Here is a 121,896-nt window from a genome sequence, read left to right as displayed (position 1 = left end):
AAGAGCCTGCCTGTGTGGGAGGTAAGTGTGACTCACAGATTCTGAAGTCAGAAAAGCTGCATCATCCCAACTTCCCCCAGGCTTCCTGCTGGCTACCCTGGTGCCCCTGTGCAGCGGGCATGCATATTCAGACCATCTGGAGGCCGCACTCAGGCTGCTATTTTCCCTTCAAAAAGGGGGAAGAACCTAGTGAACCAGAAATTTGGAGTCAAGTATGACTCTCCATAGAATGCTTAGAGAACAGGAACCCCAGGGTCTGCTAGCCCTTCCACTGTGAGTGAGCTCCAGCTTGTGCCAAGTGTGGGCCTGAATCTAAAGAAGGAAGAAAGAGAAGGGAAGAGATGACAAATGAGTTGGAGAAAGAGGCAGGACAAGTGGACCCTGAGAAAGATGCAGGAGGCCAAGTGAGTCTCATTTTGAACTTGGACAACTGTTGGTGATGTCCATGTTCAGGGAGTGAAGGAGGTGGTGCTGGAGAGGAGGTCTGGAGGAGCAGCTGGCATAGGAACTGAGAGGTGATGAGGAGGTCATCTCTATGACCAGTGAATCTGGGCTCCTGGTAGATCTTAAGAAGTCTAAGAGCAAGTGCCAAAGTCTTTGACAAGTGAACGGAAAGGAATAGGAGGTCTGCAGATGGTGAGACGGAAGAGGCCGTGAGGTCAAATGGTATTTGTGAGCCTGGAACTTCAGAGGAACTGGTTTTCTTACAAATAGTTGGGGAGATAAGAGTCAGTGGCTCTCACATCTCAGGAAGTGGAGTTCCTGGGTCTGATGATGCCTTTTAGGGGACCCTGCAGATTTAACCCTATAGATTTAATCCCATCGTATAAACCAAGATTTATCACAAATCATCTCTTAGTAATAATAAGAGGCCTGGCACTGTTAATAGTAGGCGGTAAATAATGGATACGCAGTTGAATCTGTCCCAGTGACTGACGGTTCGGGGAAGCCACAGCTGAGGGGCGCCTGGAAGGACACCGGCAGGACACACAGGAGCAGAGCAGAAGACGAGATCTGAGGCCAGAGGAGCTGACTCAGCTCAGAGGAAGCCTGGGGACAGGCAGCAGGAAAGGAAGGAAGATACGACAGACTTTAGTTAGTGACTCGAATTTAATTCTGTCAGCGTTGGCTTTTTAAAAAAATGTCTTCAGAATTTCTTTGTCTGCAGAAGCAAGAATTTGGAAATTTGCTTTGGCTGTGTGATTTAATACCTAAATGACTAACTTTGCCAAGTTAAAAACTTTGTCCTTCCTTAAGTGTTCAGGTTCCACTATTCATAAATCTACCAAATTTAAACATCACTTTAAAAGGGACTTTGGCTTTTGTTTGATCCTGTTTACAAATTTTGCTAATTAAGCCTAAATGATTTTAGCAGCATTTATAAGTGTAATGTATTTGATATTCTCTTTAAGTGTATTAGTTTGACTTAGAAAAACTTTCCTGAGTTCTTAAACAATGCTTATATAACTAATACCCTTATAAGAGTGATAAACTGTAAATTCTGTTAAATGTTTCAATGTATGACAAGTACTTCAATACATGATTATACAAACAATGAAAAATTTCAGCTTAAAATAACAATAAATGAAGTAAACATTTTAAGTTGGAATTACAAGCCTGACCTTGACTCTAATAGGCCAAATTTAAAAAAAAAGTGACAAATCTTTAAAAAACAAATGCTCACAGATTCCTTAACACAAAATATTAATGTAAATACTAATTAAAGTCTTCCAGAGTTTGCATCCAGAAACTTTCTGGGTCAAGCGTGACTGTCCATACAGTGTCCAAGAAGACAGCAACCTCCAGGCTTTGAAAGATACACATATAAGAAATCATTACATCATCATACATAATTTGTGAATTGCTTCATAGAGAGGTGGCCAAAGATATGGACTATGAAGCTGGCGATATTCTTGTCTGTGGCCATGGTTGGTACACACTGAGCCCTGTTTGTCCTTTGTAATAGGACTGAAGCTAGAGAAGGCAGTGGTCACACAGCAATGTCCCTGGGTTTGAGTCATTATCATGAGCTCATTGTTTCCATGCACACGGAAGGCAGCGACTTCTACGCAGGTTGCCACATCACATGGTTGGGTTTAGCCGATATCTGATTCTTAAAATATTTCAACATATTTCCCCAGGCACTCCAAAGAACTGGGAAATTTATAAAAATTCTACCTTCTTTCCATATTCTTCCTGATGAATGAGGCCATGCAGAATTAAAATGATACCAGCTGCTCACTGGTGGTTCCGTCTGACTCTGTGGTTGGAAAGAATACACCAACATTTCTTCATTCTTGTTTTTAAACAAGGTCAGCTATCGTGTGGCAAGGATAGGAAGTTGGGGCAAGAAGCCAGGTCACACCTCTGTCCCTTGCAGTCTCACTGTGTCTGTAATGTCCACACGCCATTCCTCCAGCCCAACTAACGCTCCGAAAAGGCTCATCAACCCATTACTCAACAAGTAATAGTTGATTAGTGCCCCTGCATTCTCAGGGCTGGTGAGGCGTCGCTGTAAAGAGGAGCACAAAGGCCATGCCCTCATGAAATATACATCTAGCCACAACCAGCTGCTGTATGTGAGTTTGAAATCTCCTTGTCTAAAGTCTAGTACATCCCTTGCAACAGGTGAAGTTATTGCCTTGTCTGGATTCTTGTATATTTGAATCTAACTCATAACAACTGACCTCATATGTCATCTTCGTGGTTTGGCCCTTTGCATCTGGGATAGTGCATCAAAGAACTTGGAGAAAAGTCTCTTTCCCTCTTTTTTCATCTTTCCAAGTTGTAGATTCCTGAAATACTTACAAATTCTTTAAACTAAAAAAGAAACAAACTTTTATGGGCTTTATGTTCTGAATTAACTTAAGACTGATGCTTCTGATCCTTAGAAATATGTACCAACAAGTGTGAAATCAGTGTAGGCCAGTCTCTTGGACTAACAGATGAAATAGTCAGTTTTACTCTGAGAACTTTTGTCTTTTTCTTTCTTCCCTCCTTTATTTTTTTTCAAAGAATGAACATTCAGGCCATCAGGAATGGTCTAGGAATCTATTAATTTCTGGAATCATTGTAGCCCAATGAGTCTAGTCCTGGAATGGATTTTGTAAAATTTGGGTGATGAATTGCTCTGACTATGCATGGAGTAGTATTGGCAAGACAGAAAGCTGAAAATGAGCATTCCAAAAGGGATAAAGCCATCTGAATATGATATTAGAAGATTTTATGATTTATACTTCTATGTAGTTTAGACTTCCTGAGCTACTTAAGAAATAATTTTCTTTCCATCAAGAAATACCTTAGTCAGATCTCTTGCAAGTGAGAAATTAATGTCAACTTATTAAGGTAAAAGTAGATGTTTTATAAGCAAGGCAGAATGACCTGTTGGAGAAATTAGGTGTTTTCTCCTTCCTTCTATAAAAAGCAGACAAATGGTCCTCTATTTTGGAGGCCTGATATACCCATTCTTTGCTCTTGGAGAGAAGAGGATTATTTAAACTCAGTTTTATTGAGATAATTTATATCGAATAAAATTTATCAATCTAAAAAGTACAGTTTGATGAGCTTGACCAAGACATACAGTCATGTAACCACTGTCACAATCATGATACAGAACATTTCCATTATGTCCCAAAGTCCCTTTGTGACCCCTATAGTCAGCCCTCTTCCCCATCTGGTTTCCTGATATCTCTGCTCTCTGTCATGATTTTGCTTTGTCTAGAATTTCATATAAATGGATTCTATACTATGTATTTGCCCGTGTCTGATTTCTTTCACTTAGTATCATTCTTTCAGATCAACCAGTTCTTATATATTTCAGTAGCTCTGTCTTTTTATTGTTGAGTGCTGCTGCTGCTGCTAAGTCGCGTCAGTCATGTCTGACTCTGTGCAGCCCCATAGACGGCAGCCCAGCAGGCTCCTCTGTCCCTGGGATTCTCCAGGCAAGAACACTGGAGTGGGTTGCCATTTCCTTCTCCAATGCATGAAAGTGAAAAGTCAAATTGAAGTCGCTCAGTCGTGTCCAACTCTTAGCGACCCCATGGATTGTAGCCTACCAGGCTCCTCCGTCCATGGGGTTCTCCAGGCAAGAGTACTGGAGTGGGGTGCCATTGCCTTCTCCGTTATTGTTGAGTAGTAGAAGGCAATGGCACCCCACTCCAGTACTCTTGCCTGGAAAATCCCATGGATGGAGGAGCCTGGTAGGCTGCAGTCCATGGGGTTGCTAAGAGTCAGACACGACTGAGTGACTTCACTTTCACTTTTCACTTCCATGCATTGGAGAAGGAAATGGCAACCCACTCCAGTGTTCTTGCCTGGGGAATCCCAGGGACGGAGGAGCCTGGTGGGCTGCCATCTATGGGGTCGCACAGAGTCGGACACGACTGAAGCGACTTAGCAGCAGCAGCAGCAGTGGTCTATGGTATAGATATATAACAATTTATCTATTCACGAGTTGATAGATACTTGGGTTGTTTCTAGCTCTGAATAAAGTACATGCTTTTTTGTGGACTTATTTTTCATTTCTGGTGGGTAAATACCCAGGATTGAGATTACTGAATCATTGATAAGGTGTTAATATAATTTTACAAGAAACTGTCAGACTTTCTTGGAGTATCATTTTGCACTGCCAGCAGCAATGTATGAACATGTTCGTTCTGTATCCTAACCAACACTTGGTATTGTCAGTATTTATTTTTTTTAGCTATTCTAGTGAGCACGTGGCTTTCCCTTGTGGCTCAGTGGTAAAGAATCTGCCTGTCAATGCAGGAGATGCAGGTTTGATATCTGGGTCTGGAAGATCTCTTGGAGAAGGAGATGGCAACCCTCTCCAGTATTCTTGCCTGGAGAATCCCATGGACAGAGGAGCCTGGGGGCTACAGTCCATAGGGTCGCAAAGTGTCGGGCACGACCGACAACAGCGCAATGAGCAAATAGTAGCATCTCGATGTGTCCCACCTCCCGGTTTTATTGAGATATGATTGACACGTAACATTGTATTAGTTTAATACAACAACAACAACAATAATTTTGATATTATTATTAATTTGATATATGCATGTATTGTGAAGTAATTATTACAATCTTTTTACATAATATCAGGCATGTTAATAACATCCATCACTTCAGTTACCATTTTTTCTTGTTAAGAACTTTTAAGACTTATTCTCTCAGCAACTTTCAAAGTTATAATAACAGTATTATTAATTATAGACCCCTTGCTGAACATTACATTCCCAGAATTTATGTATCTGATAACTGAGAATTTGTACCTTTTGACCACATATGAACAGGTCAGTTTTATTCTGAAGGTTTTGGTAAATCTTCCAAGTTTCTAAAATGTTTAAAAGTGAAAAATATTGCTCTTCGTATGAGATCATAGGCAACAGAAGAGAATCTCACATTCAGGCTCATGAAAAAACTAATAGTCAAAGAAGTTGTAGTCATTAAACAAGATGATTTGAAAGTCTGTTTAGAGGATGTAGGACTGGAAGACTGTACTTCAGGAAAATGGAAAATGGATAATCAGATATCTGAAATTCCATGATCAGACCAGGCTGAATAGAAACTGTAATAACGAGAGCTTAGCCATGAGAATTTTCCACCACGACAGAACTTTAAAGACATGCTTTTTTATACTAACTAAAGATATTCATGGTTGAAAGTGCCAAAGTCTGCTCAATGTTATATCTTCCTTCACAATATTTAAAGTCCACAGGATATTTGGATCGCAGTGAAAATCTGATGATTGGAGAATAACTGAAACAGTTCAAAGGATGCCTTGTGCTACTTACATACTTTGCATTTAAAACAAAATAATATATAAACTTTAGAGAATGTTACTTTCTTTAGAAAAACCTAACATTGAATTTGGTCAGGGTCCACTTGGTTCTTCACTTAAATCTTATCAGTGGCCAGAAAATTTATCCAATGCGAATATTAAGTAGCATCTAACGCCCAGTGTTTCCCAGACACTAGGCATATTAGATGTTAGCAACGTTGTTGTTTTTCAGTCACCAAGTTATGTCCGACTCTTTGCGACCCCATGGACTGCAGCACGTCAGGCCTCCCTATCTCATCATGTCCTGGAGTTTACCCAAGTTCATGTCCATTGAATCAGTGACGTCATCCAACCATATATCCTCTGCTGCCCTCCTCTCCGTTTGCCTTCAATCTTTCCCAGCTTCAGGATCTTTTCCAATGAGTTTGCTCTTCATATTAGGTGGCCAAAGTATTGAAGCTTCCACTTCAGCATCGGTCCTTCCAATGAGTATTCAAATTTGATTTCCTTTAGAATGGATTGGTTGGATCTCCTTGCAGTCCAAGGGACTCTCAAGAGTCTTCTCCAACACCACAGTTTGAAAGCATCAATTCTTCGGCGCTCTGCCTTCTTTATGGTCCAACTCTCATATCCATACATGACTACTAGGAAGACCATAGCTTTGACTATGACCTTTGTCAGCAAAGTGATGTCTTTGCTTTTTAATACACTGTCTAGGTTTGTCATAGCTTTCCTGCCAAGAAGCAATCATCTTCTGACTTCATGGCTGCACTCACCATCCGCAGTGATCTCAGAGCCCAAGAAGGGAAGTCTGTCACTGCTTCCACATTTTCCCCTCCTATTTGCCATGAAGTGATGGGACTGGATGCCAAGATCTTAGTTTTTTGAATGTCGAGTTTTAAGTCAGCTTTTTCACTCTCCTCTTTCACCTTCATCAAGAGGCTCTTTAGTTCCTCTTCGCTTTCTGCCATGAGGGTGGTGTCATCTGCATATCTGCGGTTATTGATATTTCTCCCAGGAATCATTCCAGCTTGTGCCTCATCCAGCCCAGAGTTCCACACGATGTACTCTGCATATAAGTTAAATAAGCAAGGTGACAATATACAGCCTTGATGTACTCCTTCCCCATTATGGAACCGGTCCGTTGTTCCACGTCTGGTTCTACCTGCTGCTTCTTGACCGGCATACAGGTTTCTCAAGAGGCAAGTGAGGTGGTCTGGTATTCCCATCTCTTTCAGAATTTCCACGGTTTGTTGTGATTCACACAGTCAAGACCTTAGTCAATGATGCAGTAGATGTTTTTTTTCTGGAATTCTCTTGCTTTTTCTATGATACAACGGATGTTGGCAATTGGATCACTGGTTCCTTTGCCTTTTCTAAATCTAGCCTGAACATATAGAAGTTCTTGGTTCATGTACTGTTGAAGCCTGGCATGGAGAATTTTGAGCATTACTTTGCTAGTGTGTGAAATGAGTGCAATTGTGCAGTAGTTTGAACTTCTTTGGCATTACCTTTCTTTGACCTTTTCCAGTCCTGTGGCCACTGCTGAGTCTTCCAAATTTGCTGGCATATTGAGTGTAGCACGATATGATATCATTACCTTTTAGGATTTGAAATAGCTCAACTGGAATTCCATCACCTCCTCTAGCTTTGTTCATACTGATGCTTCCTAAGGCCCACTTGACTTCACATTCCAGGACATCTGGCTCTAGGTGAGTGATCACACCACATGGTTATCTGGGTCATTAATATCTTTTTGTATAGATCTTTTGTGTATTCTTGCCACTTCTTCTTAATATCTTCTGCTTCTATTAGGTCCATACTGTTTCTGTCCTCTTTGTGCCTATCTTTGCATGAAATGTTCCCTTGGCACCTCTAATTTTCTTAAAGAGATCTCTAGTCTTTCTCATTCTATTGTTTTCCTCTATTTCTTTGCATTGTTCACTTAGGAAGGCTTTCTTATCTCTCCTTGCTACTCTGGAACTCTGCATTCAGTTGGGTATAACTTTCCTTTTTTCCCCTTGCCTTTCCCTTCTGTTCTTTTCTCAGCTATCTGTAAGGCCTCGTCAGAGAATCATTTTGCCTTTTTGCATTTCTTTTTCTTGGGGATGGTTTTAATCACTGCCTCCTGTACAGTGTCACGAACCTCAATCCATAGCTCTTCAGGCACTCTGTTTATTAGATCTAATCCCTTGAATCTATTTGTCACTTCCACTGTATACTCATAAGGGATTTTTAAGTCGTTCCCTGGTAGCTCAGTGGGTAAAGAAGCTGCCTGTAGTCAGGAGAACCAGGTTCGATCGCTGGGTCTGGAAGATCTCGTGGAGGAGGAATGGCTCCCCGCTCCAGCATTCTTGCCTGGAGAATCCCATGGACAGAGGAGCCTGCAGGCCGCGGTCTGTTGGGTTGCACTAGGACACATACCCGAATCGCCTAGTGGTTTTCCCTGCCTTCTTCAATTTGAGTCTGAATCCACAGTCAGCTCCCGGTCTTGTTTTTGCTGACTGTATCGAGCTTCTCCATCTTTAGCTGCAAAGAATATAACCAATCTGAATAGATTCATTTTACATAGGGACTATTAAATTCTATTCTTCAAAATTTACAGATGTTATTGACATTGTTCAAAGTAGAAACATTTTGAAGAATGATTGTTTGTGTACAAAGATCTGTATATTAATTAGTGCAAGGATTACAGCAGATTTTCATTAAGCAATTTTTGATGGATGTTATTTTTTATTATTTTCTTTAACTAGTACAAAATAGTTTATGTGAATAAGACACAGACTGTGTTTTTTGATAACTTCGTTTTAGAATTTCAGTCAGATTCTCAAAAAATATGGATACCATTAAAGTTATATTTAAGTGAATACATTTTCATATTGTGTTCATTTTCTTTTTTAAAAAAATAAGTTTTGTGGTTAAATAAGTTTTGAGTTAGAGAAGGTCTGATATCCTACCAAAAAGAAGCTAAGGTATTTTGGACTCTAACCTGGGTTTTGCCACTTGGCTGTGAGCCATATGACTTGAGTCAAATTCTTTAATCACTTGAACTGCAAAGTATTATAATATCAAAACTATTTATTTCACCTGCTATTGGGAGACTCAAGTGAAAAGATTCATATGAAAATGCTTTGAAAACGTGAAGAGCTGAACACGTATAAAGGTGTGCCAGGGTAGAAGGTGCGGAGTTTTGAGGAGAGTGTAGGAGAAATCTTCATTGCAAGGAGATGACACCGATAATACGTTGTGGGTAAATACATGATTTTAACCTAATTCTGTCAGAATATTCTAATCAACTTTGGGATTACAAAGCAATAACATTAGTCAGTCTAGGCAGCTCTACTAGAAAAGATTCACAGAGAAAGAACAGAGGTTTAATTTCAGGGCAAAAAAATCGGAAAGAAGTTTTCCCAAGGATCCACTTGAGAAATCATGAGGAAGGGGAGGTGGCCAGGGGTGCGGTGATTTTGAAGTAATAAGAAGGAAGCCTTTCCAACAACTGGAGAGCCAGGATGGTCAGGAATGCAGAGAAAAGTCCACAGGCAATCAGTAAACTGTACAGAAAACCAGATTCCACCCTCTCATGTTTACGTCCCTGCCTGTAGATTAAGTTAGCCTGAGATTGGAGCCTTAAAGGAGGATGAGGCATATAGAATAGGGTAACAGAAAGAAACCTTGGTTTCGGGTAAAATTCTGGTTTCAAATCTCATTTCTGCCCCTTAGAATTTGCATGGCATTTCCTCCTGTGTCAAAGAGGAACAAGAATGCTTCTTCAGCCTCTGCTCTCAATTTAGGAAGGGCAAATGTAATTATGAAAATAAAATGTAGTTTATGACTATTAAGGTAGTTCGTTTCCCTTATAGACACGCTTCACTAGTTTCTGTGGCAAAGAAGAAAGCCAAACTAGGCCGTTTGTTTTGGGAATTACCCACTTTGAGAAACAAGGATGGAAATGCTTAGGTTCAAAATCGCAAACGCAAGTGGGAGTCCACATCTTTTCACCATAAGAGCAGGGGTGGCATGTGGCAGGCAGCTGCGGACGGACAGTCAGCGCACCACAAAGGGGCCACCGCAGGATGGAAACGTTTAAACCCCGTGTCGTCCTTATCTGCTCTTCAGGCAACATCTTGTTGCGTTGGTTTGGATAGTGATTGATGAGTTATTCTACTGCAGGAGAGCGTAAACTTGCGAGTGGAGATGTAGACATGCTGACGGGGAAATAGTGTTGAAAAGGGCCTGGGGGCAGGGGTGAGCCTGAATTTGGGCATCCAAGGGTGCAGAGGAATGGAGAGGTCGAGCTTAAAGACCGAGTGTTTCAGGGTAAGAGGAGGCTTTGAGTGCTCGAGGCTTCAGGAAAATACTGGTTGGGTAATAAGCCTTCTCGTTGGTTTCGAAATCTAAGTGTGTGGTGGAAATCCCACACGGGGGCTTGAAGCATCTCCCCGCAACCCGGGCCCCAGCGCCCTCCTCCGACCCGGGCAGCACCCGGCAGCTGTGCGGGCAGCACCTGGGTCACGGTCCCCGCCCGAGCCCGCGGGGAAGCGCGGCGGCGCGCTGGGCCGCAGGGGTCCCGCACCGGCGAGGAGGGGGCGCCGGCGGCGCGCCCCGCCCCGCGCGCTCTTCCCGGGCCGCCCCCGGCGGGAGGCTGTGGAAGGCGCTGCAAGGCCGCGCAAGTCCCAGGTACGTCGGGCGGGAATTAGGATCCGCGGGCATCTCCGCCCCGCAGCCGTCTCCGGACCGGGCGGGTGGCCAGGCAGGCAGGGCCCCAGGGTGGCCGAGCGCGGACGCGGGCGCTGGGCATCCCCGCTTCCCGGCCGGCGGCACCCGGGACCCCCGTCGGGCCGCGCGGGTCCGGGGGAGAGTGGGGCACTGGGCGCGGGGGTCCGGGGGAGAGTGGGGCACTGGGCCGCGCGGGTCCCGGGGAGAGTGGGGCACTGGGCCGCGCGGGTCCCGGGGAGAGTGGGGCACTGGGCGCGGGGGTCCCGGGGAGAGTGGGGCACTGGGCGCGCGGGGGTCCGGGGAGAGTGGGGCACTGGGCGCGCGGGGGTCCGGGGAGAGTGGGGCACTGGGCGCGCGGGTCCCGGGGAGAGTGGGGCACTGGGCGCGCGGGTCCCGGGGAGAGTGGGGCACTGGGCGCGGGGGTCCCGGGGAGAGTGGGGCACTGGGCGCGCGGGGGTCCGGGGAGAGTGGGGCACTGGGCGCGCGGGTCCCGGGGAGAGTGGGGCACTGGGCGCGCGGGGGTCCGGGGAGAGTGGGGCACTGGGCGCGCGGGGGTCCGGGGAGAGTGGGGCACTGGGCGCGCGGGGGTCCGGGGAGAGTGGGGCACTGGGCGCGCGGGTCCCGGGGAGAGTGGGGCACTGGGCGCGCGGGTCCCGGGGAGAGTGGGGCACTGGGCGCGCGGGTCCCGGGGAGAGTGGGGCACTGGGCGCGCGGGTCCCGGGGAGAGTGGGGCACTGGGCGCGCGGGTCCCGGGGAGAGTGGGGCACTGGGCCCCGAGGCCGCCACCCTCCCGCCACCCCGCCCGCGCAGTCCCGGGGAGGAGCGGGGGCCGCCCGGAAGGGGACGGGGGCGCGGCCGGGGTTCTCCCAGCCCTCGGCGTCCGGGTGTCCGCGGGCCGCGGCGGAGCGCAGCGCCCTCCAGCCGCCTAGCGGGGCTCCGCGCAGCGGGCGGCCGCGTTCCCGGAGGCGAGGGGCGGGTGGCTAAGGTCCCCCGCAGGGCCGCCCTCTCGCCGGGCGCTGTGCCTGCCCCGGCCGCTCCCGCCTCCTTCACTCGGAGCGGCTGTGACGGGGCTCGGGTGGAAGCTTTCCAGGGTGCACAGGTACGTCTGCGCTCACGGCTTACCGCAGGGACCCAGCTTCCAGGGCTGGCATTTCCCACCAGGGCTCAGAAGTGGGACAGGGTCAGGACTTGGATCTGCCCAGGACTCTCGCTCCCCGCACCCCGAGCCTGGCCTCTGTCCCCGGGGCGGGCTTCACGCCCTTTCAGCTTCTGTAAATGAGAACTTGTGTTTAGAACTTCGATGCCAGGCAGGAAAATATTTTTCCTGTTTTGGGGGAGGGGGGGCGGAAATCTGGGAGAAGAGAGAGAAATTGTTCCGGGTGTGAGCAGTTCAGGTGGGTGAGATGCGTGTAGTCTTGTAGAAGGTCTCGTCTGCACTGCCTGCAATGTTGCTAACTCAGATCTTTGGCAAAAAGCGAGTAGGATGACTTGACTTGAAAGTACACACCAAAAAAAAAAAAAAAAAAAAAGGCAAATTTCCTTATTCACCAGTATTTTGTTTCTTCCTGTTCTGAGCAGAAAACATTTGTATCTTTAAACTTTTTTGTAGTGCACACATTTTACAAACATTGCCTAAAGTTGACAACTTGTTTTGGAAGTTTGTAAGCCGTCAGTTAATTTTTTTTTCATTGTGTTACTTAAGAATTTGACTTGATTGGTTAAATATCTTGTTTTGATTTTGGTGATTGAGCATAATTAATTATATGTGGCATCTTGGTGTAACCTCTTCATAAATATCTTTAAGTAAATTGCTTGTCACAAAAATTTTTTTATCGCCACAATATCATTTAAAATTTACATCACTGTGTCCTCATACAGCAGAGACATGTCTGAGTTTCTGAGTGCCGTCTTCTTCCTTATCTATCGTTATGTTAAAAAAAATCCAGTTGTTGCTTCTTGTTGCCTATTACCAGGTTTATTTTCCATGTTGCTAAAGAACATATGTATTTGGGTACTTCTTTCAACAACGGTCTATGCATAAAATTCTCTTTTAGGTCTTTAATGTCTGGAAATGTCTTAGTTTTACTCGGATGATTATTTAAATGGATAAAAATGTCTAGACTAACACGTATGTTTTCTCACCCCTTTGGGGCTATTATTCCATTGTTTTGAGGTTAGATGAGAAATTTCTATTCTTTTTTTTGCTTGGGATTTAATATACATTTTTAATTTGTGAACTTACGTTTTTCTTTAGTTCTGAAAAATTCTTAGTTATTTGAAAAGACCCTGATGCTGGGAAAGATTGAAGGCAGGAGGATAAGGGGACGACAGAGGATGAGATAGTTGGATGTCATCACCAACGCAATGGACATAAGTTTGAGTAAACTCTGGGAGTTGGTGATGGACAGGGAGGCCTAGTGTGCTGCAGCCCATGGGGTCGCAAAGCGTCAGACACGACTGAGCGACTGAACTGAACTGATATCTTTTAATATTTGGATCCATACCAGCATTTGTGGCAGACCTTATGGGAGATTTCTAGGAGGCTAGCTTCTAGCCAGGTGGAGACCAAGGGTCAGAGGGCAGAGGTTTGTGAGGGCCCTGTTCACAGAAGGTGTAGCCTCTTCTCTGCGCCTGGCTTTATGGAGAGCCCACTTGCACTTCTCTGGCCACGAGCCTATCCCTCTCCAGTTTGGCTTCACCTCGGCATCCCAGCCCTTGCCCTGGAGCAGAAGTCTGGTCCTGCTTTCACTCTGAGCCACAGGGCTTCAGCTTCCTCTCAGCTAGGTCGCCTCTAATGCCAGGCTTACTCCTCAGACTCCTATCCTACCCTAAGTCTGGGACCAGTGATTCCTCATCACTCCGGCAACTTTCTGAATTCTTTAAGCACATGATTTTATACTTTGTGCCGATCCACAGCCTTCATTAGATGTGACTCCACTCCATCTAACTTGAGCATCCCTTCCCTTTCCTGGTGTCTTACACTGAAGAGTTCTCTGCCCACTGCTATAATGTCCTAAGGAAATGTGAGGAGAGACAAGTAATTCTGACCTTAAGTATCGAGTTGTTAACCATAGTTTTAGCATCATCAATAATTATTATTTGTTGAAAACTGGTCATGCAATTACGAAATAGCCCAAGATCTCTACTCATATACATTTCACCTTTTAAAGAGAAAGAGCAGCTAGGAAAAATTTTTAAATGGGCGTATTTGACTTTAAATCTTAGTATAATAATAAAAAAAAATTGGTATAGATTCCTTAAGATTTGTGCACTGTCTTACAAAGCAGACAAAAATCAAGTAAATTTTGGTTGTTCAAATTATACCTAAAATTATACTAAGAGGATTTTTCTTCCAGCAGCTGATTAAGCAGGAAGACAATGGGATAGACATAGGCGCAAACAGTAATAGTCATCTCATCTTCACTCTGTTAGTTTTAGAGGTGGGGACGAGGCTGTGTCCGTGGCCTCTGTGGGTTCGTGTCTGTCGTCTGCTGTCTCTGCTCTTCTTGTGCTTATTACCTTGCTTCCGTTAGTGCCTGGTTGTTTTCTGTTTTATACTGGACATTGTATCTGAAAAATTGTTTCAGATTTTCAGAACGACATCTGAGGCCTAGGATGAAGCTGTCTTCTTCTGAAGCAAATTTTCCTTTGCTACCTAGTGCTAGGTACCCATGAGCACTAGCATTCCAGAAATGATCTTGGTCCTTATTCAGAGATTGAGGCTGCCTGAGCCATCCGGATGAATCAGAGCTGTGATGGAACCTCTGTGAGGACTTTCCTTGCTGTAATTTGGCCTTTCCTATCCAATCCATGACTGCCCCAGACCTTAACACTTAATTCTCTGTCTTCTAAGGCTGTCAAAAGTGCTCTGCAGCTTGTCAGACTGTGATACTGTGTTCAAAGTGATAAAAATCAAGGCTGAAAATTTTGGAAGAGAATTTTAAACTATGATAATGACATAGCAGATGTGAAAAGGAACTAAATAGAACTTATATAGCTTAAAACTGTAATAATAAAAAAAATTTGAAATCAGTGGAGGGATTTAACAGTAAATTAAACATAGTTGAAGAAAGAAAAAATAAACTAGAAAAGAGATCAGAAGAAAATGTTTAGACTGAAACTTGAAGAGACCAAAGTATGGAAAGAACAGAGTGGAGAGAGACATGGATGATACAGCTACACTAGTGCCCAGAGGAAAATCTATGACCTGAAGTGGGTATGTCAGCAGTGAAGAACGGCTGAAAATGAATGAGGAAACATCTGTCCAAGGAAACTCAAATGTGGACATTAAAATAAATCCAGAGAAAGCAGAAAGAGGAAATAGTAATATAAGAATAGAAATTAATGAAGTAGAAAATTGAGACTCTGTCAACTGAAAAGTTGGTTTTTGAAAATGCTAATAAAGATGATAAACCTCTGGCAAGACAATCGAGAGAGAAAGCAGGCATGAATAACTCATCTAAGGAATAGAATAGAGGTCCTGTAGACATTAAAATGGCGAAGGCAATGGCAACCCACTCCAGTACTCTTGCCTGGAAAATCCCATGGATGGAGGAGCCCGGTAGGCTGCGGTCCATGGGGTCACTGAGAGTTGGACACGACTGAGCGACTTCACTTTCTTTTTTCACTTTCATGCACTAGAGAAGGCAATGGCGACCCACTCCAGTACTCTTGCCTGGAGAATCCCAGGGACGGCAGAGCCTGGTGGGCTGCTGTCTATGAGTTCGCACAGAGTCAGACACGACTGAAGCGACTTAGCAGCAGTAGCAGCAGACGTTAAAATAATAAGACGATGTAAGTAACTATGTCAGTAAGCTTGACAAATTAGGAGAAAATTTGATAAATTCCTTGAAAAACATAACTGACAAAAGAATAAAAAGAAAATCTGAATCATTTTGTAACTGTTAAATTAATGTATTTAATGTATTTAACAACACCAACAGCATTAGGAGGAAGGAAATTTAAAGGGCAATTTTATTTCTGAGTATAGATTCAGAAATTCTAAACAAGATATTATAAACAAAATCCAGCAATATATAAAAAGGATAATCAGTTCAGTTCAGTTGCTCAGTCGTGTCCGACTCTGTGACCCCATGAGCTGCAGCACGCCAGGCCTCCCTGTCCATCACCAACTCCCGGAGTTCACTCAGACTCACATCCATCGAGTCGGTGATGCCATCCAGCCATCTCATCCTCTGTCGTCCCCTTTTCCTCCTGCCCCCAGTCCCTCCCAGCATCAGAGTCTTTTCCAATGAGTCAACTCTGCGTGAGGTGGCCAAAGTACTGGAGTTTCAGCTTTAGCTTCATTCCTTTCAAAGAACACCCAGGACTGATCTCCTTTGGAATGGACTGGTGGATCTCCTTGTAGTCCAAGGGACTCTCAAGAGTCTTCTCCAACACCACAGTTCAAAAGCATCAATTCTTCGGTGCTCAGCTTTCTTCACAGTCCAACTCTCACATCCATACATGACTACTGGAAAAACCATAGCCTGGACTAGATGGACCTTAGTCGGCAGAGCAATGTCTCTGCTTTTGAATATGCTATCTAGGTTGGGCATAACTTTCCTTCCAAGGAGTAAGCGTCTTTTAATTTCATGGCTGCAATCACCATCTGCAGTGATTTTGGAGCCCCCAAAATAAAGTCTGACACTGTTTCCACTGTTTCCCCATCTCTTTCCCATGAAGTGATGGGACTAGATGCCATGATCTTCGTTTTCTGAATGTTGAGCTTTAAGCCAACTTTTTCACTCTCCTCTTTCACTTTCATCAAGAGGCTTTTTAGTTTCTCTTCACTTTCTGCCATAAGAGTGGTGTCATCTGCATATCTGAGGTTATTGATATTTCTCCCAGCAATCTTGATTCCAGCTTGTGCTTCTTCCAGCCCAGCGTTTCTCATGATATACTCTGCATATAAGTTAAATAAGCAGGGTGACAATATACAGCCTTGACATACTCCTTTTCCTATTTGGAACCAGTCTGTTGTTCCATGTCCAGTTCTAACTGTTGCTTCCTGACCTGCATACAGATTTCTCAAGAGGCAGATCAGGTGGTCTGATATTCCCATCTCTTTCAGAATTTTCCAGAGTTTATTGTGATCCACACAAAGGCTTTGGCATAGTCAGTAAAGCAGAAATAGATGTTTTTCTGGAACTCTCTTGCTTTTTCGATGATCCAGCGGATGTTGGCAATTTGATCTCTGGTTCCTCTGTCTTTTCTAAAATTAGCTTGAACATCTGGAAGTTCACGGTTCACGTTCTGCTGAAGCCTGGCTTGGAGAATTTTGAGCATTTCTTTACTAGTGTGTGAAATGAGTGCAATTGTGCGGTAGTTTGAGCATTCTTAAGGATAATACATCCATAGAAATGTGGGTTTATTTAAAAAATGCGAGGTTGCCTTACCACTGAAGTTTATCCATGTAGTCACCAATATTTATTAACAAAGTAAAGAAGGAAATGTTCTTGTCTCAATGGTTATAGGAAGAAAAAAAGAATTTGATAAAATTCAGCATTTACTAATAAACAGAATAAAGTATAAGGATTGAAAAAAGGAAATCAAATGATCATTATACCTGGATGATATGACTGTGTATGTAGCAAATAAACAGGAATTTATAAACTGTGAAGATTGCTGAATTAGTTTTGCAAGGTTGCTCAATGCATGGTAAATATGTAAAATTTAACTGAATTTCTCTCTATATATCTATAGGCATATGCCACATATAAGTAACACTATTTTCAAAACTTCAAAAGTATCAAATGCCTAGGAATGAATATCACAAAAATATGCTCACGACCTCCGTATGGAAAATCATAAGGTATTATTGCGATTAAGAAGACCAAAATAAATAGAAATATATCATGCTCATGAACTGAGAACTTCAATATTGTAACGATGTCAATAATTCCCAAATTATCTATAGATTCATGGCATTGCCAATTAAAAATCAATGGATTTTGTTTTTGAAACTGCTAAGCTAATTCTGTAGTTTATAAGAATATACAGAGGGCCAAGACTAAGCAAGGCTCACTTACAGAAGAACAAGGAGGAAGGCCTTGCTCTTCTGGATGTGAAGATGTATCATATATTTAATGTTACCAGAACAAAGACAGATGCGTAGACATCGGATCCGAAGAGAGAGCCCTGAGGAGGCACACTCACCCTTAGATGGACGTGTGAGTATTGGCAATGGTAGTATTGTTGTTTCCCCAGAATGATGTTTTTAAAAAGGTACTGAGTCAAACAGCTTCCTCAGTGATTCAGCAGGTAAAGAATCCTCCCGCAGTGCAGGAGACATAGGAGACATGCGTTTGATCCCTGGGTCAGAAAGATCCCCTGGAGGAGGAAATGCCAACTCACTCCAGTATTCTTGCCTGGAGAATTTCATGGACAGAGGAGCCTGGTGAACTGCAGTCCATGGAGTTGCAAAGAGTCAGACATGACTGAACCACTGAGCGTGCGCATGCACACACACACACACACACACACACGTGCAAAACAGGTTGACAAGCATGGAACCTTTTTCTTTTGGTTAAAGAGCACACTCTTCCTGGAGCTGCTTCTAGTGAAAGGTGGTCAGAGAGAGCTGTGGTTTGGCTTTGTGAGACCTCTAACTCTTGGGGGCATCAGGTCAGACAAGAGGTGTGTTCTAGTGGAAGATCTGAAGAGTACAAATAGGAGGTTGTAAATCCACTTGGTTAAGCCTAGCCCTTTTCTTAAACTGATTGCTTTTTCATCCTCTGTAATTCATTTACTCATTTTTCAATTCATGATTGGTCTTGCTCCATATTCCCAGGTGGTACTGTGCTTTTTATGTCATTGTTCATTGGTGGTCTATCTGTGTTAGTGTAGTTGGAGGTGTTAGGAAGTTCATTTTTTATCCTATTCATACATTCCATTTCCCTCTTGGTTATTTGTTGGTATATGTGTGTGTGTGTGAAAAATTGATGCTTTTGAACTGTGGTGTTGGAGAAGATTCTTGAAAGGCCCTTGGACAGCAAGGAGATCCAACCAGTCCATCCTAAAGTAAATCAGTCCTGAATATTCCTTGGAGGACTGATGCTGAAGCTGAAACTCCAATACTTTGGCCACCTGATGCGAAGAACTGACTCGCTTGAAAAGACCCTGGTGCTGGGAAAGACTGATGGCAGGAGGAGAAGGGGACGACAGAGGATGAGATGGTTGGAATGCATCACTGACTCAGTGGACATGAGTTTGAGTAAACTCTGGGAGTTGGTGATGGACAGGGAGGCCTGGCGTGTTCCAGTCCATGGGGTCACAAAGAGTCGGACACGACTGAGCGACTGAACTGAGCTGATGTGTGTGCTAGGTCGCATTCATTTTCGGCTGGCTCGGTTTTTGTTGCTGCGTGCGGGCTTCTCATTGAGGTGGCTTCTCTTGTTGTGGAGCAAGATTCTAGGTACATGGGCTTCAGTACTTGCAGCCCACGGGCTCAGTAGCTGTGCTGCAGCTGAGTCCCCTGCATTGGCAGGTGGCTTCTTAACCACTGGACCTCAGGGAAGTCCCATGTTTTATATCTTACAGAACGTTTCTCAAGAACTGGAATTAAGCCATGATGTCAAACACAGTCATTCATTTGAACCTCTTTTCTTTGTAGGTCAAATCACTGGACAATGCCACGTGCTTTGTGGACAGCGTGGGTCTGGGCTGTAATCAGCGTGTCCACGGAAGGAGCCTCTGATCAGGCTTCTTCTCTGTCTTGTGACCCAACTGGTGTCTGCGATGGCCATTCCAGATCTTTAAACTCCATCCCCTCTGGTCTCACGGCAGGTGTGAAAAGCCTTGACCTGTCCAACAACGAGATCACCTATGTCGGCAACAGAGACCTGCAGAGGTGTGTGAACCTGAAGACTCTGAGGCTGGGGGCCAATGAAATTCACACGGTGGAGGAAGATTCTTTTTTTCACCTGAGGAATCTTGAATATTTGGACTTATCCTATAATCGCTTATCTAACTTATCATCTTCCTGGTTCAGGTCCCTTTATGTCCTGAAATTCTTAAACTTACTGGGAAATTTATACAAAACACTTGGGGAAACATCTCTTTTTTCTCATCTCCCAAATCTGCGGACCCTGAAAGTGGGAAATAGTAACAGCTTCACTCAGATTCATGAAAAGGATTTCACTGGACTGACTTTTCTTGAGGAGCTTGAGATCAGTGCTCAAAATCTGCAGTTGTATGTGCCAAAGAGTTTAAAGTCGATCCAGAACATTAGCCATCTGATTCTTCATCTGAAGCAGCCTGTTTTACTCCTGGACATTCTTATAGATATTGTAAGTTCCTTAGATTATTTAGAACTGAGAGATACTAATTTGCACACTTTCTATTTTTCAGAAGCGTCCATCAGTGAAATTAATACATCAGTTAAAAAGCTTATATTTAGAAATGTGCAATTCACTGATGACAGTTTTGTTGAAGTTGTCAAACTGTTTAACTATGTTTCTGGGATCTTAGAAGTAGAGTTTGATGACTGTACCCATGATGGAATTGGCGATTTTAGAGCACTGACTTTGAACAGAATTAGATACCTAGGTAACGTGGAGACGTTAACAATACGGAAGTTGCATATCCCACAGTTTTTCTTATTTTATGATCTGAGTAGTATATATCCACTCACAGGCAAAGTCAAAAGAGTCACAATAGAAAACAGTAAGGTTTTCCTGGTTCCTTGTTTACTTTCACAACATTTAAAATCTCTAGAATATTTGGATCTCAGTGAAAACTTAATGTCTGAAGAAACCTTGAAAAACTCAGCCTGTGAGCATGCCTGGCCCTTCCTTCAAACCCTGGTTTTAAGGCAGAATCGTTTGAAATCACTAGAAAAAACTGGAGAACTTTTGCTTACTCTGAAAAATCTGAATAACCTTGATATCAGTAAGAATAATTTTCTTTCAATGCCTGAAACTTGTCAGTGGCCAGGAAAAATGAAACAGTTGAACTTATCGAGCACGAGGATACACAGTTTAACCCAGTGCCTTCCCCAGACCCTGGAAATTTTAGATGTTAGCAATAACAATCTCGATTCATTTTCTTTGATTTTGCCGCAACTCAAAGAACTTTATATTTCCAGAAATAAGTTGAAGACTCTACCAGATGCCTCCTTCTTACCCGTGTTATCAGTTATGAGAATTAGCGGAAATATAATAAATACTTTCTCGAAGGAACAACTTGATTCTTTTCCACAACTGAGGGCTTTGGAGGGCGGTGGCAACAACTTCATTTGCTCCTGTGACTTCCTGTCCTTCACACAGGGACAGCAGGCACTGGCCCGCGTCCTGGTCGACTGGCCAGATGGCTACCGCTGTGACGCTCCCTCGCACGTGCGGGGCCAGCGGGTGCAGGACGCCCGGCTCTCCCTTTCTGAATGCCACCGGGCGGCCGTGGTGTCCGCCGTGTGCTGTGCCCTCTTCCTGTTGCTCCTGCTCACGGGGGCGCTGTGTCACCGTTTCCACGGGCTGTGGTACATGAAGATGATGTGGGCCTGGCTCCAGGCCAAGAGGAAGCCCAGGAAGGCTCCCCGCAGGGACCTCTGCTACGACGCCTTTGTGTCCTACAGTGAGCAGGATTCCTACTGGGTGGAGAACCTCATGGTCCAGGAGCTGGAGCACTTCAACGCTCCCTTTAAGCTGTGTCTTCATAAGCGAGACTTCGTCCCTGGCAAGTGGATTATTGACAACATCATTGACTCCATTGAAAAGAGCCACAAAACCATCTTTGTGCTTTCGGAGAACTTTGTGAGGAGCGAGTGGTGCAAGTATGAGCTGGACTTCTCCCATTTCCGTCTCTTTGATGAGAACAATGATGCTGCCATTCTGATTCTGCTGGAGCCCATTGACAAGAAGGCCGTTCCCCAGCGCTTCTGTAAGCTGCGGAAGATCATGAACACCAAGACCTACCTGGAGTGGCCCACGGATGAGACTCAGCAGGAAGCGTTCTGGTTAAATTTGAGAGCTGCAATAAGGTCCTAGGATCCTTCATTAAGGGTCAGTCTTGGTCTGGTGGTGGTCCTTCTAGCACTAGTTATAACTGAGTCCATTCTGACTCAGTTCCATCCAGTGAATATTCATTGGAAGAACTGATGCTGAAGCTGAAGCTCCAGTACTTTGGCCACCTGGTGTGAAGAACTGACTCACTGGAAAAGACCCTGATGCTGGGAAAGATTGAGGGCAGGAGGAGGAGAAGGGGATGACAGAGGATGAGATGGTTGGATGGCATCACTGACTCAGTGGACATGAATTTGAGCAAACTCCAGGAAACAGTGAAGGACAGGGAAGCCTAGTGTGCTGCAGTCCATGAGGTTGCAAAGAGTTGGACAGAATTTAGTGACAGAACAACAACGATATATAAACTATATGAATGAGGACCTGCTTACTAAAATGACTAAAACTGTTCAAATTTTGTCTAGAGTGCTGTTTTATAAAAACTGCTACCAAATTGGAAAAGCATGGTTCTAGGCTTTTATTTATCCTCTGAGACAGTCATGATCATAGGATAGATAAATGTGTATTATCTGTAGCAATTGGCTTAGGAAGCAGCAGAAATGAATAGATTTTAAGTGACTTTCCATCAGCTTTCTGCCAGGGGACTCATCCATGTCTGGAGAGGGTGTTCTTTGTCCCCCAGCTGTCCCTTCTGTGTGTGACTGCCCTCAGGAGCAACAAGACAAATGTTAAAGTCCTTCAGCCAAATATATTGTTCTCAGGGAAAAAAAGTGCTGTTTTGTGTCCCCATTAAGCTTTACAGGATACTAAAATACCTAGAGGGTGTATTTTAAAATGAACTGTGTGTGTCTTTCTCAGTATTTGATGTTTCTCCAGCCATAGTTACTTGAGAGAGGGTATGTAACCCAAGATGCAGTAAGTTATGTGTTTCTATGGAAATGAAACTAATGAAATAAATACTCAGTTTTGAAGAATTTTAAAGCAGTCTCCTATATCCCTGATGCTGATCTTCAGCCTTTAGTTATGTGTGAAGTTCTCATTGCTGCTGCTGCTGCTAAGTCGCTTCAGTCGTGTCCGACTCTGTGCGACCCCATAGACGGCAGCCCACCAGGCTCCCCTGTCCCTGGGATTCTCCAGGCAAGAACACTGGAGTGGGTTGCCATTTCTTTCTCCAATGCATGAAAGTGAAAAGTGAACGTGAAGTTGCTCAGTTGTGTCCGACTCTTAGCGACCCCATGGACTACAGCCCACCAGGCTCCTCCATCCATGGGATTTTCCAGGCAAGAGTACTGGAGTGGGGTGCCATTGCCTTCTCCGAAGTTCTCGTTAGTTCTCATTAGTGTCTGGTTACGCTGCTCCCTGAGTCATATTGCTTTTTCCTTCTTTTTAAAAGTCTTGTTTCTAATTCTAAAAAGGCCTCTCTTTTTCTCTTTCTGAAATGTTATAGAAGTATGTGTGAGCTAAATAAATTTTTAAGCAAGCATCAACCTAGAGATTCCTCACAATGACTCAAAAATATCTGATACACAATGATTTAAAAGAAAGATACTACTTCCATATGTTAATTTTTAGAATCTAGATAATAAGGCATTAAATGAATGCATTAAATTTAAAAGCAAGGAGCTGTTTATGGATTCTGTGCAACTCTCTTGGTAAGCTGGGAACCATGTGTGAAGAAAGTGACCTTGCTTCTTCTTCAGCCAGAACTGGGTCGCTGTGGTTTACTGGGGTCTGAAGTCAGAAAGCCCTGTGTTAGGACAAGTGCATCTTTGGGTAAGTCAGTCTGACTGCAGATATTTCCCTGTCACAAAGACAGGGTAGTAATGAGTCCATCAGAGGGTCCTGTGTTGAGACGGATGTGCAGCAGAGTCAGTGAAGCACTGGGTGTGTACCCCGGGGTGCTGTTCAGGCTGAGAAGGCAAGAGGACCACGCCCGCAAGAATGGAGACCCAGATGCCCACACAGGCCTGTGGCGGATGTTAGCAATTATTATTTTCCGAGGAGTGATTCATCTCATTATATACTATGGTTTGTAAATGAACATTTTGGTGTTATGGGTCCTAGCAGGGATCTCGGGTATATTTTCTGTTGTTTGCAGAAAGTTATACCGAAGAAATAAGTTCCTAAACTGCATAATAGGTTTTAGTCCTTGGGAAACCCACAGGGTGGGTTCTTCTCTCTTACAAACTCCTGGGAGCATGCAACGGAGGAGACAGTAGCCAGCCTAGTAAAAAACAGACAAGTTCAGGAAGAGGAGACTAGAGATGCCACAGAAACCAAACACAAAATGGACTTTTTGCTTTACTTCTCTATTTCCTACCTAAGTATAATGCTGTCATGAGAACCAGACAAATTTAACATGGACGTGATCTGTAGATTTAATTTCAATAATTTAAACAGCAACAGAAACAGCTTCACAGTTAATTGATAGATTTAAAATAATTTTTTGAAAAGAATCTTTATTTTTCTCATTACAAATGTTAAACTGTAGAAATTTAGGAAAAGAAACTACAGCATAAAAAAGAAAGAGTCAGCTCTTATCCCTTCGCCTTGAGCTAACCGCTGGTAACTGGATAGGTTAGTGCTCTCCGTAATTTTTTCAATGTGTATATACATATTACTTCATAAAACTGAGATTGGATTTTACATGCTTAAACTATATAAAGAAAATAGCACCTCTGTTTTCTTTTTTTCTTGATATTGTTTGGTAATTATCTAACAATTCTAAGCTCTGAAGTTCAGTCACAATTCCATGCAGACATCTATTGGTTTGCTTGCTCAGAGTTCTAAAGGGTCATCGTGCAGCTCCCCATAAAACATAAGTGGCCAATACCCCAGAGGTTGAATACATCAGAGGTCAAATACAACAGAGGTCATTTAAGGACTCTTGTACAGAAGAGAAACTAAGTTTTCGTTGGTGTTTATCCAGCTGCAAGGTGGTTTGTCAATACCCAGTTCAAGAATCTTGTTTCATCTCTTTAACCTTGCACATGGCTGGTATGTAATATATATGGAATTGTTGAAATGTCTGCTGAGTAGGGAGATAAACTAGAGTTAAATCTTCTAATGATCTGGATGATGAGCCGGTTGTGATACTGAGGCACTGAGTAGTTTCAAGAAGGAAAATTACCAACAGGTAGAAATCTTAATGTGAGGGACTTTTTTGGGGCTCCTGTGGTGTAGAATCCACCTTCCAACGCAAGGGATGTAGGTTTGATTCCTGGTGGGAGAATTAAGATCCCATATGCTTTGGAGCAACTAAGCTTCTGCCCTGCAACTAGAGAAAGCCTATGCATTGCAATGAAGACCTGGCACAGCCAAAAACCATCTTAATGTGAGATCTCATCATTATAACTATGATGGAATTTTGTATAAAGCACACTGCCAAAATTGTTTAAAATTTTATTAAGTATAATTGATTTATAGTGTTAATTTCTGCTGCACAGCCAAGTGATTCAGTTATACATATATGTATCTTTTTCATATTCTTTTCCATTATGATTTATCACAGAATATTGAATATAGTTCCCTGTGCTATACAGTAGGACCTTGCTGTTTATCCTTTCTATATGTAATAGTCTGCATCTGCTAATCCCAAACTCCCAATCCAGCAGGTACCTGGCCCCCCTCCCCACTGGCAACTCCAAGTCTGTTTTCTGTGTCTGCGAGTCTGTTTCACAGATCAGTTCATTTGTGTCATATTTTAGATTCCACATATAAGTGACATCATAGGATATTTGTCTTTCTGATTTACTTCGCTCAGTAGGATAACTCGGTCACCTATGTTGCAGCAATGTGTTGCCAGTGTTTTGGCAATAGATGTGTTTCCTTTTTACTTCATTCAAGTGTAATATCTTCAAGTGTTGCAGATGTCTGGTGTGACGTATAGTGGTGACTATTTAGTAAATGACCAGTAATTTAAAATGAATTAATTTGACGGAGTTCCACATGGTAGTGCCGTTCTTAGGTTAGTTTGCTCTGACTTGTCTTCTCAGTTCTGTTAATTTTTTCTTTCTTGTTGGATTGGTTCATTTGTTCAGCAGGTATTTATTGGTGCCTCTTATGTGTCCGGTGCTGCCCAAGCACTGCAAAGATAGTAGGGAGCAAACATACAGTCCTCTGTCTTCATGGAGAGGAAGACAGACAGTAGACAGATGAGTCTAGGATGTGACTTCAGGTGTTGAAAAGGGCTGGGACGGAAACGGAAACAGCATGGCCGTGGAAAGAGTGTGTGGGTTAAAGTGTGAACAGAGCGGCCCAGAAGGAGAGAGGGATGCGCTCCCCAGTCACCCGTGGGCGGGCTGAGTGCGCGGCAGCCCCAGGGGCCCCCGCGCGGCTCTGGCCCATCGTGTGGACGGCGGCAGCCGGTGCTAGAGGTTTTGAGAGTGATCGCTAATGGAAGGGCTCTGTGGTACCAAAGCTGCCGCGGGATAACGAGCACAGAGAACAGAAAAGACCGTGTCCTTAAACCATAGATTTAATGAGTCTACTTCTTTGAAGATGTTGAACTGATAAGACGGCATTTGTTATAACTCAGTAAAATTGTATGTGAGAAGCACTCTGCAGACCTCTGAAACCCATCCCGGGTGAGACCACTGTAAGCCAGACTCGGGATGGGATGTCCACGGTGAGTGGTACCAAATGTGCCACAAGCACGGATGAGAAAATGGTTGTAATCAGAAAGAAGCATTGCTCAGCTTCTGTTTAAATTCTTTCCACACAGACCCAGTGCCAGTTTTTATTCAGTTCTCTAAATTCTTGGGATCTCTAAAAATTAAAAGAGTATTAGAAAATATTTCAACATGCAGTACATTGCTTCTGGGGTAGGCGTGCCATGCTATTCCAGCCCTAGTGAATAGTTAATGCCTTGGACGATTCCGATTACCACAGGTTGCCAGGCCACCAGATAACGAAGCCAGTCCAGGATCTGTCCGTATAAAAAGTGTGTGCGCTCCCAGCTGAATCTCAGTTAAGGAGGTTGCTTTATATCTAGCCACGTAGCAGAAATAGTTATTGTTATTTATACCACATCTAATTTCTAAAAGTAAAATGGTCTGCAATAAAATCCCCAAATATAATCCCAAACAAGAATAAAAGGTAAGGGTCACATCCTGAAAGAAAGGAAGCGGAATGACGAACTTGGAAAACCAAGGACAATGAAAACTACCGCTAAGTTAAGCAAGCAAAAACAGCTCTGGGCTATTCTGCTGTGGTTCATCAGAGGGAACTCATTGCATGTTAAAAAGGAAGACAGTAGTTCACTGGTAATACATGTCCTATCCTGGTCCCTCGGCTAGACTGTGCTGAGGGAACGTCATACGTGGTGCCTCTGTCAGCCGCGTTATACACGGAGAGGCAGGCCTTCATACATGTCACTTATCTTACACTGAATCCCAGTGAGGAGCGCCTGTGTTTCTTTAGCTGCCTGGGAAGAATGATGCTTGTTGTTAGGATGTTCCATTCAGAAACACAGTTCTGTATTTCACAGAAAAAAAAAGTACATGTAACATTCAAAAGTTTATTCTCTCAAGACCATTTCGTTCTCTCAAAGAAACCAATTGTCTTTTATTATTTAAACGATCGTTAAGGTGACATTTACGATCACATTATCACCCATTCTATAACAAAGACGCATATAGTGAGGTTTCACAAGTGAGTTATTAACCGAAAGCTGTTCTGGCCTCAGCCTAGTGAGGAGAGAAGGTGCATGACAGCCTTCTGCCGTGGCTATTCTTGGCTGGCTCCGGAGAGAAAGGCCAGCTGGGAGGGGAGCTGGCGGCCGGAGCGGGTTCTCTGTGCTGGGGTGTGGCTCTGAGACCCTGCGGCTCTACTGGCAAGTCTTCCCTTGACTTGCAGTTCTCAGCCACGGGGGCGTTTCTGCAGATAGCCATTGGTGAACCTGCACAGTTAGGGTTGGTGAAGAGTCAAGGGGGCAGGGATGGGAGGATCTCCTTTAGCACTGTGAAATTCAGGTGACTGGAACTCAGAAGGAATACAGTAAGTCCCCTACGTATGAGTGAGTTCTGTTCAGAGAGGGCTTTCATAAGTCCAACAAAGTTATCTAGGTACCCAACTAACATCATTGTCTATATAATGTATTTTTTCACACAAATAACATAAAAATCAGGCAAACAAAACAATGACACATTTTTATAGTACAGTACCATGGAAAGTCCAGTAGCACAGTACGGTAGCTGAATAGACACACGAGCTAACTTACATGACTGGACATGCGAATGCACGTTCCCATCTCTGGAAGGTCACGACCTGGAGGTTCATACGTAGGGGACTGACTGTAGGACGGCTGCTGCTGAGGAGCTAAGAGGGAGTTCCGGCGGGCTGTGGCCATCCCCTCAGGGTCCTTCCACTTAAGGGGGATGTGTTTTAGATCTGTTTACCCCCCTGGGTGGGTTGGGTACAGGGCCAAGGCTTGCAGTCAGCGCTGGAGGGGGACACTCCCTTCCTGTGACCTTAATGAGGTGTGAGTTTATTTGGTCGGGGGCCCCTGCTGTCTATAAAAATCCTGTTGTTGCCATTTACTGACCAAATCTGTAATAGGTCTTCACTCCCTTCAATATTATTATTACTTCGGTTAGCCTAAGAAAAGATGAGATATAGCGAGGAATTAAAGAAGCCCAGATTCAGGGAGAAAAACCCTGCTCATTTCTGGAAATAATAGTTTGGTACACCTTAAAAATACTTTTCTATATTCTAGTTCACAGTTGGGGCTTTTAAATTTTCTATTCTATTTTCCTCCCCATCCACTCATCTTATCCACCCGTTATTTATCATCTGTCTGTCTGCCTATCTATCATCCATCTATCTGCCTACCTACTTATCTTATCCTTCCATATATTCATATTATCCATATTTGCAATGTCCCATCACATTTTCACTAAAGCCCTTATAGTGGAATACAAAGTGTAGAATGTATCTTTTTTGGCATTTAACTGAACTAGAATAGTAACCCAGACATGGGCAAGAAGAGGGACAAGTCACTTTGAAATAGGTAGTTAGGGAAAACAGTGTTTTCTGCTGTACCTGTAGTGAGGATAAAGAAAGTTTAGATTAAAGAATGTATCATCAGAAAATAATATTTCACAACTTCATAAAAAGGATACGGGTTATTGATCATCCTCTTCAAATCGACCTTCTCTTTGCAGTAAGGGCACGTCTGCTTTTTACCAACAATACACCAACCTCGGATGCAGAATTCATGAAAGCTTAGGGATCTTGTTAGGGAAGCTTCTGGATATTGAAGGGCAAGGTCTACTTCATGACGATGTGATGGAAGTGATCCCACCTGTTGGGTGGAGTGGTGAAGGCAGAAATGGCTCTCGGTCATGACTTGGGTGTGCCCGTTGCTTTCCTAGAGCCTCTGCAGGACAATGGCGCCTCCAAGGACAGTGAGCTTGAAGTCAAAGCTTATGACCCTGAGGAGTTTACTGATCTTCTTAGCCTTACATGTTCTTTCCTCAGATTCTGTGATTAAATTAGACAAAGAATGTGGATGTGTTTTTTTTTACAGGATGTCTTATGTAAAATATCCTCACTTTTTGTGCATTTCTCATAGCATCTCCCCATTTGGCTTTTTGGGCACCTACCCATTACCATCTATGTAATGAGATTCCTCCTCCTAAGTCACTTCAGTCGTGTCTGACTCTGTGTGACCCTATAGACAGCAGCCCGCCAGGCTCCCCTGTCCCTGGGATTCTCAAGGCAATCACACTGGAGTGGGTTGCCATTTCCTTCTCTAATGCATGAAAGTGAAAAGTAAAAGTGAAATCACTCAGTTGTGTCCAACCCTCAGCAACCCCATGGACTGCAGCCTACCAGGCTCCTCCGTCCATGGGATTCTCCAGGCAAGAGTGCTGGAGTGGGGTGCGATTGCCTTCTCCAATGTAATGAGATTAGACAAGTTCAAATTATTTGTGGTCAAATATTTGTACAGATATTTCTATTAGCTTCATAAGCTTTTTTCTCAAGTTTTTATTACTGATAAGGAGCCGGTTATTTTGAAACAGAATATATAGAATCTAGGCACTTACAGATTCATTTGTATACAATCCCTTGTACAGAAAGATCGATGCTTTGTCCCCAAAGTTGACAATGAACCATATGTTTTCTCTCAGCACCAGGGACTGAGTCCTACAGAGCCTGAGTCAAGTCAGTCTGTGTCACGACTTTCTGGGTACTTACATATCTCTCCTGGGCAGTGTGCTACCTGTGGGACAGTGACTCATTCGCCTCTGTGCTCAGCACCTTAAGCAGTGCCTAAGTGCCTGTCTGGGGGCTTCCCAGGGGGCACTAATGGCGAAGAATCCACCTGCCAGTGCAGGAGACGCAAGACTCAAGCTGGATCCCTGGGACAGGAGGATCCCCTGGAGGAGGAAATGTCAGCCCTCTCCAGTATTCTTGCCTGGAGAACTCCATGGACAAAGGAGCCGCACTCCATGGGGCCTCAGACAGTTGGGCATGACTGAGCAACTAAGCACACACTCACACACACACACACACACGCCTATTTATTGAATGAATATTTGAATGAATCATTCAAAACCAATTACTATTGCAAACTTACTTTCCTCAGGTTCCACAGCTTATAGATTTAAGTAGCGTCATTAACTGGGGCTTTCCTGGTGGCTCTGTGGTGAAGAATCTGCCTGTCAATGTAGGAGATGCAGGTTCAAACCCTGGGCTGGGAAGATCCCCTGGAGAAGGAAATGGCAACCCACTCCAGTATTCTTGCCTGGGAAATCCCATGGATGGAGGAGCCTGGCGGGCTACAGTCCTTGGGGCCACAAAAAGAGCTGGATGTGACTTAATGACTAAACAACAGACACAGTGATTAACTGTGAGATTCATCGTGTTGATTTATTTCTACAGTCATCGGTCCCAGCGTGGCTTTCCCTGATCTGCTTCAGCAGCTTGTAGACGTTCCCTCACTAACGGAGGGCGTGGAGGTGGAGACAGTCAAGGGCACGCAGATGATTCCTCGGTGTTAGATAGGTGTGCGACCAAGAGTTCCCGTTCTTTTATGTTCTTGGAACTGGGGTCACTTTTGCATGTTTGGGTTAACATAAAGTGTATTATAACAAAGATATTGAGTCAAAACCTGTACAGTTCTTCATTCAAAAGAGCTGGAGTATAGCCCCATATCCCCCAGGTATGGCACTCAGGGCTCATTGAGCAAGCATTGAGATGTTCATCTCCTCTTTAATATCCCCTTTTATCTTCAAAATCTCATATGAAAAGCCTTCACCCCAGCAGAATTTCTGCAGAGCAAGACTCAGATTCCCACCCCTTGTTAATATGATTCATGTTTGCCCACTCCTTGCTCATATGACTCATGCTAAAATGGGCCATTAACAATACTCCCTGCAAAGCAAATTTGCAGGTGACTACATTTTCGATTACATATGCACACATGTACAACAATCCCTACGGGCTTTTAAAGGTGGAGAGAGAAAATATTTCCACTTGCAAATGGCAGAAGGGGCTCTGTTCCAACATTTGAAAACTAAATCATATTTAAAACTAGGACCAGACTTGGAAAATTTCTACTAAGAATGACAGGTTTTTGGGAAATGTATCACACTGAAAAACCACATAGAATCCCACATGGGATATCTTTGTGTTTCTTACCTTAAAATGTTAAGACTTAAATGTTGGAGTAAAGTCTCCTATTACATTTCAGATGCATTTGGTCCAGTTTTTTACTCTCAGGATTGAATAAATGGAATTTGTCCAGATTAAACAGAATCAAATCATGAGTGCTGCACGTCTGCGGTATTACTGACTGAGTTCGGTGGGCTTCAGAGGCAAGAGGCAGATGGTTTGATCACCTTATAATGCCAGAGAGTGTACAGCAATATTATAAAATTGATATTGTACTATAAAATAAAGACAAATGATGCCTTCTTTTCCCTGTATTAAGAGAAGAATTAAAATCCTGATTGTTGGTCAATGCAAACACAACTGTGGTATCCAGAGTTACATGCTCAGGCAGTGCAGCCTGCTTGGCCCAGGGCTCTTGATGCCAGCATCTTTCAGCGCATGGAGCCCTTCCTCACTGTTGCTGGAGTCCCAGAGGGTGCTGGTTTCCAGGGCCAGGCTGGTCTGGCCCCTAAAGATCCCTCCACCGGTGTGGATAGTGATTTGGGGCACAACCCATAGGCCAGGGAATCAAATGGTCCAAGAACCATGTGCTCCTGTTTTGGTCCCTTCCTGTGTAATTTAAGGTATCCTCTTTTCAAGGCCAAAGCTGATACTTGGCTTTCCCCGTCACCACTGTTGACACAGGCAGGTTCCTGAGAATTATTTCCAGGCAAAACACACCACCATTAATACCGCAGACGTGCAGCACTCATGATTGGATTCTGTTTAATCTGGACAGATTCCATTTATTCAATCCTAAGAGTGAAAAACTGGACATTGTCGTTCTTGTTCTTGTGAGATTCAGACAAGGGGTCAGCCAGGCAAGTCCTGAGCTCTGCCCGGCAGCTGAAACTACACTCTGTTCCGCACTCCCCGCCCTCTCTTCCCCGGTCCTCACTGGCTACCTGTGTGCTTAAGGCTTCACCGGCTCTCCCAGCCAGCCTCTGCTCAGATGCTGCAGCCCTCCTGTCTGTGTGGCCTGAAGATTCCTTTTAAAAAGGAAATTACTGGGGGGAGGAGGAGGGAAAGACGTTTACCGCCTACTAACTAAGAGCAGTTCATTATTCATCAGGGATCGGAAAGAGTCTCAATAAGAAAATGGACAGGAGCATAAAGGCTTGGGTTTTGGGGAAGGGAGCTAAGCAAGGCAGAAGGAAGTGGGGAGAAGGAGGAGACACAGGAGGAGGGGGGTGATGGGACAGTCTTCCCTGATTTTCCATCTCCCAGCACTGGCTTGAGGAAGGCCAAATGGCCTTCCATGAAAAGGATACACATGCTTGCATGAAAGCTGGTAGGTGTTTTCAATGAGCCCTTCTTCATCAAGTTCCACAATGATCTTCTGCCCACACACGGCGCAGATGTCGTCCGACAGACTCCTGGTGGGCATCCCACTGACGTTGTAGAACTATTGGGGGACAGGCCCAGAGCACACATCATTCTGTGAACACAGGGAAGCCACTGCCAGCTTGAAGACAGAGAGGCTTTACTGTTTCTCTGCTGGTTTAGAACTTGAAACGTTTTTTCCCATAAGAACAATGCTACCGTGGGGTAGAGGTTTCCCAGGCAAAACCCCACTGAACCCCAAAGCACATCGCCAATTATAACCATCTAACTTCTCCACTAAGGAATCCTTTAAGAGGAACAATTTTATCAAGGGCTATATTTCAGAATGACACGGGAAGCTTTTTAAATTCACCCAGAACCTGACCTTCCCCTTATTCTTCCGAGACTCTGATTCCCAGATCTCAAGTAATCCCAGACATCTATGTATCTTTTAATTAACTTTAATATAATTAAAATTTTAATCAATTAAAAAAAAATCCCATCTGACTATAGGGAGTACAAAGACTAATCCCATTAGAAAGCAGTGCATTTAGAATTCTAACTTGGGACATTGCATCTCCCCAGGGGTGTGGATGAGGAGCAATTCTCAACATTGGCAGCACATTATAATGTCTAAGAAGCTTTTTAAAAGATAAAATATTTATTTTATTTTTTAAATGTAAAATAAAAAATGGTAGCATTGTATTTTAGATGTAAAAGACACAAATATAGAATAGAGTTCCCATACCAAGTTTCCCCTGTGATTAACATTTTACATTTAGGGTACATTTGTTTCAATTAACGAACCAACACTGATGCATTATTATGAAATAAAGTCTATACTTTGTTCAGATTGCTTGGTTTTTCTCAAATGTCCTTATTTTGTTCTAGAATCCCATCCAGGATACCATTAATTGTCTTATCTCTTTAGGCTTCTCTTTTTTTAAAAAATTTTTTAGGCTTCTCTTGGCTTTGGCAGTTTCTCAGACTTTGTTTTTCTTCCCTATGATTGACAGTTTGGGGGTGGGGGCGGTGCTTGTAGAATGTCCTTCACTTGGATTTTAGCTAGTGATTTTTTCTCTTGATGATGCTGGGCTTATGAGTTTTAGGGAAGAAGAGAACAGAGGTGAAATGCCACCCTTACCACATTGTGGCAAGGGTGCGTGCTGTCAACATGATTCATCATTGATGATGTTGACCTTGATTACTTAGTTTGAGATAGTGTTTGTCAAGTTTCTCCACTCTAAAACTACCTTTTACTTCTTTCTACACTGTACTCTTTGGAAGGAAATCACCAGCACCACGAGCAGTTCACACTTAGGGAGTGGGGAGTTAGGAGTTATGGTCCACATCTGTATCAGTCAGGGTTCTCCAGGGAAATGGAACAGAGGATATGTATGCGTGTGGGTCGGGGGAGAGTGGGTGGAGAGGGAGAAAGGGGGAAGGGAGAGAGAGACTCATTTTCAAGACCTGAGGCTGGCAAGTCTGGAACCTGGAGGGCAGGCTAGCAGGCCAAACTCTGGAAAGAGTTTTCAGACTTGAGGCAGAACTTCTTCTCTGAAAAACTTCAGTTTTTGCCCTTAACGTCTTTGACTGATTAGCTAAGACCCATCTATATTTTCGAGGGTATTGGCTTTCCCTTAAAGTTAATGCTAAAGCTGAAACTCCAGTACTTTGGCCACCTCATGCGAAGAGTTGACTCATTGGAAAAGACTCTGATGCTGGGAGGGATTGGGGGCAGGAGAAGGGGACAACAGAGGATGACATGGCTGGATGGCATCACTGACTCGATGGACGTGAGTCTGAGTGAACTCCGGGAGTTGGTGATGGACAGGGAGGCCTGGCGTGCTGCGATTCATGGGGTCGCAAAGAGTCGGACACGACTGAGCGACTGAACTGAACTGAAAGTTAATTACAGCTACAAAGTACATTCAAAGCAACATGTAGACTCATCTTTGGTCAAACAACTGGATACGAGAGCCTAATCAAGTTGACACATAAAAGCCAACCACGCAACCTTGTTAAAGGTGGAATATCTCCATAAATTATGTGGAATTTGTCTGAATAGGAGATCTGTCTATTCTCATTTATTTATATATCTATCTATTCAATCATTCACTTATTTCACTGTGGACTCATGGATATTTATTCCATACTTCGAGTCATAACCCAGTACTATTCACTGCGAACACTGCTGCTACTACTGTGTTGCTCAAATTGTTTCAGCCTGGCTACTGTGTCTCTTTGACATGCCCTCATCATTGTGGGTTTTTTCTTGTGTGGGCTTTTTCTGAGAACTTCCTTACTTTCTGGCCCTACAAAATACTCTAGGGTCATATTATATGTTCCCTGCCAAGACCCAGAATCAGCCGTTTTCCCAAGGAACACTGTTTCCTTTTATTATAGACTGGTATTAGAAAACAAGTTCAGAGCACTTTGGGTGCTCACTGCTACTAAGCTGTCATTGCTTCTAGGCCTTCTTAGTTGACAAAGCAAGGAGATATGTCTGTATACTCTAACCCATGTGTATACACATATCTATAAAATATTTCTATATATATCATCTACCTTAAGATACATATAATCTATGTTAAGCTAAACACGAGTTCGGACTGATGTCTTTGACTCTGATCCGCTCACAGATCATTCTAGCCTTCTCTCCTTGCTTATATGTAGCCTTCTGAGAGTAAGAAACATAGCTTCCATGACCAGTCTTCTATTCACTTGGAGTCCAGTTCCAGAATACATGCACAGTGGTATCAGGGTATCCCCATAGCCCTGAGGGAAACTTACTTAATGGAGTACAGTGCTTACATACAGTTCCTTTTGCTTTTAATCTTGGATCTCCACTCATTTCAAAGAGACTTAGGTCAGCACTTCCCCCCCATCCCCCCACTTCAGAGAGGTTATTTCACACATTTGTAGTACAGTTGAATTCTCTGGTCACAGTCCACGTTCTATCCTGGCATTCCCTGACATCCTACATGACTTGTCTTAAATTTGTACACTTAAGGTTTAACCTTTCTGCTATAAAGTACTGTTGATTTTGACAGATATATAATGTCATTCACTCACCATTAGAGTATCACACAGAATAATTCCACCACTCTAACAAATTCCCTGTGCTTCACACATTCAACCCTGCTCCCTCCCTAACCCTCTTGGCAACCACTGGTTTCTCTAGCATCTCCATAGTTGGACCTTTTCCAAATTGTCATATAAGTGGAATCATATAGTACAGACTGGCTTCTTTCACTTAGCACCATATATTTACGATTCATCCAACTTTTTGCATGGCTTAATAGCTTATTCCTTTTCCTAGGGAGCTTTTAAAGCAAAGCAGATGCATTGGCTCCACTCCCAGAGTCTGACTTAATTAGTGTGGGGCTCAGGGACTGGTGTGGTGCTTCCTCTTTCCCTCTGTCACAAGCACGTGAATAAGTGCATACACACACGTACACACACACACACCATCAGCTGAAGTCACTGGTGGTGGTGCCAATGGCTTGAGACAGTACTTGGTGGCTGGAATGAGGATGGTAGGAGATGACAAGATGTCATAGACGTGGATGGAATCAGGTGAGGAATTTCCATAAAGCTGGGGCTTAAAGACTTGGTTCTTTTGCCAGGTTAAATCTTTTCTTCCTGGTCCCCTGGAGAACAGAGGACATTCAACTCTTCCTCTCCTGTCCGCAAGCAGGCACAACAGGCTTTGGGAATTTGTAGAAGGGGGATGGCTCTGGTTTCTGTTGGAGGAGCTGGGACTGTGCTTGCCTTAGACCTCACTAGAAAGGCAGCTGTCTTAGAGATGACACAAGGCTGGCCATTCCAGCATTCCACCACAAAAGCTGGACTCCAGGCTCTAGAGAAAGAGTAAGATGGAGTCTACAGAGATGGGGAAGGGGAGGTGGGGGATGAAACAAAGGCCTTGTCAACTCAGTCCTGAGCCGTAACCGGAGGGGAGAACAGCGGTCCAGAAGGCCAGTCTTTCCTCGCTGCTCACAGCGGTTTCTCCATTTCATATCTGGCTGTGTGCCAAGAGGCTGGTAGAGGACAGAGATGTGGAATTTCTGAAACCACTGGGTCACACCTGGGACCTTTGGGATGTAAGTTTTTAAGAGATGCGCGTATGTTAGACACAGATGGTTACTCCTAATATCTGCATCTGGAATCCATCTAACCAGAAAGTGTGTCCATTCTGAGTTTTAACTTTAAGAGCGTTAAAAAGCTATTAGCGATTTTTTTAATTCCAGGGAACAACATACAGTCAGAATACATTTAGCACACTTTTAATCTCTGCTATTTCTTCAAATGCTATATAATGATAGCTGATCTTTATGGTGATTATTACCCTGAGGTGTTGATTGATTCTAAAGTGCTTTATGTGCATCAAATATGACTTTTATTTGCATCAACAGATAAAGGGTTTTTGTTATTGCTGAATTTTTACTAATCCTTTATTTTTATTTTTTAGATTAATTTTTACTAAACCTTTAAATGTTGGCAATTAGAGTATGCTAGATATGGTTACTTCCAGATAATTTGACACCCGGAGAATCCAAGGAGCAGTTGGGGCTGACAGAACCAAAAAACCCCTATTTCTGAAAATGGGCACAAATGTGTAAGATGAGACCATTTTTCTACATACCAAAAATGATTTCAAAGAATGAAAGCAACGCTTACCCCTAGAGTAGAAGCCATGTAGTCCGAACAGATCTCTGCGAAGTCTCTCCCCATTACCCCATAGTAGAGGCCGTAAAACAAGGACACGATGCCCAAATCCATGGAATCTCTAGCTTTGATTCTATTGAAAACAACAGCCAAGGGAAGTAAGAGTGGGCATCTTGCGGGGGGGACGGGGGGGTGGGTGGCGGGGATGGTCTTGGGAAGGACTGCAGCTTGAAAAGTATTTCTTGCCATGGTATCTAACAGAACCTTGAGTGCATTTTCCCTCATTTATTTGTTTAGTGTTTTTTTTTTTAAGTGAATTTAAAATTCTCTCCATTCCTTTAAATTTTACCACTCAAGGCTAAGTGGACAAAATAATTCTTGAAAGAGTGTTTAACGTCTTCTTTGGACTGCAGTGCTGAGACAAGCCAAATCTAACCAGAGGTTCTCAAGCTTGGCTGTTGGTGGGAAAACCTGGGCAGCTTGTAAAAAACCTCCATCTGCAGGCTGCACCCTGGGCCAATTACATCAGCTCTCTGGAGGTGGGGCCCATGCAGCAATACTTTTGGAGGCTCTCCAGACAAGGATGATTGCAGTGGGGAGCTAACATTAGGAACCTCTTTAATAGTTCAATGGTTCTCAGCCCTAACTGTATGTTAGGATTACCTGGGGGAGATTTAAAGTATATACTAATACACAAGCCTATCTTCTAGGGCTCTAATTTAAGTGGCTTGGGGTGGGGTCTGGACAGTAGCTAGGGCTGAGAAGTTTGATCCCTGTGATCAAACTTAGATTTTATAGAATGCTTTCAAATACTTAATCTTACCTAAAAATATTGGAGATAGGTATCATTAGCCCTACTTTGGTTTGAAAAATGGAGACTTAGGAAAAATGATTGCTTAACCTGACAGTTGGTACCAGGAATCAAGCTCACATTTGAGGTCATTTGTTACTATGCCATAGTTGCTATGTGTTAATAAAAAATTTTGTATTTTGCAAGTTGGATATTTCAACTAGGATTCTCTACAACAACCCCTATTTCTTTATTTTTAAATTTATTTTTAATTGGAGGATAATTGCTTTACAATGTTGTGTTGGTTTCTGCCATATAACAAATGTGAATCAGCCCCTTCCCCACCCCTGCCCCCCACCTTCTTTTCTTAAAGGTAAGTGACCAAGTGAAGTTGCTCAGTTGTGTCCGACTCTTTGTGACCCCATGGACTTTAGCCTTCCACACTCCTCCATCCATGGGATTTTCCAGGCAAGAGTACTGGAGTGGTTTGCCATTGCCTTCTCCAGAGGACCTTCCCAACCCAGGGATCGAACCCAGGTCTCCTGCATTGTAGGCAGACGCTTTATCGTCTGAGCCACAAGGGAAATCCATAAGGTTTCTTTAAAAAGTGAATGATTAGGTCCTGATGTAGTAGCTGGATCTTAATGATCACACTTTCGATTTGCTCCCTCTGCAAGAGTCTCTAATACTAGCAATGAGAGTCGGTGGGTCTGCCGGAGGCAGGAAGGACGTGGAGAGAGGAGGGGAGGTGGGAGTCCCTCTCTCCGGAACCCTCTACTGGCTGTTTCTGTGCTCTGTTCACTTGAGGAGGAAACGGAACAAGCTGTGCAGACCTGGAGGGCAGAGGTCTTTTGGTCTTGTGAACTGGGCATTCCAGCACAGTGGGCAGCTTCATCCTTCCAAGATCTGAAAACTGGGGCAGTGACGAAGAATGAAGATGACCTTCCCTCTATGCCCAGGGGAGCATGGATTTATAATCTAATTAATAAAAAGTGTAGCAATGAACTTGTAGTTCCACAGAAAAGAATCTCAATACAATTGTGCTCAACGACAATTAGTAGTGAAAAAAATAGTTCCTTCCCATTTGAGGGCTTCCCTGGTGGTTCAGCTGGTAAAGAATTTGCCTGCAATGAGGGAGACCTGGGTTCCCTAACCCCTGGGTTGGGAAGGTCCCCTGGAGAGGCTACCCACTCCAGTATTCTGGCCTGGAGAATTCCACGGATAGAGGAGTCTGGCAGGATACATATAGTCCATGGGTTTGTAAAGTCAGACACGACTGAACGATTCTCACTTCATTTCCCATCTGAAGGGTTAGGTTCTTCATACACCTCATTATAGGAGAATTCCTGGATAAGGATCTTAAAATCATACAGATAATAATTTTGGGGGTAACTACAGTCCCAAGTGACTTCATACAAGTAAAAAAATATTTTACATACATTAAAGTAATATAGACAGTATGCTGAAAGAATAATTCAGTGTCTTTCTATAGCGTAAACAAATAATAATAGATCGGGACAGTTGTATTCTATCCCTTTCCTCCTAGGGAATGGTGGGAGTTCCCTCTCTGAAAATTGCATGAAATATTTATGAAATCAGATTGCTGTGTTGCCACAGGAAGAGCCCTTCCCCCCAGGGCTGGGTCTCCATCCAGTTTTCTTCCTTATTTTATGACTTATGGGTAGCTAACTTCTGCCTTTCAAATGTATAAGGTTCCAGAGATTTAGATTAAGTTTTTTTTGTCACGTGGCCTGTGGGATCTTGGGTCACTGACCAGAGATCGAACCTGCACCCCCAGTTGGAGTTCCAACCACAGGACCACCGAGGAGGTTCCAGAGTTAGAGGAATTTTGACGTGAGAGATGTTCCAGGGATTTTGAGTGGTTTTCCACAGCTAGTATGTCCACCATCCACAGTGGTATGTCTCACACTTCCTTTCCAACATACAGGTTGATTAAAGCTCTGCCCCTGAGAACCTCACTCACAGCACGTCTCAGCAGCCATCTTCCCAGTGGAAACAGGATTCTGAGTCATGGATATTATTATCCCAATTTCCTTTATTTCTCCCTTGACTTTGTTGCCCTGTTACCTCTTCACTTCTCTTTCAATGTCTAAGTACTCAGTTTCTTCTTTGACTAAATGCCTCCAGCAGAAGAGATTTAGAGAAGAAACAAAATTCTAGAGTAGTGCTGTCCAGTGGAAATACAGATTGGACATAATTTAAAAATTTTCTTATAGCCACAAATAAAAGGTAAAAAGAAACAGATCAAATAATTTCACTAAAACATCCAGAGTACTGTCATCTCATGTAATCATAAAGTGATTTTCTTATACGGTCTTTGAAACTCAATGTGTATTTTAGACTTACGGCACCTCTTACTTGATATTTTAAGTGCTCAGTAGTTACATGGGTTGGCAGCTACTGTATTGGATAGCATAGTTCTAGGGGCTTAAAGAAGAAAGGTCTGTAGAGGAATATGACACTTAAGAATTTTGTAGAAGGGAACTTTTTAGCTCAATAAGAATTGCTCCAACAAATATAGGCCCGCTTTTAATGATGATGTCTTTAAAGCTTATAATTTTTTAAAACCTTTGAAATCTGAGTGTTCGCTTCCTTTTATTAGTTTCCCGCAGTGGCATCTATGATACCAATGATAGTACTATAAACAGTGTGTCCCTGGAAAATTGCAGGGCCAAATGTGGCTTCCAGACACTGAGAACTTGACCAGGTTAATGCTACAAGTAAGTGCTTAGAGACATCAGTATCTTAATTGGAGATACTTACCTGAAAAACAAATTGAATCCACACATTGTAAATATGATAGCCAAATAACCCACAACACCAAATGCATAGCTGAGTTTGTAGATTAGAAGAAACCATTTGTAAACCAATCTGTGGAGTGAAAAATGGGGAGATGCACCAAACATGATATATTAGAAAATATTTTCTCGTTTTCAAACATTGTTATAAGTCAGTTTTTAGTTTCTAAAATTCTGTTCATTTTACAATACACAGAACATGAATATATCATATCAGCTAAACTCCATGATAATCTAGAGTTTTAATATACTATCAACAAGCAATATATAGACAGTACTATCATGCACGTGTGTTTCTATGTATATATGCCTGGAGAATCCCAGGGACGGGGGAGCCTGGGTGGGCTGCCATCTATGGGGTCGCACAGAGTCGGACACGACTGAAGTGACTTAGCATAGCATAGCATGCGTATATAAATTCATTGCGACTTATGTCCTCATGGAAAGGTGACCTTCGGGACCAGTTACTCTACACGAGGCCCTGTCGACCTCCCTCTCTGATTGGCTTACAGTGGCTTTGGCAGGAGTCCTTGGAGGCAAGCGAGCGATGGGAGCTGTCCTCCCCGGACCCTCTCGCTTCCCGCCCGCGCTGCCCCGGCCCTCGCGCGGCCTCACTCGCGCGGCCGCCCGCAGCCCTGGAGCAGGAGCCCGGCGCACTTGTTTCCTGTGCTGCGTGGCCGGGCCCTGTGCCTGTCCCACGCTCACCACGTGGCTTTCAGGGCTTCCGCCTTCCCACAGGGTCCACACGCGGAAGTGAGAGGGTGGGGAGGCAGGGCCAGGACGGAGCCCACGTGGAAGGAGCCGTGGGTCCTTTCTGCTTCCCCCTGCTCCAGGCAGGAAAAGCTCTTAGGAAAACCGCCTGCTGCTTCCTGCCTGAGAGAGCCTGGGCTGGGGCTGCGGCGCGGCTCCATTCCTGGTTCCGAACACACAGGGGCTGGAAGGAGGGGGTGCTGGGGGCCCGGAGGAGCGAAGGGGGTGCTGGCACACTGCACGCGAGGGGAGGGCTCCCCGTTTGCCCTCAGCCCCTTCCCGCCTCCTTCTCTGGAACCCCTCTCCTGCATTTCTCCCCAAACTTCATTCAGAATCTCCCTCTGGAGACAGGGCCCCACGCTTTCGCCTCTGACCCCTGGAGCCCTGTCCCCAAATCTCACCTTCCCTGGCTTCCTCCCTGTTGGAGCCATCGCACAAATGCTTATGTTCTATATTATTACTGATGCAATGTTTCAGCGTTATTTTATTTACGTATTAAAATTTTTATTGAAGTATAGTTGACTTATGACATTATATTACTTTCAGGTGTACAACATAGTGATTTGATATTTCTATGTATTACAAAATCACCACCACTAGGAATCTAGTTACCATCTATTACCATAGTTATTATGATTTTACCAACTATACAGGCAGACCTAGCTTTATTACACTTTGCAAACACTGCGTTATTATCATTAAACAGAAGGTCTGTGTTAACCCTTTGTTGAGGAGGTCTATACGGACCACTTTTCCAACAGCCTTTCCTCACTTTGTGTCTCTGTGCCCCATTTTGCTAATTCTTACAAGATTTCAAACTTTCACATTATTATCATATTTGTTTTGGTGATCTGTGATCAGTGATCTTTGGTGTTACTGTTATAATTGTTTTGGGGCACCACAAACCACGCATATGTAACATGGCAACCTCAACTGATAAAAGTAGTGTGCTTTGACTTTACCACTGCTTGGCTTTTCCCCCACCTTTCTCCTTCTTCTCAGGCCTCCCTATTCCCTGGGACACAACAATATTGAAATCAGGCCAATTAATAATCCCACAGTGGCCCCATTGTTCAATTGAAAGGAAGAGTTGCATATTTCTCACTTTAAATCAAAAGCTAGAAATGATTAAGCTTAGTGAGGAAGGCATGTCAAAAGTAGAAATTGGCTGAAAACTCAGGCCTCTTGCATCAGTGAGCCAAGTTATGTATGCAGAGGAAAATGCTTGAAGGAAATGAAAAGTGCTGCTCCAGTGAATATACAAACGAAAGTGAAACAGCTTTACTGCTGATATGGAGGAAATTGCAGTGGTCTAGAAAGAAGGTCAAACCAGCCACAACATTGATTCTCTTAAGCCAAAGCCTAATCCAGAGCAAGGCCCTAACTCTCTTCAATTCCCTGAAGGCAGAGAGGTGAGGAAGCTGCAGAAGAAAAGTCTGAAGCTAGCAGAGGTTGGGTCATGAGATATGTCAGGAAAGACCCTGTCTCCATAACAGAAGTGCAAGGTGAGGCAGCCAGTGCTGATGTAGCAGCAGCAGAGAGTTTCCCAGAAGATGTAGCTAAGCTAATTAACGATGGTGGCAACAGTAAATAGGGGCTTCTCTAGTGGCTCTGTGGCAAAGAGTCCACCTGCCAAACAGGAGATATGGGTTCAGTCCCTGGATTGGGAACATCCCCTGGAGAAGGAAATGGGATCCACTCCAGTATTCTTGTCTGGGAAATCCCATGGACAGAGGAGCCTGGTGGGCTATAGTCCATGGGGTCGCAAAAAGTCAGAAATGACTTAGTGACTTAACAACAGACTTTCATCACAGACAAAACAGCCTTCTATGGGAAGATGCCATCTAGGACTTTCGTACTTAGGAGAAGACAATGCCTGGCTTCAAAGCTTCAAATGACAGGCTGACTCTCTTATTAGGGTCTCATGTAGCTGGTGACTCTCAGTAGAAGCCTAAGATTTGAAAATCTTAGGGTCCTGAAGAATTATGCTTGGTCTACTCTGCTTTGGGCTTCCCTTGTAGCTCAGTCGGTAAAGAATCTGCCTGCAGTGCAGGAGACCTGGGTTCGATCCCTGGGTTGGGAAGATGCCCTGGAGCAGGAAATGGCAACTCACTCCGGTATCCTTGCCTGGAAAATCTCATGGACAGAGGAGCCTGGTGGACTGCAGTCCATGGGGTCACAAAGAGTCGGGCACGACTGAGCGACTCACACACTACTCTGCTTTTGCTATATAAATGGAACAGCAAAGCCTCGATGGCGGCACATCTGTTTGCAACATGGTTTGCTGACTACTTACTAACCCCCAGGGAAAAAGATTCATAATATTGCTGCTCATTGACAATGCACCCGGTCATTCAAGAGCTCTGATGGAGATGTACAATGAGATTAATGCTTTTATGCCTGTAACACATCCATTCTTTGGCCCATGAATCAAGGACCGATTTTGAATTTCAATTCTTATTAGTTAAGAAGTACATTTCATAAGGCTACAGCTGTCATAAATAGTGATTCCTCTGATGGATCTGGGCAAAGTAAATAAAAAGCCTTCTGGGAAGGATTCACCATTCTAGATGCCATTAAGAACACTTGTGGTTCACGGGAAGAGGTCAGAATATCAACACTGACAGGAGTTTGGAAGAAGTTGATTCTATCCCTCACAAATGACTTGGAGGAATTTAAGCCTTTAGTGGAGGAAGGAGTTGCAGATGTGGTGGAAATAGCAAGGCAGCTAGAATTCAACGTGGAGCCTGAAGAACTGCTGCAGTCTCATGAGGAAACAAATGAGGAGTTGCTTCTTATGGATAAGTAAAGGAAGTCGTTTCTTGGGATGGAATCTACTCCTGGTGAAGATGCTGTGAAGACTGCTGAAATAACAAAGGGTTTAGAATATGACATAAACTTAGTTGCTAAAGAAGCAGCAGGGTGTGAGAAGACTGACTCCAGTTTTGAAAGGAGTTCTATGTGGGTAAAATGCTATCAAACAGCACCACATGCTACAGAGAAATCGTTCATGAAAGAGTCAATCAATGCAGCAGACGTCACTGTCTTATTAGCAGAAGTTGCCACAGCCAACCCGACCTTCAGCGACCACCAATCTGGTCAGCAGCCGCCAACTTGGAGGCGAGACCTTCCACTAGGAACAAGATTACAACTCCTTGAAGGCTCAGGTGATGGTTAGCATTTTTTAACAATAGAGATTTTAAAATAAAGAAATGTACATCATTTTTTTGGATATAATTCTGTCACACACTTAATAGGCTACAGTGTAGTATAAACATACATAGTATAAACTTTTATATGTACTGGGAAACCAAAACCTTGTGACTTGCTCGGGTGTGATAGCCGCTTTATTGCAGTGCTCTGGAACCTGACCCAAAAGGTATGCCTATATATTACATCCCTGAAACGTCCTCTTTTGGTAACTTGATGTTTGTGCTTCTTAATCCCTTTCACCCATTTCATTCCCCCACTCCCTTCCCCTGTGGCAACATCTATTTTGTTCTCTGTATCTATGACTGTTTCTGTTTTATGTTTGTTCATTTTTTTTTATATTCCACATGTAAGTGGTATATGATATTTGTCTTTGTCTGACTTCTAAACTTAGCATAGCTTTCTAGGTCCATCCATGTTCTCAAAATATGCAAACTTTGGTCTTTTTAATGGCTGAGTACTATTCCATTTTACGTGTATACTCCCTCTTCTTTACCCGTTAATCTATTAAGGAACACCTAGGCTGCTTCCATATTTTGGCCATTGTAAATAATATTGCAATGAACAGGGGGGTGAGCACATGTTTTTAAGTTGGTGCTTTTACCCAAGCCATACTCCAGAGAAAAACTGCCAGATGGTAAGGTAATTGTTTTAAACATTGTTTTTGTTGTTGTTGTTGTTGCTGTTTTTTAGGAATCTCCATACTGTTTTCCAACAAACAGTGGAAAGCCACAAATAGTGGCTCCAACAATTTACAGTCCTGTCCAAAGGGCACAAGGGGCTCCCATTTCTTCACAATCTTGCCAACACTAATTATTTCTTGTCTTTTTGATAATCACAATTCTGACAGATGTGAGATAATATTTCATTGTGGTTTTGATTTCCATGTGATTTGATTTCCCCGGATGACTGATGAGCATCTTTTCATGTGCCTGTTGGCCACTTGTATGCCTTCTTTGGGAAAATGTCTATTCAGGTCCTTGGCCCATTTTTAAAATGAATTGTTTGGTTTTTTAATATAGAGTTGTATGAGTTCTTCATATATTTGGAGATAAACCCCTTATTGAACATATCATTTTCAAATATCTTCTCCCATTTAGTTGGTTACCTTTTCATTTTTGTTGATGGTTTCTACTGCCACGTAAAAACTTTTTAGCTTGATGTGGTCCCATTTGTTTACTTTTGCTTTCGTTGCCCTTGCCTGAGAAGACAGATCAAAAAATATTGCAAAGACTCATGCCAAGGTGTGTCCTGACTATGTTTTCTTCTAGGATTTTTATGGTTTCAGGTCTTACACTTAAGCCTTCAATCCATTTTATTTTTGTATATAGTATAAGAAAATGGTGTCGTTTCTTTCTTTTACATGTAGCTGTCTGGTTTTCCCAACACCATTTACTAAAGAGACTGTCTTTTCTTCATTGTATTTTCTTGCCTCCTTTATTGTAGATTAATTGATCACATTAGTGTGGGTTTATTTCTGCACTCTCTACTCTATTTCATTGATCTAAATGTCTATTTCTGCCAGTACCATACTGTTTTGATTACTATAGCTTTGTAGTTTGGTTTGAAATCAGACAGTGTGATACCTCCAGCCCTGTTCTTCTTTCTCAAGATTGTTTTAGCTATCTGGAGTCTTTTGTGGTTCCATACAAATTTTAGGACTATTGGTGAAAAATGCCATTGGTATTTTAATAAGGATTGCATTGAATCTGTGGATTGCCTTGGGTAGTATGGATTTTTAACAATATAAATTCTTCCAGTTCATAAGACCAGTATATCTTTCTATTTACTTGTGTCATCTTCAAGTTATTTTATCATTGTCTTAGAATTTTCCAAGTACAGGTCTTTTACTTCCTTAGGTAGGTTATTCCTAGATATTTTATTCTTTTTGATGCTGTGATAAATGGGACTGTTTCCTTACTTTCTATGTTTCATAGTTCATTGTTAGTATATAGAAATGCAACATGTTTCTTTGTATTCATTTTATATCCTGCAACTTCACCAAATTCATTAATGAGTTCTAGCAGTTTTCCAGTGGCATCTTTAGGATTTTCTGTGTATAGTACTATGTCATCTGCGAACAGTGGCAGTTTTACATCTTCCTTTCCAATTTAGATTTCTTTTATTTCTTTTTCTTCTCTGATTGCTACGGCTAGGACTTCCAGAACTGAATTGAATAAAAGTGATGACAGTGTGTACTCTTGCTTTGTTCCTGATCTTAGAAGATAACTGTTCAGGTTTTCACTGTTTGAATATGAGGTTAACTGTGGGTTTGTCATAGTATTTATTATGTTGAGGCATGTTCCCCCTATACCCACTTTGTTGATAATTTTTATAAATGGATGTTAAATTTTGTCAAGTGCTTTTTCTGAACCCATTGAGGTGATCATGTGATTTTTTTTATCATTTGTTTAGTTAATGTTCTTTATTGTGTTGATTGATTTGTGGCTGTTGAACTGTCCTTGCATCCCTGGAGTAAATCCCACTTGATCATGTTGTATGATTCTTTTCAATGTATTGTTGAATTTGAATTCCTAATATTTTTTGAGGATATTTGCATCTATGATCATCACGGATACTGACCTGTAATTTTCTTTTTTGGTAGTGTTTTTGTTTGGTTTTGGTATCATGGTAATACTAGCCTTATAGATTGAGTTTGAGAATGTTCCCTTCTGTCTCTCTCTCTTTTTTTTGAATAATTTGAGAAGTTTAACTCTTCTTTAAATGTTTGGTAGAATTCCCTGTGAAACCATCTTGTCCTGGATTTTTGTTTGTTGGAAGCTTTTTGGTTACTGATTCAATTTTATTACTAGTAATTGGTCTATTCAGATTCTCTATTTTATGTCGATTCAGTCTTGGAAGACTATATGTTTCTAGCTATTTATTCATTTCTTCTAGGTTGTCTAATTTGTTGGCGTATAATTGTTTGTAGTAGTCTCTTATGATTGTATGTTTATGGTTGTAATTTCTCCTGTCTCATTTCTGATTTTATTTGGGCTCTCTCTTTTTCTTGATGAGACTGGCTAAAGATGCATCAATTTTGTCTCTTTTCAAAGAAACATCTCTTGGTTTTGTTGATCTCTTTTATCTTTAAAAGTCCCTATTGCATTCATTTTCACTTTGCTTTTTATTATTTTCACTCTTTTACTAACTTTGGGCTTTGCCTGTTCTTCTTTTTTTCTGGTTCCTTTAGACTTAAATTTAAGTTGTTTATTTGAGATTCTTCTTGTTTCTTGAGGTACACCTGTATTCTTATAAACTTTCCTCTTAAACCTGATTTGCTGCATCCCATAAGTTTTGGACCTTTGTGATTCCATTTTCATTTGTCCTGAGGTCTTTTTTGACTTCCTTTTTTTTATTGCTTCATTTACCCATTGGTTGTTTAGTAGCACATTGTTGAGTATCTATATGTTTGCATTTTTTCCAGATTTCTTCCTGGAGTTGATTTCTATTTTTATATTATTATGATTAGAAAAGATACTTAATTTATTGACACTTGTTTGACATATGGCCTAGCATGTTATCTATCCTGGAGAATGTTCCATGTGCCCTTGAAAAGAATTTGTATTCTGCAATTTTTGGATGCAGTGTTGTATACACATCTATTAAATTCATCTGATCTAATCATTTAAGGCCCATATTTCCTGATTGATTTTCTATCTGGGTGATCTATTGATATAAATGAAATATTAAAGTCCTGCTAATACAGTATTGCTGTCGATCTCTCCCTTCATGTCTGTTAATATGTGCTATATGTATTTAGGTGCTCCTATCTTAGGTGCATGATGCTAAGTCACTTCAGTCGTGTCCGACTCTGTGCGACCCCATAGATGGCAGCCCACCAGGCTCCCCCGTCCCTGGGACTCTCCAGGCAAGAACACTGGAGTGGGTTGCCATTTCCTTCTCCAATGCACGAAAGTGAAAAGTAAAAGGGAAGTCACTCAGTCATGTCCGACTCTTCGCGACCCCATGGACCACAGCCCACGAGGCTCCTCTGTCCATGGGATTTTCCAGGCAAGAGTACTGGAGTGGGGTGCCATCGCCTTCTCTGAACTTAGGTGCATAAATATTCCCAAATGTTATATTCTTTTCTTGGACTGACCCCTTTATCATTTTGTAGTCTTTGTCTTTTGTTTTGGTCTTTGTTTTAAAGTCTATCATTTCTGATGTAAATATTGGTATCCTAGCTTTCTTTCACTTTCCATTTAGAAGGAATGTATTTTCCATCTTTTCACTTTCAGTCCCTGTGTGTTTTTAGATCTGATGTGTATCTCTTGAAGCTAGCATATAGATGGGTTTGAGTTTTTAATCCATTCAATCACCCTATGTCCTCTAATTGAGTATTTAGTCTATTTACATTTAAAGTTCTCATATATATTTACTGCCATTTTGTGAATTGTTTTTTGGTCATTTTTATAGTTCCTTTCTCCTTCTTTTATTCTCTTCCCTTACAGTTTAGTGATTTTCTTTAGTGTTTGCTTAGAGTTCTTTTCACTTTATTTTTTTGGTATATCTATTGTGTGTTTTTGGTTTGTGGTTCATGAGCTTCATATATATGGACCTGTGTATAAATATATATATAGGGATTTGTTTTGAACTGATGGTCACTTATTTGAATGCATTCTAAAAGTATTACATTTCTACTCCTCTCCAGCCCATGTTTTATGGGTTTGACATCATATTTTATACCTTTTTGCTTTGGGTATCCCTTAACTACTTATTGTAGTTATAATTTATTTTACAGATTTTGTCCTTTCATCTTCATATTGGTGACTGATCCACTGCCTTCACCAGTGGATTTACCTTTATCAGTGAGTTTTTTCCTTCATATATTTTCTTATTTCTAGTTACGGCTAGTTGTTCTCCACTTGAAGAAAACCCTTCAACATTTCTTGTGAGGCTGGTTTAGTGGTGATGAACTCTTAGTTTTAGCTTATCTGGGAACCTCTTTATTTCTCCTTTGATTCTGAAGGAGAAATTACCTTGTTGGGAAGAGTATTCTTGTTTGCAACTAAAAAAAAATCCTTTTAGCCCTTTAAATATATCCTGACACTCTCTTTTGGCTTGTAAAGTTTCTGCTGAAAAATCAATTTATAGCTTTAGGAGGGTTCCAGGGATTGGGGGCAGGAGGAGAAGGGGACGACAGAGGATGAGATGGCTGGATGGCCATCTCACGACTCGATGGATGTTGAGTTTCAGTGAACTCCGGGAGTTGGTGATGGACAGGGAGGCCTGGCGTGCTGCGATTCATGGGGTCGCAAAGAGTCGGACACGACTGAGTGACTGAACTGAACTGCACTGGTATGTCACTCATTTTCCTTGTTGTCTTCCAAATTTCCTCATTATCTTTAACTTTTGCCATTTCAACTGTGGTTTGTGTTGATGTGGATCACTTTGGGTTCATCACGCTTTGGATTCTCTGTGCTTCCTGGACCTGTATATGTGTCCTTTCCCTGGCTTAGGGAGTTTTTCTTCAAAGACGTTTTCTGTCATTTTCTTTTCTCTCCTTCTCAGACTCCCATAGTGTGAATGTTAGTATACTTGAGGTTGTCTCAGAGGCCCCTTAATGCATCCTCATTGTAAAAAATTCTTTTTGTTGTTGTTGTTCTGACTCAAGGACTTCTACTGTCTTCCAGTCACGGACCCGTTCTGCTGCATCATCTAATCTGCTATGGACTCCCTCTAGTGTACTTTTTGTTTCAGTTATTATATCCTTCAGCTCTGATTGGTGCTTTTATATTTTCTAACTATTTGTTGAAGTTCTCCCTGTGTTACTCCATTCTTCTGAGATTTGTGAGCATTTTTATGACCATCACTGAACTCTTTATCAGACAAATTGCTTATCTCTGTTTCATTATTTTTTTTTTCCTGGAGTTTTATCTTGTTTTGTTCTTTTGGAAAAAAAAAATTCCTTTGTCTCTATTTGACTTTTTGTGTTTGTTTCTATGAATTAGGAGGCGTGGCTTTGGCACCAGCATTGCTGCGGACTGTGTTTCCAGGCAGCTTGGTAAGCTGGTTTGGACTGGAGTGGGCGTGGGCTGGGGATTTCCCACGGTGTGCCTGGAGCCAGTGTTATTTTAAAAAATGCTGTGCTTCACTGTGAGTCCCAGTTAAAAGGGATCTTATGAAACATTATGATTTAAACGAGGATTTGTGACCTTATCTGAGAAATGACTTGTCATTTACATTATTTCTATGGTGAAATGCTTTCTCTGCTTCAAGCGATTGACATACCACCATTATCTAGACAGCATTTGCCTATAGGTGTAGTCCTGTCCCATCAGGGGGGTCAGCAATGGGGAGTTACCTGGAGCAGGAAACTCCCAGGGGCTGCAGAAGGTGTCTCAAGTGACTGTGAGGTTGTGTAACCTATAAAAGGGGCCAGAGAGGACTTTGGGGGTCTTTCTGCCACAGTGGCTCCTTGGGCTACTGGCCCTTATTACTTGGTGCTGAGCACTGCGGAGCACTGCTCAGTGCATGAGATAAAGGCAGAAGTTAATGCTGCCAAAAATGGCGATGTGGGAAAAGTGGCTGCTCTAAGAGGATTTTCCCTCCACCCTCACAACACCTGTTAGCGCCAGAGTGGGCTTCCTTCAACTCCACACATATTCTCTGCCGTGAGGGTCCCTGCTCAAGGCTGTGCCAGCATTAGAGGTGTGTCTGCTTACTAATGGTTTGAACTGCAGGGTTTCTCTATGCAAAGCAGCTGGTTTCCATAACTAAGCCACAACATGCTCCTGGGGCAGGGGCTTTGCACTCCAGTAGTCTGTGGCTTCGGAGAAGGCAACGGCACCCCACTCCAGTACTCTTGTCTGGAAAATCCCATGGATGGAGGAGCCTGGTGGGCTGCAGTCCATGGGGTCACTAAGAGTCTGGCATGACTGAGTGACTTCACTTTCGCTTTTCATGCATTGGAGAAGGAAATGGCAACCCACTCCAGTATTCTTGCCTGGAGAATCCCAGGGACAGGGGAGCCTGGTGGGCTGCTGTCTATGGGGTCGCACAGAGTCGGACACAACTGAAGCAACTTAGCAGCAGCAGCAGCAGCAGCAGCAGTCTGTGGCTTGATTCTGGGCTCCCTGACTTACTGCTGTGGGACTGTGGCCCCCTGCTTAGCTTTTCTTCCTACAATTTCTTCATTTATGAAGTGGGGGAGGGGGGCAGGTAACACCAGCTCCTAAAGCTGTCCTAAAGATTATGTGAAAAAAATGTAGTCATATTTAAAAGAACTGACGTGTTAAATGTTCAGTATGTCATATCATTGTAATAGATGTGTTATGTTTTCCAAACCTACGCTTCCCTTCACCCACTCAAACCTTCCTGTTTATTGGCAGTATGAGTTTGTAGAGCCCAGAACTCCCTTGCTATTCAAATTACACTGGAAACAGATATGCCAGATTAGAAACTGCGTTCGTGTCAGAGCAGCCTCCACAAAGGGAAGCTTGGCTGTGAGCTGGAATTGATGTGATCGGTCCCAGCTCTTTGTGGCTGGCCTGTGGCCTGTGTTTGAGCCTGAATATTGCTTGACCGAAATCTGACTGTAGTAGAGAGGAAACCCACTTCCCTTCCTCTGTCCTCTCTCCCACAGCAGGGCCTTGGTATACTCTGGGAGAGGAATAACCAGTTTTTAAACTGCATTGGTACTAGAGATGCCTCTTGGGTTTGCCCTCTGCACCATGCGAATCTGCTCTGACCAGCTTTCCTCACTTGTCATGAAGTCCTCCACTTCCAAATGGAACACAGTGAGACTCACCTATCATGAGATGAGGAAGCAAGCATCCATAAAGACCCTTAGGGCATACTATTTCTCATGACCCGGAGCTTCTTTATCCAGACTGCTTTTCTGGAAGGAATGGAGCCCTAATATGATACTCCCATTGTCTCTTAAAATGTTAGTGGAGCATCTTGGCTCTCAGACTGTGCCAAAGCTAGGAGCTGAGGGGCAGGAAGAAGCTGGAGGAGGAGAAGCGGAGGGCATGGGGCTCTGGCCATCTGAGATATAGGAGCAATGAAGCGTCAGGAGGTGTTTTAGGTATTGGAGTTCCTCTTCACGGGCAGAGAAATAGCTCAGTGTTTAGCCCAGGCAATTCATTAAACAGTAGAAAACTGAAGCATTCTCACTGAAACAGAATGTTAATTGCATTCAGGAGATGAAAACAAGTACATTTTAATTCATTCAAAATGTAGATCTCTTTCACAAGTCTTAATTTATAAAGTGTATCGCATTTTGTAAGAAGGAGAAAGGGTACTGTATGCTTATTTGCTGATGGGTAAGCCAGGCCCGACAAAGGCTGTGTAAAGCCCTAAACTGGCCAGCTTAGAAGATTTTTTAATATCACCCTAAAGCTGTTCCCTAAGTGGGATTAAACTAAAACACTCATAAACCTGAAATTCATTTACTTGAACGTCAGCTTTCATCATTACATTTATTTATCTGGTTTCTCTCACTGAATATATTTTCCTTCTCTAAAGCAGAAGTAAAAGTTGATATCTGCCTCCCCCACTTCTCTAGAGGATTACAAATAAGCATGCAAATGGCTAAATAATCATAAAAATATTTCATGGATACTTCTGATTTATTCTCCAACACAGATCAAAACCTGACATTGTCTTATTACCACTGAACACTACACATTTTCTCTTTATCTCATCAGTTTTATCTGAATTGGATTCAGATCTTGTCTATAGAACACAGAGAGCAAGAACAAATTTGTGGACACATTATGAGATTATAAACCCTTTGGAAAGATTAGTGAATGATCCGATGGAATTACATACATTTCAAGAGGTTGGCTGCTGCTGCTGCTGAGTCACTTCAGTTGTGTTTAACTCTGTGCGACCCCATAGACAGCAGCCCACCAGGCTCCCCCATCCCTGGGATTCTCCAGGCAAGAACACTGGAGTGGGTTGCCATTTCCTTCTCCAGTGCATGAAAGTGAAAAGTGAAAGTGAAGTCACTCAGTCGTGCCCGACTCTTAATGACCCCATGGACTGCAGCCCACCAGGCTCCTCCATCCATGGGATTTTCCAGGCAAGAGTACTGGAGTGGGTGCCATTGCCTTCTCCAAGAGGTTGGCAGTGGTAACTAAAGTGAGCGTTGGAATAGTAAAGCCTCATTTGTTATGTGAGTAATAGCTTGTCTGTTGCTTATGATTTATCAGATGTGAAATATGTCCATAGTTGTTAGAAGTACAGACTTCTCTTATTTTATGATAAAATGTCTGTGACCTGACTTAGCATAGAACCCTATAAAATGCTGAGCTAAAAATCAACATGCAAATAGTGCTCTAGAAAATTTAAACAACGGTTTCACTTCTCTTCCTCCTGGCCTTTACTAGCTATTGTCTAAAACTATAAAATCTACAGGCATGTCTGAATCCCCATTAAATATGAATGTGAATGCACAGCAGTAGAGCAAGTCTCCAAACAGTTTTGCAACAAAGGGTCAAAGAGGTGTAATACCCTACCCCCCATCAGGAAAAAGGAAATTAAATATACTTTCTAATGGTTGAAATGAAGGGTGTGCTGAGGAAGGAATGAATGAAATACATACCGTGGTGTTCTCCCTGAAAGGGGTTTTCGGGTAGCTCTGAAGAGGATGTAGCTGGTAATAACTGAGAACATCCCCCACATAGAGAGAAATCGCCACCAGTAAAGTTTTATCGTGAAATACAAAGGGACAACCCACATCTGCAACAGGGTCACCAGCTGTCAGAAAGATGAACAGAAAGTCTCCTTCAATAACTGAGGGCCAGACGGCATGTCTACTATTGATAATTTGGAAGCTACTCTGGGTTAGGGGGTCGGGCAGCCACCTTCACCACCCTGTCTGGGACATGGCGTCTGGTTCACCACCCCACTGCAAGCTGTTCTGTACATGCAAGGCTCTGAAGTGCTGGGAACCAGCACGGGAGATCCCACCCATGACAAAGGTCATGAGGAAGAGGCCTGACAGGCAAAGGTGAGTCAGGTCTCAAGGGGTCCTCTGCCCAAGCATCTACCCCGAAACCAAAATCTGTCCGTTTACCGTCTGCTATACTACACTCCTCTGACATTAACAGGGGGCTATCCCCGACCACCTTTCTCTGGAAAAAGTTAACTTAGAGCTCCAGTTAGTCTCCTGCATATAAAAGGAGTGTCTCAGCTCAAACCCCTCTGATGGCTCTCTAACTTGCCTGACAGGTTTACCCAGACTTTTACAACTATGCATGTGATTGTTTACAGCCTCCCAACTGGGAGAGGCACGGGAAGCTTAAAACATCTTAAAGATAGAGAGTCTTTTAAAGAGCTAAGAATTATATTGGTGAAGAGTTTCATTGTTGAGTTAATGATTGCCACCAGACCTCCATATCCTTTATCTTTTAGGGACCTGGGAGGATATTAATCAATGTAATTGGGATGCAGAAATAGGAATATAGTAGTTTTGATGTTAGCAATACTAGACTTTTGAGTTAATGAATTTTCTCTTTGTTATAAATCACTGTACTCTTCTTTCTTTGTTATAAATCATTGTATCCTTGCTATGTAAGAATGTAACTTTATTTAGTGCTTTCTGAGAGTGGCACCAGACTTTGGAAAGAACGACACTTTTAGGGCAAATAAGTTTTCTGGTTGACGGACCCTTATCAGAAAAGGGTCATAAAATGCTAATAGGCCTCCTGGCCAGAAGATGATGTAACCAGAGAGAAAGCCTGGTCTTGATAAGGGTCAGGGCTGCTGACCCTGCATGACTTTGTATTTTCCATTATTCTCTATGTACAGCTTAAGGTATATAAGCTCCCTGGAAAAAATAAAGTTTTGGGCCTCACCTCATCATTGCTTGGCTCCCCCATGTCAATTCTCTCTTTCTTTCTCTCTCTTTTTCAGGCTGATCCCCTGGAGCACAGCGGCTCGCTGTGTTCACTTCTCTGCCCGGGCTTCTAAGACCCACGTGAGAGGGAGCCCAAGGCGGGGCACCCTCCGCTATTCAAGTGGGCACCTGTGGCCTACGTGAACGGTGTAAGTCCCTTGTCTTGGGACTTTATTGGCTTTCTGTGTAAATCAAGGAATATCAGCCTCTTTCTCTCCTCTATTTTCTTAACTGCAACATTCTTTCCTTATCTCTCTCTATATTTCTAAGTAAATAAATAAATCTCAGTTGCCAATGCTGTCTATGCTTTGGATACCCTGGATCCAACTGGGGCTGGACCCCCGGTATTGAAGGGCACAGTTATTTGAACATTCAGATGGGAAATAATCCAAAATATCCATCTTCCATTACCTCCTGCAGATATTTCAGATGGAATGAACTTTAGGCTGCAACAGCTCTGTGCTGTTGGACAAAAGATTGCACTTTAGTTGTAAAGTTGGGGACCACAATGCCTGCTTTCCTGTGTTGATTCAAAGTGAAAGTGTTAGTCACTTTGTCGTACCTGACTCTTCGTGACTCCATGGACTGTAGTCCAGCAGGCTCCTCTGTCCATGGGGTTTTCCAAGCAAAAATACTGGAGTGGGCTGCCGTTCCCTTCTCCAGGGGATCTTCCCGACCCAGGGATCGAACCTGGGGCTCCTGCATTGCAGGAAGATTCTCTACTTTCTGAGCCACCAGGGTGGGAAACAAATGACATCACAGCTGTAAGGGATCTGGAAGCATCCTAGGCTGCAGGGAGCAGGGGCTATAGTTACTGTCACAGCACATATACACACGCACAGCGATGGCCAAGGAGGAGGTGGTGTCAGGGCACGTCACGTCAGGGACCCTCCTGCCTTCTGTCCCAGCGCACTGTGTGGGGCTAACCCTTGCATCCTGACTGTGGGGTGACCTTGCCCCTGATGACTGGATCTGTAAATCACCATTTGCTTCTTGTCTTTTCTCTTCAGTTACGGGTGCCCTTTCCAGGTGGTTCCAGATGGGAATAAAACTCTTTCCTGTCCCTTCTATGTGTCAGTGGCATACGCCACTGACCTGAGTCCCAGCAGCCTTCAGAAGGTCCCTTAAGTTGGCTGGCCTCAGTTCTGCATGGCAGGAAACAGGACAGACTGAACTGATGGGCTGTGGGTCAATGACATGATACAGTTACCACAGTGATACTTTTACTCTACAGATCAGGCCTAATGCCAGCTACTCACCTCCTGGTAAAAAGCAGATTGGTTGGAGAAGGGAAAGGCTACCCACTTCAGTATTCTGGCCTGGAGAATTCCATGGACGAAGTCCCTGGGGTTGCAAACAGTCAGACATGACTGAGCGACTTTCACTTTCACTTTTTTCACTGGAAGAGTAGCAAGAACCCTTGGTCTTTTATGTTGTAGAACATTCGACTAACTGCCTATATTTGCTCAGCATTAATATATGAGGCGCAAGGCAAAGACGGTTGTCTCATGTGTGGAGTTAAATTGGTAATATTCTGTTCAGGAAGATTCTGAGCCTGGGTCCTGTCTGAGCAGTGAAGAGTATCATGATCAATTAATTATGTCTGCCAGTGATGTGGAAAGAGTTGTCAGAGCATGCATGTCACACGTCTATCATCTGAGTATAAAAAAGACTAATGTTGTTTGCTTAGTTTCTTCATCTTTGTGATTAAAAATAGGCGGCTTAGAAAAAAGTTTATGGGTATACTTTTGGGTCCTTTAATAAGAATTTTGTTACAGTAGTCTCAAGGTCAATAATCAGAATTATTTGATAGAACTTCAAGATGTAAATGAAATGCAGCCTTTCTTCTTCCCATGTCAAAAAAGAAGACATTTTCCAGGCTTTTTATTCTTTTTAATTCTTCTTGAATGGGCTGGATCTGAAGTCTTCTTAGAGTTGCTCTGAATTTTCTTTCAAATTACATACAAGATGGTGGAGTAGAAGGACGTGTGCTCATCTTCTCCTGTGAGAACTTGAAAATTGCAACTTGCTGCTAAACAACCATTGACAGGAAAATTCTGGATTCTTTTTTTGGATCCTACCAAAAAAAGATATACCACATCCAAGGATAAAGAAGAAACCCCAGCAAGATGGTAGGATTGGCAAAATCGTGTTTAGAATCAAAACCCCATACCTGCCAGAGATGCTCAGAGGGCCCAAACAAAACCTGCTGCACACCAGGACCCAGAGACTCCACAGAGACTGATCTGCTCAGCCTCTGGCTGAGGAGGCCTTACCAATAGCTGAGAAAAGAAGAGAAGCAAAAGGCAAAGGAGAAAAGGAAAGATATGTCCATCTGAATGCAGAGTTCCAAAGACTAGAAAGGAGAGATAAGAAATGCAAAGAAATAGAGGAAAACAATAGGATGGGACAGACTAGAGATCTCTTCAAGAAAATTAGAGATACCAAGGGAACATTTCATGCAAAGATGGGCTCAATAAAGGACAGAAATGGTAGGGACCTAACAGAAGCAGAAGATATTAATTAAAAAGAGGTGGCAAGAATACACAGAAGATCTTCATGACCAGATACCCATGAAGGTGCGATCACCCACCTAGAGCCAGACATCTTGGAGTGCAAAGTCAAGTGGGCCTTAGGAAGTATCACTACAAACAAAGCTAGTGGAGGTGATGGAATTTCAGCAGAACTATTTCAAATCCTAAAAGATGATGCTGTTAAAGTGCTGCACTCAATATGCCAGCAAATTTGGAAAACTCAGTAGTGGCCACAGGACTGGAAAATGTCAGTTTTCATTCCAATCCCAAAGAAAGGCAATGCCAAAGAATGTTCACTACTGCATAATCGCACTCATTTCACATGCTAGTAAACTAATGCTCAAAATTCTCCAAGCTAGTCTTCAACAGTACATGAACCAAGAACTTCCAGATGTTCAAGCTGGATTTAGAAAAAGCAGAGGAACCAGAGATCAAATTGCCAACATCTGTTGGCAATAGAAAAACCAAGAGAATTTCAGAAAAACATCTACTTCTGCTTTATTGACTATGCCAAAGCCTTTGACTGTGTGGATCACAATAAACTGTGGAAAATTCTTCATGAGATGGGAATACCAGACTGCCTTACCTGCCTCCTGAGAAATGTGTATGCAGGTCAAGAAGCAACAGTTAGAACCAGAGATGGAACAACAGACCAGTTCCAAATTGGGAAAGGAGTACAACAGGAATGTATATTGTCACCCTGCTTATTTAACTTATACGCAGAGTACATCATGCGAAACGCTGGGCTGGATGAAGCACAAGCTGGAGTCAAGATTCCTAGGAGAAATAGCGATGACCTCAGATATGCAGATGACACCACCCCTCTGGCAGAAAGTGAAGAGGAGCTCAAGAGCCTCTTAGTGACAGTGTAAGAGGAGAGTGAGAAAGCCGGCTTAAAGCTCAACATTCAGAAAACTAAGATCATGGCATCCAGTCCCATCACTTCATGGCAAGTAGATGGGGAAACAATGGAAACAGTGACAGGCTTTATTTTCTTGGGCTCCAAACTCACTGCAGATGGTGACTGCAGCCGTGAAATTAAAAGATGCTTGCTCCTTGGAAGACAAGCACAGCATATTAAAAAGCAGAGACATTACTTTGCCAACAAAGATCTAGTTAAAGCTATGTTTTTTCCAGTAGTCATGTATGGATGTGAGAGTTGGACCATAAAGAAAGCTTCAGTTCAATTCAGTCGCTCAGTCATGTCCGACTCTGCGACCCCATGAACTGCAGCACGCCAGGCCTCCCTGTCCATCACCAACTCCCAGAGTTCACCCAAACCCATGTCCATTGAGTTGGTGATGCCATCCAACCATCTCATCCTCTGTTGTCCCCTTCTCCTCCTGCCCTCAATCTTTCCCAGCCTCAGGGTCTTTTCAAATGAGTCAGCTGTTTGCATCAGGTGGCCAAAGTATTGGAGTTTCAGCTTCAACATCAGTCTTTCCAATGAACACCCAGGACTGATCTCCTTTAGGATGGACAGGTTAGTGCTGAAGAATTGATGCTTTTGAACTGTGGTGTTGGAGAAAACTCTTGAGAGTCCCTTGGACTGCAAGGAGATCCATCCAGTCAATCCTAAAGGAAATCAGTCCTGAATATTCATTGGAAGGATTGATGCTGAAGCTGAAACTCCAATACTTTGGCCACCTGATGCGAAGAACTGATTCCTTAGAAAAGACCCTGATGCTGGGAAAGATTGAAGGTAGAAGGAGAAGGGGACAGCAGAGGATGAGATGGTTGGATGGCACCACAAACTGGATGAGTTTGAGCAAGCTCTGGGAGTTAGTGATGGACAGGGAAGCCTGGTGTGCTGCAGTCCGTGGAGTTGCAAAGAATCAGACATGACTGAGCGAATGAACTGAACTGAAATCTGCTCTCAGAGAACACTACAATTGTTATCATATATATGAATTTGAGGGGAAGGAATGGCAACCCACTCCAGCATTCTTGCATGGAGAATCCCCATGGACAGCGGGAGCTCAGTGGGCTACAATCCATGGGACTGCAGGGTCAGACACAACTTAGTGAGTAAGGACAGCACGACACAGCATATGCATTTGAACAAAAATACACATGGTGAAGGGCTCTCCTGGTGGCTCAGATGGTAAAGCGTCTGCCTGTAACGCAGAAGACCTGGGCTTGATCCCTGGGTTGGGAAGATCCCCTGGAGAAGGAAGTGGCAACCCACTCTAGTACTCTTGTCTGGAAAATCCTATGGATGGAGGAGCCTGGTAGGCTACAGTCCGTGGGGTCGCACAAAGTTGGACACGACTGAGCGACTTCACTTTACGTTGCTTTTTTTATATATGGAGAAAATCTGAAGTAACTGTTTGGAGAGTTTAGGAAAAGATAGCTTACAACATCCTTTTTTTGTTTATAAATTTCAGGCAGTACTTTCAGGGAAGATTAATATTCATTACTTCCGCCTGAATTAATCAGATCATTGCTTTCATTTTCCATCCTATTTTGTAGGTATGGCCAAAGCTAATGAATGAGTTTGCACCTTTATTTCTGAAACTGAAATAAATATGTATATGTGTATCCAAACAGGTAAACCAAGTTTTACTGAAGGAAGCAGAATAGTTTTCATGAGGGCCCCAAACCACATGCTAGGGAACCAGGACTTAAGAGATGTTTCCTTTGGCACTCAGCAGCAACCACTTTTAAGATTTTTATGTGGACCATTTAAAAAGTCTTTCTTGTATTTGTTACAATACTGCTTCTGTTTTATATTTTGGGTTTTCTTTTTAGTGAGGCCTGTGGGATCTTAGCTTCCAACCAAGGATTGAACCCACACCTCCTGCATTGGAAAGGGGCCGATTGCCAGGGAAGTCGCTGACTCTACTATTGATAATGACAGTGTGCAGTCCTTCAAAAAAGTCTTCTCAGTATTTAGGTCATTCATTTCTTAGAAGTGATCACCAAGATTGTTATCTATGATGAATTATAGATTTTGGCTTTTTTAAGTTCATTATTCTGGCATTAAAGAAGGAAATGGACATGAACCCCATCTTTCAAAATCTGATCATCGGTCATTTGCATTTTTCATCTTTTTTGCTTTCAGTTATGATTCACCTTTACATTTACCCTGTAAAATGCTGATTTTTAAAAAAATGAATAACTAAGATTCAGTTCATTTTAATTTAGAGAAACTATCATGTTCTATATTTTATACTTTAGATTATAAATCAAAATTTATAAAACTAATCCCTTTCCTCTAATCAGTGGTGCTATGCTCTAACTATAGTTTGAAGCAATGAGTGGATTATATTTTTATAAAGCTAATTCTTTCCCTGTAGAGCTGGAAGTCTGACCCATTTCTAGAAGATGCCAAACTTCTTTTACTTGATGCCTGGATTTAATTAACAATAAATAACAATGTTGAATTTATAGACATGCTACTTTTTAAAAATAGGCCTTGGAGATGAGAAATAAAAGGAAAGTAAAAAATCATTATGATGTATTATGTATGCAAATATTAATTTCTTGACTATCTTTAAAGTGGAATACTCAGAGCCCTGTTTTCTCAACATGCAAGGGGAAAGGTCAGAAGTTTGCATTATGAATTCAATAACTGCATGTGAAGTCATTTTGAAATGATGGCCACATTTCAAAGCAATTTAAAAGATTCTTTATCAATTTCCAGAAGAGTTAGAACTGCTCATTTTTAATAGTAACTGCCACATGTGAAATGTAGGAATGTTGTGCCTCATAAGTAAGCACGTGACATATGTGAAACCGAGGTGCGTACATGCAGAGGAGGAAGCCTGGCAGCTGGGACGCGTTAGTAACGCCGGAGGGGTCAGCATCTGGGCATGTGTGGATGAAGCACATCTGCATTCCTGGCGAAGGGCAGCCCGTGCATCTGGCTCACATCACCCTGCCCTCCCCACCCACACGTCACGGCAGGAGGAACTTCCCGACTAAGACGCTGCTGAAAGGTACCATGTTTGTTACTGTAGCCAGGCACACAGTGCAAATGAAAAGAGCTGCTAATTATGTCAAAACAAAGGAATCTCTTCATTTGTCTAGTTGTACAGAATGTTGAATGAGTCACACAGTATGAAAGGAGAGAAAAAAAGGAAAGAGAAAGTTAGGTGATGCTCTCTGCACTGCAAATCCCAAACTATCTGCAACCATTCGTGAGTGTGTCTGTATGTGTTTGTATGGGTGGGGCTGGATGCGGAGCAGATGTATGCTCAGAGGGAAGCTGAAAATTATCATGAGAATACCTGATGCCAGGAAATACTGCTGCTACCAGTTCAAACAAGTGTGGAATCCTGGCATATGAAGGGCTCTCAGAAATTCACTCGGTCCATATTTCTATCTTCAAGTCAATTGACTTGATTTGCTACTTAAATTCTTAAAGGGGATTCTGCAGATGCATATATATATATGTATATATAGCGCACACACGCGCACACACACACACACACACACACACACACACACACACATATATATATAGCTCTAGTGGTAAAGAACTCGCCTGCCAATGCAGGAAACAGAGGAGACACAGGTTCAATCCCTGGGTGGGGAAGATCCCTTGGAGGAGGGCACAGCACCCTACTTCAGTATTCTTGGCTGGAGAATCCCATGGACAGAGGAGCCTGGCTGGCTACAGTCCACGGGGTCGCAGAGAGTCGGACACGACTGAGTGAGCACACCTGCAAACGCAGCTATGGACATGTTAGTGTCTTGTCTCATTTTCAAAAGATTGGATCAGATAATCCTTTATTGGAACAATAATATGTTCTAGTGTTTCACAGCTGTTATTAATAGGAGTAAGTCTGATTTAAATAGAGCAACTTTTCAGACTGTGGCAAAGTATTTGCCTGTGTATTGAGGCAAGTTAACAGCGGGATGAGATGGGTGGATGGCATCACCGACTCGATGGACATGAGTTTGGGTAAACTTTGGGAGTTGGTGATGGACAGGGAGGCCTGGCGTGGTGCGATTCACGGGGTCGCAAAGAGTTGGACACGACTGAACGACTGAAGTGAACTGAACTGAACAGTATGTTTGAAGACAAAATTCTGTGTATTTCGTCATCAGGCTTTCTACTGATTTGAAGAGCGTAGAAAAATTCTTTTTTGGTGCCCCACCCCCATTTCTTACAAATATGAAAAATAGGATACATAAAAGAAGGCAGAGAGGGTGCTATTGAATGAAGCTTTATTTTTAATTAAATGCTGCTAAAAGGATCTGGAAGTAATTTAACGTTGAGGCTTTGCCTATGTTCTACCATATCAACACTAGCAGCTGCAAAGAGAAAAATTCAAATATCCAGATGCTCAGTCGACACTGTGCTAAAATGTGTCTGAACCTTTCAGATATTAAGCAGTATCTCAAACAAAATATCAAACCTTTCCTACTTTCTACTCACATATTTTGGCATCACCTAGGAGCAGTTAATGGCATATTTTCTTTTTTAAAAATTTATTTGTTTTAGTTGGAGGACAACTACTTTACAGTATTGTGGTGGTTTCTGCCACACCTCAGTATGGATTGGCCGTAGGCATACCTGTCCCCCTATCCTGAGCACCCCTGCCTCCCTCCCCACTGCAACCCTCCAGGTCGTCACAGAACACCAGCTCTGGGTGCCCTGAGTCACACACCAAACTCACACTGCTTCCTGTTTTATACATGGGAATGCATATGTTTCAATGCTATTCTTTCAAATCAACCCACTCTCTCCCTCTCCCACTGAGTCCAAAAGAATGTTCTTTACATCTGTGTCTCCTTTGGCTGCCTTGCAGGTAGGATCGTTGGTACCATCTTTCTAGATTCTGTATATATGCATTAATATATGGTATTTGTCCTTCTCTTTCTGTGGATAGACATAACCTATTCACTCTGTGTAACAGGCTCAAGGTTCATTCACCTTATTAGAACTGACCCAAACGTATTCCCTTTTATGGCTGAGCAATATTCCATTGTGTATATGTACCACAACTTCCGTATCCATTCAATCTGTCAAGGTTGCTTCCATGTCCTGGCTGTTGTAAACAGTATTGCAATGAATATTGGGGTACATGTGTCTTTTTCAATTCTGGATTCCTCAGGGCATATGCCCAGTAGTGGGATTGCTGGGTCATATGGTAGTTTTATTCCTAATTTTTAAAGGACTCTCCACACTGTTCTCTATAGTGGCTGTATCAATTTGTGCTCCTACTAACAGTGTAAGAGGGTTCCCTTTTCTCCACACTCTCTCCAGCATTTACTGTTTGTAGACTTTTTGATGGCGGTCAGCTAAAGAATGAAGGTAGAACACTTTCTGACACCGTACACAAAAATAAACTCGAATGGGTTAAAGACTCAGATCTCAGACCAGAGACTGTAAACCTCTTAGAGGGAAACGTCAGCAGGACACTCTCTGACATAAATCACAGCAAGATCCTCTGTGACCTACCTCCTAGAGTAATGGAAATGAAAACAAGAATAAACAAATGGGGCCTAATTAAACTTAAAAGCTTTTGCACAATGAAGGAAACTGTAAGCAAGGTGAAAATACAACCCCCAGAATGGGAGAAAATAATAGCAAACAAACAATTGATGAAGAATTAATCTCTAAAAGATACAAGCAGCTCATACAACTCAATACCAGAAAAATGAACAATCCAATCAAAAAGTGGGCAGAAGACCTAAACAGACATTTCTGCAAAGAAGACATACAGATGGGTAATCAACTTTATTTTCTAAATAACCTATTTCCTTTGCTTTAGGTATTTATGATAAGCTGCTCTGATGTACACAGCTCCTACAGAAATACAACTGAACCAGTCTAGAGAAATTAAATGAGCATTTCAGAAGACAGACAAATTTGTTAAAAACTGTATCTGAAAAAGTTCTGAGCTTTTGGATTTATCTCTTGCTGCTGAAGAACATGGTTCAAATTATGCAGGAAATAATGTGAAGGTAATAATACTTTATGCATAACAAATAATACTGTCAGGGCATAAGTTTATGTAAAATAATAATACCTTCTGGGTACAAAGGTGTTCACACATATTGTGTGTACTTCCTACTTTTTCCCTAACTTCCTCTGCTTTTAAAAAAAATCTGTAAACTCCCACCCCTGCCATTTTTCACTGATTTACAGAGTTGTCCATCCCAGTACACATAAATAGGACCATCAGAATTTTTTAACCCATAGCCCGTGGGAAACAACCTTGTCAACAAGTGATCCTGTGCAGTTCCCATTGCCTTCATCTTATGGACTCCTCTAGTTTCCAAAGGTAGGGTGATCTCAGTTTCCAAGACAAACCATTCAACATCACAGCGGTCCAAGTCTATGCCCCAGCCACTGATGCCGAAGAAGCTGAAGAGAATGATTCTGTGAAGACCTACAAGACCTTCTAGAACACACACACGCACGCACACACCAAGATGCCCTTTCATCACAGGTTATTGGAATACAAAAGTGGGAAGTCAAGAGATACCTGGAGTAACAGGCAAGTTTGGTCTTGGAATACAGAATGAAGCAGGGCAAAGGCTAACAGAGTTTTGCCAAGAGAACATGCTGGTCATAACAAACACCCTCTTCCAACAACACAAGAGAAGCCTCTACACATGGACATCACCAGATGGTCAATACTGAATTCAGATTGATTATATTCTTTGCAGCCAAAGATAGAGAAGCTCCACAGTCAGCAAAACAAGACCTGGAGCTGACTGTGGCTCACATCATCAGCTCCTTATTGCAAAATTTAAGCATAAATTGAAAAAAGTAGGGAAAAACACTAGACAATTCAGGTATGACCAAAATAAAATCACTTACGATTACACATTGCAAGTAACAAGTCAATTCAAGGCATTAAATCTGGTAGACAGAATGCCTGAAGAACTATGGATGGAGGTTTGTCACACTGTACAGGAGGTGGTGACCAAACCCATTCCCAAGAAAACGAAATGCAAGAAGGCAAAGTGATTGTCCAAGGAGGCCTAACAAATAACTGAGAAAAGAAGAGAAGCAAGAGTCAAAGGAGAATGGAGAGTTCAAGAGAACAGCAAGAAGATATTAGAAAGCCTTCTTAAGTGAACAATGCAAAGAAATAGAGGAAAATAATAGAACGGGAAAGACTAGAGATCTCTTCAAGAAAATTAGAGATACAAGGGAACATTTCGTACAAAGATTGGACAATAAAGGACAGAAATGGTATGGACCTAACAGAAGCAGAAGATAGTAAGAAGAGGTAGTAAGAATACGCGGAAGAACTATACAAAAAAGATCTCCACGACCCAGATAAGCATGATGGTATGGTCAACTCACCTAGGGACAGACATCCTGGAGTGTGAAGTCAAGTGGGCCTTAGGAGGCATTATTAAGAACAAAACTAGTGGAGGTGATGGAATTTCAGCTGAGCTATTTCAAATCCTAAAAGATGATGCTGTTGAAGTGCAGCACTTAATATGCCAGCAAATTTGGAAAACTCAGCAGTGGCTACAAGACTGGAAAAGGTCAGTTTTCATTCCAATCTCAGAAAGGCAATACCAAAGAAGGTTCAAATTACTGCACAATCGCACTCATTTCACATGCTAGCAAACTAATGCTCAAAATTCTCCAAGCCCGGCTTCAACAGTATGTGAACTGAGAACTTCCAGATGTGTACAAGATGGTATCTTGTAAGCTGACTTTAGAAAAGGCAGATAAACCGGAGATCAAATTGCCAGCATCCGATGGATCATAGAAAAGGCAAGGGTATTCCAGAAAAATATCTACTTCAGCTTCATTGACTATGCTAAAGCCTTTGATTGTGTGGATCACTACAAACTATGGAAAATTCTTCAAGATATGGGAATACCAGACCACCTTACTTGCCTACTGAGAAACCTGTATGCAGGTCAAGAAGCAACAGTTAAGAACTGGAACAATGGACTGGTTCAAAAGTGGGAAATGAGTACATCAAGGCTGTCACCCTGCTCATTTAAGTTATATGCAGAGAACATCATGTGAAACGCTGGGCTGGATGCATCACAAGCTGGAATCAAGATTGCCAGGAGAAATATCATCAAACTCTGATATGCAGATGATACCACTTTAATGGCAGAAAGTGAAGAGGAACTAAAAAGCCTCTTGATGAGGGTGTAGGAGGACAGTGAAAAAGCTGGCTTAAAATTTAACATTCAAAAAACTAAGATCATGGCATCCAGTCCCATCACTTCATGGCTAATACTTGGGTAAAAAGTAGAAACAGTGGCAGATTTTATCTTTGGTGGCTCCAAAATCACTATGGACAGTGATTGCAGGAATGAAATTAAGATGCTTGTTCCTTGGAAGGAAAGCTATAACAAAACTAGACAGTATATTTAAAAGCAGAGACATTACTAACAAAGTTCAGTATAGTCAAAGCTATGGTTTTTTCAGTAGTCATGTATGGATGTGAGAGCTGGACCAAATGTGAGAGCTGGACCATAAAGAAAGCTGAGCACCGAAGAATTGATGCTTTTGAAATTTGGTGCTGGAGAAGGCTCTTGAGAGTCCCTTGGACAACAAGGAGATCAAACCTGTCAATCCTAAAGGAAATCAACCCTGAATATTCATTGGAAGGACTGATGCTAAAGCTGAAGCTCTAATACTTTGGCCACCTGATGGGCAGAGCCAACTCATTGGAAAAGACTCTGATCCAGGAGAAGGGGGTGACAGAGGATGGGATGGTTGGATGGCATAATCAACTCAATGGACATGAGTTTGAGCTAATTCTGGGATATAGTGAAGGACAGGGAAGCCTGGCATGCTACAGTCCATGGGGTCACAAAGAATCTGACATGACTTAGCGACTGAACAAACAAGCAAAGGTTTCCAAAGGTACCTAGAGCAGCACATTTTCCCCTAATTTCCTTCAATGAGGTTGTTTCATAAACTTGTGATGCACTTTCTCTTCACCATCTGCATTTCTCCCTGGGATTCCCCAACCTCCAAAATGATTTTTTAAAATTTGCATACTTTTAGGTCTGCTTTTTGTGTTACACAGTTGAATGCTGCTGCTGCTGCTGCTGCTGCTGCTAAGTCACTTCAGTCGTGTCCGACTCTGTGTGACCCCATAGACGACAGCCCGCCAGGCTCCCCCATCCCTGGGATTCTCCAGGCAAGAGTACTGGAGTGGGGTGCCATTGCCTTCTCTGGACACAGCTGGATAGGATTTGACAAATGCATAATGTCTTGAACCCAAAATTACAGTACCACACAGATCAACTCTATGGCCTTAAAATTCCCATTTCACTTGCTTAGACTTACTCTTTTCCTTCCCTGAGCAGCTTATTTTCTTTGCTTTTGCATTTGGATGTCAGGTAACTGGAATCAGTATGTAGCCTTTTCATATTGGTTTGTTCCTCAGTGTCTTTTTGGGACTTGATAGCTTACATCTTCTTCTGCTGACCAACATTCCCTTGTACGGAGGTGCCACAGTTGGCTCATTTAGCCATATTTTAAAGCAGCAGGACCCAGGATTTTTGGTACCAGGGACTGGCTTTGTGTAAGACAGTTTTTCCATGGACAGAAGGTGGGATGGGGTGGGGATGATCTCAGGATGATTCAAGCGCATTACATTTATTGTGCACTTTCTTTCTGTATTATTACATCAGTTCCACCTCAGATCTTCAGACACTGGATCGTGGGAGTTGAGGATCCCTGTTTTAAAGGACATCTGGATTGTTTCCAGTTTGGGGTGATTATGAATAAAGGTGCTGTAAATATTTTCATGCAGCTTTTTGTGTGAGGGTAGGTTTTCAGTTCAATCGGGTAAATACCTAGTAGTTCGATCACTGAAGAATACTACATTTAGCTTTGTGGAAGACTGCCCAACCGCTTTCCACAGTGGTTTTTATCATTTTGCATTCCCACTCAGCAGGAGTTCCTGCTGCTTCACGTCCTGGTCAGCATTTGGTATTGTTAGATTTGAGCCATTATAATACCCTTATATTGGTAACTAATTGCAAGTTATTATTTTAACTTGTAATTCCCTAATGACAAATGATGAGCTTCTTTTCATATGCTTCTTTGCCAACTGTATATCTTTCCTTGATGAGCTTTTTAGATATTTTGCCATTTAACTGAGTTGCTTTCTTATGACTGAGCTCTAAGTAGATTTTAGATAGCAGTCCTTTATTAAGCATGTATTTTATAATTACTTTCTCCCAGTTTGTAGCTTGTCTTTTCATTCTCTTAACAGTATCTTTCACAGAGCACTTTTTACTTTAAATAAAATCCAACGTATCAATATTTTCTTTCCTGGATCTTGCTTTTGGTGTTGTATCTAAACTCATCAATTTTTCCATTTTATCTTCTGAAAGTTTCACATTTAGGTCCATGATCCACTTTGGGTTTATTTTTGTGAAATATGTAAGTTCTATGTCTAGATTATTGTTATTTTTTGCACATGAATGATCAATTTTTTCAGTACCATTTAAAGTAAAAATATCCTTGCTCCACTGAATTGCCTTCGCTCCTTTATCGTGGATCAGCTGACTATCTCTTTGGGGGTCTATTTATGGGCTCTCTACTTTTTCCCATTGATCTATGTATTCTTCCTTTCACCAAAACCACACTGTATTCATTACTACAGTTTCATAGTAAGTCTTGAAGTAGGGTAGTGTCAGTCCTCCAACACTGTTCTTCACTGTTGTGCTGTCTATCCTAGGTCATTTGCCTTTCCACATAAAGTGTAGAATCAGTTGGTCAATGTTCACAAAACGGTTTGCTGGGATTTTGAATGGGATTATAGAACCTATAGATCAAGTTGGAAGGAATCAACATCTTGAAAGTATTAAACTTTCCAATCCAGGAACACTAATTATATTTGCATTTACTTGAGACCTTCTCAGTTTTTGCATATAGCTCTTGTAAATATTTTGCTGGATTTATACATAGTATTTCCTTCTTTGGGTGCTATTGCAAATGATATTGTGTTTTAATTTCAAATTCCAATTATTCATTGCTAGCATATAAGAAAGTAATTGATTTTTGTATATTGACCTTGTATCCTGCAACCTTGGTATAATCACTTATTAGTTCCAGGAAATTTGTTGATTTTTGGGGAGTTTTCCATATAGACAGTCATGTCATCCACAGACAGAGATGGTTTTATTTCTTCCTTTCCAATCTATATACCTTTTATTTCCTTTTTTTTTGTCTTATTGCACTAAAGCTAGGATTTCCAGTACAATGTCGAACTGGGGTGGTGAGAGGAGACATTCTCGCCTTCTTCCATATCTTAAGAGGAAATTACCCAGTTTCTCACCATTACGTATAATGTTAGGACAGGTTTTTGTAGATATTCTTATCAAGTTGAGAAAGTTCCCCTCTATTCCTAGTTTGCTGAGAGTCTTTATATGAACGAGTGTTGTTCGTTGCCGGACGCTTCTTCTGCATCTATTGGTATAATTGTGTAAATTTTCTTCCTTACCCTCTTGATGTGGTTGCTTACATAAATCAATTTTTGATTGTTGAACCAGCCTTACCTACCTGGGACAAATTCTGCTTGGTCGTGGTGTATAATTCTTTTCATGCCTGGTTTAATTCAAGTTGCTAATATTTTGTTTAGGATTTTTATATTTGTGTTCATGAGAGATGCTGGTCCAGAGTTTCTTTTTCTCATATTCTCTTTATCTGTTGAAGTATTAGGTTGAAGTGCTGGCCTCAAAGAATGAATTCTGATGTATTCCCTCTGCTTCTCATCTCTGGAGAGATTGTAGAGAATGGGTATCATTTCTTCCTTACATAGTTGGTAGAATTCATAGTTGGTGAAACCATCTGGACTTGGTGCTTTTTGTTTTAGAAGGTTATTAATTGCTGATTCACTTTTTAAAAACAGACATTATTCAGAAGATTTATTTCTCCTTGTGTGAGTTCTGGTATAGTTTGAGTCTTTCAAGGAATTAGTCTATATGTGGGCATAGGGTTTTTCATAATATTAATTCATTTTCTTTTTATGTCCACGAGATCAGTAATAATGATCCTTTCTTCTGTTCTGATATTAGTAATATATATTCTGTCTCTTACTTTTCTTGGTTAACTGGATAGAGGTTTATTAAATTTATTGATCTCCTCAAAGAACTAGCTTTTGAACCAGTCTTGAACTCTTCTCCTCTCAGCATGACTTGTAAGTTTTCATTGAGAAGTTCTTGTTCAGGCTCTTATTTGGGTATTAAGAACCTTTAGTGTGGGGTTCTGTGTTAATCTGGCTGGACTAGCCCATAGGAGTTGGACTATGTTTGATATTTGCTCTGTGTCAGAGTCTTCAATTTCCACTAGTACACTTGTTTGTGTCTCTCTTTTTGTCTTTGGTTTCTTAAAAACTCATTGTAATTCGTGTAGCTTGCAGCCCTTTTAGCCATAATCCACTGTTATACTGGACACCAGATGATGGGGTGGTCTGACAGGAGGCAGCGGAAGCATTCTATCATTCTGTGTTATCTTTCAGTGAGCTCTATCCCTGGAATATGACCTTCACAGGTGTTTCTGAACTTTTTGTTTTCCCATTAGGTGAGACAGGAAGGCAGGAAGGGCCTGGGGTTGGTCATTTCCCTTTTGCTCCATCAGCTAAGGCTCTGATAAATTCTTTTCCTTTGTCATGTAGGTCTTTGTGGTGGCGAACACTTATTCAAAATGATTAATTTTCCCCTGCAAGCCTGTTGGAAGCACAAAAATTTTCCTCGGCTTTTTACCATGAGAAGAGCTGTTGGGGTTCCAGGAGGTAAAATCTACAAAAATACGAGGGGTCCTTAAGGCTGTGGCCCTTGGAGGTTCTTGCTTTCACACTGGCCAAAACTCTGCTCCCGGCAATTCTTCCAAGTTACCCATTGAGCATTTCCTCCAGTCTGTGGCTCTGGCAGCTTCTGTTCCCAATAAGCAGATCTTGGTTATGATTCCCTACATGCATCTGTTTTTCCAGATTTAGGAGTGATGACTTTTCCTGGGAAACAATTCAAACAGGGACAGATTTTATTTTGGGGGGCTCCATAATCACTGCGATGGTGACTGCATCCATGAAATTAAAAGATGCTTGCCCCTGGGAAGAAAAGTTATGACAAACCTAGACAGCATATTAAAAAGAAGAGACATTACTTTGCCAACAAAGGTCTGTATAATCATAGTCAAAGCTATGATTTTTTCAGTAGTCATGTACAGATATGAGTTGCACATCAGACTGTGCACAGAAGAACTGATGCTTTTGAACTGTGGTGCTGGAGAAGATCTTGAGAGTTCCTTGGACTGCACGGAGATCCAACCAGTCAATCCTAAAGGAAATCAACCCTGAATATTCACTGGAAGGACTGATGCTGAAGCTGAAGCTTCAATAATTTGGCCACCTGATGTGAAGAACTGACTCATTGGAAAAGACCCTGATTCTGGGAAAGATTGAGGGCAGGAGGAGAAGGGGACGACAGAAGAAGAAATAGTTGGATGGCATCACCGACTCCATGGACATGAGTTTGAGCAAGTTTCGAGAGATGGTGAAGGACAGGGAAGCCTGGCATGCTGCAGTCCATGGGGTCACAAAGAGTCAGACACGCGCGAGCGACTGAACAACAATTTTTCCTATGACCTCAGTTCCCTGATAAGTCCAGGAAAAGTCACTGACACTCAGCTTGTTTAGCTTTTTCCCTTGTAGCAAGTGATGACTTTCAAGCTTTTTATGTATCAGAGCTGAAACCAGAAGGCCTTCCTATTTTTAAAAATGCCATCTTTTTAAAGATCAGAAAACTGAGGCTCACTGTGGTAAGGTGAGCAACTAGAGTTGTCTGACTTCTAAGCTGGGGCTCTTCTCTTCACAGCCTGCCCCTCATTCCCGGAAATACACCTCATAGAACCAGCCCAGGGAACACTCCCAGACAAAGCAAATGGCAGAGTAGGGGGGTGTGGCAAGGCAGGATACACAGGTGTGATCATCTGAAGAAAACAATACATTCAAGTCTCCTAATGGAGAATGTAGATTAACGGGGGAGGGGTGGTATTCACTTTAGCTTTACAAAAGCTTTCAGAAAAGCATTCTTTTATTAGTAAACTGCCTTTACAGTGTATGGTTAAATTTACACAAATGTTATTTACAAGTCATATCCCTTGAATGCATTCAGAGTCAACTGATGGTGCTGAACATTCGCTGTGTTTCTAGAAATTCTCACAGGGAAGTGTTCTGAGTCTCAAGTCTGGAAGTTGGGCTCTTATCTGCATGCATGGGTGCTAAGTTGCTTCAGTCGTGTCTGACTCTTTGAAGCCCCAGGGACCGTAGCCTGCCAGGCTTCTCTGTCCATGGGATTTTCGAAACAAGAATACTGGAGTGGGTTGCTGTGCCCTCCTCCAGGGAATCTTCCTGACCCAGGGATCCAATTTGCGTCTCTTATGTCTCCTGCATTGGCAGACGTATTCTTTACCACTAGCATCACCTGGGAAGCTCCTCTTAATTCGCAGTGTTTACATTTTGCAGATAAGGAAAGTGTGATTCAGAGATATTGAAGGAATATCAATAGCCTTGATGTAAGAGAAAATAACTAATGAGGTTGGATTTTTGTTTCCTCTCTGCAGCTAATGAGTTATGTGACCTTGACCAAGTTATTTAATTTCTCTGAACTATATTTCACAAAGGGAGTAAAAGAATTACTACCTCCCAGGGTAAGTTAGATAATGTACAAAATCACTTAATCACAACTGTAAGAATATATAATAGTTACATATAAATTTATATATGGTATTTCATATATATTTTATAGTAATATAATAATTATTATGGAGTAACTATTATATTATAGTATATTATTATACTATATCATAGTAATTATAGTTAATATGTTATATATAGTGATAAATTCACGAAGTTTCATCAAAAACTTCTCTATATGGTCCCTTGTAAAAAGAGCCAGGAGCTTCCTGAACCTTATAAACATGTTAAAAGCTCTGGTTCTGGTAGGTCCTACATAATCTTAAATGCCAAAAGAAACAAGTTAAAAGTGCTGTGCTGCGCTTAGTCACTCAGCTATGTCTGACTCATCATGACCCCGTGGACTGCAGCCCGCCAGGCTCCTCTGTCCATGGGGATTCTCCAGGCAAGAATACTGCAGCGGGTTGCCATGCCCTCCTCCAGGGAATCGTCCCAACTCAGGGATCGAACCCAGGTCTCCCGCATTGCAGGTAGATTCTTTACCATTTGCGCCACCAGGGAAGCCCAAGTTTAAAGTTAGGTTATATGTTAAAAACAAGTTGGGTTATTTTTGGATGACAAGGCTGTTTAGGTCAGTGCGGGGGACCGCCCGTAAAGGGTTAAGTCTTGGGAGCTGCTCAGCAGATATGCAGAGCCTTAGGCACGTTCCTAAGCTCCCTGTCCCGCCACCCTCAAGAATTTTTATAGCCCTTAAAGCCCCAAGATGTCTTGTTTCTGCAACATGTAAGATAGATAATCTTATAGTGCTCTGTACACAATGGTAAGGGTCTGGTGATTGTATCCTGAGGTTAAAAAATAATCCTGTGCATGTCTTAAGTCACGTATTTTATCCTATAAATATTGTAGCCTAATAAAGAAAGGCATCAGCCATTTGTGGTCTGATCCTCTCAACCCCATCTTTTGTCTCTATCTCTTATTTTTCTTAGCGGGGACGCTCCGTTCTCTCCCTGTGCAGGTGCAACTCTTGCTTGTGCTGGCCGCGGCAGGTCAGCTTTTTTGGAAACATGTCCATCAAATTTCATACCAAAGATGTTAACCTGAATGGTTTTTGGATACAGTTCATGCAAACCACAGTGAAAGAGCTGGCAACCAGTGCTGGAGTCAGCTACAGGTGCTCTGGGAACTATTTCCAGCCCCAATGTTTGCGGATGTCACCCAGGGCTCCTGAGATGGCCGAGTTCTGATGACGGCTCTGGCAGTGAACCTCCCAGAAGGTACACAGAGCAAGGGGTAAAGCCGAAGCATCGGCACGGGAATGGTCAGCCTCACACGCCGGATCTTACCTGAGCCAGACTGCCATCAGAGACACACAGGGTCTCTCCACCTGCTCCTTTGGGGCCATGCAATAACAGTAGATGGACTATGATGGGCAAAGGAGTAGAGAAGATTCTGGAGGCCAGGTGCATCTTTGTGCTAACCCAGAAGAGTTCCTTTGGGACCACCCCAAGACCCAAATCTGTGCTTGACCACTGAAGGCATCCTTAGGCTCCCGGCTTTGTCACAATGGGCCACCCTAAGGGATGCAACGCTCACAGTCACCTGGTTACCTCCAAGGTATCCTCAGGACCACAGAGCGCATCTGAGTAGACAAAGCAGTGCAGCTGTGTGGCAGGACACAGTACCACCGCCTCAGGGAGAAGGGGAGTGACTGCGGGAGCCCAGTTCTGGCGGGGAGAGCACAGTCAAAAGCAAGGTCCCTGGAGAGGCGTCCTGGGCAGTACAGCTTGTGCAATGAGCATCGGGAAACACCTGGGAAGGCCACTCCCGCCGGCCAACAGCTGTAGCCAGCCGTCAGGCTCAGAACCGCCAGCGGCAGCAAGCCCTCCAAGGGGGCCCTGAGTGCTCATGGGCTGGTGCAGCCAGTGCGTGAAGCTCCACAGTGATGGAGGCAGCGGCAGCTTCAGCTTCCACATGAGCAACTTCGTCAGACACGAGGACAGGTCCTTTCTAGCATGAGGTACCTCAAAAATCACCAAATAAAAATGGCAGAGGAGTGGTGGGATACCGTTCAAGTCAGTTGGCTGATGTGGTGTTTCCTTTCAAAGGGGATTTCTTTCTAAGTAAATCCACATCTGTGTCTTTGTGGAAACTGAACTCATACAACCTCAGAGGTAATTATCAGTTATAAAGGAAGGATAGAACAGGGCTACAAACCCTTTCCTTAAGAATCCAGGTTTCTCATGTACAATATCATATATGAAACGAGCCGCCAGTCCAGGTTTGATGCATGATACTGGATGCTTGGGGCTGGTGCATCCCAGAGGGATGGTACGGGGAGGGAGGAGGGAGGGGGGTTCAGGATGGGGAACACGTGTATACCTGTGGTGGATACATGTTGATGTATGGCAAAACCAATACAATATTGTAAAGTAATTAACCTCCTATTAAAAATAAATGAATTTATATTAAAAAAATCCAGGTTTCTTTTTAAGGACTCTAGAAATTCTATGCTAGCTATTTCCATTTTGAAGATAAGGAAACCATATATTTAAGGGGCTTTTTCTTTGATATGAGAGAGAATAACTAATGAGCTTTGATCCCACTCTCCTTCATTGAAGAAAATTCGTCCAAGTGGAATACAGAGGGTGTTCGTTTTAATTTACAAGACAGCGGTGACGTGACAGCCCATGGATGCATTTGCTTAAAAAACAAACGAAAATCTCCCAAGATTCCCCTTTCTAAATAAAATGGTCAAAATTAACTTAGATTTACATATTAGAGGAAACTTAGAAGAGTTCATTTCAGTCCCATGCTATGTAGGAAAGAATTTTTACGATGGGTGGAAAGAAAATAAAATACTTGTCTAAGCCAGCACTTCATTTGTCACAGGCAAGTTTTCTGATACAATGACCAGTCTGAGACCCCGGGCCGTGGAGAGCGTGAACGGTGGGCCCTTTTCCTCTCCAGCATCTCCCCACCCAGCCCATTCTCAGGCCTGCATCGCTGGTTCTCAGAGTGCCATCCCTGGACCAGTAACGTCTGTACCACTTGGGAACTCGTTCCATGTGCAGGTTATTTGGCCTACATGGAGTGAAAACACTCTGGCGGTGGGACCTGGGCGTCTCATTTAACTCTGGGGGTGGGACCTGGGCGTCTCATTTAACGACTCCCCCAGCTGATTCTGCTGCACCGGGGGCTGTGAGCAGCTCTGCTCTCAGCATGGCAGCGCCTGTCTCAGGTCCAACAAGCCCCAGGCCATGACTGAGGCCATGAGATGGGGAGGTTCCAGTGGGCGTGCTAGGTGGGAGGGGTCTGTGACAACAGGATCCTGCTCCATGTGGAAAAGGTCAGCTCAGGGTCTGCTTTACCACGCCCCCCCGTCCCCCCTGGGGACAGAAACCATCCATGCCAAGAGAGTTTAATGCTGATGAAGCCAAGTCAGACAGCCTCAGCCTTTCGTTTCTGCCGTTCCTAATCCTCCTATCCTGGGCCATTGGCAGAAAATAGTTCATGCCCAAAAGGAAAGTAGGCTTACTTAAGCCTGGGTTTCTCAGCCTTGGCACCATTGGTGTTTCTGTCATGAGGAGCTATTCTTGCGTGTTGAGTGGCATCCCTGGCCTCTACCGCTACATGCCAGTAGCCGCTCCCTTCCCCGCTTCCCTTCTGCTAAGGCGTGACAATCACAAATGTTTCCAGATGTTGCTCAGAGTCTCCCGGGGGCAAAACTGCACGGGGCTGAGAGCCACTGACTTAAACCAAACCATTTCCTTCAAAGTGGTAACAGAAGAGGGATGTGTGGGGAAGAGGAGCAGGCTTCCAGCGGCCCCCGGGGGCGACTCACGTTGTAGGAGCGGCCGTGCCTCTGTCTCCACTGCACCAGCACTATCTGGGCAACGACCAGGGCGCAGAGAAAGATCAAGATCATCTCCACGTGCATGGACTCGTGACCCCGGTGCATTTCGTATGTCCTCTCCTGCTGCAGGCTGCAACCGGCAAAGGAAGTCAGCTGCATAAGCCCTCAGCTCTTGGACAGTTAGCAAAACAAGAAAAGTAGGCAGGACTCATGAGAAGCAATTGGGAATTTCAAACTGGGGGTTTTCTAAGCGTTGGTTACAAAGCTTTCCTAAGTTCTCAGTTCCCCCCTTTCCCCCGGGCTTGGGGGAAGGGACAGCAGGGAAGAGCAGCCTGAGTCTGTCAGTGAAACCAGTTCCTCTCTGCCCTGAGCTTGCCCACGTGCTTTTGGCCTCAGCCTTGTCCTTTCAAGGTGATCATTGGGGACGAAAGCTCACTGGTGGGCTCTGAAGACCTGGGTTCCAACGTCCCCTCTGCCGCAGCATCCCCTTGGGAAAGTCAGTTACTCTCTCTGCACCTCAGTTTCCTCATTTTCAAATCTAAAATAGTGATCTCTCTGTACCTCACAAGACAGGTGCTCTGTAACTGTAGAGCACACACATATGATAATTTATTTGTATCTGTATGAACAATAGTCTTCCCCGGTGGCTCAGATGGTAAAGAATCTGCCTGCAGTGTGGGAGACCCAGGTTTGATACCTGGGTCGGGAAGATCCTCTGGGGAAAGAAATGGCAACCCACGCCAGTATTCTTGTCTGGAAAACCCCATGGACAGAGGAGTCTGGCAGGCTACAGTCCATGGGGTCGCAAAGAGTCAGACACAACTGAGCAACTAACACTTTCACTTTCATATGAAGAATAATACTATTAGGTTGTATCATATGCAATTGCCATTTTTGAAAGTAAAAAAAGCCTCCAATCAAATATTGGCAATTTCAAGTAATTTCTAACATTCTTAAGTAAAAGGATATCCGGTAGACGGTACCTAGAGAATACTATTTGTGGGGCTACAGAAAACCTCGGAGTTGTAGAAATTATTTTCATCATAAGGAGAAAGAAGAGGCCTAAGTATTATCTTAGGCACAAACATTCAGAGGGTGACTAAACGCTTCCGTGTTTAGTTGGACTTTTAATTTTATACCGTGGTAGACAAAACCACTGAAGTAGTACGTCACCTGGTTTAACCTCCTGTAGAAGAAGTGGCCTCCAAGAGAATCTAGAGCAGAGCTGCTTGACCTGGACTGTGACCTGGAAATCACTGAGGAGCTTTTGAAAATCACAGTGTCCAGGCTGGACCCCAGATCAGTGAAGTGACCATTGCTTGGTGTTCTAGGCTGTACTGGGTTCCCTCAAAATCCATAATTCATAAGCTGAAGTGCTAACCCCTAGGACCTCAGAATGTGACTGTGTTTGCAGAAAGGGTCTTTAAAGAGGTAATTAAGGTAAATGGGGTCATTAGGACGGGTCCTAACCAACATGACTGGTGTCCTTATGAGAAGAGGAGGTGAGGACACGGGAAGACCATCTGGATACACAGGCAGAAGCCAAGGAGAGAGGCTTGTGGAAAAACCGAAGCCTGCGGCCCCTGGGTCTTGGACTTGCAGCCTCTAGATCTGTGAGAAAATAGATTTTTGTTGTTTTAGCACCCCGTCTGGGTGATCTGCTATGGCAGCCTCAGCAAATGCATAGAGACTTCCAGGATGTGATCGAGGCATCAGTAATTTTTACAGTCCCTCTTATGATTCTAAAGTGCAGCCTAAATTGGGATCTACAGAGGAAGAGAGAATGGTTCAGGAATTAGGTAAAAGTGGAATAGTATTTAATATGAACCTTGACAATTACTTTATAAATATTGGTTAGCATTAGCTTCTACCCCGAGTGAGGCACTAACAGTCACAAAATCTCTTAGTTTGCATTTAGTTAGGGCACTGATCAGAAAGCACTCCAAGGGCACCATCCTGTGACCTTTTAAAGCCACTTAAGGGTATCTGGTTTGGGTCTCTCTCTACCAACATTTCTACAGAGCCACCTCAGCAAGGGCTCCATCTAAATCCCAGGGGTGCCCCCTGCTGGAAAATGCACAGAAATGAGCCCACAGAGCCTCCTAAATATTTCTGCTGCTGCTACTGCTGCTGCTGCTGCTAAGTCGCTGCACTCGTGTCTGACTCTGTGTGACCCCATAGACGGCAGCCCACCAGGCTCCTCTGTCCCTGGGATTTCCCAGGCAAGAGTACTGGAGTGGGTTGCCATTTCCCTTCTCCATTGACTTACTAACATATGTTGTTAAAGCACTGTATTGGTTGAATCTCCTGTGCTCCTAGCATTTCCATGAATAATTAATAATTTCTCAACTATTCTTGAACTTCTCAGAAATCTATCTTCTCAGATAGAATCTGAGACTGTTAGTGGTGGGAGGTACCACAGATGTGCTGAGACCCCTTCATTGATCAAATGGAGAAGCTGAAGTCCATATCAGGTAAACAACTGAATAAAATTATGTGGCTATTGGTCTCTGTATTGGAAGCTGAGCTTAGGAGCTGAGAATGATTTCTAGAAGCTCTTTAAAAAATATATTCATTCTTCTGAAGAAATGGGAAGGGAAAAAAATAAAAGGATACAAGCACTTAGTGATAGTTTTTACATTCCAGGTCCAAAATAACTATTTAACACCCTGTGTAATACATAGATAGAAGAGTGGGTTTGTCATCAGTCTAAAATAGGACTTGCATAGATATCAAACAAAATATACTTTATAACATTAACGATTTTGTGAATATACGGTGAAAATGCATCTCAGATGGTTAACCTACGTGGAAGTACTTTGGAAAGTATAAACTGTTGTAGAATGTAACAGATGTCGTCTATTTGGATTAGGAATACATTCATAATTGGTGACCACAATGCAAAAAAAGGAGGAACAGTTTTATTTCATTCGGTGCCCATAGGAGTCCAATGGCCCCAGAGTAGGGGCCATAACACAGAAGAAATAGCCTAAAAGGAAAACCAGATGTATCTTGTGCCTAAAAGAACAAGGACATATAAGGACACATACTGAGGGACATATACATTCGTGGAGCAGCATGGAGCCCATTGCAGAAGGCAGATGAAACCCCTGCAGTGTGGGTCTATACAATCATTGTGCATACATGGCTTTGCTAACCCACCTTCTCTCCTGGGGAATTTATAAGTAAAACGATGGCTGCATTTAATTTCTCGAACTATTACAATGGAAATCTAATTTTTAGTATATCAGCTATTAAAAAAATACAAATCACTTACTTCCACTCATCCTCCTCAGAAAGCTTTGTGTGGGAGATCTGAAAAACATAAAAAGATCCATTCTCAAAATTTTCTTGTTTCCTTAGCTTCCATTTTACAGTATTACATGAGAAACTCAAACCATGAAAAATATTGATGTTTCCTAGGACTGTAATAGTTTAGAATGAAAACTCTAACAAAATACTTAATTATGGAACTAAATACACACACACACATACACCCAAACAAAACAGTAATCAGGTCACTATTAATAAATACTTGATTCTGCTCTCTAAGGTCAGGAAACCACATGAGGCTCCATTCCTGTGGTTTTGTTTGGCAATTCAGTCAAAGTTGTAGAAGTGGCCTCCCAACAGGCAGTGCCCCCCTGGCTTCTGATGTAATCTATGAATTGGAGAACTTGTGAAAAACATTTGTTTTGCTGGTGTCTTAAATGATGCCAGTGAGAACTTGGAGATGACATTCTCCAGGTTCAAGGATTTAGAGTCAGAGCTGACCAGCTTCTTGTTTGGAGCATTGTTGTGCCCTCCTGTTTAACTTAAACCCTGATCACAGAGAAGGGGGTAATCTGGCCCAGCCCGTGGGCTGGATGGGAGAGCATTCCCAGCAAAGTGCTTGAGGCTGACCTACAGGGTATACCCACGTGCTGCTGATCCACTACATTGGGTCATTCGAAACTTCTAAGGCTAATTTTTGGAAAGACATCATTGTATAACTTTCATGGAGAATACAGACAGCTTAACCTCTAGTCCAGTAGCATCAAAAGCTAAAATCCCCAATGATGGCAAAGAAGAAAAGGCCAATAAAGCTTTTATTACACAAATCAGACATTAAACAAGTTTTTTTTTCCCCTTTGTTTTCTTGAAATCAGTTCAGTTCACTTCAGTTGCTCAGTCGTGTCCAACTCTTCGCAACCCCATGAACTGCAGCACGCCAGGCCTCCCTGTCCATCACCAACTCCCGGAGTCCACTCAAAGTCATGTCCATTGAGTTGGTGATGCCATCCAACCGTCTCATCCTCTGTTGTCCCCTTCTCCTCCTGCCCTCAATCTTTCCCAGCATCAGGGTCTTTTCTAATGAGTCAGCTCTTCACATCAGGTGGCCAAAGTACTGGAGTTTCATCTTCAACATCAGTCCCTCCAATGAACACCCAGGACTGATCTCCTTTAGGATGGACTGGTTGGATCCCCTTGTGGTCCAAGGGACTCTCAAGAGTCTTCTCCAACACCACAGTTCAAAAGCATCAATTTTTCTGCGCTCAGCTTTCTCTATAGTCCAACTCTCACATCCATACATGACCCCTGGAAAAACCATAGTCGCTCCATTGTGTCCAACTCTTTGTGACCCCATTGACTGCAGCACATCAGGCTTCCCTGTCCATCACCAACTCCCGGAGCTTACTCAAACTCATGCCCATAGTGTCTTGAGATGGCAGAATCAATTCCTCTGTGTGTGTGTGTGTGTGTGTGTGAAGCAATTCTGACAAATGGAAAGAAACAACACTATCCATAGTTCAGGCTAGGAGTCCTCTGACTCAGTTTCCATAAGACATGTGCGCCTTGGTCAGAGACTGGAGCGGTTCCTTACAAGGGGGATGAAAGCTCCGGGAGACACAGCTTAGCTGAGGTTTAGGCAGGTTCAGGACTTGCTGGGTGATGGTGGAGAGGAGGTGGGTGGGGCAGCAACTGCTGCCTGCAGCTTCCCTGGGGCTCTCTGCCGCTGGCTGATCCTACCAGGCAGTCCCTGATATCCAAATGAAGGTTGTGGCACTTGGGCTCAAGGCTGCCTTCTAGTGGCAGCCCTCAGGGAAGAGCAGGGCCAAGTCCCCTCCTTAGTGGGATATGGCCGACTTGACTGGCTTCTGCTTTGGGAATGAGCCTTGTAGCCACACAGATGCATCCAGTACCAACCACTGAGCTGACTGGAGCTCCGGGTAACCCAGGCGCATCACCAACCTGTGCTTGTCTCCATTTCCTTCTCAGAGGCTGGAGACTGACATAAAAACTGCCCTTATCTACTTCACTGCAATACTGTGAATATAAATAAGACACTAGAGGAGAGTTTTCCAAGAAGGTGCTTCATCCAAGGGCCAGTCATCTCAGTAAAAGTTGCAACCAAGACTTCATGGGTCCCCTTTTTGCTGTTCAAGATCTTTGGCTTCACAGTGCTTTTTGTTCAAATTAGCTTAAAACAGGGCACTGGGTTTTTAGTTGAGAAGATACCCTTCCTTTGACTTTTACAGGTAATGTAGCTTTGGGTATAAATGTGTAACTACCCACCAGATTCCAAGTCTTGTTTTGTTTTTTTTTTTAACTTATTGAAGTATAGTTGATTTACCATATTATATTAGTTTCAGGTATACAGCATAGTGATTCAGTATTTTACAGATGATCCTCCATAAAAGTTATTACAAGATAATAGCTGTAATCCCCTGTGCTATACAACATGCCCTTGTTGCTTATCTATTTTATACACAGCAGTTTCTCTCTCTTAATCCACACCCCACATCCCTACAACCACCAGTATGTTTCCTGTATCTGTGAGTCTGGTTCTGAAGTCATTTTAAATGAAGTATGATAAACTGTTCTACTGAAGACGAGGAAAGCTTAGGGAGTGGTGATTGCAGCTGAAACGATTTCTGCTAAATACAATAAAGAACTTCCTTAGCTCAAGTGATATTGAAACAATATTCTTATTCTTAGGGAAAAAGCAAACTACGATGGTGGTACAATTAGAGACATCTCTTTCCTAGTAATGGTTTCCTATAGTACAATTTTTTTTTTTTCCCTAGCATGGAATCTATTTTTTGAAAGATTTTTTCTGTGGTATGTTATTATGTAAGCCCATCCAGGGGCTTAAGAGGACTTATTTTGGAAACTGAAATGACACTAAATTTCATCTGAAGGATAAGCATAAGGATATCCAGGAAAATTCAGAAGCTGAGTGAAGACTAGGGGTGTGGTCTGTCAGCCACTGAAACCCACAGAACAGCCACAGAAATTACCTGACGGCCTGCGGGCCCAGGAACAGGAAGACAGTGAGTAGGCAGAAGAGCCCAGGAACAGACCTAGCTGCAGATGATGAGCGAGCTACTTCAGAGCAGTGAGAAAGAAACGGATTGTTCCGTAAATGGTGCTGAGACATGGAACTCTACTCAGGGTTATGTGCCAGCCTGGATGGGAGGGGGCTGGGGGCAGAGTGACATACATATGTATGGCTGAACTCCTTCGCTGTTCACCTGAAATTACCACACCATTGTTAATTGGCTATACCCCAAAACAAAATAATGGGAAAAAAAAAAAATGGTGCTAAGACCATTAGCTAGTCCTTTGAGAAAAATGTAAAGCTGGATCCATACCCAGCTTCAAAATAGATTCCAAAAGGATCAAATATTTAAATGTGAAAGGAAAACCTGAAAAGTGCTAGAAGAAATACAGTTAAGCACTTTAATAATACCTCAGGGAAAAAGGCATTTCTAAGTATGACATGGAACTCAGAAACTGTAAAAAACTGATGAATTTTGAGGACAAAAAACAGATTAAAATCACCTGTATTTGAAAGATAAACTGGAGAAAATATAACATATGTGAAGGCAAGAAGTGGGTAAACTGAATAGAAAAAGAGCTTTTACAGTTTAATCCAAAAGAGATAAAGCATTTGTAAAGGGCAAAGCACATGAACAAGACATTCACAAAAGAGGAAATACAAATGGCTCGTTTATGCAAAGACGGTTCAACCCTCTAGTGATAACTCTGGAAAAGCCTTCCCGAAAGCACAAGTTCTACGCTGAAGACCCTCGGGAGGGCTGAGGGGTGGAGGGAGCCTAGCCCTTCTAGAAGTGTGGCTGCAGCTGCGTTGAAAATAGAAGGTTCAGTCAGTGTGAGACTTAGTGTCATTCTCCACCCCACCCCAGCCTGGGGGATTCGATGGGGCTCAGAGACCCAAGCTCTGGCAGGGAGGGCGGAAGCATTTAAAGTCCTCATCTGGAGGGGAGATTCCAGCCTGGTCTTCCATCAGGCCCCATGGGCACTGCCCTGCTCTAGAAGCCTCCCCTCTATCCCCATGCATCTCAAATTTGGAAACACAGAGGATTTTTTCCCTCTTTTCTAACTCAATAATATATTTTGAGGGAATTCCCTGGTGGCCCAGTGGTTAGGACTCTGTGCTTTCAGTTTGGAGGGTGCTGGTTCAATCCCTGGTTGGGGAACTAAGATCCTGAAAAAAAAAGAGGGCCAAAAAAAGAGGAAATATTTTGAAAGCTTGAGTAAAGATTGACTGAAGATGGCTGGTGTAGGCTGATGTTCTCAGGTGGACTGGAGAAGAAGGGGAGAAATAAAGAACGGTCCGAGCCCCGGAAAATCCAAGATAGAGGGTTTTTTTTGTCTTTATAAATTTAAATATATTTATTTTAATTGGAGGCTAATTACTTTACAATATTGTATTGGTTTTGCCGAGATAGAGTTTTTAATTTGCACCCTCCTCTCCACCCCAGGCCATCCAAAGCTGGTGTCTCAGTGGACCAGGCCCCCATCATAACCACACTGCCTCTCTCCCTCCATCCAGTGGGTAGTTTGGAAGCAGATAAGAACTGCCTAGAAATCCTGAGTCTGAGAAGTGAGGAGGTGAGCTGTGCAGTGGGTTGCTTCCTATCAAGAGTCCTTGAGGCATCTGATGGGACCAGTCCTAGCGCTGGTTTCTGTTCTGCAGGGGGGATGAACCTGTCCCTCCCTACCCAACCCCCAAAGATATGGCCTATTTCTGACCTCTGGTCCCTACGACTGTGATCTCATCTGGAAAAAGAAAGAATCTTTACAGGTGTGATTAAGTTAATGATTTGGGGATGGGATCCTCCAGGATTTAGGGTGTGCCCTGAACCCTGGAGTCGACATAAGAGAAAGTCGAAGGGCCATCTGACACCTGGAGACACACAGGCATGGAGAAGGAAGCCACGTTGAGACGGAGGCAGTGACTGGAGAGAAGCGGCTACAAGCCCAAGACACCTGGAGTCCGCTGAAGTTGCAAGAGGCAAGGAAGGTTCACCCTAGAGTCTCTGAAGGAACCGTAGCCCTGCCTACACACAGGTTTTAGACTTCCGGCCCCCAGAACTGTGAAAGAGTAAGGTTCCATTTTTCTTTTTTTTGGTAAAGATTGATTGCTTTAATTTTGGCCGTGCTTAGTGCTCACTGCTGAGCGTGAGCCTCCCCTGCTCGTGGTGAGCAGGGGCTGCTCTTCCTGCTGCGCACGGGCGTCTCATCACACTGGCTTCTCGGAGCACGGGCTCTAGGCATCCTGGTTTCAGCAGTTGTGGCGAGAAGGCTGAGTTGCTCCTTGGCATGCAGAATCTTCCCAGACCAGGGATGGAACCCGTGTCCCCTGCATTGGCAGGTGGATTCTCAGCCACTAGACTGCCAGGGAAGCCCTATTTTTTTCTATTTCTATTTTTTCCCTTTCTATCAATATTTTTAAAGTTTTCTCTATTTAAAAATATTACTTTTTATTGGACTATAGTTGATTTACAATGTGTTAGTTTCAGGTGTAAGCAAAGCGAATCAGTTATTCATATACATCTTCTTTTGTAGATTATTTTTTTAAGATTCATTCTTTTTTAGATTCTTTTATCATATAGGTTATCTCAGAATGTGGGCTTTCCTGGTGGCCCAGATGGTAAAGAATCTGCCTGCAATGCAGGAGACCTGGGTTCGATCTCTGGGCTGGGAAGATCTCTTGGAGAAGAAAACAGCAACCCACTCCAGTATTCTTACCTGGAGAATCCCATGGAAAGAGGAGCCTAGAGGGCTACAATCCATGGGGTTGCAGAGTCAGACATGACTGAGCGACTAACATTTCATTTTCTTTTTTTTTTTTCTCAGAATGTGGACTTCCCTGTGCTATACAGTAGGTCCTTATTAGTTATTGATTTTGTATATAGCACTGTGTATATGTCAATCCCAATCTGCCAATTTATCCCTTCAGTAAACTCCTCTTGTTTCGGCAGCTCCAGTAAATGGATACCTGCACATCCAGCCCCAGCAGGTAGCCACTACACTCGGGTGAGGAGACCGCCTGCGGGCGGGGACGGCGTGCCTCCTTTAAGCCAGGGAGGCAGCAGAGGTCCTGGTGGACCTGCAGGCAGGCCTGTGAGAGCAGCTTGGCTTATAATCTTTAGACACAAGGCATGTGGGCCTTTACCTGTACTCTTGCTCTAGGCCTGCCACCTAGCTGGGGATGCTGGCTGCCAGGCAGGATGTGGAAGAGGATGTCTCTGCGATACCGTCCAGGCCAAGAGAAAAGACTTACAGATATGGACCGGCATCATCCTTCCTATGAAAAGGCCCGGCTAGGTCCTCCTCCAGTGCAGCCTACCCTTCCACAAGCTCTCCCTGCTTAAAGAGCTTCCAAATAGTGTTTTACTGTCTCCCCTTTAACACAGGCAGACAGCCAAAGATGACCAAGTGCTGGAGACAGGAGAGGGCTCTGCACCCATGAGGACAAGGACCCCAGGCTTTAGAAATGGAAACAGACAAAAATCTTAGAAAAGAAAAATTTGAGAACTGAAAATAAAAAATTAATGAAAATGTTGAAGATAAATAATGAAACTCCCTCAGAAAGAATAAACACACACACACACACACACACACACACACACAAAAACCAAAAGAGGTAGAAAAGAAGAAAGAAAATATAAGAAAATTAGAGAATCTGTCCAGGAAATCTCATATCCAAAAAGAAGATATCCAGAATAAGAGAGCAGAGATGGCTAAAGTCAAGAAATTAACAGAAATTATACAGGAAAATTCCCACGGCTTGAAAGACACCTGTTTCGAAGGAAAGGACTCACCAGGTGCCCAGCAGAGCTGATGAAAAAAGAGCCACATCAAATTACATCAGTAGGAAGTCTGAACATTGTGGTTCAAAAGGAAGAGCCTATACACAGAGAAGACACGGGTCAAACGCAAAGGCTCCAAACCCAGGAGTTATAAGAGAGACCCGCTGACATGCTCCAGCACGTTGAGAAGAGCCTGGCAAGTGAGTTTGGGGATGAGTCCAAGTCTGGCAGTGAGCTTGGTGAGGAATGGGTGAATGGTGCACAGAAAATGAAGGAACCAGAACTGAAGGGAGTACAGAGTAGTTCAGGGTGTACATGGAGTGACTGGCTGGGAGTGACGAGCGTTCGCGTGGAGCCCCTGACATAGGCAGTGAGTGAAGACTTACCCAACGTGTGATGCAACTAACGTGAGAGCCTGGAAGAAAGCAAGTCATGGGCACGGGGTGGGGTGAGAGTGGACAGGTTGGTGGGAGAGAGTGTAGTTCTTATCCCCCATAGCAGGGACTCGGTCAGCACTAGTGACTAAAAATCAAGAAGTGTTGTATGACCGCATTGTTGAAAATGTGGAGCACAGACCAGAAAAAAATGACTGAAAAAGTTGAAATCATTGCCTCTGGGGAGTGGAAATCAGAAGTGGGGAAGGGTGAGTGGAGTGGAGCTGCTGGTTTTGTGTTTTAAGTCTACAGAACTCTACAGAATTATTTGACTCTTGAAATTCTGGATGTACAAAACATTGATAATAATAATAAAGCCCACTGAGCATATTATCCTCCCTCTGGCCACCACTGTTAATGTCCCTCCTGAGGTCCCATGTCCCTTTTCAGCCTCACCTCCCTCCATTGCCTCAGCACACTCTCTGCGCCATCCAAGCAGAACTTTCTGTCCCCCAGTGCTTTCCCTGCACCCCCAGCCTCCCTTCTGGGCTGCCCAGGGCCCACCTCCTGCAGGGCGCCCTGCAGGACAGGCCCCTCCATTGGAGGAAGTTGAGACACTGGACATCTTGAGGCACATGCAGTTTCCTTAGAGCCTCTTCATTTTGGAAACTCCCAAATGCATACCTAGCTCTTTCCCTTAACTTTCCCCCTTCTTTAAGACAAGCCTTCTGAATTTCTACCAGGGTCACAGAAAAGGGCTCCCTCTGCCCTTTTCCCATGCTCACCACTCCCCAACAATTTTCTTCACCTCCAAAAAGGTGGTACTGCTGCTCCCTCCACCCAGAATTCCTAGCCTCCCTAGTCATCACAAGGTCAGCTCGCACCCACTCTCCAAGGCCAAGCTCAATGCCATGCCCCTCACTAGCCTTGCCCATCCCCACTGCCAATTGCAATCCCTTGCTTCTTAGAAATCTTACAAAGCTTCACTTGAACCTGTTTTGGGGACAGTAATTTCTTCCTACTCTCAGTGAGTTCTTTTTGTCCTCCTTTTACTGCTCTTCCAGAAGGTGAACTCCCAGAGGAAAGGCCCACCTCTAACTGCACGGTTACTCCCTCCCCTATCCCAGTCCCCAGTACCTGGTCACGGCCTAAGAACTGCCAGATGAATGAAAAATAAATAAGTGGACAGGGTTTGAAACCACCACCAGGAGGAGGAAGAACGTGACAGCCCAGTGATTCTCAGAGCTCAAGCAGCAGCACCCCTTGGGAACTGGTTCGATTGCAAATGATCAGGGTCTACCCCAGAAGTGAGGCTTGGAGACCCTGGAGGTAGAAATCTACATCTGTGGGCACAGCCCTCCAGGTGGCTCTGCCGCAGCCTCCTGAGTGAGAACCACGGAGTCAGCCTGATGTACCCCCAGCATCCCTCAGCCCTCTGCCTCAAGGCCTTCACCCGGGCCCTGGGGGCTTCTGCCAGGGAGCCGGGAGCCGGTGGGCAGCCACTGCGCAGGGCGGGGGGCGGACAGGGCCGAGCAGGGTAAGGTTCACCCCGGAAAAGACAGAGTGGGTGGTGGGAGGGAAAGGAGGACGAGAGGGGGAAAGGAGGGGAAAGGGAAGGGGAAGGGGAGAGGACGAGGAGAGACAGAGGGAGACGGAGAGGAACCGCCTCCCGGAGTGGGGAGGGGTGAGGACAAGCCGCAGCATCTTCCAGAAGGTCCTTCGCCCCTCCATCCCGGCGGCCCGGTGCGCGCGCGGGAGGGGGCCTTGGAACCGGCCCGTGCAGCGGCAGCGCCTGCGCGGGCCCCGGGACCGCGACCCGGCGAGCCCGCGCGCGCCTGCTCGTGCCGCGGGGGCCCCTCCAGGCCCGGGGCCGCCCTCGCGGCCATGCCGCCGGCGCTCAGGGCCCGCCGCCCGGGGCTCCGCGTCCGCGGCTCCCCGCCGCCCCGCCCCGCGCCGTGCGGGCCCGGTCGCCGCGCGGGACCCTCCTGCGGAGCAGGGGCGCTCATGCGGGCCACCGTCGCCGCCGAGGGGGCCCTCCGGGGCTCGGGGCCCTCTGCGGGGAGGCCATTCCGCCGGCCACTGCGGCCGGGAAACCCGTGCGCTTCCCCGCACCCCGCACCCCATCAGCCATGCGCGGGGCTGGACCCAGCGGCTGCGTTACCGGGAGACCAGGCGGGAGGAGATGGGCGTCTGAGAGTGAGAAACGGAGGTGAGAGAGGGGCGAGGAGGAGAGGGGCCCTTGTCTTCTCTTCAGTTCTCTCCCTCGGCGGAAGACGAGAGGTCAGGCGCCGGTGCCCATGTGCGGAGGCCGACCCTGCGCGGCCGCCCAGCCCTGAGCCTTTCCCCGGCCTGGCCGCTTCTTGCTCGGTTCTCTGCAGCCTCAGCCATGGGGACAGCTCCTGGGCGGAGCCCCATCGGCCCCTCCACAGTCTCTCCGAAGGAGAAGACTTCCCTGTGGGAGAAGTACACCCGCTTAGCCCCGTGCTGCTGCAGGCCCCGGGCCTTCCCCTGAGGGAGCACCCTCCTTGTCTTCGTCCCCTTCACCTTCTAAGAGACCCTCCTTTCCCCTCAGCGTGAGACCTCGCAGCCTGGACTTACACAGGGACAGCTGGAATACTTCCACAAGCCTTTAGGAACACGTGGGTGTCAATTCAGGGCACTCGGCAAAGAGAGGACGCATAGTGTGGCTTACAAAATGTGACTTAATTCCAGCTGGTGCTGGCTCCCGTTTTTTGTGATGGCATGCACAAGGAGCTACCAGGGACCCTGACCACAAGATATGGACCCGTCCTGGCCACTGGGGACCTACAGCCGGCAGGGGGGAGAGACAAAGATACAGTACAATTTACCAGGAGAAGTGCGTCAGCGTTCCAGCCTTGGTGCCTCAGAACTCTGGAGGGGGTGTTAGAACTCTGTGGCAGGGCCGGACCCGTTTCTGGTGGGTCTGGGCTGGGGCCTAAGAATCTTCCTTCTTCACAAGTTTCTTGTGGTGGCTGCCCAACACCTGCAGGCTGCTTTGTGGTGTGATCAGGGTGATGCAAAGGCCTGGAGGCTGGAGAAATCTTTGTGAACTGGAGAATCTGAAATAAAAGTAACAGCTGACACGGATGTAAGGCTTACTAGGTACCAGGCCCTCTTCCGAGGACTTTACTGTGTTCAATCCTCACAACAACCACCTGAGGAAGGCAATACTATCTTCAAATGGATAAAACCACCTCTAAAATGATAGGTGAGAACACTAATACACAGAGAGGGGCAGGTGTTTGCTCAGCTTTCAAAGCTGGCAGGCAGTGCGGTGGGGATTTGAACCCAGAGAAGCCATGACTCCATGGCTTGGGCCCATAACCACTCAGGGAAGGTCCCGGGGGAGCAGACCAAAGTCTCTGAAATTCATATTAAAGGGTTTGAACTGCAGCCTGAGGAGCATGGGAAACCATTTCAGAGTAGTAAGAACGTGACATTTCTAGATCAGCCTTTTGGCTTCAAGCCTGGGGAAGGGAGATTAGCTAGGACCCGTTGCAGGACAAGCCAGGAGCCTGTTGCTGTAGTTCTAGCTAAAGGTGGCATATGGGAGTCTGTGCAGGGCCTGGGTGAGGGGAGATAGAGGCCTGTGGCTAGAGCTGAATGACTTAGGCGATCAGTTCTCTAGGGCTTAAGTGATCTTCAAGGACAGTGCCCAGGCGAGCGGTTTGAGCAACAGGGCACTTGGGGAGACAGGGCTGCCATCTCTGACAGGGGAAACGTGGAGAGTGCAGCAGGTTTGGGGGGACAAAGATAATGAGCTCATTTGCACATGTTCTCTCCCTGCCTGGCTCCTGGCCTCTCTTCAAGTGGCAAAGGCCACGTTTTCTCTCTAGCCCAGCAGGTCCTCAAATTCTAGATTCTTCTAAGTCGGTTCCCCTCTCACCTCCAAAAAAGACCAGAATTTCCTGTCCCTATAGAATTCTGGCCCATTATCATAATTTCACTGGTGACACAGGTAAACACAAAGGCAGTCATCTTTCTGGCTTCAGCTCCACCATCACAAAGTCTTGTTGCTCGCCGTCTGGTAGGTAGTGGTCGATTGGCCACTATTCTCCTGTCATTGGGGCCTCCTGGTGGCTCAGAGAGTAAAGAATCTGCCTGCAATGCAGGAGGCCTGGGTTTGATCCCTGGGTGGGGAAGATGCCCTGGAGAAGGAATGGCTACCCACTGCAGTATTCTTGCCTGGAGAATCTCATCGACAGAGGAGCCTGGCAGGCTACACAGTCCACGGGGTCGCAAAGAGTTGGACACGACTGAGCGACTAACCGGAGAAGGCAATGGCACCCCACTCCAGTACTCTTGCCTGGAAAATCCCATGGATGAAGGAGCCTGGCAGGCTACAGTCCACGGGGTCGCAAAGAGTTGGACACAACTGAGCGACTAACACCTTGGTTCTTCTTCATTCTCCCGTCGTACTGGGTTCCCTCTGTGGCCAAATTCCTGGTGGCCAGAACCAATCTCTTATTTCTCAATCAGTTAACCACTCTGGAGGAGTTCACCTGATCGAATTATGTAATTTGCAACTTTGTTTCCCAGATCAAATGGTTGGCAGCTGACTCTGTCATCACTGAGGAAAAGAGGATAATCTGTTGTTTAGCTGTAATCTCTCCAGCATGTTAGCCCTAGTCTACCATTTCCTGTCATCTTCTGGTCTAGAATGCGGCTGCTGCTGCTGCTAAGTTGCTTCAGTCGTGTCCGACTCTGTGCAACCCCATAGACGGCAGCCCACCGGGCTCCCCCGTCCCTGGGATTCTCCAGGCAAGAACACTGGAGTGGGTTACCATTTCCTTCTCCAATGCGTGAAAGTGAAAAGTCAAAGTGAAGTCGCTCAGTCGTGTCTGACTCATAGCGACCCCATGGACTGCAGCCCACCAGGCTCCTCCGTCCATGGGATTTTCCAGGCAAGAGTACTGGAGTGGGGTGCTATTGTGTAATGATGTAGAAGAAGTGAGCTAATATCATAAAGGTGATTGAAAAACAAAGTGGAGTCAAGACTAGCTAAACAAATATGGTATATGGTATAGAAAGAGACAAACAGACCCATGGAACAGAGTAGAAAAACTCCAAGTGGATGCACGCACTGGAATGATGAATCAGCAGGGAAAGGATAGACTAGTTAGTAATTAGCTTATCCATCTGAGAAAAAGTGACAATATATCAAGACAAAGCAGATAGTTTAAAAAGCAAAACTTTAAGATGATTTCAAAAATTATCTTTGTCATCTCAGTGTAGTAAAGATATATTAAAACTAGACTCAAAGGAACAAACCATAAAGGAAAAAATTCACAAATTAGCCTATGCTAAAATGTAAGATTTCCATATGTGTATTTATCTAGCTGCTAAAGATTAGTGCACAGAATAAACAACACTGTTAGAAATAAATTTTTAAAAATATCTTAATCAATAGAAAATGGTCAAAGGATGTAAACCAATTGGAAGAGATAAAGTTATGAGATGTTTCTGTAATTTAAAGAAAATTATCGCATTTATGTATATGAGCTAAACTAGAGTATGGTTCACAGGAATGCCTTGTATAGGTTAAATTACCAAATGCAATGTGTGTCCCTCCAGCTTTTTACCGGCTCTTTGTGTGTGTGGTCAGTCCTGTCTGACTCTTTGTGAACCCATAGACTGTATTTCCCCAGGCTGTTCTTCCATGGAATTTTCCAGGCACGATTACTGGAGTGGGTTGTCATTTCCTTCTCCGGGGGGTCTTCGCCACCCAGGGGTGGAAACTGCATCTCCTGGGTCTCCTGCATTGGCAGGCGGATTCTTTACCACTGAGCCAGGGAAGTCCTCCACCCACTCTGTGTGCGGGCAGCCGTGTCTAACTCTTTTCGACCCCATAGATTGTAGACCACCAGGCTCCTCCGACCATAGGATTTTTCACTGACCAACTGTTCGTTTTCCCCTTCTCAACTGAGACCAACCAAACTGCCTTAGGCTGATGGTGCCACCTAGTGGTATGATCTTAAAAAAAGACCTCTAGTTGCTTTATAAATGACCTTTTTCAAGTAAGTTTCTTTTCCCCCTGTGCTCCTTTCCTCTTTCTCACATTGTTGTAGCCACACATTCTGGGAAACAAACTCACCCAGAAGGACAGCGCAGATAGCGGAGTGCAGTTTATTACACCGGCGGGCCCAAGGCAGAGTCTCCTCTTAGCCAAGGACCCTGACCAGTTTTTCTGAAAACCTTATATACCCTAAGTGTACGTGCGTGCCAAACCCACCTCCCCAAATTCCCTGAAACTAGTCTGAACAAAGGAAAAGAAAGACACAATCAAAGTTAAGCTGTGACTCATATGCCTTAAGCCTAGGTAGTTAACCCCAGACAAGTATCAATAGGCCTGTGGTCATACTCCAATAAGCATAATAGAATGTATGATTCTATTGGGTTACACAGATAATAAAGGTATTCTTTTAGGCAACAGAAAGTCTCAGTACGAGCCCTGGGGCTCTTCCATCCAGGGGGCCTGGTTTTCCAGTTGGTATGTCATTTCCATAGATACTGGGCGTCTAGCTCAAAGTCCACAGTCTGGCCCGAGATGGAGTCCTGCTTTCAACATGGAGCCTGTTCTGTCTGTTTCCTCCTTCATTCCCCCCTCTTGATGCTCTTCACTCATAGTATGAGCATCATTCACAGGGATATATTACACCCTGCTCTCCGACCTCTCATTTGGGAGAATGACATCAACCTTTGGGTTACCAAGTTCATAATTCATTGTAAAATAAAGGGTTCACAAAGCAGAACTATCAAGGCAACTATAACAATGGTAAATATAGTTTGCCACCAATCACCCTTCACCCAAGATAGGACCGAAGTCCGCAAAGGAAGATTATCATCAGATGTAACTTTCATGTCATCCTGGGTGGCTGATATACAGCGAGATAAATCAGGAATATATACACAACTTTCAACTTTGATTATAGCACAGGTCCCTCTTTGTACTGAAACTATGGTTAGTCTCAAGATGATACCAGCAAGTCCTTGTAGCAGCACTTGATCATAGAGCTTCATCTCTGTTTCTTCTTTAAGATGACCTTGGTTTCACGGGGATCAGTGGGGTCCTGTTGCGTAGTCCACCTGGCGTCCTCCGGGTCTACGGGGTATGCCCTCTTCACCCTCATGTGCTGGATCCAGGGAGTGACACCTGCAACTTTAACTGCAGTAGGGCTGGTTAGAACAACAGTATATGGACCCTTCCAATGTGGGGTCAAGGAGTCATGTTTCCAGTCCTTGACCACACCTGATCCCTGGGCACAAATTCATGAATCTGTTGTCCAAGGAGGGATAGCACCCTTTTCTGTACAAACTTAGTTACCTGATTTATTACCTTACTCAGTTGTTCCACCTGCTGTGAAATCTCATCTCCCCTTACCTGAGGCAAATTTGTTGACACCTGTTTTATTAAGGGAGGGGGCCTCCCATACACAATTTTGTATGGAGAGGAGCCATGGGACTGTGGGGTCATCCTGAGTCTGAGCAGAGCCGTCGGAAACAAGTCCACCCAGGAACAGTCAGTCTCTAAGATCCATTTGGAGAGTGTCTCCTGAAGTGTCCGGCTAGTTCCTTCCACCAACCCAGAACACTGGGGCCTGTATGTTGTATGTAATTTCCACTTGATGTTTAAAGTTTTGCTTACTTGTTATACTAAATCAGCTATGAAAGCCGGGTCTGATCCAGTGCTGGTAGGAAATCCAAATCTTGGAACTGTCTCCCTAAGCAGGCACAGGCTATTTCTGATGCTCTTTCAGTCTGGGTAGGAAAAGCTTCTACCCATCCTGAGAATGTGCATATGATGACCAGCAGGTAATGGTGGCATCGTTGAGGTTTCATTTCAGTGAAGTCCACTTCCAGGTGTTCAAAGGGCAGCGTGCCTTTTACCTGAATCCCTGGAGGTTTCTGTCTGTGCCGAGAGGCAGCATTGACCCGTGAGCAGGCAGTGCAGTTCTGAGATTTTGTCCTGCATAGGGAAGAGAGGCGGGGAACCAAGAAATATTTTCAAATTAGCTCTTCCAGTTTATCATGGCCTAGATGGGTCGCTTGGTGTGTTTGTCTTGCCAGAGTGGGTGCCAGCTCCTCTGGTACCAATAATTTGCCACTTGGCAATTCCCACCATCCCTTTTCAGTCTTAATGGCCCCTTCTGCTTTGGCTAGTTGGTTTTGGGCTTCAGTGTATTTTGGAGAGTCTAGCGTTAGCTCAGGTAGCTCCGCCAATATGAGAGCTTTAATAGGGGCTTCACTTGTCACCCCCCAAGCCCTCGGCTGCTTGTTTACCGGTCTTATCTGTCAGTCTGTTCCCTGAGCCTGGCGGGGTATCCTCTTTTTGACGTCCTCAGCAGTGTATGACTGCAACCCTTTCTGGTTCCCAGGCAGCATCTAATAGGGTCTTAATTTCTTTCTTATTTTTAATATCCTTTTTGCTAGCTGTCAAAGGCCTCCTCCTTATACAGAGCCCTGTAGTGTAGCAAAAGCATACCTGGAGTCTGTGGAAATGTTTGTCTTCTTAGCCTTTGAAAGCTGGAGGGCCTGGATTAGAGCATATAATTCAGCCCATTGAGCGGACCAGTGTGAAGGCAGAGAGCCAGCCTCGACGATGGCTTCTTCCATGATTACTGCATATCCCAACAGTCATTGTCCTTGTTTCACCAGGCTGGTGCCCTTGGTGTACAGGACCCAATCTGGGTCCGGGATTGGCTGGTCTCTCGAGTCAGGTCTGCTGGCATATTTCCTTGCAATCATGTGCGGGCCCACCTTCTCCTACAGGAAAGAGAGTGGCCAGATTCAGGGCCTGACAAGGCTCAGTAGTAACATGGGGTTCTCACATAACAGTCCCTGGTATTGAGTAATCCGGGATGCTGACAGTCATTTATGGGGGTCCGCTCGCAGGAGAGTGTTGAGCTTATGCGGGACTTGTACGAACAAATCTTGGCCCAAAGTCAGCTTGGTTGCCTCCCGGACCAGTAAGGCAACTGCAGCAACTGCTTGCAAGCGCCCCAGCCACCCAGTGGCAACACTGTCCAGCTGATTAGAGATAGGTCGCTGGTCTGTCCCATGTCCCCATAGTCTGGGACAACACTCCCGTAGCCACCTTGTCCTTTTCAGCCATGTGAAGAGTAAACGGCTTAGCAAGGTCTGCCAGGCCCAAGGCGGGTGCTGATGTCATTGTACCGGTTTGGAGTTCTATTACCAGTGGGACTTGTTTTGCAAGCCTGGGGTGGGTTCTCTTCCGCCCAGACCTCAGGGAATTATTGAGTTAACTTTCTCTCTCAACTGTTTAGCCCGTCCAGTTTCCCTTCTGGGAGATCTTGCAACCTCCATTCATCTTGAGGGGTTACTGAGAGGAAGAGTAAATAGGTGATTGAGCCCATTCGAACAGTGGGTCTTTCGTGGGGGGAAAGGTCACTTGTGTCCCCAGTTTAGACAGCAAGTCTCTTCCTAACAAAGGTACTGGGCATTCAGGGATGTATAAAAATTCATGAGTCAGTTGGTGTCCCCTTATCTGACATTTTCAGGGTAGGCTAGAGGCACAAACGCTGCATTTATCACCATCTGAGACCCAGCAGCCTCTTCCTGGGTCTATTGGTGTATAAAGTCTATAGGTCTCGCACAGTCTTTTGCAGAACTCAGAGGGTGATTCGCTTTCCCTGTGAATCACTTTGGAGGGTTTTGCAATACTCATAGCTTTTTGGGCCCCCCTCTTGAGACCTTGTAAAATAGTCACCCGATATCTCTCCAGGTGGCCCCTCCCTTCCTCTGTGTTACAGTCCCAGCTGGGCGTCTCATCGGGGGTGGCTGGTTCTCCCCACCGCTGCGGGTTTGCAGCACCCTCAGGTGCCATTTCTCTTAACCATTTTCTGGCCTCAGTTAGGATCCTGTGTCTTTCCTCAGTGCTGAAGAGGGAGACTAGTAGTTGGATTATGTCATCCTATGCAGGGCGGTGGGTTCAAAAAATAGTCTCCATTAGTCTAATCACAGCTTGTGGCTGCCCCGAGTACGGTGGAGCGTGTCTCTGCCAGTTTAATATATCCGTAGAGGAAAATGGCTGGTAATAATAGGCTACAGGGGGCTGATGGTAGTGCCCCATGCGTCCTGAACTGGAGGCTGTCATAGCTTTCTGAGGGGCATCTATAGTGGGATTCTTTCCCCCTGTTCCTTGGCGGAGCACAGCTTCTGTCTAATTGCTGTGTTTTCTTCCCCCTTCCCATCAGTACTCACTGGGAGAGGTGGATACAATCTAGGAGGTCCAGCTAAGGCGGAATTCTGGGGGCATTGACCAGAGGTCTCCATTGCTGGGATTGGAGCCTGCCGAAACGGCGGCTCTATGAACTCTGGCAGAGCTGGTGGAAGAGCAGCGGCTGCTGCAGGAACTTTACCTGGCCCTGAGTTGGGCAGTAAGGCGGCCTCCGGTCCTGGTGGAGCAGTGGGAGGCAGGCGCGTCATTATCCAGGATTGGGGAGGGGTCAGGTCATCCCCGTCCAAATCCTGTAGAATTTCCTTTTTTATCATCAGTCAATTTTTGTGCCATTAATAATTTTCCCTTTCCCTTCTGGATACAGAACCTTGTCCAAGAAGAAGGGTCTTGAGCTAACCCTAGCCGTGAGTCAATATATGGATACTGATCCAGCTGTCCTGGCTCTCTCTGACTATTGTATAGACTGCTTCCACTATTTTTAAGTTCATGGTGTTCTCTGGTGGCCATCCTACTCCCATAGGGGGCCATTCGACCTCACAGAGTATGTGGAGGCGGTTAGGCTTCATCTCCCCATGTGTGTGTTAGTCGCTCAGTCATGCCCGACTCTTTGCGACCCCATGGACTGCAATCCACCAGGTTCCTCTGTCCATGAGATTTTCCAGGCAAGGATACTGGAGTGGGTTGCCATTTCCTTCTCCAGGGGATCTTCCCAACCCAGGGATCAAACCCAAGTCTCCTGCACTGCAGGCAGATTCTTTACCGACTGAGCTACATAGTCCCCTCCAAGTCCCTTCTTTAAGTTTGTGATCGTGTACTCTAATACAGTTGCCTTAGACTCACTTCCCCCCATCTTGTTTACCTTCTCAGACCTTCTTCTACTTTTCTGTTTTGTTCTGTCTACGAAGTTCTCAGTACCCTATGGACTTCTGATATTTCTACTCAACGACACTTAAACTGCCATTCTGCCTCCTTCTTAATTGGGGTGAGAAGAGACTTACCTGCCAGATCCCAGAGGGAGAAGGGGGATCAGCATGTCTTCACCTGCCGGTCAGCACAGCCGAACCAGAACACCACGTGATCCAAGACTGTTTCTCCCTTAACTTTTGAAGTCCATTCTGTCTTGGTGGGCTTGATCAGGAGCGGATGAAAATACAGATGGGTTAAATATCCCATGTCCCAGGCTGTCTCTGGAAAAGCCATTTCATACTCACTTATGTATCCCCCTCCTTCTAGCCTGACAATTCCGAGGGGGTCAAGAATTTCACAGCAGATGGGACACCTCCTTTGGGAGGGCAGAATACGAGCACACAGAAACCAAGTTTCTTCTCCTGAAAATCCCCTGGCAATTGCTTGGTAATAATTTTCCCCAAGATGGTGTGGACACCACCTCCTAAATGACCTTCACAAACTTCCTTCCTAAGCCCTAACATGCTTGTTAACCTGTGTACAAAGCAATCGTTGCCACTTGCCTATTCCAGGCTCCTGTGGGTCTGTGCCCCTTCTAATCCCTCCCAGGGGGGTGATCAGGCCCCCTTTTCCACCCTGTCGGGTGGGTTCCTCCTCACCTGAGCGCTCAGTTCCCCTGCTGCCATCCACTACCTGCTAACATGAAAGGTCCGGGCATTGAGAAGCAGAATCCTTCCAGAAGGGTAGACCCCATCCCCCTCTAGAAGATTTGAGCCTCAAGGCCTCGGAGTAGTCCCAAATGGGACTTGTCTCCTCAACGTGAGGAGTTTCCTGGCCAATGCACCAAATGTTGTAGCCACGCGTTCTGGGAAACAAACTCACCCAGAAGGACAGCGCAGATAGCGGAGTGCAGTTTATTACACCGGCGGGCCCAAGGCAGAGTCTCCTCTTAGCCAAGGACCCTGACCAGTTTTTCTGAAAACCTTATATACCCTAAGTGTACGTGCGTGCCAAACCCACCTCCCCAAATTCCCTGAAACTAGTCTGAACAAAGGAAAAGAAAGATACAATCAAAGTTAACCCGTGATTCATATGCCTTAAGCCTAGGTAGTTAACCCCAGACAAGTATCAATAGGCCTGTGGTCATACCCCAATAAGCATAATAGAATTATGATTCTATTCGGTTACACAGATAATTAGGGTATTCATTTAGGCAACAGAAAGTCTAGGTACGAGCCCTGGGGCTCTTCCATCCGGGGGGCCTGGTTTTCCAGTTGGTATGTCATTTCCATAGATACTGGGTGTCTAGCTCAAAGTCCACAGTCTGGCCCAAGATGGAGTCCTGCTTTCAAGATGGAGCCTGTTCTGTCTGTTTCCTCCTTCAATATCCTTTTCATGTTGATAGATAAAATCCATATCTCACCCTTATTATTACAGTTAAAATGGATCATTCAGGATGTCTTTAACTAGATGCAGTGTGGCCATGTGGAGGAGGGAAATGGAGGGACAGAGCCTAGGCATTTGGTTTGGGCTGTCCTCTGTGCCAGGTTTGTAATAGCAGATTACGTCTAAATGGGGGCAATGGGGGCAGGTTCAAAACTATCTGGGCATTGTGAGTAATCAGCAGCTTACCTGGTCTCAAAAATCAGTATTAAAAGGGGCACCAAAAGTTCTGCCTTTCAGTGATTCTTGGGGTCAGAGGTCGCCTGAGGCATTGATGGGGGCGATCATTCCTTAAAGGGCAGGGACCCCAATGCAAGGTTCTACCTTGGAAGACAGAGTGGCTCAGTTCAGTTCAGTTTAGTTCAGTTGTTCAGTCGTGTCTGACTCTTTGCGACCCTATGAATTGCAGCATGCCAGGCCTCCCTGTCTGTCACCAACTCCCAGAGTTCACCCAAACTCATGTCCATTGAGTCGGTGATGCTATCCAGCCATCTCATCCTTGGTTGTCCCCTTCTTCTCCTGCCCCCAATCCCTCCCACCATCAGAGTCTTTTCCAATGAGTCAACTTTTCGCATGAGGTGGCCAAAGGATTGGAGTTTCAGCTTTAGCATCAGTCCTTCCAAGGAACACCCAGGACTGATCTCTTTTAGAATGGACTGGTTGGATCTCCTTGCAGTCCAAGGGACTCTCAAGATTCTTCTCCAACACACAGTTCAAAAGCATCAATTCTTCAGTGCTCAGCTTTCTTCACAGTCCAACTCTCACATCCATACGTGACCACTGGAAAAACCATAGCCTTGACTAGATGGACTTTGTTGTTGGAGTGGCTACCTAGAGATAATTAAGCTGACTCTCCAACCCAGCACTTCAACCTGCATTCCCCCAGCTCCCTCTGGATGATAGGTTAGTCTTCAGGTGTCGACACTGGCCCCTTAGCATTGGCAGAAATCATGCAATTTCATCTGATTGCCGGCTGCCTGTATTCCTAACTCTAGTCAGTGTTTCCTAGTCCCTCACAGGGTAACCTTTACATTCTCCTGGAATTAAATCTGCTTTTCTTTAATCATTGTCCTCAAGACAAATAAAAGATACTCAACTTTATTCTTTAACTCATTCTTTAATTATTAGTATTGTAACATTACTGACTTCTACTTTTTTTTTTTTTTGGCTAAAATGTGGAGTATTTAGCTATGTTATGGTTAAATGGAGTTTTGTGAGCTGGCCTATGGCCCCAATCACCATTTATAACATCTTTTCTTTGGGAAAGTGTATTCTGCCTTTCAAACCACAGCCTTCCAAATGCACATTTGGAACACAATCCATTTGTGAGTTGGGAACTTTGTATTGATGTCTCTTGGCCCAGGGCAGCCCTACCACCAAACAACATGTGGTTCATTTAAATAATGTTAGCTGGAGCTCTGTTTTCAGGTTCTCGGGTTTCTGGTTAATTTAAAATCGAGGAGGCAGCAGAGTGGCAGCGTTCAGAGACAGCACGTATGGGCCTCCTGCTCCCCGTAGAGAGATGGCACATCCCCCCTTTCCATGGTTTTCCCTGCAGGCTTTAGGACTCAGCCTCTTCCGAGGGTAAGCTTTTCAGTTCTGCTGAACAATTGATCCTGAAACAGAAGAACTCCTTTTAAAAACCAACTATACTTCCAAGCCTGGGAGTTCAGCTAGGGTCATTCTGGTTTATTGAGTGCAGGGGCCCTCTCAGCAGGAGGAAAAACCACATTTAAATCCTTGATGGGGATCCTCCCCCACCCCTCCTTGTTTTCATTTCCCGGTGCCTCTGCTAAGAAGTCTCATCTTTACTAATTTAGAAGCCAGATAGCCTGTCCCAGGCAAGCCAGCCACTTTACTGTCCTACGAAAAGAGTTAATATTTATCACACACGTCCAGGCACAGGGCTAAGCAGGCCACTTGCCTAATATCATTTAATCCCCAAAGTGACCTCCAAAGGAGGGCATCACGTCTCTATTTTGCCAATGAACCCATTTATAGTAGAAAAGGGTAATTGTTTTATCTAAGAATGCAGAGCTGTTGACATTGCCCCACCAGCGCTCTCATCCTTGGGTGGGGTGGGAGGCCCCCACTTCATGGGGGTACCTCCAGGAAACCCCATCCTGGGGTAGAAATTGTCATTTTTAGTTAAAATCCACGTATTGCCATCATAATTCCTCTGTGTATGTGTGTTAGTCGCTCAGTCATGTCCAACTCATTGCAACCCCATGGACTGTAGCCAGGCTCCTCTGTCCATGGAACTCTCCAGGTAAGAATACCGGAGTGGGTAGCCATTCCCTTCTCCAGGGGATCTTTCTGACCCAGGGATCGAACCTGGGTCCTTTGGATTGCAGGCAGATTCTTTACCATCTGAGCCACCAGGGAAGCCTCATAATTCCTCTACTTCAGGTTAATTGCCAAGATCGTGTTGCACCTTTGTTCCACAAAAGTCACATTCCTGTGAAAGAAAAGCAGTAACATTCCTACTTTCTCTTGACTTCAGATATTTGTCCTATTTGGAAGTTTGGAGCAAGATCAGTTATAGAAGCAATGCCAAGTGAACACAGTTATTATTTTCTGGAAAACAAAACTTCCAGTGTGCCTTTCTGGCTTTATGCCCTTTGCTCTCTACCTGCCATAATAGCTAAGACTTATTCTAGTGCCTACTAGTGCAAGGAACTTTACATATATTTAATCCTCAAAACCACCCTGTGAGATAGGTGTCCTATTCTTTACTGTCACTTGCAATGAAGGACAAATAATGGCTTTGGGGAAGATCCCCTGGAGAAGGAAAGTCTCACTCCAGTACTCTGGCCTGGAGAATTCCATGGACTACAGTCCATGGGGTTGCAAAGAGTTGGACACAACTGAGTGAGTTTCACTTTTCAAGGGCTTCTGGGTCATCCCTTCTGTTTACAATGCCTGTACCTTTCTTCATTTGGATCTGCCCAAGTCCCCCCCTCATCCAAGGGCCTGGACAACATTATTCTCTCATCAGGCTTGCCCAGACCCTGAGGCGGGGGGTGGGGGGAGCACAGCTTTCTCAACCCAGTGCTCTCAGGGCGATTTTGCATCTGCCTCTACTCCAGACAGCTTTGTTCAAGGTGCTGTCTTGAATGTCTCAGTCAGCTACCAACTGCAAACGCTGGAAGAGTAGAGACCCATTCTCATCATCTTTATTCCACCTTTGCATCTAGCACCATGCCTGCCCTGGAGCCTCGTGGAATTAGTGGTTTGGTCAAGTTCCCAGGACAGATGTTTTCCCTTAGCCTGTTGCCTACAGAGGTTCCTTCAGGAAGGGGAGGGAGATGTTGACATTGTGGCCACAGACTTTGGCTATCTCCCCATTATAGGACATTGACATGGATATAAAATAAAAGGCCTAAATTGTGCCCTTTTCATAGCTCCATGCAGTTCAGAATGTGTGTCTACTACCTCTTGTTCAATAATGAGGCATTTTTCCCCAGATGGGGACACACTTCTGCCATCACTTAGATATGCTACATGAGATTGGGAGAAGGAAAGTTGTGTCAAGGTTAGGGCTTGAGTCTTTTCCATCCTGCCTGTTATTGTATTTTATGCTTGTCTTGAAGGAATGTAAGTTTTGGTGTTTAGCCATATAACTGCTGAAAATATGTGGTATGCGAGTATTGGTGATATAGTTGCTTTTCTAATTTATTCCATAAATGCAGTAATCCCAGCACATCATATAATAGTGGGAATAGTGCATAGATGAAAATAAAACACATATTTACAATATTTTAGAGTATCAGAGAAATGGAATATCAGTAGTTTTGGTTGGTTGTTGTTGATTTCACCTTTCTTTTGGTTGGAGGAGGAAGGATTTCAATTACACCAAGTAACTAGATGGTTGTAAACAAACATTAGGGGCTGGGCATGTTGTCCAATTATGGCTATTTTAAAATTTTAATATCTTGGCATGAAATTACTTATGTATGTTTAATTTTTATGGCAAACACATTTTGCTGGGTTCTCAAAAAAAAAAAAAGGAAAATTTTAGAAGCTGCCCTAGGTACAATATTTAGTGGGTTACTTTGAGTACAGTTAAACTTTCCCAGTTTAGGATTTTCCTGAAGATATTGACTAGAATGGCTGTTGTCGTGGGTCATAGTCTTCAAAGGCAGCTTCGCATGGAGAAGGCATGTGTGAGCTCACTGCACACCAAGACTTGAGTCCAGGTCCGGCTGCCACTACTACTCGAGAAATGTTTGGAGACAGGGTCTTTCTCATTGCCCCTTAGCTGCTGTTGTGTCCTTATCCTAAGTAAATATTCAAGGCATTATTAGTGTGAAATGGGGATGAAAAATCTCTTGGGAAGATGTTATCTGAGGGAAGAGTAAGCAAAGAGAATGGTCAGAACTGGTAACCCGAGCCTGAAAAACTTAATCATTTACTGGGTTTGGGGGAGTTTAATGATCCCTGTTTTCCAAATAGCCTGAGGAATGGAAAGGACAGCAGCCAACGGGGAACAACTCCCAGGGAGAGCTGTTCATAAAAGGAAGATAAAGTTGTGGAAGGTGAAGTTCAACTGGTTTAACACATGTTGATTCTGAGGCCTTGCTAAACCATGCAGGCAGGATTGTCCACAGTGAGAGACAGGCTGACTCAGGAGGAGAGTTAGGGTTAGAGACAGAGAGCTGGTGTTTGGCCAAGGTCACTCTGTAGAGTAAATGGCATTGTCTAGAAAGTCTGTAATGTGAACAAAGAAGGTGGCCTGGGAGTTTAGTTGATAGTTAAGACAATGAGATTTAGAATAAAAAATGCTTCAAGTGTTGTTTATAACATACTTGCTGTTATCACCTTAAGTCTTGAGATATCTGACTTTTTAAAAAATAATAGATTTGAGGTATAATTCACGTACTATACCATTTACCCTTTTGTTGTCTTTGTTTGGTTTTGGTATCAGGGTGATGGTGGCCTTGTAGAATGAACTTGGGAGTGTTCCTTCCTCTGCAAGTTTTTGAAAGAGTTTTAGAAGGATAGGCATTAGCTCTTCTCTAAATGTTTGATAGAATTCTCCTGTGAAGCCATCTGGTCCTGGGCTTTTGTTTTTTGGGAGATTTTTGACCACAACTTCAATTTCAGTGCTTGTAATTGGGTTGTTCATAATTTCTATTTCTTCCTTGTTCAGTCATGGAAGATTGAACTATTCTAAGAATAGGTCCATTTATTCCAGGTTATCCATTTTATTGCCATATACTTGTTCATAATAGTCTCTTATAATCCTTAGTATTTCAGCATTGTCTGTTGTAACCTCTCCTTTTTCATTTCTAATTTTGTTGATTTGATTCGTTTCTCTTTTTTTCTTGATGAGCCTGGCTAAAGGTTTGTCAATTTTGTTTATATTCTCAAAGAACCAGCCTTTAGTTTTATTAATCTTTCCTATTCTTTCTTTCATTTCTTTTTCGTTTATTTCTGCTCTGATCTTTATGATTTTTTTCCCTTCTACTAATTTTGGGTTTTTTTTTGTTTTGTTTTGTTTTTCTTTTTCCACTTGTTTTGGGTGTAAAGTTAGGTTGCCTATTTGATGTTTTTCTTGTTTCTTGAGGTAGGGTTGTATTGCTATAAACTTCCCTCTTAGAACTGCTTTTGCTGCATTCCAAAGGTTTTGAGCTGTTGTGTTTTCATTGTCATTCGTTTCTAGAAATTTTTTTATTTCCCTTTTGACTTCTTCAGTAACCTATTGGTTATTTAGAAATGTATTGTTTAATCTCCATGTGTTTGTGTTTTTTACAGTTTTTTTCTTGTAATTGATATCTGTCTCACAGTGTTGTAGTTGGAGAAGATGCTTGATATGATTTCAATTTTCTTAAATTTACTGATGTTTGATTTGTGACCCAAGATGTGGTCTATCCCGGAGAATGTTCCATGTGAACTTGAGAAGAAGGTGTATTCTTCTGCATTTGGATGCCATGTCTTGAAGATATCAATGAGATCCATCTCATCTAATGTATCATTTAAGACTTGCATTTCCTTATTGATTTTCTGTTTTAATGATCTGTCCACTGGTGTGAGTGGGGCGTTAAAGTCTCCTGCTATTATTGTGTTACTGTCAATTTCTCCTTTTATATATGTTGATGTTTGTCTTATGTATTGAGGTGCTCCTATGTTGGGTGCATAGATATTTATGTATGTCTTCCTCTTGGATTGATCCCTTGATCAGTTATGTAGTATCCTTCCTTATCTCTTGTAATGTTCTTTATTTAAGGTCTATTTTGTCTATATGAGGATTGCTACTCCAGCTTTCTTTTCTTCTCATTTGCATGGAATATATTTTTCCATCCTCTCACTTTCAGTCTTTATTTATCTTGAGATCTGAAGTGGGTTTCTTGTGGACAGCATATATATGGGTCTTGTTTTTGTATTCATTCAGCCAGTCTGTGTCTTTTGGTTGGAACATTTAATCCATTTACATTTAAAATAATTGTTGGTATATATGTTCCTATTGCCATTTTCTTAATTGTTTGGGGTTGATTTTGTAGATGTTTTTCTTCTCTTGTATTTCTTGAGTATATAAGTCCCTCTAACACTTATTGTAAACCTGGTTTGGTACTACTGAATTCTCTTGATTTTTGCTTGTCTGAAAAGCTTTTTATTTCTCCATCAATTTTGAATAAGATTCTTGTTGGGTACAGTAATCTTGGTTGTAGATTTTCCCCTTTCAGTGCTTTAAACATATCCTGCCATTCCCTTCTGGCCTGCAGAGTTTCTGCTGAAAGATCAGCCGTTAAACGTATGGGGTTTCCCTTGTATGTTATGTGTTGCTTTTCCCTTGCTTCTTTTAATAGTCTTTCTTTGTGTTTAGTCTTTGTTAGTTTGATTAGTATGTGTCTTGGCATGTTTCTCCTTAGGTTTATCCTGTATGGGACTCTTTGAGCCTCTTGGACTTGATTGACTATTTCCTTTTCCATGTTGGGGAAATTTTCAGCTATAATCTCTTCAAAAATTTTCTCATACCCTTTCTTTTTCTCTTCTTTTTCTGGGACCCCTATAGTTCGACTGTTGGTATGTTTGACATGTTCCGAGAGGTCTCTGAGGCTATCCTCAGTTCTTTTCATTCTTTTTATTTTAGCCTGCTCTTCAGAAGTTATTTCCACCATTTAATCTTCCAGCTAACTGATTCATTCTTCTGCTTCAGATATTCTGTTATTGATTCCTTCTAGAGTATTTTTATTTTCAGTAATTGTGTTGTTTGTCTCTGTATGTTTATTCTTTAATTCTTCTAGGTCTTTGTTAATTGATTCTTGCATTTTCTCCATTCTGTTTTCAAGGTTTTTGATCATCTTTACTATTCTTTTTCAGGTAGTTTGCCTATTTCTTCTTCCTGTATTTGGACTTCTGTGTTTCTAGTTTGTTCCTTCATTTGTGCAGTATTTCTCTGCCTTTTCTTTTTTTTTTTAAAAGTTATTGTGTTTGAGGTGTCCATTTCTCAGGCTTCAAGGAAAGTTGGATTCTTTCCTTGAAAAAGGTTGAATTCTTTCTTCCTTCTGCCCTGCTAAGGTTGGTCCAGTGGTTTGTGTGAGCTTTGTATAGGGTGAGATTTGTGCTGAGGTTTTGTTTGTTTGTTTTTCCTCTGATGGGCAAGGCTGAATGAGGTGGCAAGCATGTCTGCTGATGATTGGGTTTGTGCTTTTGCTTTGTTTGTTGTTTAGATGAGGCGTCCTGCACAGGGTGCTGCTGGTGGTCGGGTGATGCTGGGTCTTGTATTCCAGCAGTTCCCTTTGTGTGTGTTCTCACTACTTGACACTCCCTGGGGTCAGTTCTCTGGTAGCCTAGGCTCTTGGAGTCAGTGCTCCCACTCCAAAGGCTCAGGGCTTCATCTCTGGTCAGGAACGAAGAGTCCACAAGTGGTTTGTTATGGCATTTAGTGAGAGTAAAACAAATACCCAAAAACAAGAAACCAAAGATGAACCCCAGACAGATGGCAGTCACAAAATCAGGCACATAATAATTAAAATAATGGAATATACACATATACATATACACACGTAAGCAAAATCAAAACAGTCCAACAAAAATAAAGTACAATAGATTGACCTGGCAAACAAAGGAAACCAAAAATTATACCTACCAGTTAAGGACAAAACTAAAGCACAAACTGGAAAACAAAACTAAAGCAAGGTGCCAAGTGGGGAATAAAGCAATGAAAATAAAACTAACAAATATGTTGAGAGGAAAGGAAAGAAAGAATAGATATGCAGAGTTAAATGGAGGTAGATGAAGAAGATTTATATACATTAAAGATTAACTGCAAGGGGAAAAGAGCAGTAGGAAAAGCAAACAAAGGAATAAGTGTAGAAATAAATAATATGTTTTAAAAAATTAAAAGTTAAAAGAAAAAAAGAGAAAAGAAAAAAAAAAAAAGCAAGAAGAAAGAAAGAAAGGAAAAAGGAAAACTCCACAGAACTGCAAAAGCCCTACGTAGAGGCAGAGGTTTATAACAACAATAAAAAATGTGACTGAGGGAAAAAAAAAAAACAAAACCAAGCTCAAAAGTTTAATTTCATAGTGCCAATAAAATTGACTACTACAACGGGGCGGGGGGGGGGGGGGGGCGGGGTGATAAGGGGGGAAAAAAGAAAAAAATCCAAAAGAATCTACAGAACAAGTCAAAACATAAGAATAATACATGTATTTTTTGAGTCTCTGCTGTCAGCGTCCTTTCCCTCGCTGGGAGTCACAGTCCACCTTACCTCCCTAGGATGCCCTCCAACACTGTACTGTTCTCTGGACGTGCTGTGGGGGCAGCTTAGATTCTAATCTGGTCCTACTCCTGTGTGTTCTTGCCTCCAATGTCCACAGCTATCAGAACAAGTGCATTTTCTTTTGTGGGAACTCTCAATGTCCCTTTATATATTCCATAGACACAGGCTGCCTAGTTGATTGTGTGGATTTAAGTTGCAGCTTGTACAGCTGGTGGGAAGGTTTTGGGTCTTCTTCCTTAGCCACACTCCCCCTGGGTTTCAATTGTGGTTTTATTTCCACCTATACATGTGGGTCCTCCACTGGGGTTTGCTCCTGAGGCTGCCCTGGAGGACTTGGGTCTGCCCCAGTGAGAGCCAGGTTTGGAGGTGGTGCACCTACTTGGGTCACAGAGGTTCTGGCAGCACCAGGTACTCAGGGGGGTTGGCGGCTAGGGCAGCAGGAAATACAGTGCTCTAGAAGGGTATGGCAACCAGTATTGGCCGATACACTCCGGTGTTCTTGCCTGGAGAGCACCCCTGACAGAGAAGCCTGGCAGGCCACAGTCCACAGCATCGCAAAAAGTTGGACATGGCCAAAGTGATCCTGTGTGCGTAGATGCAAACTTCTTTTTGCCTGTGGCAGCTCTGCCCCAGTGAGGGTTGAGCGTGAAGGAGGCACAGCTGCTTGGCTCCAAGTGTGCAGGGACACGGAGTGACACCACTGTAGGAGTTATGGTCCTATCAGAGTCTTTTTCTTGAGCCTCTTGTAGCTGGTGATCAGACGACATAGTTGCCCAGTCTTTCTCCATAGCTCCACATGTTTAGGCATTTAGAGGGCTCCCTTGCTTGGTATCCTTCTCTGTTGTTCTGCGTGTCAGGCACATAGAGGGGCCCCCCTTGACTGGGGTTCTACTCTGTAGACTGGCATGTCAGGCACTTAAAGGGGCACCCTGGGTGGGGTCCTACTCTGTAGTTCACTGCATCAGGCGTTTGATGGGCCAGGCTCTCCACTGTTCAGCTGCCCATGCTGGGGTGTGGGGAGAGAAAGGCTATGGTGATGGCTCCAGCCCCTATGCATGACTCAGCAGTATTGCCTTGCTTCCATGGCTGCCTGGCTTTCCTCCACAGGCATTTCCCACCGCAATCTCCTCCCTCACGTCCCCTCCATCTGTCTCTCCACCATCAACAGGAGCCCTCATCCTGGAATTGCTCCACAGTCCCTAAACTCCAGTTGTGCTGCTGAGCATTCTAGGGGACCTGCATCCCTGTCCAGGGTATGTATGGCGGCGGCAAGGACTGTCTGACTCTCATTCCATTTAGGCTGTCACAGATCAGCTGTTCCACTCTCAGCCTTAAATGTTTCTCCTCTGACTCAGACAATTCCCCTGATGTGGGGATCAGACCCCTGCTTCAGTTCCCCCAACTGCCGAGAGCAGGCCCAGTCCTGCTAACAATCCTGTTTTCCCCCCTAGTTCCTTCATCCTACCGAGTTTTGCATGGGTCTATATATTCTTTTCCACTGGTCAGGTACTCCTGTCTGCTTTCAGCTGGTGTTCTGCATGCACTTCTGTGTCTGAAGGTGTGTTCCTGATGTATCCGTGGAGAGAGATGTACTCCACGTCCACCTACTCCTCTATCATCTTGTTCCTCTCTCTGTATTAAGTTTTGAGATTGAGTCCTCCAAATTTGTACTTCTTTTCCAAGATTCTGTCAGCTATTCTTGGTCCCTTGCATTTTCATAAGAATTTTAGAATCAGCTTGTCATTTTCCACAAAATAGTGGCTGGAATATTGATAGAGGTTTTACTGAATAGCAAGAAGAGATAAAGCCTTCTTCAGCGATCAATGCAAAGAAATAGAGGAAAACAACAGAATGGGAAAGACTAGAGATCTCTTCAAGAAAATTAGAGATACCAAGGGAACATTTCATGCAAAGATGGGCTTGATAAAGGACAGAAATGGTATGGACCTAACAGAAGCAGGAGATATTATGAAGAGGCGGCAAGAATACACAGAAGAACTGTACAGAAAAGATATTCATGATCCAGATAATCACGATGGTGTGATCACTAATCTAGAGCCAGACATCCTGGAATGTGAAGTCAAGTGGGCCTTAGAAAGCATCACGATGAACAAAGCTAGTGGAGGTGATGGAATTCAGGGTTGACCTCTTTCAAATCCTGAAAGATGATGCTGTGAAAGTGCTGCATTGAATATGCCAGCAAATTTGGAAAACTCAGCAGTGGCCACAGGACTGGAAAAGGTCAGTTTTCATTCCAATTCCAAAGAAAGGCAATGCCAAAGAATGCTCAAACTACCGCACAATTGCACTCATCTTACACACTAGTAATGTAATGCTCAAAATTCTCCAAGCCAGACTTCAGCAATACGTGAACCGTGAAATTCCTGATGTTCAAGCTGGTTTTAGAAAAGGCAGAAGAACCAGAGATCAAATTACCAACTACCGCTGGATCATGGAAAAAGCAAGAGAGTTCCAGAAAAACATCTATTTCTGCTTTATTGACTATGCCAAAGCCTTTGACTGTGTGGATCACAATAAACTGTGGAAAATTCTGAAAGAGATGGGAATACCAGACCACTTGACCTGCCTCTTGAGAAATCTGTATGCAGGTCAGGAAGCAACAGTTAGAACTGGACATGGAACAACAGACTGGTTCCAAATAGGAAAAGGAGTATGTCAAGGCTGTATATTGTCACCCTGCTTATTTAACTTATATGCAGAGTACATCATGAAAAACGCTGTACTAGAAGAAGCACAAGCTGGAATCAAGATTGCCAGGAGAAATATCAATAACCTCAGATATGCAGATGACACCACCCTTATGGCAGAAAGTGAAGAGGAACTAAAAAACCTCTTGATGAAAGTGAAAGTAGATAGTGGAAAAGTTGGCTTAAAGCTCAACATTCCGAAAACGAAGATCATGGCATCTGGTCCCATCACTTCATGGGAAATAGATGGGGAAACAGTGGAAGCAGTGTCAGATTTTATTTTTTTGGGCTCCAAAATCACTGTAGATGGTGATTGTAGCCATGAAATTAAAAGACGCTTACTCCTTGGAAGGAAAGTTATGACCAACCTAGATAGCATATTCAAAAGCAGAGACAGTACTTTGCTGACTAAGGTCCGTCTAGTCAAGGCTATGGTTTTTCCAGTAGTCATGTATGGATGTGAGAGTTGGACTGTGAAGAAGGCTGAGTGCCAAAGAATTGATGCGTTTGAACTGTGGTTTGGAGAAGACTTTTGAGACTCCCTTGGACTACAAGGAGATCCAACCAATCCATTCTAAAGGAGATCAGCCCTGGAATTTCTTTGGAAGGAATGATGCTGAAGCTGAAACTCCAGTACTTTGGCCACCTCATGGGAAGAGTTGACTCATTGGAAAAGACTCTAATGCTGGGAGGGATTGGGGGCAGGAGGAGACGGGGTTGACAGAGGATGAGATGGCTGGATGGCATCACGGACTCGATGGACGTGAGTCTGAGTGAACTCTGGGAGTTGGTGATGGACAGGGAGGCCTGGCGTGCTGCGATTCATGGGGTCGCAAAGAGTTGGAGATGACTGAGTGACTGAACTGGACTGAGTAGACCAGTTTGGGGAAGTATTGCCATCCAAGCAATATTATGTCTCCCTATTCATGAACATGGATGTCTTTTCATGTATTTAGTTCTTTCATTTCTTTCAATGATTTTGAAAATCATTTTCAGTGTAGAAATCTTGCCCTTCATTTATTAAATTTATCCTAAATATTTTATTTTAAAAATTCTTTGGTAAATGGAATTGTTTTCTTAATGTCATTTTTGGATTGTTTAATGCTAGAGTATAGACTTACAGCAATGAAATTAAAAGATGCTTGCTCCTTGGGAGAAAAGCTATGACCAACCTAGAAAGCATATTAAAAAGCACAGACATTACTTTGCCAACAAAGGTCTGTCTAGTCAAGGCTATGCTTTTTCCAGTAGTCACGTATAGATGTGAGAGTTGGACTATAAAGAAAGCTAAGTGTCAAAGAATTGATGCTTTTGAACTGTGGTGTTGAAGAAGACTGTTGGGAGTCCCTTGGACTACAAGGAGATCCAACCAGTCCATCCTAAAGAAGATCAGTCCTGAGTGTTTATTGGAAGGACTGATGTTGAAGCTGAAACTCCAATACTCTGGCTACCTGATGCGAAGAGCCGTCTCATTGGAAAAGACCCTGATGTTGGAAAAGATTGAGGGCAGGAGGAGAAGGGGACGACAGAGGATGAGATGGTTGGATGGCATCACCGACTCAGTGGAGATGAGTTTGGGTGAACTGTAGGAGTTGGCTATGGACAGGGAGGCCTGGCATGCTGTAGTTCATGGGATAGCAAAGAGTCGGACACGACTGAGCGACTGAACTGAACTGTAGAATTACAATAGATTTTTGAATGTTGATCTTGTATTTTGCAGTCTTATTGCACTCACTTGCTAGTTCCAATAGTTTTTAGTGGATTTCTTAGGATTTTCTGTATACAGGGTCATGTAATCTGCTAATAGAGGTAGTTGTTTTACTTCTTCCCTTCTGACCTGGATTGTTATGCTCTTGCAGTCTCTTCTTTTCCCCTCCCTCCACTCCACCTTTTTTCCTTCCTGCCCCACTTCTCTCCCCTCCCCCCGCCCCTTTTTACCTTGTTATGCTACCTAGAATTTTCAGTAATATGTTGAATAAGAGTGCTTAGGGTGTATATTATTTTTTTTTCCTGATCCTAAAGAGAAAGCATTCATTTTCCCTCCTATTAAGTATGAGGTTAACTGTGGTGTATGTAGCTGATTTTACAAGGTTGAGGAAGCTCCCTTCTGCACCTAGTTTATTGAGTGCTTTTATCCAAAAAGGTGTTGAATTTTGTCAAGTGCCTGCCTGCATTTATTGATAATATCATGTGGTTTTTTTTCCTTCAGCCTATTAATAGAGTGTATTACATTAATTGATCTTTGTTAAACTAAGCTAGCATTCCTGGGATGAGTCCTGCTTGATCACAGTGTATAATCTGTTCAGTATACTGCTAGATTGTTGAGACTTTTTGCATCTATATTCATACAGAACATTGTTTGGTAACATTTTTTACTGAGCTTTCTTTGGTTGTGGTATCAGGGTAATACTGGCATCTTAGTATGAGTTGAGAAGTATCCCCTTACTCTTCTATTCTTTTGGATGAATTTGTAAATGATGGACATTAGTTTTTCTTTAACAGTGTTAGCATTATCTAATTTATTGGCATAAAATTGTTCATAATATTCCCACATAATCACTTTTACTTTTGAAAGGTTGGTGATAATGGCTATTTCATTCCTGGTTTTAGTAATGTGGGCCTCTCTCTTTTTGTTGGCTTTCCTGGTGGCTCAGATGGTAAAGAATCTGTCTGCAATGCAGGAGGTCTGGGTTCGATCCCTGAGCTGGGAATATACCCTGGAGAAGGGAATGGTTACCTACTCCAGTATTCTTGTCTGAGAATTCCATGGACAGAGGAGCCTGGCAGGCTACAGTCCTGGGTTTGCAAAGAGTTGGATGTGACTGAGCGACTAACACACAGACACACACACACACACAGAGCTAAAGTTTAGTCAATTTTGCTGACTTCTTTAAACAATCAACTTTATTTTCATTCATTTTCTGTTCTCTATATTATTGATTTCTCCTCTTATCTATTTCCTGCTGAATATTTCTTTAACTGCATCTTATTGGCTCAGACGGTAAAGCGTCTGCCTGCAATGCGGGAGACCCGGGTTCGATTCCTGGGTCAGGAAGATCCCCTGGAGAAGGAAATGGCAATCCACTGCAGCACACTTGCCTGGAAAATCCCATGGACAGAGAAGCGTGATAGGCTACAGTCCATGGGGTCGCAAAGAGTCAGACACGACTGAGCAGCTTCACTTTCACTTTCACTATACATTTTGGTATGCTGAGCGTTCACTTTCATTCACCTAAATTTCAAACACACTTAGAAATGTGGTGTTTAGTTTTCAACATATTTGTGAATTTCCCAAATTTCTTTCTGCTATTTATTTCTAATTTCATTCCTTTGTGATAGGAGAACATACTTGGCATGATTTTGGCCCTTTCAAATGTACTGAGGCTTATTATATGGCCTAACATATGGTCTGTCCTGGAGAATGTCCCATGTGCATTTGTATTTTGAGTTTGAGGATTTGGGGGCTGATCAAGGAAGGATGAATCATGAGATGGCCATGGTGTAGAGTGAGCATTTTGGGCAGTATTTGGACATGGTTCCATGAGAGGGGAAGAGCCTCGGAGCAGAAGGCCTTCCAGAGACAAGGGCCGCCATCCAAAAGGGGAAGAGAGGAAGTGAATTCCCAGGGAAGAGGGAAATGGAGAGAGGGCTTATGTGTCAAGATGATGTCCCTCAGCAGCAATGGCGGGTGCCAGATTCAGAGAGCCCTGAGGGGCAGCAGTAGTTTGAAATCTTTTACACTCAGTGTCTGTCTTCTCTATGGCTTGCAGATATTGGGCGCAATTTTGTAGGGTATGCAAAGCAGACAGGCCCTAAATAGCTAAATATACACTTACTTTAGATATATTTAAAGTAATTGGATATGTAAGAATTTGAGTTTGCCATTGAGTTGATGGCGCCAACCTCTTGTGAAAAAGTAAATAAGGTAAGGGCCAATATACAGCAGCCATCTTTGGGCCACTTACAGAATAATTTGAGAAAAATGTGTGTTATGCTATTGTTTGATGGAAAGTCCTATAGATGTTTGTTTGTCCAGTTGGCTTATAGTGTATTGGAATCTTCTATTTGCTTTCAATCTTCTAGCTCTTTGTTCACCCCCTTGCTGAAAGTGGGTTTTGCAGCTTTTAATATTTTTGAGTTGTCCATCCACTTATCCCCTCCCCTTTTCCCCATTGCCTAGATAACTCCTTCCTATACCATAAACAGTTGTTCAGGATTCATATCGATGGTCTGATCTGCTAAGCAGGGGTCACTTTACTGGTTTCAGTTGGTAATTTTAGTTCAAATTTTACTTTCTAGTCTCTCATCATAGACCAGTGCACATATTCTAATCCTCTGAAGGACAATAATTTAAAGGAATGAGGTCAGGAAATATGAAGGGAGCATGCTCTACTCAGAACCTGTCTACTTTCTATATCAGCAGTGGGTGTTCAGATTGTTAGAAGTCCAAGACACTAAAAATATTGTTAATGGTTTCCCCACATCACCCCCCAGTTCTTATTCTGAAAACAAGCAATTACTAACTATTTATTTTATTGGAGTATAGTTGCTTTACAATGTTATGTTAGTTTATGCTGTATAACAAAGCGAATCAGCTATATGTATAGGTATGTGCCTTCTTTTTTGGATTTCCTTCCCATTTAGGTCACCACAGAGCACTGATTAGAGTTCCCTGTACTGTATGGTAGGTTCTCATTTGTTATCTGTTTTATACACAGTAAGACACTAACATATTTTAAAAGGCGTAAGTAAGCACACAGTGGTTTGGTTTTCTTCTCTGGTGACTATTTTAATGCTTTATTAAAAAATAAAAAGCAAAATCAAAAGCTTTCCCTCGCATTGTCCCACTTTTGCAACCCTTGCTTGTTTAGTACCCTAAACACAATGTGTTGCCTATCATAGAATTAAGCACTAACAGTGCCCTTTGCCCCTAGGACCTGAGTGGCAACAAGCATCTTAGGCATGGCTACTGCTCTGTCCTCCCACACCCAGAGCAGATACTGTCAAGACCACGTGTATATCCTCTTCTGCCAAATGGCTGTTAATGTCTTTCACCCATTTTCTAAATTTCTTGTTTGATTCTTTTTTTTACTGTTGAGTTTTGAAAGTTCTTTCTTTTGGGGGTTGGGGCAGGCCACGAGGCATGCAAAATCTTCCCCAACCACCTCATGCATTGGGAGTGGGGTCTTAATCACTGGACAGATATGTGGTTTGCAATTATTTAATCTGGAATTTATCTTTTCATTCTCTTAACAGGGTCTCCCATCACCCCTGTGTTGAGGTATGATTGACAATATAATTGTATAATATTGAAACTGTATAATGTGATGATTTGATATATATTTAACAGGGTTTTTTCTTCAGGAAGATAATTTTATTCATTTATTTTAATATAAATTTATTTATTTTAATTGGAGGCTAATTACTTTACAATATTTATTGGTTTTGCCACACATCAACATGAATCCACCATGGGTGTACATGTGTTCCCTATCCTGAACCCCCCCTCCCACCTCCCTCCTCATACCATCCCTCTGGGTCATCCCAGTGCACCAGCCCCGAGCATCCGGGATCATGCATTGAAACTGGACTGGTGATTCATTTCGCATATGATATTATACATGTTTCAATGTCATTCTCCTAAATCATCCCACCTTCGCCCTCTCCCACGAAGTCCAAAAGACTGTTCTTTACATCTGTGTCTCTTTTGCTGTCTCACGTGCAGGGTTATCGTTACCATCTTTCTAAATTCCATATATATGCGTTAGTATGCTGTATTGGTGTTTTCCTTTCTGGCTTACTTCACTCTGTATAATAGGCTCCAGTTTCATCCACCTCATTAGAACTGATTCAAATGTATTCTTTTAATGGCTGAGTAATACTCCATTGTGTATATGTACCACAGCTTTCTTATCCATTCATCTGCTGATGGACATCTAGGTTGCTTCCATGTCCTGGCTATTATAAACAGTGCTGCGATGAACATTGGGGTACACATGTCTCTTTCAATTCTGGTTTCCTTGGTGTGTATGCTCAGCAGTGGGATTGCTGGGTTGTATGGCAGTTCTATTTTCAGTATTTTAAGGAATGTCCACACTGTTCTCCATAGTGGCTGTACTAGTTCGCATTCCCACCAACAGTGTAAGAGGGTTCCCTTTTCTCCACACCCTCTCCAGCATTTATTGCTTGTAGACTTTTGGATCGCAGCCATTCTGACTGGCATGAAATGGTACCTCATTGTGGTTTTGATTTGCATTTCTCTGATAATGAGTGATGTTGAGATCTTTTCATGTGTTTGTTAGCCATCTGTATGTCTTCTTTGGAGAAATGTCTGTTTAGTTCTTTGGCCCATTTTTTGATTGGGTCATTTATTTTTCTAGAGTTGAGCTGCAGGAGTTGCTTGTATGTTTTTGAGAATAGTTGTTTGTCAGTTGCTTCATTTGCTATTATTTTCTCCCATTCTGAAGGCTGTCTTTTCACCTTCTTATATTTTCCTTTGTTGTGCAGAAGCTTTTAATTTTAACTAGGTCCCATTTGTTTATTTTTGCTTTTATTTCCAATATTCTGGGAGGTGGGTCAAAGAGGATCCTGCTGTGATGTATGTCGGAGAGTGTTTTGCCTAGGTTCTCCTCTAGGAGTTTTATAGTTTCTGGTCTTACGTTTAGATCTTTAATCCATTTTGAGTTTATTTTTGCCTATGGTGTTAGAAAGTGATCTAGTTTCATTCTTTTACAAGTGGTTGACCAGTTTTCCCAGCACCACTTGTTAAAGAGATTGTCTTTACTCCATTGTATATTCTTGCCTCCTTTGTCAAAGATAAGGTGTCCATAGGTGTGTGGATTTATCTCTGGGCTTTCGCTTTTGTTCCATTGGTCTATATTTCTGTCTTTGTGCCAGTACCATACTGTCTTGATGACTGTGGCTTTGTAGTAGAGCCTGAAGTCAGGCAGGTTGATTCCTCCAGTTCCATTCTTCTTTCTCAAGATTGCTTTGGCTATTTGAGGGTTTTTTTTTTGTATTTCCATACAAATTGTGAAATTATTTGTTCTAGTTCTGTGAAAAATACCGTTGGTAGCTTGATAGGGATTGCATTGAATCTATAGATTGCTTTGGCGTAGTGTACTCATTTTCACTATATTGATTCTTCCGATCCATGAACATGGTATATTTCTCCATCTATTAGTGTCCTCTTTGATTTCTTTCACCAGTGTTTTATAGTTTTCTATATATAGGTCTCTTGTCTCTCTAGGTAGATATATTCCTAAGTATTTTATTCTTTTCGTTGCAATGGTGAATGGAATTGTTTCCTTAATTTCTCTGTCTATTTTCTCATTATTAGTGTATAGGAATGCAAGGGATTTCTGTGTGTTGATTTTATATCCTGCAACTTTACTATATTCATTGATTAGCTCTAGTGATTTTCTGGTGGAGTCTTTAGGGTTTTGTATGTAGAGGATCATGTCATCTGCAAACAGTGAGAGTTTTACTTCTTCTTTTCCAATTTGGATTCCTTTTATTTCTTTTTCTGCTCTGATTGCTGTGGCCAAAACTTCCAGAACTATGTTGAATAGTAGTGATGAAAGTGGGCACCTTTGTCTTGTTCCTGAGTTTAGGGGAAATGCTTTCAATTTTTCACCATTGAGGATAATGTTTGTTGTGAGTTTGTCATATATAGCTTCTATTATGTTGAGGTATTTTCCTTCTATTCCTGCTTTCTGGAGAGTTTTTATCATAAATGGATGTTGAATTTTGTCAAAGGCTTTCTCTGCACCTATTGAGATAATCATATGGCTTTTATTTTTCAATTTGTTAATGTGGTGTATTACATTGACTGATTTGCAGATATTGAAGAATCCTTGCATCCCTGGGATAAAGCCCACTTGGTCATGGTGTATGATCTTTTTTTTTTTTTTTTTTTTATTATTATTATTATTTTTTTTTAATTTTAAAATCTTTAATTCTTACATGTGTTCCCAAACATGAACCCCCCTCCCACCTCCCTCCCCATAACATCTCTGTGGGTCATCCCCATGCACCAGCCCCAAGCATGCTGTATCCTGCGTCAGACATAGACTAGCGATTCAATTCTTACATGATAGTATACATCATAGAATGCCATTCTCCCATATCATCCCACCCTCTCCCTCTCCCTCTGAGTCCAAAAGTCCGTTATAGACAGCTGCGTCTTTTTCCTGTCTTGCATCCAGGGTCGTCATTGCCATCTTTCTAAATTCCGTATATATGTGTTAGTATACTGTATTGGTGTTTTTCTTTCTGGCTTACTTCACTCTGTATAATCGGCTCCAGTTTCGTCCATCTCATCAGAACTGATTCAAATGAATTCTTTTTAACGGCTGAGTAATACTCCATTGTGTATATGTACCACAGCTTTCTTATCCATTCATCTGCTGATGGACATCTAGGTTGTTTCCATGTCCTGGCTATTATAAACAGTGCTGCGATGAACATTGGGGTACATGTGTCTCTTTCAATTCTGGTTTCCTCGGTGTGTATGCCCAGCAGTGGGATTGCTGGGTCATAAGGGAGTTCTATTTGCAATTTTTTAAGGAATCTCCACACTGTTCTCCATAGTGGCTGTACTAGTTTGCATTCCCACCAACAGTGTAGGAGGGTTCCCTTTTCTCCACACCCTCTCCAGCATTTATTGCTTGCAGATTTTTGGATCGCAGCCATTCTGACTGGTGTGAAGTGGTACCTCATTGTGGTTTTGATTTGCATTTCTCTGATAATGAGTGATGTTGAGCATCTTTTCATGTGTTTGTTAGCCATCCGTATGTCTTCTTTGGAGATGTGTCTATTTAGTTCTTTGGCCCATTTTTTGATTGGGTCATTTATTTTTCTGGAATTGAGCTGCATAAGTTGCTTGTATATTTTTGAGATTAGTTGTTTGTCAGTTGCTTCATTTGCTATTATTTTCTCCCATTCAGAAGGCTGTCTTTTCACCTTGCTGATATTTTCCTTTGTTGTGCAGAAGCTTTTAATTTTAATTAGATCCCATTTGTTTATTTTTGCTTTTATTTCCAGAATTCTGGGGGGTGGATCATAGAGGATCCTGCTGTGATTTATGTCTGAGAGTGTTTTGCCTATGTTCTCCTCTAGGAGTTTTATAGTTTCTGGTCTTACATTTAGATCTTTAATCCATTTTGAGTTTATTTTTGCCTATGGTGTTAGAAAGTGATCTAGTTTCATTCTTTTACAAGTGGTTGACCAGTTTTCCCAGCACCACTTGTTAAAGAGATTGTCTTTACTCCATTGTATATTCTTGCCTCCTTTGTCAAAGATAAGGTGTCCATATGTGTGTGGATTTATCTCTGGGCTTTCTATTTTGTTCCATTGATCTATATGTCTGTCTTTGTGCCAGTACCATACTGTTTTGATGACTGTGGCTTTGTAGTAGAGCCTGAAGTCAGGCAAGTTGATTCCTCCAGTTCCATTCTTCTTTCTCAAGATTGCTTTGGCAATTCGAGGTTTTTTGTATTTCCATACAAATCTTGAAATTATTTGTTCTAGTTCTGTGAAAAATATGGCTGGTAGCTTGATAGGGATTGCATTGAATTTGTAAATTGCTTTGGGTAGTATACTCATTTTCACTATATTGATTCTTCCGATCCATGAACATGGTATATTTCTCCATCTATTAGTGTCCTCTTTGATTTCTTTCATCAGTGTTTTATAGTTTTCTGTATATAGGTCTTTAGTTTCTTTGGGTAGATATATTCCTAAGTATTTTATTCTTTTCGTTGCAATGGTGAATGGAATTGTTTCCTTAATTGCTTTTTCTACTTTCTCATTATTGGTGTATAGGAATGCAAGGGATTTCTGTGTGTTGATTTTATATCCTGCAACTTTACTATATTCATTGATGAGCTCTAGTAATTTTCTGGTGGA

The 121,896-nt window shown here is 43.4% G+C and overlaps 2 protein-coding genes across 2 annotated transcripts; one reads left to right on the top strand and one right to left on the bottom strand.

The window, feature by feature from the left end:
* The first annotated feature begins 348 nt into the window (after positions 1 to 348).
* Positions 349 to 21,634, top strand: TLR2 (toll like receptor 2). Its single transcript, XM_052654880.1, has 2 exons — positions 349 to 404; positions 19,113 to 21,634. The coding sequence occupies exons 1-2, from the start codon at positions 349 to 351 to the stop codon at positions 21,481 to 21,483; spliced, it is 2,427 nt and encodes an 808-aa protein (XP_052510840.1). The 3' UTR covers positions 21,484 to 21,634.
* A 4,526-nt stretch (positions 21,635 to 26,160) lies between these two features.
* RNF175 (ring finger protein 175) lies at positions 26,161 to 90,109 on the bottom strand. Its single transcript, XM_052655045.1, has 11 exons — positions 89,639 to 90,109; positions 86,798 to 86,920; positions 80,786 to 80,823; positions 77,497 to 77,638; positions 54,230 to 54,384; positions 40,682 to 40,789; positions 37,120 to 37,240; positions 32,385 to 32,518; positions 28,578 to 28,679; positions 26,342 to 26,414; positions 26,161 to 26,223 (listed from the first exon to the last, which is right to left on the bottom strand). The coding sequence occupies exons 1-11, from the start codon at positions 90,107 to 90,109 to the stop codon at positions 26,161 to 26,163; spliced, it is 1,530 nt and encodes a 509-aa protein (XP_052511005.1).
* Positions 90,110 to 121,896: the final 31,787 nt, after the last annotated feature.

Source organism: Budorcas taxicolor, chromosome 17, assembly GCF_023091745.1.
Source record: "Budorcas taxicolor isolate Tak-1 chromosome 17, Takin1.1, whole genome shotgun sequence".
In the NCBI taxonomy this organism is placed as follows: domain Eukaryota; kingdom Metazoa; phylum Chordata; class Mammalia; order Artiodactyla; family Bovidae; genus Budorcas; species Budorcas taxicolor.
The sequence above is the reverse complement of the archived record's forward strand: the minus strand, read 5'-3'. Positions and strand labels throughout refer to the sequence as shown.

What these genes read in the sequence shown, in the direction of transcription:
- TLR2 (XM_052654880.1), top strand. Translation starts at nt 349, where the DNA reads ATGAGTTGGAGAAAGAGGCAGGACAAGTGGACCCTGAGAAAGATGCAG. An exon ending in AGAAAGATGCAGGAGGCCAA is followed by an intron (nt 405 to 19,112) that starts GTGAGTCTCATT and finishes TTTTCTTTGTAG; the next exon opens with GTCAAATCACTGGACAATGC.
- RNF175 (XM_052655045.1), bottom strand. Translation starts at nt 90,109, where the DNA reads ATGGGGTGCGGGGTGCGGGGAAGCGCACGGGTTTCCCGGCCGCAGTGG. An exon ending in CTTTCAGGGAGAACACCACG is followed by an intron (nt 40,790 to 54,229) that starts GTATGTATTTCA and finishes TTCACTCCACAG; the next exon opens with ATTGGTTTACAAATGGTTTC. An exon ending in ACATGGCTTCTACTCTAGGG is followed by an intron (nt 32,519 to 37,119) that starts GTAAGCGTTGCT and finishes GTCCCCCAATAG; the next exon opens with TTCTACAACGTCAGTGGGAT.